This window comes from Atheta coriaria, unplaced genomic scaffold (genome assembly GCF_025399875.1).
Source record: "Atheta coriaria isolate IRGN ID8LTWV9N9 unplaced genomic scaffold, Caltech_Dcor_3.1 hic_scaffold_7_pilon, whole genome shotgun sequence".
In the NCBI taxonomy this organism is placed as follows: Eukaryota; Metazoa; Arthropoda; class Insecta; order Coleoptera; family Staphylinidae; genus Dalotia; species Dalotia coriaria.
In genome coordinates, this window is record NW_027045449.1 from 7,341,693 (window position 1) to 7,470,079 (window position 128,387).

The following is a 128,387-nucleotide window of genomic DNA, read 5'->3' on the forward strand; positions in this document are numbered from 1 at the left end:
CGTTGAGAAGCCCCATTCAGCCATGCTTTTTTAGCATTAAGTAAAGATGTGTAAATGTGACAACGGAACAGTTTCCATGCGATGAATTGCGGTGAATCAGCAAGATTTATCGTCGAGCGTAATGTTTCCTTTGCTACAACAATTCTAATCTAATCTTTTCTACATGTGATCATTTGCAACTAATAGCAATGGTATGATAATTTGAAAAATAGACAAAAAAACATTATTTAATAAAAAAGTTTAGTTGTTTATTACTAGTCACCTTAAATATGACATATTTGACATTATGAAAATTTGCACTATGTCATAATAGAATTTAAAAATGACTCCAGAATACGAAGTAATTACTGACCCATACAAAGTCCAAGAAATTCGAACACAAAGATTCTTAACATTAAAATGGTCCACTGAAGAGCAATTATTAAAAGACAGACCCAAGCATGTAAAAGATTTCTTCAAGCACCGGCAAGTACCCTTTAAGTTACTCTGTGAAACAAAATTCAAACGATCACTATTTGGAATATTTCTACATTCGCACAACAAAAATGAAATTCAAGATTATTTTATGAATGACAGTAAATTAGCGATGTTAGATTATGACTTGAAAACATACTCGGAGAATGAGTTGACGCAATTAGAATGCAATAATAACTTTACACCCGACTTGCGGAAATTACTCGAAAGAGCGGTTGACGAACAGGAAGTCATCGATTATGACTTTTTGTACGATAACGTCTACGCGTTAAGATTCTGCGATACTCCGGTAAGTGCACAATTAAAACGTATTAATTCCACAAGACCAAAGGTACAAAATTTGCAGCTGACGTTTATTGATGACCAATTATTAAAATTTCACCACCTGAAAGTGTTAATTCTCTGTGGTAATTGGTTAACGGATATTCCCGGATGTTGTTTGCCCAAGTCATTAGAATACATCGAATTGTTTGCCAATCAAATTGAATTTATTAATAATTTTGCTACTAGAGGACCTAAGGGGTTGATACATATTGGTTTGAGAAGAAATTGGTTAACAAATGGTATGTGATTATACGCTTTTAATGAATAGCTTGTTTCAAAAATAAGAAGGGTTGCTAGTATTAGGGAGCAGTGCGTAGCGAACTAAATGAGTAAAACGAATTATTCCCAAAAGTAATAGATTCCAATTTATCTAATAAAATCCCACCCGGCAGTGAAAACCAAACAAAATACATATAACACATATCACTATACGTAATTTCTCACTCATTCATTAGAATATTCTGCAATATACTTTAATCAGCTCCTAATCAAATATCCCATTCCCATTTGTGGTTATTTCCAAAGGAGTTGCTATCTGTAAGTGTTTCGAGGCGTTCGCAGTTTGCAGATTTGATATAGTCTTCACGCGGGTACATGTAGCAGGTTTTCGAATCGGTAATGGATTGGAGTGGTGCTCAGACGGCAACAACTAATTTACCTAATTGAGGAATGATGAGTAATGACGATGAAGAGGGATGAATCATTGCCATTTTGAAATGAAAACCCTGTACCGCGCCACACGCGGAGCGCTCGCTGCAACGGCGATCGCATAGAACCGCCGCCCGACCGACGGGTGCAAACACAATGCCGTCGCCGCTCGCCGCCCTCAGCACGACACACATACTTGTCGCGTGCATACATTTTCCTCCTCTTGGCAGCCCGTTCGCTCGGAGAGGCTTTCAGCCCGCAACACATCACATCACACTATCATCTCACTCATTTTCATTAGTCCAAAATCAACGATATACTCCTATTATCTCTTATTTCGCGAATGTGCGCTGACGCCATTATAGTCGGCGTGCGCTGGTTTCTGTTTTCTGAATGTCAATTTTTACTTTTAATGTGCGGAACGAATGAGGATAATTTTGAGCTATATATTTTTTTATATTCAAAATTTTAAAACGCCTAAATAGCATAATATGTATAATGCTGAGTTTTTAAACTGCGCAATTAAAAACCAAAAGAATGCGCACATAAAAACAAAGAAATAAAAAATTAATTAAAAGTAACTTAATTAGACGAGTTAATTAAATTTTTTGCCTGTGACGACATCGAAGTAGTATTTCTTTTAATGGTGATTGTTGCATAAAACAAATGAGAAAATCAAATATGTGTTCAAACTAGAATCTAATTATATTTTTACCTTTTTGCAAATTATTGACGGAAAAATATCTGGAAAGTGAACTTTACCCGTGCAATGCAGAACACACGTTGCATTATTACTTTTTCCTTTTTGTCCGCTTTTTTTTATCATGGTTTGTGACTATATGAGACCATACAAAACGCAGTAGGCAATATTGTATCATTCAAGCCATTAATTCAATACATTATTACATTTTTCCTTCTATTTACGGTGCATTTTGCCACATTCAAAATGGTCCACCATTGAAAATAACGTCGCGCATCAAAACACTCTTCGCATTGTCAGCACATGTATGTGTCCTACCTGGGACAGCCGTGGGCGTCAAAAAGAGTGTAACCGTAAAGCATAGTTCCCTCTGAAACGTAATTAATGCTCGAAAGCTTTATGAATATGACACCGAAATGGAATAAAGAAAAATGTTCGCTCGTAATTTTAATTTTTTCACACCGAAAATTAACGCTTATTATCTTATTTTGCATCAAAATCACAATCATTTTGAATATGTCCATTTTTTCAAAATATTTACTCAAAATAATTAAATTCTAGGCATTCATTTTAATTTTAACTGACAATCAGGAGTAGCAATGGCATTGTACTTTTGGGTACGCTTGTTTTTATCACGAGGGAGGAAAATGAGTGGACACTGGCGACCCCGACGACGCAAGACTTTTGTCCCCTCGTTCGCATACGCAAATGGACGCAAAATTTTGTGTAATTATTAATCATAATTTACAATTACGATGCTGGTCGTACGCCACCGGTGTTGCGACCTATTAATGTCGTTTAGGTGTTTAGTATCGCTGCAGTAACGACACGCCACCTTTCGTCGTAGTGCAAGCGAGATAAAATAAAAAATTATATGTATTATATTATGGGCGACCGAAAAATTAATGAAAACGTGCCCTGATGCACGCTTAAAAAAGCGTATAATGGGCGCGCATTAATTTTATTTTATGTTATGACGATGCTAGGACATCGAGAATATGAATTTTAATTTTAATTAAGCTCATGATATATGGGCACAGGCAACGGGTAATTAAAAAGAATAATAAAGTGATGAAACGCGAATGGGAGACGGAAATATGTTTTCGAATGTTTTTGCGACCTTATTTTTTGTTTACATAAAATGTGACCACAATGACTGCGCCGAGTTGAACGTATTGAAGAGTGGGTGGTTTTTCGATTTGAGTGCAACCCACAATGAAGTGGTATTAAATTAAATCTAAGCAATATGTAATTTAAAGTGGAGAAGTGACATTTACTTAAACATGAGAAGATCCAATATTAGAAATCATCAACTTTAGTTGATTGTTACCCCTGCGTTTTAATGTTCAACATTAAATTAAAACTCAATCATCTTCACACCTCTGCATATTGTTTTATTAGCTTTAAAACTTAAATCTACGATATGACTTAGTGACTTGCACGTGCAAAATAGAATTCTCTATTTTCTTAAGCGCTTGTAATTCCCTGCCACGAGCATTGACACATACTGTGCTAACAAATTTGCAAGAACCATTGTCGAGGCTGGACGGAATTGCCATCATTGCCATTATTAAGACTATTGGTGAAGCTCAACGCGTGGTGTGCTAAGGCTAACAAGTCATAATCGAATCGAAAACGCGGTTGAACGCCGCAGCGAACCCGATTAACGACATGTACAACGTCTCCGGTAACACGAGGCCCTATAGCATCTGCTACGCCCGTCTATTCAATCTATTCTCTCAACGCTCGAATGTCAATGCTCAATGTGTTCAATGCACTTACAATTACAACAATCAAATAACGTTGTGTCGTGTTTAATGGACAAATTCGTTCAAAAGTGTTGATGTTCTTGTTAATACAAGAATTGTCCACACCTTAATATGGATTGAGTTAAAATATTACAATCATAATTCAAATTGGCAATTAATTTTGTTTTTTTTTAAATATTTTTAACCACTAAAACAGAATCATGTCTGGAGTATTATTACCTGTCTTAAAACTTGTTATAAAATATATTTAAAATATCATATTTAATTGTATATGATGAATTGTGATAAGTATGCATAGCTGGAAGTTTGCAATTACTTTAGTTATATTAGACAAGAGAAGACCAGTTGTATTTTCCGCAGTAGAGTGATAATGTATTGCAGGTAGAGTTGGTTGGCTGATTAACGGCCATTGCCATGTTGGCATCATGAAACATTCTTCGAGGTGATAAATCAGTGATCTTTGTCGATTTGTTGACAACATTGATATGCCAATTATAGAACACAAAATTGCTTTTACGTGTAGTAACATTTTCTATAGAAATTTCAACATATGTCTGATATGACAGAAATATGCATAGATATATTTAGAAAATTTACTTATATTTTAAAATATTAAATACGTATAATGCAAGGTAACATGACTTAACGCAATTCAACAAGCTTTGGTGGGACATATTATGGTTTTGTTATTTATTTTTACACAATTCAATTCCCTCACAATAAAAACTGGCCAACCCATTCCACTAACATGCGTTGCAAATGCGCTAGAAAAAATTAATTAAAAACGAAGGAAAGAACGCTAATTTGTCTTGCCGGTCATCACTGTCAGAGGCTGTTGGCTGTGATGCGATCAAAAAAGTTGTTTTTGTCACTCGAACAAACCGACACACGCGAATATTTATAATGGCGGGCCTCTTTGCGCAGTTTAAATTTAAAGAGTAATAAATCCTTCACGTCACTCGAATGACGTCTGTCCTGCTGTCCGGTTTTCGGCGCTAACAATGACGTTCGTCCACCAATGGGTGCGCTGACGCTAAGTACGTTGCATGTGTACACTTCGTTTTCGGTCATAATCATACCACTGGCATTGTTCTCACTTTCGCATTCTGGAACATGCGCAAGCGGTTGAATGCGGCTGATCGCCGCTGAGCGCTTGAACGCTCTTTGATTAATGATTATGTCTAAACGACCGACATACCCCACAAAAAGCGCCGTTATTATTATTATTAAATATGCAATGATTCAGGACGTATCCGTGACATTCCTGCAACATCAATCGTGAAATTCTAAACGAGCAAATATTTTTCAGTAGTAATTATCAAAGTAATTGAATTTGAAGTTTTAAAATAACTGATAAAATTGGTACCTACGAGTAATTTATTTTAAAATTAATAATTTCAATTTCTAAATACGAATTACATAAATAATATTGTAATACATATATTATTTATTATTTTTGTTGATATATACTGTGTTAACCATAAAGGTACTATATTGAAGTGTGTTGGAAATATACAGACTGTAGACGAGAAATTTACTGATCAATCAATAGTTTATTACACTTTAAACTCAAATTATCCTCCATTAAAGCTTTTCCGTTCTCGTTTTGTTCGATAACTTACAGTACACAACGCTTTATTTTACTTACTTAGTGTAAATTTTTAATGTTTGTTCTACAAGTCAAAAGTCGCAGTGAGAAATTATACTTTGACACAATTGTAATGTCTGCATAATTTATTCGGTTGAAAATTCAATACTATTAGGTAGGTATATATTTGATACCACAATATATTCAGAAACACAAATTACGACAGCATAATATTTCTAAATATAGCGGAACAATAAACAATGCATTTATTATGTTCGATTAGCCAATATTTAATTAAGCCCTAAATAGACGCGTGTATTATTTGTTAGAATGGCAAAAAGCTCTGTCTGCACGAACGTGTACGTATACCTACAATAATTTGATATTCTTGCTTTAATAATAGGCGCACAACGAGTGTGTTTATGGGTGGATGTGTAAAAGTGAATATTTGTTGCCGGTTTATTCGTCGAGATCGCGTGTAAACTGATATTAATTGGCCTTACTGTTTATTTTGTGTATCGCGTTCATTAATTATTTACAACGCTCGTATTTGAAATGTCGCTGGGGTAGTCTCAAACTCATGAAATATTAACACGAAAATTATGCTCGCGTATATTTTTTTATCATAAATAATTTCAATGTGCTTTATAACCATACATTTGGTTCGGAAAGAAAAATACATTGAATTTAAGAAATATATGCGCATTCAAACCAAATTTTTAAATTTTACAACAATGGTCAAATATATCTGGTTATAATTACAGATAGTTCGTTTAAATATCTTTAGAAAAAACATTTATGCATAGTAAATACTTGTAAATATCTCAATTAAATTGCGTTAAAATATGTTCTGCGCATACCAATATGATCTTCAATATAAATAATATATTCTTTTTCTCATTTGAAGAAAGATTAAAAGCATATTTTCTAATAAACATAAAGACCGTTGCTAAAATTCCTTAAAAGTTTCTAAAATATATCCTTTATGAAACTTTAAGCAGAGCACTAATGGAACCTGGTTATGTTTACTTATTAAGATCTTTTTACAAGAAATAAACGGCCAAGTACATGCTTTTATTTTTGCTGTGCTTAAAATCAATCATAAAAAAGTGTCGTATAAATAAGCTAATCGTAAAGTTATCTTGCGGCCAATAAAATATATAAAATTCGACAATCGATGCTGTAATACAATAAAATAAGTTAAATATATTTACGGAGAGTAAGAAACAAATATACCTAACTAATACAGGATTGAATAACATGGATTGAATAATTTAATAACCTAATGCATGCGTTTAACAATGTGTACATTATGTTAAATGCGATGGATGCATGACATGAAGCAAATTTAGTTGTACACCGCTATAATTCAAAAACCTTCATATGAAATGGTCATTCATGTGATATTGTACCTGTATATTTGCACAACGTGAATATTGTAAACGGTGGTTGACCGCAACGTTACTACAATGATTATATAGTTTTAATGCCTAAACTCATCCTCCGCGATTAATTCAATTAAACTTATGAATTATTCGACTAATATCATTCGGCTGTTTAATGTGTGTGTACATCTGCACCAGGACAAGCGTGAGCTTTTTGATTACACATTCGAATGCTTGCGTAATTAGAGATTTGAGTGCTTTCAAATATAGGGACATATACGGCTTCCGTATAGTATATTAAACTAATATTGATTTGTTAACACATTTCCCCTACAATTATTTATGTAACCAATACAGGTGAAAAACTTTTACTTTTTGGTAATTTAGATTATATTATTTTTTGTTTAATGTGAAAACGTTTCAAAGAAGTAAGCATGGGAAGTCCATTTCATGATATAGCAAAGACAATAAATAATTCAGGCACTTAGTTTCTGCAACAATTACAATAGATAAATAATAAAATTGTGTTCGGTCTTTTGTTGCCCCTCGTGCGTACTTGAGCCAAGTGTACCTCCATACGAATGAATGCCCGGTCAGTCCGGCTGATGCATATTTTATTTATATATATTTTATATGTGCTTCTTTGCCTGCGTGTGGTTGGGCGAGTATCTTCCGTTCGGTCCGACTGTTAACGTTCCGCTTTTCTTTTTTTCCGCTCTTATGTTGGTGAGTGTTCGTGAGTGTTTCTTTTTCGCTGTGTGGCCGTTTTTCGGTGTAGCGATGGTGCTCGCGTGCCACTCCGTCGCGTAGGTATATGTGGTCTGTGTATGCATGTCAGAGCCGTTTATATCTAAAGAGTGAAAATTTCATAAGGGGTAATTTTCCCCACGACGGAGTGCGGTGCGGGGCAATAGCGTGGAACCATCGCTCCTGCTAGTGGGCATGCGAGCACGCTCGTCGTGGCCGGCATGGTCCCAGTGCGGACATGTTAATAATGCACGCGACACCCCACCCCACATGTACGAGTATACTGTTTGTTCCAAAAAAAACTTCAAGTTGACACCATGATGGAGAAAATCATTTCTATATGTCTGACATTTCAATCTTTCTGAATAAAAACATCTTTTATTTGAAACGTTTTATCTGAATGCTTACAAAGTGCCTACAAACATAGTTACATCAACATTATTTAAACTTATTTAAAACGCTGATTCACTTTCTTAATACAAATTGTGTGAGATCTTAGGGTTAAAATATAAAATATAAGGATTAAGATAGGTATAGGTATAATAAGTGTATACCTATGAATATATTTAAAATAAGTAAAAGTTAGTTTAATTTTAAATATGGTTTTTAACAAGTTTTTGGTAAATTTTAAATCAAAAGGTATATTAAATTAAATAGACACGCTAAAATTTGGCTAAAAATATAGTGGTATTTTATAGTTATAAATGGATTTTTATATTGAGGGAATTTTTAGTCTATTTGCACTCAGTTTATTAACGAATCGACAATTGTTTTACCAGTGAAGGCAGCGTCAGGACTGTCGATAATATGGTGACTTCATTGCGTGTAATATCGAAAGAATCAGAAAGTGACGCAATACGAAAACAAAAACATCTTGCATTCAAAAACTTCTTGAAGAAAAGTCATCGATTTTATAACTTACATACCGCATAAATATTCATGTATTCCTCAACATATTAAGATTTATGACTTCAAAAGCATATATTTTTAATTTTTTGTAAAATAGTAAAGATTTTCTGCCTCTAATTAAAAATATTTTAAAATGGCACGTATACAAAGTTGAGAAAACGACGGAACAATGTCATTCAGCAAAAATCTTAATTAAAAGAAAGTTTAATAGGTATAATTCGTCCGCCACTTTATCATTTTTTTTCTTTCCTTCGCCCAGCGACTCCTAGCCGTAGCCTAGCGCGCGCTCCTCGCGATTGCCAGGCTCGTCCTTATGCCGACTCTAATTACATAAACGGACGGAACAATTTCATTTGTAGTATATCTTTCTTATTTAGCGTTTCAATTTAATTAACGGAGTAATTTCTTATTTCTCTCCCCGTTAATTAAATCGAGGCGGGTGCAATTTATTTTCCCCACTATGTCGCCACGGCGTGCGTCGCTCGTTTTCGTATTTCAGCGCTTCAATTTCTGTACAAACTTCAATAAACACCGCATTTAATAGTTTGCATCAAATAATTTGCCTGTAATAGCTTTATTCTTCCAAGGTGAACACTATTATAAAAACTACTGCAATTTTAGTGGTAGAGTGAGAGCAGAAACATTTGACAAACAAGGTTTGAAAAAAATTATTAACGCAGTGTATTTTTGTTACATTTTAGATAGTCATCTCCATCTGTTGGGGAAACCAAACAAGTTTCACTACTTGCAGAGTCTAGATTTGTCCGAAAACGACATCTATGAATTGGACGAGTTACTGCAAACTCTTGCCGAACTTAAACAACTTATGTGTCTTCAGTTGCAGGGAAACCCTTGCTCGGTTTGTAATTCCGATTTAATCAATATGTTAGTAGTATTCTGTGTATAGTAGCAAACTGTATTTTTGTAGGTTACCAGTAGTTACAAGGACGAAATATTGAGGCGCATTCCATGGTTGGTTCAATTGGATTTGACCGAAATCCTGGATAAAGACCGAATTGTGCCCGATGAGAAAAAACTACCAATAGATGCAGGAATTACATTTACCTGTCATAGAATTATGAACTGTCCGAAACCAACTAAAGAAGTACGCTATTATTATTGATTGAATAACAATCCAAATAAACAAAATAATTTTTAGAAAAGCGTCGAGAAATGGTTTTATTTTTCGGTAGAAATGCCATTGTTAGAAGACGTAATTGAAGTAAAAAATAAAAATGGTGATATTGAGGTTGTAAAAAGCGTGGAAACCCAACTTTCAAAAAAAGTAAAAGAGAAGAGAGCGGACTCATCGATGACAGGGAAGAGAACAATTGCAACTAAAACGAAGAGCGGCGTCACGAGCAAAAAGGGCATACCGTCGAGTAGTCCTTATAATAGACAGGACGAGTACGCCGACGAGTGCAAACGGCACGTGGTAGACACTACGTTCAAGACGGCTCGGTTTGCATGGGATAAGATAATGCAATTGCCCGAAGAGGCGCTCGTAATCAAATCAGCCGAACGGAATTTCGTTGATATCAGGGACACGATGCGGAGTATCGTATGCGTGAAGTTGATTTACTTAGAGGTGAAATATGCTCAATCTCATTGCGTGGGTGTTTTAAATTCGCCACAATTGAACGCAAATTAGTTTACTATAGTAAAACCTTTCAAAATCTTCAACAATTTATATCTTTTAGGTTCGTCCAGCTGAAAAACCAAAGAAACCGAACAAAAACAAAAATAAATCTCCGGTAAAACGGACATCAACGTCAACTGAAATTATTCAAGAACCTAAAGAAACAATTATTAAAAAAATAACGTTGGCACAATTTGATTGTGAACTGCATAGTATCAATTGGAGTGATAAAACTATAGATTACATTTGGGCTGACCAAGAACAGTTTGAAAATAAAGCACAATTTGTTGAAGGAAGCCTAAGAGTAAATTTAATTAAATAGGATTTAAAAACTTACAAATAAATAACCGCTTATTTTAGTTAATAAATTATTCGGAGAACCCGCAAAAAGAAAGCAAAAGGAAAATAGAAAACGAAACTGCACCAGATGCATCATCACCGACAACATTACTGCAGCAACAAGTGAAACAACCAGTTCCGAAAGTATTTACTATTCAAGTTGGTTTTGGTCTGCAACGAAATTATTATCAATCTTGACACATTTATTCAACTCGCACAGAAGACGTAAATTATTACTCATACAAAATGTAAATTGTGAGTGTATGTAGAAAACATGTATCGAAGGAAACAAAGATTCTATTGAACAAGTTTGATTAGTCCTCAATATCTAATTACAATAGTAAATTTACAAACAAGTCTGTCCTGTTGTCAGTATTCATATTAAAGTAATTTTAAATCATTAGCAACGTAATAAAAAATTAAAATAAAATTTTCGCAAAAAAAAGTTGCGTGTACACTTGTAAAATAAATACATTCTCATCCAAGTTTAAAACCGTTAGTACAATATCTTTCCAGTAAATAAGTACAAACAAACACATGTACAATACTCGTACATATAGTAATCTTAACAGCAATCATCTTGTTAGCAACTTATAAATCAAACCAGAGACTGCTTAATATTGTTATTGTCGGTTATTATGCGCTGGCGTGAAGATGGAATTGCCTCAAATACATTTCGAGACGGACAGGACGCGCGGACACTGGTCCAACAAGCGTGAATATTTGTTATCGTGTATTGGTGCCGCCATTGGCCTCGGAAATGTGTGGCGTTTTCCTTATTTGTGCTACAAGAACGGTGGAGGTAATTTTTCACAATTTAATCGCATTATCAACGCAATCATCTTAAATTACATCATTAAAATCTTACTATACATATATATTTAGATATAGATATTTAATGAAGTATAAACTAAGCTGGGCTTAGCTTAAGGGAATGTGCGTTGAACTTTGTTGTACGTAGTGTAACGCAACCACACAGCTTGTGTAGTTGGCAGCGTGTCGTGTTAATATTTGTAGCGTAGACGTACGCATGTAACGTAAGTGCCGGTCGGGGTCGTGGCGGGCCTTAAATCTTAAAGAATAGCCGACGAAAAAGAACGTGTAGGGAGAAAATGCGTTGGCAGTGTGTTAATCGAAATGACGCACGCCAAATCTTTACAACTCCCAAGAAATGTGTTGTGCTTTGAACGTAAAATAAGTGGCGTGTAAAATGATAAGGGTACTATGAGCTTATTAAATATACAACGTCCTATGGCATCCATTTTACCTGAATATCAAAAATTTTTGTTTTTAGGTGCATTTTTGTTACCCTACTTATTGATGTTATTTTTATGTGGAATTCCACTTTTCTATTTGGAATCTTGTTTGGGACAATTTTCCAGTGCATCTTGCTTAACTGTTTTTAAAATTGCTCCACTTTTTAAAGGTAAGTTGTAAAATTTTTAATGTACGAGTATAGTATTAATAGTAGATGTAAACCATAATGGCACGATTTTATCTTCGATTATTTTCAGGAGTGGGTTATGCAATTTTGGTGGTAAATTTCATCTCAACATGTTATTACGTCGTGATAGTATCGTATCCTTTGTCTTACATCTACGAAAGCATCGCCCACGCACTGCCGTGGACAAAATGCGGCAACGCTTGGAATACTAATGAATGTTTGCAAGTAATAATTAATGTTTATTTTTTGCGACACCAGCACTACTTGTCCATTTTGCATTCAAATCATACCCGTGTGCTTGACACACGCACTAATTAGCTCATTTGTAATTGCTTGAGTCTAATTGAAAAAAAAGTATGTCAAGTACAAACGATTCTTCTCTTTTCAGTTGGACACCGCCAACTACACGTCTAACCATGTTTCAACTCTTGCGCACCGAACACCAGCAGATGAGTTTTTTCAGTGAGAATATTTTCGGAAATTGTTATTGCAATATTATTATTTATATATTTTCAGTAATAAAATTCTCCACCTTTCAAATAGTATTGATAATACCGGTGAGATAATATGGCCGCTGTTTATTTTCAATTGCATCACATGGTTTATCATCTTTCTGTGCATTATGAAAGGCGTTAAAGGGGTGGGCAAAGTGGTGTACGTCACTGTGACTTTCCCAATATTGATATTGGTGGTCATGTTTGTACGTGGGATTACACTACCAGGGGCGGTCGATGGTATATATTTCTATATTTATCCCGAATGGAATAAAATTACAGATTATCAAGTAAGAAGAAACATGAGTTTCAACATTTTATAATTTATAAACAAATTAAATACTGTTTAATCTCTTTGCAAAGAAGTTCAGGGAACAGATCATTTTACAACGTTATTGAGAGGTTTTGTTATAAGTGGTGAATTGTGATATGATTATTTTGAAAGAAGCATTTTATGCACGCAAATTGTGTAATATTGATTTTTAAAACGTTAAACTTTCTTTCTTTCTTACGTTTTAGAAAATGACTGCTACGTTATAAAAAAAGTTATATTATTTAATGCTTATTTATTGTTTTAGGTTTGGTTAGATGCTGCGGTACAGATATTTTTCTCGGTCGGTTGTGGTTGGGGAAGTATCATAAACATGGCCAGTTACAACCATTTCAGCAATAATAATAAAAAGTAATTTTCTACGCTCTACATTAATGATTTAACTAATTTATTTTAAGTGTCGAAGACACTCTTTTACCCTTCAGAATTCTGACATTTGTAATTGTTATTGTTTAATTAATTTGTGTGTTTTTAGTGATGCAATTTTAGTGCCTTTGTGCAATGGCATAACAAGCGTTTTTTCCGGCTTTGTGGTGTTTTCGGTACTGGGCTTTATGAGCCAGAAAACTGGCCTTCCGATTGCGGATGTGGCCACAGGTGGGCCCGGTCTTGCGTTCGTCACCTACCCAGAAGCCATCGCTTTGTTGCCGTACTCACAATTTTGGTCTGTCTTGTTTTTTCTGATGCTGTTTCTGATTGGACTTGATAGCTGTGTACGTTTATATTACTAAAATGTAAGCATAATTAGACAAATCATTAAACACAAATTTTGTTTTGTTTTAGTTTGTACCTTTGGAGTCCATGATCTCAACGATGTTAGATGAATATGTGAAGCTGCGAAAGTACAAAATGATAATTAGTTTTATAGTCTGCTGCGGGATGTGTTGCTGTTCTACAATATTTATCACCGAAGTGAGTTGTTTATTACGTAGGCTGTATGTTGGTGTTTAATTGCCTGTTTAATTACAGAGCGGCATGTATTACATTCGATTATTAGATTTCTACGCACCGTCATTAGCACTGGTGACAATTAGTCTCTGCGAGCTGTTCATTGTCGGTTGGACTTACGGAATGAAAAATTTTGCCAGGGACGTCGAGTTTATGAACCGCGCTAAATTGCACTGCTGGTGGCCGTTCTGCTGGCGATTCATCGCGCCCATAATACTAACGGTAAACACATGATGGACCTCCACGCTATTGTCGTCTTCCTTGCCACCCCAATAAACATTACACAAAAGCACAAAGCATGAAACATTATACGCCATAAAAAATCCTCGCCGCGCTTTATTGCAACGTCGCTCTGCAAAAATCTAATTGAATTTTTAAAATTTTGCTTGAGCTCTATCGTGGGTGAAGCAATTTGCTCGCATTTGCTAGAAAAAACATGTGGGAGGCTTTATAACTTTTAGAGTTTTTATTTCAGATTATCATCTTTACGACAATAACCTACGGTAAAATTGATCCGTACAACGGGGTGAATTATCCCGAATGGTCAAAATCATTGGGATGGACAACAGCAACGTTACCGGTATTTTGTATACCTTTTTACATGGGTTACAAATTACTGTACAAAAGTGAAGGCGATTTGTGTGAGGTAAGACAAATAACGCGCTGAAAATCTTTAGCCGCACAAAAACAAAATTAGCGTTAAATGGTCGATTTATAACTGCGGCTGTGACCGTGGTTTTAGCGCTATAATTGAATTCCGTATAAAAAATATAAAGCAAAACGTAATTTGCAGAGGCTTTCATTGGCGGTCCGAGCTGGCAAAAAATGGGGTCCTAAACAAGCTTGCAGTCGAGAGGAATGGTTGTACATGGTTTACAGAAAACGTGTAATTAGTGAGTTGTTTTTCTTTGTCTTCGCTATGTTTTTTTTTCTCTTGTAGAGAAATTGTGACTTCATAACTCAAATGGCAAGATAATTTACCTGTTAATTTTAATTACTTGCACAGGGCGATGTTAATTGGCTCGCCTTAATTAATGAAAAATTGTTTACTGTTGTACCTATACATTTAATTATTTACATTTTGCAGAGATGCGCCACGTGTTAGAGGAGACGAAACACGATGCCGCTCATAAAAAATTTCTACTATTATCATCAAATGATACAAATTCGAATACTACACATCTTTAAACTCCAAAAAGGTACACAGCATATATACAGATTATTTTTTGTTTCATTGTTGAGTATAAATACACATCTGTTAATAAATTTGTCATTATTATTTTGTATGTCAGAAAATTGTCATTCATGTAGTAGCTAAAATATAAAAATTTATAGCAAAATATTTACACAATCACTGCAAAATTCATGTAGATATTTAAATGAATTGTAAATAGCAGACATTTTTGTATTGTGTATAAATTAAGCGTGTGCTAAATTCAAAATTCCACTATGGAGGAGGCAGAAGATCGGCGAGTGCGAATTACAAATACTATTGAAGATCATGTACCCTCAAAATCAATACATATGAAACGAAAGAAGCGACTAAGCAAAGTGGGACAAGCCCGACCGATTACAGATGTTTGTCGGAAAACTGTAGGGGCGCCTCCGCCCAATGTTCCTACGAAGAAAACGCTCACTTGGTGGGAGCGACCACCTATAAAATATGCGTAAGCTACAAATTATGATACTCTCATATATATCAAGTTACAAATTGAAGGTAGAATGGGTTAGATATTGCAATTTGTCAAAAACATGTTTTAACGTTAACCTTTTTGAGTTTAATTTTATTCGTAAATGGTTACATTTGCTATTATCATATTTTCGTACATAAATAAAGAAATTTAAGTTTTTCATACTGCGTGCTTCTTAGCACCAGTACTAGCCAAAATCATTTACTATTGAAATATTAATAATATTTTAGGCCTGCGTGTTTCAACTGCCGCAGATGTACAAACGGTTGTAGTATAGCTGCTTTGCAAAAGTACTTTTCACTGTATTCAAATTTCAAAAATTAAAAAAAAAATTAAATGTTGCAAAATACCTGATTAAGTTATTTGTAAGTTATTTGTATTTGTAATTTTTTGTATTTGATATGCATTTTAAAAAGAATTGTAACTGATAATTATTCCATACTAGAATCAATAAAACTGGAAATTCTGCAAAAATTTTAAATGCACCGTATATAGATTAGACATTTGAATGGAATTTGAATTATTTATCGTGGCATTGCGGTAAATATCACTGATAAAATAGTTTACAAATTTCAAGGTGTATGTCAAGTTCAAACTCTAGGAACGTATTCTACACACTTACAATTTTCGGTTTTGTATACAACAAGGTACTAAATGTTTGCTCAATTCGTTGCACTAAATATAGACAAGCAAATTCATTCGAAATACAAATATGTAAACATACTAAATTATACCATACATGTGTCCCATATGTACATATTGAGTTCTAGTTATTCCACTCTTGCAGTTCACTGCAGTCGTATTTCTCAACGTCTCTGTAAAGCGTAGTTGCTTAACTCCGAATAAATTGCGTGTACATCTCCTGACGCGAAAACGTAAACAATCAAGCAACTGTTTTCTCCTTAAATGAGATTTTCCTTCGCTTTCGTGCAAGTCAAAAGTGCATCAAACGATTTTGTTGTACCGTCGCTAAATGGAAACGCCATTTAAGCACCCACGTACTCGGAATTAAAAATTTGCACGCCCTTGCATTATGCGAACTGCTTTTAATTAACTTGAACTGTTCTAATTAACGTTATTTGATTGGCCGTCATCCATCAGTGCATTTCTAATTAAAGCGCACATCGCCTCATCGGTACATTCGGGAATATCGGTGGCGCAAATAAAGGTTAAAAGTTGAAGTATCATGAAGCAAGAAGAACGTAATTAAATGTTCAAGTGTTTATAAAAGAGGTTTACTAGTTGCAATCAGTTCAGTGTAGTGTAAGCAACCTTTGAGTAAAGTGTAATTAACTACAAAAGCACAAAATTTCACATAATAAAAAATATCAGCCACGTTTACAATGAGTACAATTACCAAAAGCAGCAAAAGTAGTTTTTGGGAGACTATAGAGCTTTTAATCTCTGTGGAAGGTCGAAAATCAGAAAAAGACAAACGTGATGAAGCGGATGACTGGGCTGCAGGATTAATGCGAACTCAAAGTATGCCATCCAAAGAAGTCACTAAACCAGCTTTGGAGCATATTTTGAAAAGTTCCATGAGGCGTGACAGTTCCGTGTCAGACTATTCAGAACGAATGCATGAAGACGAAGTAAAAAAGTTTTTATCAACTTTAGATTTTTCTAAACCTGAATGCAAGTAAGTGAAAATATTTGCATGTGAAGAAACACTCCACATTCAGTTTATTTTTATTCTAGATTTGAACTTTCTATAGAAAAAATCCTTGGTTTTTAGTTAATCGCACCTTTGATTGTTTCGATAGCATGATAATGATATCAATGCCTACCCTTGTCAGTGCAGTATAAACACTTTTGGCCCTGTATTTCAAGGGAGAACGGGGATGACGTACACGACGTTGACTCGACCTCGACATCAACATGTTGGTACACCCCGCTTTCCTTGCGCTTCATTTCATCCACTATGTTTGCGCATCCGGTTAGAAGCTTTCATTCATATTTCGCCGAACCTGCTCTGTTTGGTTAATCCACAGGGCGCATTCAGATTCCTATGCGTTGGGGCGCTTAGTACCGCACGATGTGCTGTTCCAAGAAAGCTGACATGCCCACATTGGGGGTGTGAAATGTATGGGCGTTTGTTAAGCTTTAAATTCACGGAATCACCGCATGTATATTATTATTAAACGTTGAGGTGTAAAACAGTACATAAACATAATTCTAACGATTTACTGACAAGAACAAAAATGTGTAAATTAACTTTGACCTCAACAACATTTTCATGACAAACGCGTAGTATAAAGAAACATAACCAAATATATAATAAAGCAAAAATTAAAATGTCCATCACTCTGGATTTACTCTATACAACTAAAATAGAATTTCTTTACACTTGTGCCAATTTGATCGTTGTGTACGCGTTGTAAAAACGCGTTGGCGTACTACAAATTGCTCGCAATTTATTATTAATACATCAGCATCAACCTATCAACCATTTGGCAAACAAACGCGCATACTCGATAAGCATACTCTGCGAATGATTGTGCTTGCTTGTGGACGTTTCACTAAAACCTGAAAACATGATCGACGGACAAAATGAAAAAGCAAATACAAAGCGCGTCAACCGATCCGGGAGTTTTGCGCACGTATATGACGCAAATTGTCGAAAAGTTCTTGGTGGCGATTGTCGGTTACCAGAGTTGCCGAGTGCAGATGTGAGAGAGTATAAGCGACAAAATCGGTTCAATTATTGTATTGACGTTTGCCTCGGCTGGTTAGATCCACAATGCTCCCCTGATGACGGATGAGTTGTCGCATCAATCGACGCGCGAATTACGCGCACGATTGCAATAATCGACGACAGAAAAAAATCCAATTTGACGACGAGCGTGTGTGTAATTTGGAAAATTTCCAACTTCTCACCCAAGTAGGTGGGTATTCCAGCCACCCCTCAAGAGCGCATATACACACATCCATAATTGTCGATTTAATAAACAAATTTTGATTTTATAACAAATGTTTTGAAATTTAAAAATTTATACTACAATAATAAATATTTTGTTTTTATTCCAATAATTAAGCTGCTGGAATATAAATAGGTTTCTTTTTTAAGAAATTGTAGGTTGACATTCAACTGAAAACTGATTTATTGATTGGATTACAATCAGATTGCGATTTATTGATCATGCAAATGACATGAATTCTATTCATAAAACTAAAAATATCCAATTTTGTAGAAATAGAAATTTCAAACAGATTAACGAGAGAAATATTAAAATATTTTCGAAATAAACAATAAATATTAAATATTTTGATGAGAAAATAAAAATATTTTTCTTCTGTTTTAGAATTGATACGCTCATTGAACGCAAACTTATTCGAGCCTAAACAGTTGACTTAACTTATTGGATCTTATTAAACGAACATTACACTTGAGTTATTTTACCAGCCGACCTAGTCGTGCATTTGTTTTGGTACAAACAGTGAAAGAAATCGATGATTTCCCACGAGCATTAAATGCAGAAAGTACAGACTCTTTTTTTTAATAAAATTTTCATTTTATAAAACATACTATAAAACGTTGATAAAGCAAAATTTAAATATTAAAACACTTACGAGTATACCTAGAAATATTTTGAATAAATAAATTATTTTTAGAGACGTGTACCATGTCTTCATTTAAATCTTAATTTAAAACTGATCCATAATTAATTTATAATAATTCATTAGTTCAATTTCATTGAATTTAAATTAAATGTTTAACCCTTTCAAAGATTTACCACCCGCGATATTATTTTACGTAATGTATATTCAGGGGATTTAGATTCAAAGCTTTGTTTATTAAGCAAAATGCAAACCCAAACGCGTGTAACAACTACAATGCGGATTATACCTGTGAGTGAGAATATAAATTACTTTAAGTACATTATCCATTTCGCTTCAAAGTCTCCTTACTCATTCTGTCTGCAGGGCCTGCGGTTGTTTTCGCAACAAATTTCCGCACTCTGTGGGGTGGTGTAATATACTTGGCATTTATTCCTCAATTTCGTGCATATATTAAAGAATAATGTCATAACTAGACAAATTTCGACGCGTTACACCGGGTGTAAACAAAATCAAACAAATCTACAATCTATATAAGTTGTTTTTTTTAACTCTGTTTAATCTCGATGCAATATTTTGAACCCCCGTGAAAATCATGCCGTGCACTAATATAATTTATTACTTTCCATTCCGACATCAACTACTTTAGTGTAGGGGTGTATGCGTTTCTCAAGAATATAATATCGTGAAATCAAGCCAGTTTGGCGTGCGGTTTCCACCGCTTCGGTTTACTCGTTTGCAAGAAAGTCGATAGCTAAGGCATTGTATTAATCGCGTAAAAGCACAAAACATTTATCGTGGGTAGTTGAACTTGACGAGCGTGCTAGACACGAGGACACACACTATGATTTGAAATAAATTCCAAGTCAGTTTACACCGCGTGAGACAATTAAATACTTAGTTTATTACTTTAATTTCTTGTTTTATTTTCTTGTTTATAAATAGTTTTTATTACAGTATACAATATAAACTACAACAATTAAATTTATGGAAACACTATGTATTATTAAATCGGTTTTTCTTTGACGAATTATAACGGCGTGGATGCATGTTTTAAGTTCACGTGTTTGTGCGATGAAAACGACTAGTCTGCCTGAAAGCGTCAATTGAATTTGTTGGGAAATTTAAACCTGTGTGAAAGAAACGTTTTTCTGTAATAATTCCTTTGTAAAATTTTATGTTACACTGTTCACAATTTATAATATTAGTAAGTTTAAATTTTCGTATAAAAAACCATTTATTTTAACTTCTTGGTTTTATTATTAATAGATTCAGCATGTTGCCTGTACGAAATAAACTGGAAATGCTCATGGGATCTAATCTGGTCTGTCTTACCGACCGCGATTATATGGTTTATCTTCAAATCCGTATGTTGGATGATTATGAAAAAGCCATCAACAAGCGAATAGCTCTCCGCCAGGTTAATTCTATAATTCCATTATCCGTTATTAATTATCACATGTTACTTACACAGTTTATATTTATATTGTTTTAGGTGGAGGAAATGGAACGTGTGAAAAATCTAGTCCTAAACGGTAAAATACCCTTGGATGAAGCTCCGATTGAAATGGCCAATCATCCTGTGATGTTGATCGATCAGTATTGCAAGAAGGTGCTCGCTGAACGTCGCGCAAAGATGAAGGTCCTACGACCTTTCATACCAAAATATTTGTATTGGGACGACACGCCAGATCCGCCTTCAGGATTATCCATCGAAAGCGGCCATCGCCTACGTCCGAACAATGAAAGATTATGCATTCCACCCGAACTTTTCTTGGCAACCGAAGTATCGGAAAATTTGGCTGATGGATACATGTTAGAACAAGAACAGTATGAAGCTTTACACTATGAGAGTGAAGATGTTAAAATGCTCCGTGCAAGCGAGGTAACTTTATAATTATAACAAGTTTTGTCATGTTTTATTATATAATTAATTTCTAGACGGTTGAAGAAATGTATAATGCTGCTGATGAAGTGTTAGGTATTATTGGTTTATATGAAGTGGAAGAAGAAGAAGTATCTCATGCTGGTAGTGTTGTTTCAGAAGTTGTAGTTAATTAAATTTTTGTAGGATTAGTTTAAACATTTTATTATAAAAATTTTAATTAAATATAGTATCAATGCAGTTGATCTTTAAATGATCTTTATGTATAAAATGCATAATTTTTTCCTATGCCATCAATCAAACGGAATAAAAAGTATCCATCAATCAATTGCGTCTATACGAGATTGTTTGTTCTTGTGCCTTATTTTGTTGACGCTGACGACGATCTGTTGACGATCAATCGAATTGACATCCACGCGCAGCGAGATGCACAATCAAAGGAGTTCAATTTTCGTCCAGGATCAATTTATTCTTGGTATTTCTGTCATTATGATAGTTTATTCAATTTGTTATCCAAGTGTTTGGTAGATAAATATGACGACTATGTTGCCATATATAGAATACGGAGTAAAAACAAACAGTTTAATCTAATGAAACAAAAATAACTGTGGATTATGTGGATCAATTTGTTATTTGATGTTTGACATATGCTGCTTTATCTAATCATTATAAGCACACCTATTATTATTCTCATATTGAAATTGCATCATTTCCTATAGTGTGCTACTTTTTTTGATTAAATCGATTAGAAAATTTATGGAAAGTTGTTTTTTCTACAAGCGCACCAATATTGAAAAGGCATAAGACACCCCAAGGAGTGATAAAACGGAAATTTCTCTCGATGGTCGTAGAATGGAGTAGACTTGTAAACAGTGTGCAGTTAAATGCTATTTTATTATATTGCAATTTGTGATTATGTTTTTAAAAATAAAAAGAAAAAGAACAAAAATAAAATGTTTTTAAAATACTCGCTTACTTCTTTAATATACTTTTTATAAAACATAATCCTGAACTAAAATAATTATGTTTAATAGGTTTAATTATCTTTCAGAATAAAATGTGTACCTATATTAAATCTTTCACCATGGAATCGTACAATGTGGAAAGTCCCCAAAAGTAGTTACTACATGCACAAAATATATTCATAAAGTTAATTAAGATTTATTCAAATTATTAAAAAGTTAAGTGTTTTTTTTAATCATCACATAATAGCATTATACAAAAAGCGTTTAGAGGTTATGTTTTACTCAAGAGTGCAATCGAGTTATATCTACCACGTTTTAATGAAAATACAAAATTATACAAAAGGCATCTTTTACAATGTTTTTAAATGAGGTTTAAAATGTAATAACTATATTAATTAAATAATATTTCTTTGTATGGTGTTTTATACTAGTTTATGATCAATTTATTAATCACTTACTTATTGCACCATACATGATTCAACGAGTTCCACCCACGAATTTTTCGCATGTGCGTCAAATGAGTTCCAGAATGAACATAACTACATGCATAAATTACATAAATTCCATTTATCGCAAATTCCTGCTACGAAATTTGATGATATCAAATTATCAATAGTATACGGTTTCTCAGAATAATAAGGGTTGCTGGAAATATTTAAAGCTTTATTCACAAATTTTGCATTTTAATGATTTTTAAATGTGTGTTTGCCAATTCATCTCTTTCAGAACAGAACAGTAAATCATTATCTGCGTTTGTCGTTTCTCGATATTCCGAATCAATTGAATAAATCAATGCAATTGGAAAACTATGGAGTGAATAATTAATCCTTTATTTGTGGTTTCTTAATTACTTCAAACTGGCATCCAAACGCATCTCATGTCAACTTGTTTTATTACTGAATAGTCTGGATCTTTACTCGCACTACTGATTAAACTAAAGGGTTTTCATAATATTTAAAATGAATAATTCGCCATTTAATGACATCTGAAATAATAATGACATAGCTCTTTCTATAATTAAACGTTTGTGTGTAATTTTTTGCAATTTTAAACGGTGCTAAAGTTTATAATTAGTTAAGTTAACGTTATCGCTCAGTATAAATAACGTGCGCGTGTTCAAAAGGCTGGAAACATTGAAATCAGCGTAGGTGTTGGTTCATACAGATACTCCTGCGCATCGTGTGCTCCGTTCTTCCTCTTCGGGGGCGCGAAGTCGACGTCGGGCCATTTCAACAGACGCGGACGTGGTCGGTGGTAGCGGCGGCGGGCAAACCCCCGAAACGCGAATATAAAAGCTCTCGATTGTGGACGCGTGTCGTCACTCCTCACTTCGTCGCATCGCGCAGCATCGTATAGCGGTGATTCTTTTGCGTGTGCCGCAAACATCACGCGATCACCCCGCGCTTTTCCATCCGACGCGTTGAACTGTTTACTTCCTTAGCCAACGCTGTGCGAAAATTGAAAATTGCGTCATTCCCTGCGAAAGCTCTAAACCGCAGGAAAAAAGTTAATCGAATTCATTTTTGAAACACTTTATATTTCGTGTTTTAAGTTCTTGAAAAGTGCAAAATTCGTGTTTGTGTGGATAACTCTTTGGATTTTTAACAAATAGAAATGTAAGTATAGTTTAAGAAAACCTGTTGCACTAGTGAAGGAAATAAATTTATATTTCAAATTATATTTATAACAATAGTGTTTCTAAAGTAAATCTTGAAAAGAAATGCTTTGAGTGACTTCACTGTCACTTGATCAAGACAAAAACATTTTATAAATAGGTTAATTAAATTCGTCGTTGGCGGTTTTGAATTGCTCGGATGCGACGGCAGATAAATTTTATAAGGTAATTAAAAGCACAAATACGAAAGAAAATACAACTTGATACCCTCGTATTTTCTTCACAAATAAAATCAAACAAAAAATAAACACGATAAAAAAAACCTAATTTTGAAATCCACGGGTAATGTGAAACCTTAATATCTACACATAAATATTGCTATCTGCATAAATATAATTGTCGGTTAAGACTTGCATTAACATTAAAGCATAAATTATTAATTTAGTAGTTGATTTATTAGATTTAGTAGGATTTAAACTGGCAGTTAGAATTAGATTTTGATCGTTAATTATAATAAGAACTGTTACTTGGCACTGAAATTGGTTAAGTTTTCAAAGATGAAAACAAATTGACCCAACATTTGTATTGTTTGTCAAAGAACTTTTATGATTTGTGATGAAAATCTGCGTGGGGGTTTTCTCAGAGATGAATAGGTTTGTTTATATTTAGGATTCCTCCGATAGTCATAAATAATAATATGTGTACATTCAACGTGGTCACTGTTTTGTCGCGTTTATTTTCATCTCCCACCCGTGGGCATAAATAAATTCATAGCAAACTTTAACTAGCAGTTACTATATATCAACCATTAAATGAAATTGTACACAAACTGGAGATAAAATTACAATACCTTTTCCACCCACATTTTTCTGTTTTGTTTGTGCGTTTAGTTTGAGTAACTTTTCAATTTGCTGGGAGTGTCGAAGTGAACGTGGAGACTTTTCAAGTGTACATACGCATCATATTTATATCATGTGAGTGTATCGATGTCGATAAATTCAATCAGAAACATCCGACAGTCTTGCATTATCGGTTCGCATCCGAACGGCTTTGAAGTGAAGCGAAACGTTTCCAGCGTTTCAACTTGTGGGGTGCGTTGGCGGAACAGTATTTTGACGGTCGTCTGTCTGACAATTGACTCTTGAACCACTTCCATTTCTGGCTTTCCTAATTAACCCCATCAATGATTTACAATGCATTCCTAGTTTATTAATATGGTTTAAGTTAATTAATTTTTTTATTGAATAATTTAGGACTGTGTGGATGAAAACCGCGACGCTCCTACTAGGATTGCAATGCATCACGATGTCGTTTGGTTTGCCTCATCAATTTCCACCGAACGCCGACTTGGAAGCGCCCGCCGACTATTTCGACGCAACAGGCGATGAGAATATAGGTGAGCGATAAATTTCCCCAGCGAACACTTTCCTGCAATAAAGTCGCCACCCGATGCAATCAAACCCAGCAAACCAAACACTCTTTTAATTAGATATGGATAAATATGTAAGCGGCCTGAGTGCGAACATCGAAAACCAACAGGAGGAAAAACTACTGCGTATGGGCAACTATCTGGCTGAAATGTTATTGATGCCGTGGGATGGCAAAGGGCTTCCGTTATTGTACGTGGAGGAAGAAGAACCTAGTTCGTCGTCTTCCATTGAAAATGTTCTCAATTCAGGCGAAGACTTTAGAGAATTGAGTCCAAGGAAGCGATCTCGATTTTACCGCAAATATCCGTACAAACGACAGAACGCAAGACAAAAGTAAGTTGAAAGACCACAATGCAAATCGTTAAAGCAAAAAAAGTTACGAGCTTTTCTGTTACGTCATAATCCGCAGAGAGTCAAGCAAACCGGAATAAGCAGGCATATGTCGTGAAAAATACTCAAAATAGAAAATATACATAATGAACTGTCAGGATTTGCATAACTTCGGCATTAAAACAATCATAAACTAAATAAACAACAATATTGCAATCTCTCAACATTAAATTGCAATTTCGTGAATTATTTTGACTGCAACGCCGATTTTATGAATTAATTTTCAGTTATGACGCCGAAAACCGTTATCTATGTCAACCGAGCAGAGAAGACGTGTACAGACTTCTGGTGGCACTGCACGATTCGCGTCAGGGCGGCCAGGGACGCAACATAAATTTCTGCAATCGCAAGCGGCCGGCCAAGGCGATCTTCACCAACATTCGTTTCATGGGTTGATTCAATGTCTCGTTGCGCGAAGAACAACAATGGAATCTCGATACAAACCTCACTCATTCAATCACACATACGCCGATATACCCACACAGCAACCAAGCCCACGGTTTTCACCCCCATTCACAATTATAGTAGAAACGACGTCAAATCGCTACCGACAACATTCTGATACAACTCACGTTGAACCCAGCAAACAATATGTACTACTTACTAACAATGACCATAGGTGCAACATTATACAATATAAATACTATTGCAATACAGTAGTTACAGAAACTATTCAATGAACGAAGTTTAATGCGGTTGTTGTAACTATATAACTATTCCCACTCATACATGGAAACACATTTCAATGAAGTTAATCCATGCGATGATTTCGAATGAAATTGTAACACTGTTAATTGGTAGCAAATGTCATTTTATTACCTGATCAACAGTGTTGCCTTTTGTGATTTACCACGTGACTGCATGCAACTTCAATATTTTATTTTATTTATTCATTTTCAACTTGATCAATTTCTATGTCATATGCATATTCATGATTTTATTGGTGGTTTTTAATAGAAGGCGCAAACTGTTATTATATATACGTAGTTTGTGTATGGCTAGTATATAATCAAAATATCATCAATTAAATGAAACTATTTTCACACAAATATTAACGCGTACAGATTGGAAACGTCCTCTATCTATTTGTCAAATAATATTCTTTCAAACAGTCATTGCATGTTTGTTCTTCCATTATCTGCAAATTATGTATATTTACATTATATCATTTTAATAAATACGAATAAATGAATATACAATAATAATGTTCAAACATAAATACTACATGCCTATGACTATATCTATTTACTGAAAAAATAATAAACGAGACTATTGCAAAATGAAATTCCTTTGCGTTACTCACTTCTGGATTAAATTCCTTTCAACAGTTTGCTTTTGACATTCTATACTAACTTCCAAGTGTAGGAATTAAATTTAAAATACAACTTAAAAGTTTAATTAAATAACTCGACAAAACTTTGGAAAGTGGATACATGCATAGTTTATTATTTAACGATCAATACTTTATAGTGATTATAAGATAAACTTATTATCGCACGTGATTTCCTTGAACTCAATTTCTTGGACGGTTTTAACATCTTTAAATTTTAGCTCTAATTTATCTTCGGCAGCTTTGTATGGCAAATCTAAAACATAATATAATTATTTTAAAAAGAAAATAGATAATATTATAATACTTACAGATAGTATTATCTGAAACAGAATTACAATCTAAATTATTTTTGTTATTAAGGATAATATTGCACAAAGATTCGTTGTTCTTCTCTTTAGCACTTAAAACAACTCCACAAACTTCTAAAAATTGAATATTATTACCTGACCTGCAATAATCAATATTTTCAACAAACCTGGATACTTCTTACGCAATATAACAGAAACATCATCTAATTTCTGAAGAATCTGCATTGACATTGTCGTATTCTTAGTGGTATCATCTTGTATGCTTTTCAATAGCACAGGTTGATCCAATATACGTTCAGCTGGCGGTATTTCAACACAATCTGTGCTTGATTGTCTTCCGACCATATGTAATTTTAATCCTGATCCAACTCCGGGTTTATATGATACACGTTTATAAATTATTGAGATAACTTGACGATTTTCAAACCTCATATAAACTGAAAAATTTTAATCCATAAAATAATTATTATCTTTTGTTTAGAAAGTGGTCTTACCCATTTCACCAGATAAATTACCACAGTATTGTTTGCCGTTGATTTCTAAATATTCCAAATCGCAGGGAAAATCGAACGTGACGAACGTGATTTCCAATCGACAAACGCTCTATTCAAAACAATTCGATAAGCAGCTTTAAATTTAAATATTTATAAACTATTTATATTTACGTGAATAGAATATATGGATATATATATGAAATTTAATATATACTATAATATAATATTATCTTTTAAATTTTTGTTGGAAATAAGATGTGTTTTTTTAAAGTTAAACAAATTATGCAAGTGTTTAATTTGTAAACAGATGAAGTAATATTTGCAAAATGTTGGAGCTTAGTTTGAGGTTTGTTTAACTTACAGGATTTGCTTTGTACACATCAAAATTGCACATATCCTTGCCATAATCGTAAATGTCGATGGTGAAATAGTCATCCTTAATGTTACGCAAACAAGGCACGTTTGGCGGTAAAGTGGTAGTTGATGTAAACGGCGGCGGTGGTGGCGCTGGAGATTCTGTAGTGCTATAAGGTAATTCCGCACTCGTGCAGGGTATTTGTTCATAAATACCACGGAAACCTCGTCCACCTATTCGATCATTGGTCACAAATCTAATTTGTTCAAATGATTTTCCACTCATGTCAAACAACGCTGCAATTATTCATTAATACATTAATTTTTTGCATACTATATAGTTGGTAATAGCTTCTAATTTTCTTTTAAATTCACGTTTGTTATTAATTTATAACTAATTAAATTCAAAACCCTAAGGAAATTATTTTAATAATACTTAATAATTGACTATATTTTAATTAATATTTCGTATACATACTGAATGTGTTCGCCAAACTCTGCCCGCAATACCGAAAATTATTATTCATCAGCAAATAATCCTTGCGGCAGTCGTAGCTATCTTCAACTTGGAAATCTAACATGATCAAGCGGATTTTGCAATAACCCCTTTGTTTATAAAATCTAAATACATAGATTAGAATAATACAATCTAAACAACACTCATTTTCATATATATTCATACCGGTAGCAGCAGTTTATATTCTTCGGATAATAATATGGATATCCAGGACTTTGGAAATATCCTTTCAGAAAACTATATTCTTTACATCCTGATTCCCGGCTTACTTCAGTCTGAGGAGGTACATAACTATTACTATTAACAGTGATGTCATTGCATTTAGGCATACGCTGCCAAGCGACATCCTTGTTTAATTGATTCCATTCATTACTATTCCATAATGTACATTTATTTAAATCAAATCCACTCGGATATAAAGCATTTAAATCAGTGGTTTCCAAATAGTTAGTTTCTTCAACATCTCGTGGTTGTTTATTGTAAGAGTAAGAAACATCGTAGGTGTAATCCGGGCTGTCAAAGTAGTAGACATGTTTGACCACGCGTGGTCGAAAACCTAAATCAATCGGCTCGAAAACTTCAGTGTTTCCATTCAACAACGCCGATGATAACGCTTCATGCGTTAAATTTGGAAAACCAACTCGATTAAATTGATCTTGATAAAAATTAAATCTGGGAAGTATTTCTGCTGGATGATTAGAAATTTCTGATGAGTCTGGTAAGTATCTTTTCGGACATTCATCTTGAATCACTTCCAAAGCAAATCCACTGAATGCGTGGCCATCAAAATTAGCTCCTATATTCATATAGCGGAATACTTTTGTATTGCCAAAGTGACCTTCAAATGGTGATACTAGTTTTAAACCAGTGTGGCATCCACAAATTAGTTTACCATCAATTTGGAGATAACCTCTAGTGCATGATGAATCTTGTTCACCAACCCAAAAATAATGCATTTGTATTCTTAAACGACACACCTTTTGACTTGCTCTGTAGATAGTAAAACTACATTGAGCAGGTGAGTTGGGGCTATGAGGAAAACCTGGACTTGAAATGAAGAAACGTTTAGCACTGTAGGTGGCTGCACAACAAGATGGTTCCTTCGCGTTAGGGTATAGCTCACTTGGAGGGGCCTTAGAAGTCGGCGGTAAATATGGCCTGACAGGCGTTTGTGGTTGCCGTGTAGGTACATAAACCGGAAATTGCGTTGGTCTGAATGTATCAGGTCTTACTGGAGGTGCAAAGACATTTGGAACATTTGTTGTAGTAGGTTGGTTTTCATTGGGGTCTCTTGACACCACAGGTGGATTATTCGTCAAACATAAAGAGCGAGATACTAATATCCGGAATCCTCTTGCAGTGGTATCACCATTACTTATAAAATTTAGTTCTAAAGTACCAGAAGATGTAGCATACTGCTTAAAACCGTCTTTAATTCCACATAGGGCATCACGAATTTTCACTTCTAAGCGATCATTAACACAACCCAATGAATTCTCTAAGTTGAAATCCAAGAATTGTAATGTGTAATTGGTTTGGCAGTACGGTCCTTTGAATATGTACAAACAATTTGCATTGCTTGGATAGTTGCTTGGATACCGTGGACTTTCAATTATAAATTGTGGTTGTGAGAATATCCCTCCACAAGTGGCAGCCATTTGTGCTTGATCCTCCACTTTGTCACCATTGTCATTGATGTTAGATCCACTTGTTCGATTGTTGATGCGTTCCTCTGTTTCAAGAATTATGCTAGTAGCGTTCACTTCACGGTCACGTGGTCTATTTCCTCGTAATTGTCTTTTGTGACGTATTAAATCAAAACATATTACTTGGTTAATCAGTAAAATAAAAATCACTAATGTATAAAGCACTGTCTTTTTAAAAAATATCATTATTGCAATTATATTGTAAGAATAAATGTGAAAAACACTAGAAGACAAACATGCTTGTAATTAATTGTTGTTGAACGATTGTCACAAGAAGACTGGAGTATGTTCCGGTAACAGAACTCTTTATAACTCTTTACGTCAACCACATGATAATGTAATATTGAAATACAATATTTGTGCAAGTTGGTATACCTGTGTAAACGTGTGTAAAGACGCTCGAACAAAAATGATGTGAATGAAAAAGTGTGTAACATACTTGGTACACATCTTAATAATTGTTTAAAAACGTTTACAAATTAAACATTAACATTTAATGCAAAGTTTCACTGTGAAAAAAAAACTTGCACTACCACAACATCCGCTGAAGTCATTTGCTGTGAACATTTTGTGTGATTTTGACTGATAAAATACCGCAATGCAAACGCACAGACGTGAACAGGAAAAGAACATCACATATACCTACAAGTAATTTCTGCGCAGGAAAGAAGAATTGGATATGGGCAGCACCGTGACTCATTATGAAACTTAGTTTGGCGACAGTTTAACACATTTAAATATCCAACGTTTACTTTTTACTTACAACAAAAAAGTAAAAATAGATATATTTTAATGTATGGAATATTGCAGACGTGTTTATCTATGTCCTTAAAATGATTATTAAAAAAATTAAAATGAAATGTATATTTTTTCAACTTAACAGGTTTGTTGACTTCTCTATCATTTTAAATTACCAAAAAGTCATAACGAAAATATGCCACTATTATCAACACATAAATGTGGCAAGTTGAATTTCATGTTTTGAATATTTGGCTAGCTAATACCTATATAATGCGAGTCTCATTCGTTCTGCATTTAAAATTCTTTTAAGTTGTAACAATATGTCAGTAAATACCAAATTCTCTATGATCGATCATAGTTATGGAAAAAGTAAGATTAAACTTCTATACGTCAATAAAGAGAATAATCGTCATGATGCCGCCGAATACGAAATTGATATAATGTTAAAATTAGACAATATTAATGATTACACAATAGAATGCAATAAAAGTGTAATTGCAACTGACTCTCAGAAGAATACAGTGTATATTTTAGCGAAAAAGTACGGCATCAAGAGTCCAGAAGAGTTTGGACAGCAAATATGCAAACATTTTTTAGGAACTTATCAGCAAGTTACATCTGTAACAGTTAATATTGCTAAACTGCCATGGAACCGAATAAATATCAATGGATCAGAGCACAATCACGCATTTTTTTCATGTGGAAACAATGCCATTGATACTAGTGAAACAAGAATAGCTACAATCTCTCAACGAAGAAATAGTATGAAAACATTACAATGTTATATAATTAAATGTAACATTAAATTATCTTTTTAGGTCCACTAATTGTTTCTGCTGGAATAGAAGGATTAAGCCTATTGAAAACGAGCCAGTCTGGCTTCACAGGCTTTGTAAACGATGAATATCGTACTTTACCAGACCACAAGGATCGGATATTTAAAACCATTGTTTCTGCAAGCTGGGAATATCAGAAAACTTGTTGTTCATCAATAGATTATGATAACCTATATAATAGGATCAGAAATATTACAATAGAAGCATTTGCCGGTAATTGCAAAGACGGAATTTACTCTTCGTCTGCACAGAGTACATTGTTTAGAATCTGTGACCAAATATTAAAAAATATTGCCCAGGTAAGAAATCAGTAATCATATTTGTACCAATAAACTTCTTATTTTTATAGATATCCGAAATTACCATGAAAATACCAAACATACATTATTTAGATTTAGATTTTACAAGATTCAACAAAGTATTGTCTGATGAAATAAAAAACGCTCATCAAGTTTATCTTCCTCTGGAGAAACCATATGGAGTTATATTTGGAACCTTAAAACGCAATTCAAGCAAACTTTAATTATTTGTAATACTGTCGCTGCCATCTACAATCGCTAGGAAAATATGTTTGGTAGATAGTTCTAATCTTAGCATATAGATGGCACTTTACGTACAAGTTAGATGTTAGGTACCTACTTATTCAAGTAAATTCATATTTGTTAAGAACTGGTGTCGAAGCACAGCAGCGCGGCTCAAAAACGAGTTTTTTGCATTCCAATATAAATGCAATTAGTTAAAAACCCCTGTGCGCATTAGATAAAGACTTAATTTCTTTTTACTATATTATAATATCAATATATCAATGCTGTGCATTTAGTATTTTCTTAAGCATTTTCTTCAAAAACTATGAAATATAATTTAAATATTGTTTAATAAATAGATTAAATATGGGAAGCAAAACAAAAAACAATTTTTTATGAGTGGTGCGAGTATGCTTGGAAATTCCCTTTTAAGGAGTACTAAATCGATAGTACTTAATAATATTTTACTTTATTTTATTTATACTTGATAATAAATTAAATTTTTTTGTCTGAGTTTGACATGTTTTGGAAAATATTTTTATCAAATGTGACTAATTTGGGATATTAGAATGTTAGAGTTTTGATGATTGCAATTTTACAACTTTATTAACAAACAATTAAATACAGCCAAAAGTATATTTTGTTGCAAATAATTATATATAGCCAAAACCAAAAGAAAACATGTGCCTATTTCTCTAATAGGATCATTAAATCATTATATCTACATTAAAACACCAATTACTTGATTATTTCGGCCCACTTCTGCCAGAATCTGGTCGTTTGTGCGTGCACTGTCATAAATTGTTTACTAATTTGTGCCATTGATATTTTGACAATTGTATTGCAAGTAAATATATTTGGATATTGGATCGTTGTTTTGTGTGTCAATGTCATAAGCAAATCTTCAAGAATAAGTAGACAATTGTAACAATAATTATACATGATTTAATTTCTACTAGGAAGGATATACACCATTTAGAAATGATTGTATTGTATCCAATATTCCATATAAGTTTTGAATAATTAATTGCCTTTGCATTTGAATTGTGTGGTGTTATAAAAATTCGATATTGTCATTAAACAAAAAACATAACATAAATACACACGCGCGAGGAATATAGGTTATCAGAAAATCGGTGTATTGCTAATGTTTACACTGGGTCAAAAGAGTTGTTATAGCGACATACAAAAAACAATAGTTTGCTTTATCATTCCTACCTTCTGTCCAGTAAAAGTATTTCTTTGAAATATAGAGCAGACTAACTTACTGATTGGGTTAATAACTAACAAAAGAGTAATATTTATTAAATTACGTTTAATATTGGTGTTACTAATCACGGCAAAACCAAACTCGTGCGATATGGGAGGCAATTTAATCAATTACGTTTTCTAAATAAAATACGGACGCAAGTAAATTCGTATGTGCAATAAAGGTCATGTCGAATGCGCATTACTCTTGACATTTGTTAAGTGCATCGCGTGTTCCAAAACAACTAAAGTGTCACATTACGTATGTGTCAGTCATTACGTATTGATTTTAGTCATAATTCGTAAAAACGTGAAAAATCTTTCTAATAATAAATATTTATTATATTAATTTGAAAGAAAAAATAAATATTATACAATATGCTGGTGTTTTATTTCTATAAGTGCACATATGACATATAAAATTATAGGAAATTTTTAAATCTATTGTTTAAACCACACGATTGATAACACTAGTTATCTCAGTGATAGTTTCCTATTGCATAAACAATTTTTATATAGTAGTTTCGACATACAATAGTCAAATCAAATAAACTTTCAGTTTTAAGTAGTTATTCCATAGATAATACAATTATATGATAGAAATTAGATAAAACGCTTGAAATGTATTGTGTAATAAAAGATGGCAAGTTACTGTATTTTTGGAAAAAAAAAATAAAACAACACAATTGATTATAACGTGCATCACTCGAAGCCGACACAACATAATTGCAACAATCTAGTAAGATAAAATAAAATCTGTTTTCTATGTTCACAGAAAATATCACTGGAAACGTCATTTTGGAAGCTCAGCAGAGTTGTCAAGCAAAGAGTAAACGAGTGAACGATTAACTCACTACATACTCGTACTACACGCATCCTACTGGCGATACGCGAGAAGTACCTACAAGTCAGCAGGAAAGTTGTGGCTTGTGGCGTGCGAGTAAGTTCGTTTCACGGTTTCAGTTTAGTTGCGCTTCGGCGATGCGAACTAACGGACGCGCGACGACGTTGCTATCGACTTAGTTTAATCGTGCCTCCTCCGCGAGTCTAACGTGAATCGATTCGAGATTCACGCAAAAGTACGCAAAAGTTTTTTAAAAGTTGATCAAACTGCCACAATTAAATTTATTCAATGTGTGTTTATAGTTATTGGACTTCTTTACAAACGTGAAAGTTTTAAACTTTTTGGACCAACTTCTGCACTCCTTCATTTACTCTACGTACCAATTTGTGTTCAATTTATTTAATTAAACCTGGTTCACTGAAAAGGATTCAATATGCTCGTATTTGAGGTATGTGTAAATTTGTAAATATTATGATTTGTCATTGTTCGGTCAGTTTGTTTATTTAATGTTTTGTCGGGTTCGATATCAACTTGCTTAATAATGCAATATTTGTTCTCTGATTTCCTTGGTTTTCGCCTTTGTCTTCTATTAACTTGATATATAAGTTGAATTAAAGTACATCAAGTGCAACTTGATCATTAGCCAAATGAACTTTGTTTCTAATAGTCTACACTCGTATTAATTATTATTATCTATTCTTGTGGAATGACAATAATTTAACGTAGTGTCTATGTGCAATATACCTACGTGCACACAATTATTTATTGATTTATCTAATTAAGCCTGATTCGTAGTATATTTAATTGTATTCGTCGTAAGTTTATTTGATACCCATAGCTATCGATATGGGTTTTGATAACAAAGTAATTGTTTTTAGAATTAATTACATGTTTAATCATTTGTAAAACAACGTGTTGTCTTGGAATGTTGAAAAAATCCTATTCATTCATTTTCCCACTATTCATAGTCGTAAGCGGTATTACAGTTACGAGTAACATTAAACCTAGGATTCTTAGCACAATAGTCATCAATATGCATTAAATCACTCTTACTCACATGTTGGAGTTTGCACAAATGTTTATTATAATTACCTTGATAAATAGGTAATACGGGGAATGAATCGTTAAGTTGTAAAACAAGTGAATCATACTGAATCTCCCGTTAAATACTTTCTTTTTCTTTTCCTGCTACGAGCAATGAATTGTATGGAATCTATGACATGGCGTGACGTGTGCGAGTCGTAAACGAGCACGTGTGTTTTAGTCACTTTTGCACAATTTTGAATCGAACTAATATAAAATGTACAGTTTGATAATTTCAAAGTAAAGATTTAATTGTAATAATATTAGGTACTACCTTTTACTTTTGCAAGTTTAAAATCTATATGTAATTTGAAAGCTGATTACTATTACCAAGCATGTTTAACCAAAAATAGGTATTGTAAACTTACTTTATAAAAAAAAGTTGTAAAATTTAAACAAGATAAAATATGACAATCTCAGTTTCTTTATAATTTCACAATAATTTTGTACCCAAAAAATTTTAAATTTCAATGAGTCACAAACACAAATTTTCGAAATTAAATTCTAAGAAGGATGATACACCTCAGTTATGGTGAATGAATATGGAAAATGCATTTATTAATTGTGATGAATGTTGAAAGACGTTTTCAACATCAAGAAACGTCATTCAAGCATGAAAACAAAGACAATGTCTCACAAAAGAAAACGAGAATAAGATAGTATCGGTCGCGCAGCACCTTGAACTTAAAACAAAACGTGATTCACTTGTTCGCCCATTTACGAAAATAACACTTCGACACCGTGTGGTTGTCCTACGACACAACCTACGCGTTTCCTTCAATGCATCTTAGAGAATACGTTCATGTGCGAACAATATGTGTAAGCGCAGCGCAATTAAAACAAACTAATACCCATTAATGTAAGGCATTTATTTAATTGGTCGTGTAATTTACAATTAATATTAAACGAAATACAATGACCTCAATTTGAAACCGTCCACTGACATTAATAATATAATACAACACAAAATAGCGATCATGGAACAAGCACTTTTTAGAATAAAGAATGGAGGCACACTTTTTTTTTCAATAAATGAGTGAGCGAAATGGATTTAGCAAAGCGTTTAACTTTTTGTTGATATTTTTTATATTTAAAATTGGTTTATTAATAAAATATTGCTGCTCGAGGTGCAAAGTGTGCCAAATTTTTACCAGATTAACTATAGAATTAATTACATCGTTTTCTGTTGTTGTTTAAAGTGGCACAGATTAGGAATTTAGATCCACTTCGACACAGTACGATAAATACTCAAGGTTTGTGGTGGATAGTCTAGTGCTGATTATATTGTGCAATTGTGCATTTTTGTGCTGCTCCCGCATTTGAGATACATAAAACATAGATAAACAATGTATTGTGGAGGCAATATGCTACATACAAATTAATATTGTGTTTCATTCATAGCCTATTTTATTTATATCTTATTTGCTTATAATTGTACAATCATCAACAATCGAGCATTACGCTTGTGCATTGTGCTTGTTTCTTTGTGTACATGGCTTAAGTCATGCAGTTTGCATATCTTCACTTAACTTCAAGGCTAAATGGCGATGGTGCGTTGAATTTAAGATTCTAGGTGTACATTTGCATGCTGTTAATTATTATCGATTGAATTTTCTCAATCGTACCATATAATAAACATATAATAAAAATATAAAATAAAGAAAAAAACATGCTTGAATTATGGTAAGACTTGTTTTCAATGCCAGAATGTTATGATCGTCCCAAATACAGGAAAACGTGAAGTTCCATGTAAATAATCAGTCACTAAATATTCTTGTCACTACCTAATTTGGTGTAACACGGATATTTAAACCATATTATTTGTTAAACTGTCGCTATAAATTATATAAGTTACATGTAGCTTTATATAATCAAATTTTGAGAATTCTCTACCAAAATTTGTTTCAAAATTTCCAGCCTATTTTGTAATTACTGTATTGAATACCCTAATCTTGAAATTTTCCCCAAGTCCAGTTGCACGGCTTTGTACATTTATCTGCTTTCTCGCTGAAAATCCAATGATACCAGCAAATATCAAGTGGACGTGGGCCACGTGGTCGCGACCTGGATCGTGATCTTTTTCGGGGTTGGCCGCGATGTGGTGTTTGTGACCTTCCTCGCTGAGAGCTTGTAATTTTGCTTACCTCGCTCTTGAGCTTCGCTACTTCCAGGCGGAGTTGCTGGATCTGGTGCATCAGTTGCTCTTCCTGCGATATCGATGCTTCGGCCACCATCGGACACGTAGGGAGAACGCTATATATCGCGTCCGCAACTTCAGCCATGGCGGTCACCGATCTATCCAGCTGCATCTCCAACACTGTCTGATACTTCTTCGGAAGACTCCTCAACCACATCGTCTTTAACAGCTGCTCTGGGAAAAACATACCCGCGAAATACTGTAGTCGCCGTAGATAATGTGACGGTTTCTCATCGCCTATCTTCACGTTCGCAAGCAGCTCGCAGAGCTTCTTTTCTTCACTGGTTCTAACCCGTTTGATGAGCTGCTCTTTTAGTGTGCCGTACGAGTCTGCCGTTATCGGTTGCTTTATAATATCCCGCACCTCTGTCGTGTAGCGTGAGGGTAGTGCTACCACCACTTTTATGTACCGCTCCTGGTTGCTTAAAATACCATTCATCCTGAATTGCGATTCGACCAGCGCAAACCAAAGCTCCGGCTCCGCGGCGGTAAACTCCGGGAGTCTCTGCGAAGTTGTTACCGCTTCTTCACCATTCACTTGATTATTAGCCATTACGAGAAAGAATAATGTCACGCACCAAGTTTGTCCGGTGATTTTGATTTAGATCACGTCGGTGTCACTAATTTTGGGGATTTAAGTGTAACGTGCAACTAGCTTGCGAAATTTTATTAACAAAGAGACACTATGTTATTAAATATGCACAACCAAGAGTTTTGAGCAACTCTCAAACTGCACCTTACCAAATCTTGTATTGAACTGTACTTCTTCTTGATCTCCAAACTCCTATCTTTAGCAACTTATTGTAGGGGTACTGAGTAAAGGGAGGAGTTTGGCGGTTGTTGATTGGTTGAGTTTCGAAAAGGGTGGTTTATCGCTGACCGATCAATTTGACAACAGCGGTTCTTGGAACTTTGGATCATCTGGAAGTATTGGGAATTTCAAGAAATAAGGAATGGTGCAATATAATTATTTACGACAGTCTAAAGCAATAAAGTGGAGTAATTGAAGATAGACTGGAAATTTTTTGGATTTGGGAATTTTTATACATGTGTTTAGTTGAAGATTTTCATAAATTTAATGAAATTAGTTGTAAATAATTTGTTTTTGATGTATTGTCTTGCTACGCTGTATTATTGCATTTACCTGTTTTGGGTACTAAAAAAAAATTCTTAAAATGTGTCTAGGTCTATTATAATCTGTCAACTCTATACCTATTATGCATATTTCGCTAAAAGCCAATTTAGTTAAACTTAATTCACCGACATTAAATGATATTTCACTCAGCCCCAATCATCAAAAAAAGAACTGATTACGGAGTAGAAAATCGCATTGCAAGGTTTCTTTAAAGAATGAAGATATATAATCAAGCAAGCAGCACGATTGGATATGAATTGCTTACATGCAACAACGTTGAGCTTGAATTAGCCACGAGTTTAGTGGAAAAAGAATCTACGGAAAGCGACAAAAAATACCAAACTGAAACGGAAAACGCAAACTCTGAAAAAAAGAAGTGAATAAAGGGATGTGTAATTGCACGGGCATTAAAATCGAAGCGGGCACGCAACTGTGCTATTGTATGCACTCACGATACATTTATCTATTACATGTGCCTGTGCGATCGAAGGATATACTAGATTGTACATTCAAAACCTAGTTGAATGAGGCAAACATAAACGTGTATCCTTGATGGCAGTAAACTATAATAAAAATGGCTCATTATTGTGCACGTAATTCTCGTCCTTGGGGTTAACGCGTTTAATTTTTTATATTTATTATAGGTATCAGACATGGGTGGGTGTATTCGTAATGCAATTTATCGCAGAGAGAAACAATGTTATATTTTTAAACTGAATATAGCTATATTCAATTACTCATCAAAGTCTCATAAGTAGAAAGTTAATATTTAGTTATTACTAAAAGTCGGGAAATATTTGTGATTGGCAAAATTATCAAATTTCGTGTTGTGTTACAAATGCTAAACATCATATGCTAACTTCATTATCATTTGAAAAACATCACAATTTTTCATTATGTTAGTGCATCAATTTATTTGTTACTTTCAACCTTCAAATGAATATCACTAACTGAGAATTATTTTTGATATTTTATTGTTTGCAAACATGGGAATAAAAAATGATCAATACATGAAACAAAATGCCGCATAATGATAATGAAGTAGAAACATTAATAATTTTTGTGAAACAATTATGTACCACCTTTGATAAACAAAAAGTGGCCTATAACAAGGAATAGAAACGTTTTTATTAACATAATTTTGTGTCGGTCTCGCTGTTATATTAATGACTAGCAGGCAAAGTAACTCATTTTCGTTATTCTATTTTTACATCAACCTCCATCCACCAGCGTGATATTTCAAACACCACACCAAACTAATAACGCCCAGCAGATTTTTATTATCGACCGATTTACGATTAGCAGTGTGAAGCAATTGAATGTGTTGAATAAACATTACGAAAACATTTAATTGTACCGATCGTATGGTTTCACGTTGTTTTGTTTTTCTTTACACAGTCTTGTTTATTCGAAAAGTGTATTGATTAGTTTCCGATAGTGCTTGGCCGCGTGCATGTTAGGCATTTGTTTATCTATAGCTATAATACACATTATTCAAGCTACAATAACTTGGTCGCTTTGGATAGCGCTAGAACTATGCGTTGTTTGGATTAACAGTTCGCACATACTTTACTATGTTTGTAAATCGTCAAATTGTTTCGACATTGACATTGTTTGTAACGTCTGCTTACGTGTCTTGTTATCGAAAAAGAAAAAAAAAGGGAGAGTTATAGAAACTTTTTAAATTAAAAAAAAAATTATTACTTCAATATTCTTAATACGAAAAAAAGATATAGGTAGGCGAGTATTAGTCTGCTTAAAATTTAAAAATCTGTTCCAATAATCACAAGTTATTTGATTTGGGAAGTAGGTCAATTACCGTTGAAATCAGAAATGCACCGAATGATCATCGACTATTTGTAAAAACCGAATATTCGACCAACTTAGAGACGGTTAGTAGGCGATGCTAAATCGGAATGAAGTGCCGAATATTCAGTCAATTAATTTAAATACTTAGATATAGTAATTAGTATTATCATTGGTACGAGTATTATATTTGCCGCCAGTTTTGTTTTATTTAGGTACAGTCGGCAAAACTCATAGTATTTTATTTTTAGTTGATATATTTCTTTACTTACCAAAATTCTCGTCTGACTTAATGAAACGTATAAAATATAGGACTTAAGTAAAATTCGATAAGCCTAAACATTTAAATAGATAATTTAAATAAATATATAAAATGTCACATTCTGCAAATCTTAAATTATGCGTTAATGATCAGGTCGTTATCACAATTAGGACAAACTCTTAAAAAAAGTTAAAGCCGGTGAAATCGAATATTTAACATTTTTATCTGGTCGGTTAAAGTTTTTGATTATACATAAAGTCATATACAATCCACACCGAACTCAATAAATACGTTTATATCGCATTGACCAATCTCGTCGATTCTTACGACATTAATTTTATAATTTTACTTTCTTTTTGTCGTTAATTTCTACCGTAAACCTGTTCACAACATTGTATATTTGCAAATGTCTTTAATTTAACGCCACCAAGCCTGGTGGTAATCAAGTCAAAGTCAAGGTCTGTGTTTTCACTAACATCTCGACATCTCGAGACACGAATTATGGCTAAATACGAATACGAGCATAAGTTGGAAAGTCTAGAATATCTTATGAGCGTGGCGAAAGATGCCTGACGGGCGACCTAACAAATTGACTTCTTTGCTTCGACTAGCAGATGATCAACACATATATAAATTCTGTATGAATATACAATAAACTATTAATTTATTATGATTGATAAATATGCACGTGGCTTAATTTTTGCATATGTAGCTTTGACTAATTATATCTATCTATATGTGTGTATAAAATCCTCTAATTTGTTTTACGCTTCTTTTACAACTGATTGTAAAATGAAATTTAATGTTATTTTACTATGTAGGTAACAATATATTATTAATTTTATGATTGTTATTGATAGAATGTGTTGTACAGTTTTAATAAAAAGATCATATAAATTATCGTATGGATTTAATCAAATTGAATACGGTGTAGAAATTGCAAACAATGCCACTGAACGTGAAATATTGTTGATTCGAAATTTTCGAAAATCGGTTTCGTCGGATGCATTGCGGAGAAAGTAAGTAGGACAAGAAACACAAGAAGTACTTGTTTCTTTGCCAACTTGCATGGCAATGTTGGAAACTAAGTTTAAGTTCAACCAGTGACCATCCCAATACATACCTTATTTTATTTGTATATAAAAAAATGTGTTTAAAATTCTTAATTAACAATTAATTATATTTTATATGTAGTTTGTATCAATTTCTTTTATTGCTAATTGCTTTTTGATGTGTTTGATGTTAATTGAATTTACTGCAAAATTATAAGAAATTATTAGACATTCCTACAATACTTAAGACTTGGCAGATGGTAGTCGATTAAAAATGAAAATTAATCGCTATCAATACCTATATCAAGAATTTAAACGCGATTAGGAACAAACAACTTTCATCTTCTATTTACTTTCATCAAATTTCCAGATTGAAGCTACGATAACTTATTTTTAGTCGAGAGCGTTGTGAAGTTTATAACCAAATATCAAAAAATAATTATACCCAACATGGTGTTTAATAAGATAAGAATCTACTGATTATTTGTTGACATTCTCATAGTGTTAGATTTTACTGTGATTTTATTTTGTATTCGACGTTTTTGTTCCGTACATTCCGTTGTTTTCCAAACGTTGTCGCTTATAACTGGCATTTAAAAACAAATTTTAACTGTAAACTGTCGCAGTGAACCAACTTCATTCAATTACAATCGTTTTGGCAACAATTTCACGTGAAACTGCACATACCTTCAGTAATTTAATAGAAATTTGCTTTTGAATTCTCTAACGGTTTATACGATTACAATAGTTTTAACATTTGAAACAAATAGTTCAAACGATTTGCACACGTGTTTAATCAGATAGACTCAACAGGGATTAGTTAAAGTGTAAACAGTGTATAAACGAGGTTTTCTTGCCTTAATGAAGAATATGTGCTTTCGTTCTGAATACGAAAGAAGTGTGCGCAGATGTGAAAATAATAATTTATTTGAATACCTTAAAACAGACGACAGAAAGTGAAACTTGCTCATTAACACGTTTTGCCTATTCACATCTTAAAGCCGTAGCTTCAATTACAGTAGTTAAGACGTTGTCAGAAACAATGAGTTTTAGAATAATTTTACTTAGGTTTGTTGCGCATAAACTACTTTCTATAATAAAACATAAAACAAATCAAAGATGGCTACATACTCGTATCTACTCGTTATTTCTGACAACGGAGTTAGACAGACATAAAACATACTTCCGGTAAAATTTCGCTAATATTCGTGTGCTAATAATCGTAGTCGAAAATGAAACCGCAAGGTTTAATTTTAATAAGAATCATTGTACGTCACGGTGTGTTGAGTATTTTACACGGAGTTTTGTTTGACGTTTGTCAACTTTATTGTAACCATAATATTGTATCAATATAAATTTTGTAGACCGCGGAAATGTCTTTGAAATTTTTGCTCACTCCGTTTAGTAACAAGGACTTTTAACCAAATTATATTATTAAATTTAATTATAAAAATATTAGGCTGGAGGCATGCGTGTAAAGGTCGTGAAATTGACAAATTTAAACTTAATTAGATCTATTGTTCCTGTCCGATAAAAAAAAAAATTTAAACTAACGGTTTATTTAAATACACAAAAATGCGTCTAAGTTTGAACACACTTGCTAGTACAAGTCTCGCTAAAGTCACTTGTTCGGACAGTAAATAGTTCTACAAAGGCGATTGAACTGGCTGCGGCTAGACTATGCCGGAGCACCAGACTACTGCTTACGGTGTTTATCAGCTGATTTTCAGTTGTACGCTACATTTCTACACTATTCTATGTGAGTGACTCTAGCATTTGATTCGCATTGTACATGTGTGTGCACAGATACATTGTATAGCATAATGTATATGCAAAGCATTAGCATATGTTTTATTTAAATTGTGCAAGTTTTTTCGCCTTTCAATCAATCACGGACGGTGGGAATTGGAACACTTCGATAACCGTATTTTTTTTGAAATAGAACTTTGTATTTGGTTAACGTAGCTAATACATGTGATATATTAGTTTATAAGAATTGATGTAATTTAAGTTATATTAATATTTCAATTAGAGAAAACTTATTTTAAAATAAATTAAAAAGGATTAAGTTTTGAGTATTATGTTTAGTTTTACTAGTCTAATATTTTTTTGTAAACTGATTGACACAGTTATGAAATTTTACAAGAAATCGTTTATACCTTTTATAAAGGTAATTAACAACATAGATATATCTGTTAATAACTGCAGGGGGGAATTATGCAATTTGATTTAATGGATTAATTATGTTTGAGTGCACCGCAGAATTTCGAAGAATTAATCAAATTATGAACAGCTGCAACCGATTACCGATTGAAGCAATACTGTTTTTTTTATATAAAAGGAGATACGCATATTGGCATTACGTGGTTGCAAAACTTTCTTACGAGAAATGAAACATTTGAGGCGCTTCGATGATTTTTGCAGATTTTAATTACAGACATTAATAAAGAAAATAAAAAGTGATTTATATTCTAATATGAATACATTATCCCATCCAGGAAATTACATCTTAAATAGAATAAAGACACCTAAACAAGCATTCGCGATATAATTGCAAACTTAACGGAAATAATTACGTTTATCTATGATGCATTGATGTAATGGTCTGCATGTAATCGAATTATGAAGGCACTTAATTCAAACTCATTGGAAATATGCAAATTGGACGCTTTGGCTGGATGAAGTGCGTTACTTCCATATATCAGCAAAATTACAATGTTTTTTAAACTTCACACTTTCAGTTTTGATTATTATTTCCTGTAATAAGCGGACGAGTGCGGTCTTATCGATGATTTATTAAATAATTTAATCGGCAATTCTTTCGTTGCTGAATAATCATAAATATTTATAGTCAAATCATAATTGTTGGGTAAACAATTGTTATGCACGCGGAAGCGGTTAATCATAATGATTTTATGATAGTGCCTTTCTGTAAGTTTATGATCATACGCTATTTCTATAAACCTATGACATTTTGATTTACTACGGTGTCTAAAAAATATCACCTTTGGCACAGCTGGCGACGGAAAAAAACGTTGAGTTACGACAGTTTGCATTCCAGTGCCTTGCCTGCAGTTTGTTTACTGTTGTCATAGAAATGTGGAACTTGTTCTTTTATTAAAAATTGTTTCATTACAATATACCTACAACCAGGCGCTTTTGTAATAACACGTCTAGTGAACTAGATAATTTTATTATTATTATAATTAGTATTTTATTTAGTATTATAGTATATTTATTTTAAGGTTCTTTAAAATTTAATTTGTTGATGTAAAAGTAAAGTATATATATAGCTGAGGTAGATGGTAGATGATTATCTATTAAAACATGTAGATAAATATTTGCATGTAAAATTGCATTTTAAATATTTGTAACATGGTGGTCTACCTGCCGCCACTCTACCCTTAGATGGCTTCAACGGCGGCGGCGGCGGTTAGAAGTGCACGATGCTAGAGTGCCGTTTGTCGTCGAGTCATGCGCGATATGCTGCCATTATTGATCTTGGGTCCGCTCTGCTCCAGCACAGCGAACATCCATCCGCTGCGCTCCCGACAGGACCAAAAACGCAACGATCGCGAACGGGCCGACGCGCCGCAGAATACACGCGAAGCTCGTGGAAAGTAACGGCGGTGGCAACCACGACTAGTCGTTCGCGGCGCGTGTGCGGGGGCGGCAGCGCGTATGCGACACGATCACAACCACGCTGATTTGCTATGCGTTGCGTTGCCAAGCTACCGTCTGTGTCGTGCAAGATCTTGTGGTTATCGTTCGATTGCATGACTTTCGGGCGTTTAAACTAAATCATCGTGGTGTTGTCATGGGTGTTGCGATCGTCGTGGGCATGCTGCAGCAGCCCGTGGGTTTCGCCAAATGAGTGCATATCATACGTATCCCAGCCGCGGGTCGCGGACGATGGGCTGGAGCCGCGCCGACGATCCGGTATTCAGCACAATTGTTAGCGAACCAAACCGAATAGTTTATTACACCAGTAGCTGTCTTTATGTGCACTTATTATACGTCTTTTACTTGCACTGTAGACTATTTTTTATCGTCAGCTTTTGTTCTAATTTCTGCAATTTTCTGCTTTCTATGTTAGATGTTAACTTTACCTCAACGCAATTTGTGGTGGAAATTTTGCAATTTTAATGAATTAACGGATGTAGCCGTAAATTTCATTCACTGTTTTATTCATAAAGGACCTCGTAAAACCAGCTGAACCTACAGTTGCACCTCTGTCAATCCAATTTGTATCCTTTTGTAGCGGTGTATTTTCAAAACGTCTAGCAAATTGCATGTACCCTCCTCACAGCAGTTAAGGTTGGTGGTATCCGACATGCGCTCTGGATGTAGCTAGGCATGAATTCAAAGATGTTTCGCACGAAGCGAATGTGTTCCGCATCGTCTTGCCTACGCTAGTTCTTCCGAAGGCAGCGGTTGGCGGCAGCATCAGTTAGTCGTTAGTCTGCGCGTTCGTGTTGGCGTAACCACCTCCAGCACCTCAACTCCCTAGTGCCGGACATTTATGTGTATAGATAGGCCTGGACCAGTTTTCATTTTCTTTTTATGCCTGTAGAATAGAATTTAGTTCATAAAAAATAAAATATATCACGTTATATGCGTAAAAAAAATATACGAGTATTTTTTTTATGTTATAGTTTTATTAATATCATAAATCATTTCATAATTGAGTCATAATCTTTTGAATTTAAACCTATTAATATGTTACCAGATAACAGTGATTAGCAAAATTTAATCGTCGTATATGTGTAATGTAATGGTATGTGATTCTAATGGGAAGCTGCTTTACGCTTTAAATGAAATTCAAAAATTAGGTCAACCCTACTGTGGATTCTGGCCACGAGCTGGAAAGGTCACACTATTAAATATTACTTAGCATGGATAAAAGCATAAGTACACAACAATTTTTATAACCTCAAAAAATGTATTCAAAATTTGCGAACAATTTAGACATGGTTATGTTTCAATTTACTTGCAACTACAGTACCTAAGTAAAGTACTCGTAGTGTTGCGATATGTGATAATACCAAATGTTATTATTAACATTTTTTGTAAATAAACTTTACAAAAATTGCAGCAAAAGCTCGAATAGTAGAATATTTGCCAAAAATTGAAAATGGAATTATGGATTATATAAATCTTGCGGGTTTCATGTCACACGCTTTTAAAATTACGCTACCGGCTACTTCTGTAAAGCCGGAAAAGCTTTTTCTTCAGTAAAATTAGATTTCGTGTCGTGATAACGCGATAATTCGGAAGTAAAGCAAACTCACGCTCTTGAATTAATTCTTGTTAAAGTGGCAACAAAGACGCATGGAATTGTTTTCGTTAATTGTTGTTTGTTTTAGGGATTTTATGACCGCGTAAATGAATATTTTAATATTCGAATACGTCGTGAAAATTAAAATGACAACTAGAAAACAGTTTATAATTCAATTTAGAAACCAGGTTTGTTGCCATACACAGTTAAATTTACTGAGAATTATTTCTAGATTAGACCTATATTAAATTCTTTATCATTCCTTGGTACATTCATTTTTAATAATGCACCATTCTTGTTTCTTTATGATTTCCGCTCAGGTTATTATTATCTCATTTTGTTTTTATATAGTTTACTATTATATTAATATGGTATTACCTGTCCCAGGAACTAATTCTATAATTTTAAACACGCACACGTATATTTTATAGAACTAAACTTTCCCGAAATTATCTTTTCACTTTTAGTACAATTTTATTTAATGTCCGTCAAATGTTGCACTATAATACAGATATTATAGAGCAGTATGCTCAGTCTTTTGTATAATAATTAATATAATTCAAAGCGTACGTATTAATTATGCTTATTTTAGATATTTTAGAAGCTGTATATTTTTATTCATGTTTGCATTTTGTTGGAGTAATTTTTGTTATATGCTTTTGTTCTAGTATCGTGTACTAAAGCAAACGCTATATTTAACTAAGTACTGTTTGTATGACTTATTTTACGAGCGTGGATAACGAAAGTATAATATTTGAACATTTTTTAAATGCAATAACTGTAGACTAAAAATGCAAGAGGTTTGTTAATGTTTTAATTTAACGCTTCGAGTTTTACATAATATATGATCTTTATAAATTTTAATGAAGTCGATGTTTTACGTGACAAGTGAAAATTTTGTACTTATTTGCATGTAGTTACGCTCACAAAAATTCATTATTATCTGTGCATTATGACATTCCTTTACTGAAATACGTCAATTGTGGCAGCGCGTTTTATCGATGGTTGCGTTTGATGTCACATCAACGAATGAATCACCTATTACCATATTCGCATATTGGCAAACCCTCGCATTAAAACACGTTCGAAACAAGAAAAATAATTTGAATGATGGCCTTTGATTTAAAAAATACTTAGAAGGGTCGTTGTCCCAACCTCGACATAGTCCATTTACCTTTAATATCGTAAAAGTCAACGTCACAAAGAACCTCTCCAGACGATATAAATATTCTCCTCCAAGACTGTCAGAACATAGAGGACAATGTTTTGACAGTTTTAAGCTTTCAGAATCTATCATTATGATTGTTCTTTTTTTTTGGTAATTTAATAATATTTTAAAACCAAATGTATAATTATTAAACCATTAAAAAGTCGATGAACGACGTCGCCAAGTTCACAGACATCATATCTCAGCGGAGTCATTTTATTTTTTTATTTCGTTTATATCCAAAAACCCACGCTCTCGGTTTTCACATTGAGTCAATCCTGCGGCACAAAAGACAAACCGAGTATTCGACGTGTCTCGGCAGGTTTAAACGAAATTTAATACTGATACTTCTAAGAGATAAGTCTCATTTTCATTTTGAAGTTGACTTTGGGTTTGGCTCATTTTTCAGTAACGGGCAGACAGAAGAATTCTAGCCACAAAAAGCTGCCAAATATTTGGTTGCTAATGGAGCTCGTTTTTGTCCTCCTCTAAATCCCCTGACTCAGACTTCCAGTGCAATGGACTTGCCATTGTCTGCCGTACCAATCTCCCACCTACCCACATTCAAAATTGATGAAGATTTTAGCAGGGGAGACTGAAATTTCAACTTAGATGTTGTTGCTTCAAATGAAGACAGTTAGACTGTAGCGATTGTCGGGCGTTTTATACAGTTTTGAACACCTCGGATTGAATAATGCGAATTTAATCAAATTATCAGTGAATGTTGGACACGCGTAACACTCGAGGCGAATTCAAGCAAGCGAACAAAAGCCACAATTTCCTCTTCATTATACATCACTTTACCTCATTCCACACTAGTGTTATGTTCGCTATTTGTGCGAGGTCTATTCCTCTATTAGAAGCAACGCACACACAATAAGTACGAACTACAATAGCCATGTGTCTTGATGATGTCTCAGCACACTTGAAGTCTGGCCAATTATATTACATTATGAGGGGGGCATGCGACATACCTTGCTTTATTGCTAGTGCATGCCTGCTAATGAAGACGCTAATGATATACACATTTGCATATTGTTCATTTAATCATTATAAACTGTTACTGATGCCATATATGTGTGGTACATACGAGGACTCAGTCGTCAGCCTGCTTGACGGCAATATGTTTGTAAATAACTTCTTTCCCATTTTTTAATTGAGTCATAGAGTGACATTTAACAGTTCGTTACATTATTCCGATTTTTTGTTCTTAATAGTAAGACTGCACAAATATGAAATTTGTATCACCAAAATATAACATTATCCTTATTTGTAAATATTGAGTCAAAGAGAATTGAGTAATATTGGATATCACGCTATATTTTAAAAATATTGCAACAAAATAGTTATGTAATTGTATACTCCTACTGATGCCTCAGAATATAGATTGAGCAACCGTCATTCACGTAGGCAGGTCGTACTATTATAAATCTGCATATTATTTACAACAATATATTTACACAGCATCCTGATTTACTACTTATCATAAAAAGCTTTTCAGGCTATAATTCATGACAGAGAAATTGCACGATCAAGTCGAAACCTGATAAGAAAATAATAAATATGAAATCGACACAAGCATTTCGTATATAAATAAAATATATAGGTATATATAAAAATCAGATATTGAAAGCTCTAATGCTGAATTAATCCTACGATAAAGCTCTTTATCAGGATTTTTGCATGATTTCGTTTTTTGTATTTTTTGCCGAAACGATTTCAGCATTGACCCAAATGATCTATGCTCATGCTCCAGTTCACAGAATGCGTATTCGATAAGAATTTGTTTTGATATTTAAGACTCTCGCATCCCTAGGAAAGGAATGCTCTCATTTTAGAATTCTTCATTCATTGATTTTGCGCTTGGAACAAAAAAGTTTAATATTAACTTTATTCCTGTAACCTAATACAAACCATTTTCAAATAACATATAAAACCAAATTGAATGTTTAGAAAATTATTCTGTAGTCTTTGCCAAAGACGTGAATTCAGTAATCGTTGTTGCTAGGCTGCGTTTATGTTCATACCTCCGCATTGCGATGCCGAAGCATACTCTTAACGTCGTTTGCATGATGGTTACGTGAATTTTAGATTAAATTATATTTTCATGAATAATAACGCCGCGCTGGCTCGCCGCTTTGTTTGCATTGCATATCAACATGCAAACTGGGGTGAATGTCTTTCGACCGTCTTTTTGTTGTGTAGTGGAAGATTTTACGACTATATAATCACCCATTCAGAAAACAAAACAAAATACATAGTCTAGTATCAACCACAAATTCGCCTACAAATTAAAACTAGAATAATGTCCAATTAATTCTTAAATGTCAAGATCTGAAAACATTCTGCAATACATTGCGTTAACCCGTGATTACAATGCTGAATTAGGGAGGCTTTATATTAAGGATTACGATTCCATGGTTTCAATTTAATCCGGAGATAATTTTCATGAAAGCACGTTCATAATCTGTCTTTAAGAAAACATTTGAGAAGTTGAGCTTTTAAAATATCTTTGAAATTGCAAATTTTTTGCATACCTACAAGTTACTGACTTCTTTATGCACTGAAGTTACTTTAATAACATAGCTCACTACTGCTAAGGATTTAAGTGGTACCAAATACCGAACATGATACACGCGAGCTGCGCTTTCCACAATTTTGTTTGTCAGTTTATAATAATACCCTGATTTGGGTGTTTTGTGTTCAAGTTTTTCCATGCAGGTTCATGTTTTCTTCAATCACTTCTTACTTTGCCACAACTACTCATGTTGTAATGGAGTGCATTAGTTCGCAAGTAATTGTCTTTTTACGTACGTACGTACTTCAAGCGTTCCAGATATTCTCGAGTACTTGAACTTCTTGCATGTTTTGCAGTGGCATTTAGCTGATTTGACGCGTTATTGGAAGTAGGTTAAAAGAAGCAATTTGAACTCGCGATGCTAACGGCTCATCAAACCGATATACGAGCAAGTACTCGTACATATCAGAGTACAAGGGACAACTTTCTGAACCGTAAGTGGTTTATATATTGACAACACAGTTCCATACAAGAATCATCATCAAAAAGAAAGCAGCAATAAACTCTGAAATCTTTGATTCACGCGTGGGGCCTTGTTACAGCAATATTTGATTGGATTTGCGTTATTCGATGCAACTGAGTATATTAGCACTTGCATAAGTTGAAAATCGGCTTGCGCCATAACACGAGGTCGTAAAATTTTTGAACGATTCTGCCAAATTTCTATGTTGTAAATTTACAACAGAATACGAATGCTAACAAACATCTAACACACAAATTGCGATCGAATTTAACGGCGGAGATAGCGAAACCACATCAAATTGAAACATCACTTTTATAGGTATACGCATAAGTTTTATGACTTTTTTAAACTAAACGAGTGGATGTAGAAAATTCAAATGTGTTTCGTATTCTAGTATATTTAGAAATAAATCTGTGCATCACTGTCTTGATAAGACTTCACTGAAAGCTGTAACTCGTAACATATTAACATATTTTTAAACTCACAACAGTAGTAGGTAACTATTTTCAATATAAACTTTAATCTATAAATGTAGATTGCAATCCAATATTGCGAAACGTGGGTATGCGTATTTTCAGTAGCTCTCACTTTATGTTTATACACATGAAGATGTTAGAATATTCATAGATTTTATAAACATTAGATGCGCAAAACCAGATACGGTGTTCTGCAATCTGGTAAATATCACTTTCAACGATTTATAAATTATCACAGGAAATCCCATACACGTGTCGTTATTGGAATTAATTAAACTAATACTTTTATTACTGAAAATCATTATCAAGCAGTAATTGTATTTATATTAACCTTTTGAACGTGAATAGAACTAATAAACATATTGAACACGTGCTGGCGTTGCAGCTACACGTGCATTATGTACTTTATAAACAATAACAAATGGTTGTTTATTGTTACATGCAGTTTCCAACTGAAGTTTATAATTTATCCAACTGTGTTATGTTTACGCATGCGATGTAGTGTTTTAATAACTTGATAAACTTGCAGCTATTATTATTTACTGATTTTATATGATTATATTCTGTTGCAGAGCCCAGCTTCACACCATCACAAGGATGTTCTCACTAAATATGGGAAACCACAAACGTCTTCTGCTGCATCAGGCAAACATCTAAAAGTTTCTTCGAGGACAAGTCTCTCTTCATCGAAGTCATCCCTTATCAATTCTGAAGTAAGTAAAAACTTCGTTTTACAGGTACATTGATGTTTAGAAAACATCAACATCAAGAGTCAGTGAATGAATAAAATATGATAATGTTGCAAGAAGTAACACTTTCAATAGCAAATGAGTTTATAATAGCTTTTTTGCTGTAACTTGTTCTCGCGCTGAATGCGTTTTCAAATTGGGAGCTGTTATCCGATTTGAAACCGCCGCAAATGCGTTGGGCCTGAAAACATGAACAACAATGTAATTGGAATCATAAAAATAATACGTGTCGGGATATTAAATGAAAGCAAGAAAGGTCTTTTGTTGCTAGTTGCTGGTGTGACTGTGTACAGAGAGGAAACTGACTGGTCGTTGAGTCGACTTTCATTAACATAGAAATATTTAGGTACGAGTACTTATATGTGAAATGCGCTGAATGCGTGCGAAAGAAAACAACAAATAAGCAGGAACTACGGTGTTGAACTTGGGTAATTTATTATTTACAACAAAGTATGTATTTCAACAACAAAAAATGAATGAATGAATGAGTGGATGGTGATATCAACATTACAAATCAAATTTAATTTGATTGGGTTACCGACGAATCCCGGATTTTTATTGACTAAATGTTCTAACATAATAGAAAACGGGTCTGCAGAAAGCTTCTCCTAACCACTAGTTCTTTTTTTCTAATTTTCATTTATTTAATTTCATATATCAATTTGTGTCTACAATTTGTGGAAGAATGGTGCATGCAGATACATTGATCTTGAATTGAGAATAGTAATGTATTCAAACTTTTGAATCAACTTACACATTTGGCAGAGCAATGCAAATAATTTAAATGTAGATACAGTAAAGATGCCAATAATATTCACAAGGACATTTTGTTGATGCAAGGTAAAAACCTACACGTTTTGATCTTTTGTAAATGTAAAGTGTCTTGTGTTTCGTTTGCAAATATCTTTTATACTCAAATCAAAACTGTGACAAATTTATTTTAATTAATTATTTTAATGATAAAATTATATTACATTATTTGTTAGATATTTTATCATAAATGTCAAATGATGTTTTGCATTATTAGGTACCTGCACAATTCTGTTATTAACTGTCCTAGTATGGTGCGCGGAAGTAAATAGTTCTATTTATTGATTTAAACGTCAAAATATAGGCTTAACTGACATTTGGGCTTAATTAATTCGCGAGCATGACCCGTGGGCGACGTGTTTAGACCGTCAGAAACTGCGAAACTGTGAATTATTCAAATACATTCTTGCTCAAACGATTACCACTAACTTAACGTGACAACAATTTTATTGAAACGATTATAATATTCGGAAGCCTTAGGTTAAAAAATATTTACGGCCAATACCTATAAAAATTAATATAATGGATTATTAATTTGCTGACAAACAAATAAACATCCATTAGTTATTTTTTATCCGTCCAGCACTTAATAGATTGAAGGCATGATTGATGACACACTTCTTTTGTTTGTTATAGTTGCCGCATTTAGATCACGGCAAGTCGTCGGCGAAAATCAACTTGGGAATAAATCAGTCGACGATGACAAACTTCGGTGGTGTCGTTGGCGGCGACGGCAAAACGGCAACGACGCCTGTATCACCAGCCACACGTGATAGAGATTGCTTTCCGGCGATCAACAATAATTCACGCAGTCAGATGAATCTTACAAACAACAATAAGCTTGATGAAACACCACATGTGAACAAACCTCTTACACCTACAGGTAATTAGTGACGTAAAAGCAAAATTTTAATTCAATATTACATTATTTTTGATGACTGATATCAAATAACTGAAAAATAAGTTTTTGAAATTTACCGCACCAGTAAACCGTGCACTTGGGTGGTTTCTATGGTTTCTATCTCAAAATAAGCACTTGTAGCCGTGCATTAATTAACAAGCGCATATTTCCAGTAAAACCTCAAGGTATAATGTTATAAATGGAAACCCTTAAAAATAGCTGTGTAATACGATATTATGTACTAAAAATTGTAGAATTTCATTCAAATAACGCTGTTATCTCATATTTCCCGAATCACCACTAATGAGATATTTTGTGCATCAAGCTTTTTTATCTTACTGCTAGCCAGTTTATACCTACGTTATAATGAAACTTTAACGCACGTAGCTAACTGAATAAAATTTTGTAAACGAGCGCAAAGGTAGATTTACATGTTAGCATCGCTTGATTGAATTTATTCTTCAAGGCTGTGTTTCACTAATACCTGCGGTTTGAAAATTTGCAGAGGCATTAAGATTATATGGGGATTGCTTAACGGAGTACGAACGCACCGAGATTGAAAAGTACTCCAAGATCTGGTACTTGGGATTGAACGCGTGTAAAGTCATTGGAGGTTCATGCAACTCTGGTTACGACGATGCTAGCGGAAGTTATGCTAAGGTAAGATTTCCAAATACATATTTATATCAAACTAGACTTATTATTGAACTATCTCGAAAATTTGTTAGAATGTAATATTTCAACAACTTCAGGAAGTTAAATGTTAGTCAAAATAAACAAAGAAAATCTAGGTGGATGAAAACCCAAACGAAAAGTGGAAATACCGCATTAACATAGATTCAAACGACATGCATAAAACTACTAAATGAATACGTCACGCAATGGGTGTATCATAGAAAAACGATTGAACCTACACGACCAATCATAATTTTCAAGTTTTATTAGTTTGGTTCAGATGTTCTGTCCCACTTTAAGTTATATGCATAAATTACATGTTTTGCTTTACTTTTTAGTTTCTCCGTCTGCCATAATTTCTAATTTTCCTAAAACTAATTTTATTAATTAGTATGAAACGTGTTTATATGTTTGTAATTCCGTAGGTCATTATGTCGGAGTTATATACATAGATTAATAGCGATTGTTGTTTCTAAAAGTTTTAACATGCTTTGTAGCGCTGCATGCAGATATTTTCGGCCTAAATATAGATTATCGTATATAGCCCACAAAAAGTCGGATAATAAAAGTTAAACGATACAATTTGCACGATTTAGAAACTATTTTTAACCACCCGCAGTCTATTTTTACTTTCTATTCTTGTAGGCTTCTTTTAACTATACACATTTTCAGTGCAAAAAGGAACACTGGCTTTATGTCACCTCCATCATTTCAGTTTTACTACAAATATTACTTGCGTGGTATCCACATTTATTTATGTACTCCCAGCTACCTAAATATTCATGAAATTATGAATAAACCAGCACCAGCTCCTTTGGTGTTTACACATCGACAATCAACATATCAGAATAATTATAATTAGCCGACTATTCAATAACTAACATCCCACGATGCTGAGCGTTGATTTTATAAGCAAGATTGAGACAGAAGGCAAACATTGGTGAAACAAGTAAAATCACTGATGCCTTATATCTATCTATTTATTAATATAAGTAAATATATAAATAATTTTGAATTTATACAAAAAAATGTTAATCCCGTAACTTGCAAAAGCTTGAATTCCTCTTATTGCGACGCCATTAAAGATACTTAAAGGATATATCTTATATACTCAGATGAATTATAATGTGGTGCATAAAATCTAATGAATAAACATTGCAATATTAAAATTACTCAAGCATACATACATGAAGAGCGGATGTTATGCAATTTTCAATTAAAGTTTTGCAATCGGTTGTCAAATGTAAATTTAAGAAAAAAATATCCAAGAGTATAACTACAGAATAATTTACCTAAGTAGTTTATAAATTTTAATTAATAAATATTTCTTCACTCAGAAAATTGATTCGATAATCATAAATATTTCTTATTGATAAATTGTAATTGAGTCATTAGTCATTGGAATGCGACGTAATTATGTCAAGTAATTAATACACTTTGTAAATTGATGCGGCAGTATCTGCACCTACTGAAGGCAGCCTATAACAGTATTCACTTTGCAATTTTGCTATTAATATTAAATGAGTTTAACAATACAATTATAATTTTAAAAGTTCCTATGACTCAGGTCGAGTTATGTGAATCTATTAAAATTATTTCGATTCAAAACTATAAAAATCAAGAACGCCTCATTGCCAAGTAGAAGCGATACGTTTGTTGTAGAATAAATGTATAAACAATTATGAACGTTTATGATTTTAATAACATTGAATATTTTGGGTGTTCAATGGTCAAGTGAAAGTCTTCGTGTTGCATGCAATGGGTCTATCAGTATATGATCACGATTTTATTTTCATGTTTATGTTCGATAATTGTACGCTCTCGGTTGTTTCTAGGTACTGAACGATCATATCGGCTACCGATACGAGATTCTCGAAGTCATCGGAAAAGGAAGCTTCGGACAAGTAATCAAGGCAATGGATCACATGACCAATAAGCCGGTGGCAATCAAGATCATTCGCAACAAGAAGCGGTTTCATCATCAGGCACTAGTAGAAGTGCGCATTTTGGAGCATTTAAGAAAGAAGGATAAAGACGGCAATCACAATGTCATTCACATGCTTGAATACTTTTATTTTCGAAACCACCTTTGCATCACCTTCGAGCTCATGAGGTACGTAATCACATCCAATGTTTGCATGCAATGCATGCATGCGATCATTACTCTGCTAACATTCGTGTTTCGTCCATCCTTGCAGCATCAATCTGTACGAGTTGATCAAGAAAAACAACTACCAGGGCTTCAGCTTGAACTTGATTAGGAGGTTTGCTGGATCTTTGCTCAAATGTCTGCGTTTGTTGCAGAAGGAACATATAATTCACTGCGATTTGAAACCGGTAAGTTGATGAAATTATGGGTTGTTTATCCATCAAATAAAATTGATAAAACAGAAAAATAACAACTAAGCAGCAGGAATGCATTTTGTGTGTGTATATCTATTCCATCAGCACGCATTATTGATTCAAATCATTTTTCTACTGACATGGAAGAGCATTATATTTGCCCTCGTAGCGTTATAGATTTTATATCGGTGAATGGCAAGTGACAAAGGAAGCCAGTCTCGTAAAATTAAGCTTTTACTGCACTGCGAACCTGTTATTGACATACAAACTAAACCACCTACAAATTTCTATTATTAGTGTTCCTGCTTTTTGTATGAAATAAGAATTCATGTCAATGTTTCGAAGGCGAAATAATTTCTAATAGCATACTAAAACCAATTTACTAACCATCATAATCACGATAATCAACGAAGCAACTGCTAAAAAACACGAATATAAGTACTCTTACAAATATTAGTTAATGAAAACGAAACTCAATAATTAACATGTATAATTACTGCGCAAACTGTAGAAGAAGTTAACAAAGAGCATAACGGCGAGACCAGACGCAATATACGAGTATACGCCATACTAGGAATAAAAGAAGAAAAAGTTAGCGCAAAAGGAAAAGTAATACACGCTCTAATTCGCGAGCAAACCGCGGTGGATGCAACGAGATCGCCGATTGTAACGTTAGAATCGAAGTTTATGCATTACAATCATTACATTAACAATAATAATCACAACCGCAGTCATTAACTACACATATAACAAACGACAGATAGAAATATGTTTTATATACGGTAACTTTATAGTCATTGCACATGATAATTGCGTTTTTAATTACTTTCTGCAAAGATTTGTATTAATAATTATATCATTTATTCAAGTGAAATTACTTTAATTTGAGGGAGTACGTTTTGTTTCTCGTCCGACTTGCCGTTAATAAAACGCATCGTCAGGCATCTCGAATTAATAGTATATTAATCTATTGAAAGTGTAGGAGAATAATATAGGTAGTAAAGTAAATGAAGTAAAGAATAGAATGATAGAGTAAAGTGAAGAATAGTGTATTAAATAAATAGTACCTATATTAAAACAGGAAATCAAATTAATTTTCCATTAGGCAGGCGGTGCCATCGATCAGTAATTAGGTATATGATGGAAATTTATTCTGCGTGATTCTATAATTAATCATCAATCAAATCAGAAAATTTTGTAGAAGGCTATTTATAGATGTTTTAGATGAAGTTATTTAAATTATAATGGGAAATATGTGATATTCTTACGTGTTTCGCTTTTTATATCAAATCAAATCTATTACGAATTTTCATTTACTTCTTACATTAATCAAGTTTTTATTATTTTATTAATAAAATTTTATTTATTATTATATTTCTTTAATTTTGTCAAAAGAACATATACTAGAAGAAAAAATGAAAACAATTTACTTTGTCTAGTCAACGAGTAATAAATATACTTCTACTTGCTTGTTGAAGCCATAAATTGTGCTTGCGTGTCGAACGAAAAGGTTTTCCTTTTTCTTTCGTTTTGCTGTTGCGTTATTAGTTCCTTTCGGTTTCATGACCAACAATAATATGAATGCACTTTTCATGCAACACACAACTTATCGTATTTGCTTCATTCCGATTAAAACAACTTGCCATAATTATATAAATAAATCAGTAAAAACTACGTAACGTGTATTTACGATCAGCTAAATCACTTCACGGAACTATTTAAGTTCATACGAGTGGCTAGACCTTGTTAGTTCTTGTGTTCATATTGTGTCATTTTTTGAGTAAAATTTAATCTTAGTTTTAGCAAATACAAAGAAAAAAGCAAGTTTATCTAATTATATACCCGTTACTTATTTCCAAGCAATTGTGTTTTTGTTTGTTAATTTGGTCGTGATTTCTTTGTCCGACTTGCTTACCGCAACGCGCTCAAGTTTACATTTTGTTTCATAAGTTAATTTTGTTTTGGGGGAAATGAATCACTGTTGCATACTTCCTCTACGATAATAAGCGAGCATTCTACCGTTCACAACACGAATGCATTTCTAACATAAATCAAAAATGGCACGACATAAAAGTTTAGAAATATGTTGATGTTTATAACTTAAATTCACGAATGATTTTTATTGTATATAATAAATTTAAAAAGTCCAAAACAATTTACAGGCAAAAATGGTATTTTACATCTAAAAAAAACTTTTTTGTTCTCCAGGAAAATGTGCTGTTACAACAAAGAGGCAGTTGTTCGATAAAGGTCATCGATTTTGGAAGTTCCTGTTATTCAAATCAAAGAGTATACACGTACATTCAGTCACGATTCTATCGTTCACCGGAAGTTATCCTCGGTTTGACTTACGGAACAGCTATTGACATGTGGAGTTTAGGTAAAGTTTTCTGCACATTACATTAAGGTGTACCTTAGCGGAAATTTTGTCTCGGAGATGTGGAAGCAGAACCAGGACGTTAATTAATATTTAATTATAGGGTGTATTCTTGCTGAATTATATACTGGGTATCCATTATTCCCTGGTGAAAACGAACTGGAACAATTAGCCTGCCTGATGGAAGTTTTGGGAACTCCATCCGAAGAAATCATCAATGCTGCCACAAGGAAAAGATTATTTTTTGGTAGGAATATATTACAATTCTGTTAGCAAAAGGTTTTTTTCAAAAGTACAAGAGTGTAATATCTTTTTTTTAGACTCGCGAGGTAATCCTCGTTGCTTAACAAACAGCAAAGGCAGAAAACGCAAGCCTGGCTCTAAGAATCTTGCCATAGCGCTTCGATGCAACGACACGTTTTTCATCGATTTTATCTCAAGATGTCTGGAGTAAGTTAATTGCGATGTTGAATGCTAAACATACTTCTAACTTGTGTGATAATGTTTGTAGATGGAATCCACGCAAGCGGATGACACCTGAAGAAGCATTACGACATGAATGGATTTTATCTGGGACTCGCCAGAAATCGCCGTCGAATGGGGAGTCCTTGCGCCATTCGCAATCCGAGGCTAGCGTTAATCAAGAATCGTCCTCTTACTCGTCGAGTGGAGCATCGAGCAGTTACTCCCGACAACACTACAAATGTGTCGTCGTCAAAAGTGATAAATTATTGAAGGCCAAAATTGTAGATAGTAGCAAGCTGAATGATAGCACGTCGGTCGATTCGAATCTCAACGATTCTGGCACTTTCCTGCCGCCGATTCTCTAAAATAACAGGAAGTTAGCCATAAGTAAATGCGGAGCGAGTTAGTCAACATATAAATGCATAACGCTTGTTGAGCTGATTAGTAGTTAGTAGGTACACACGAAAGTCATACATGATCTGAGAAACATGAAAAGACTTAAAAACGACTTACATAGCAAGAAAATTTGCAAAACACGAAAAAGACCAAACGAATACTTAAAAGGACCTACAAACGAAACATATTACAAAGTATTAAAAAAAGTACTGTGGTAGTTCTTCTTATCACCAACTTAGTTACGTTTAGGCAATGTCATACGCGTTCAATATGATGTCGCAAGTCATTCAACCTAGAACAATCATGAAATGATACCAGTACGAGTTAGTGATCAAAAGTAATTTGACACATTGACTCGTTCAGTAAGTCAATCCATTTCCAAAACAATACACATGTGTGGTTGATAAATACGTTATCGAATAATAATAATCACTAGGAATGTATTGTAAGAAATAAAGTATGAGTATTTAACAGGAAGAAAAGATAAATATTTACGTGTAGCATAATTTTCATAAAGAGTTGTTTGTGACTGATGATATAAGAATGACTAGAAACAAACAAAGTATTAAGTGAAGCCTAAAATATATAGCTATAGCATGTTGCTTGTTGCTTATTGATTCTATACGAATGCTGTTTTAAAAGATAAATATTCAAGTGTTTACAAGAAGATATATGTCAATTTTACAGGACTTCAAACTCCGTTATGCATATTAATTTACTTCTCTTTATAAATTGATTCTTACCATTAGCACAAAGTAAATTTGACATCAAATTTATTAGAACTAGTTTGATATCTGCGTGACAACATATTATCCATTAGTAATAAAATAAATAATTAATATTGTGCAAAATCAAAACAAATAGCATTGTTAGTGAAAACAGAGAAAACGCCTTGAGTAAGATATTATTATTAGGAAATGCCGCTTAAGTTGTATGCAATTATAAACTTTTGGAAAGAGAGACACTTTAATTAGTTACACGATGGAAAGTGTATATTTATATTATTTTCTAAATAATGCTCTCTTATTGGTTTAATTTATAACGATTTAACATTGATTATGCCCTTTACCAAACCAATTAATTTTGAAATTAAATTAATAAAAAACATAGGAAACTGCATCAAAAGTTAGAAATATCAAAATCGAATAACTCTTACGTAACACTTGCAAATAACAAACAAAGCCAAATTTTAAAAAATCAATTAACAAAGTTTACATGAATTACTTGAAACCATGTATATCTATGCAAAAGCTATTACGATAAAGAAATGTACTGAATGTACTCTGTAAATGTATATTAAGATAATTTTGGCAGATATGACTTAGGACAAGATCATCTAAAGAGATGATAAATCAAAGAAAGCTTATTGTAGAAATTCAGAAAAAAATTGAATCCCCAATTGTGATATCAACTGATAATATTAAAGTAATATTGTAATATTAATCTAATATATATATATATATATAATTCCGTTATGGATTTGTAATAAATTCTACTAACCAGTTTTGTTAATTATAAATTAGATATATCTGTTTACGAAATTAATTTTATAACTAGACAATTTAGTTTTGTTTAATATGATCACACATGATATGTGTAAAAATGTAGTACCCTGGCCTAGACATTGAAATCGATAAAATTTAGTTTGTAATAAGTAAATCTATTAACAAGTCGAAAACACGATTATGAAATCTTATTATTCAGAAAATGTAATGTTTCTATTCTATAGTGACATAACACTAAAGTTCGTGTTTAATCCAATCATACAATGTGTGCATTAATTGTAGAATAAATTAAAAGATTCATAGAAATGTTCCTTTTTTATGTTCCATATTGATAAAGCTGCACCATACTACATTTTTTATTCAAAGGGATTAATAATGTATCACGTTATCTTATGGCATCTGTCACAAAAATAAGTGTAGTACACTTTATTTAATGTCCTGCTCCTGTGACATAATAAAATCCTAAAAGCAAAATAAGGATGTATTTTTAGAACAGCATTTAATTTGAGTTGTTTTAATTTTTACGTTTTTTTGCTATGCGTCCCTTTAGATACTGCGAAATATACTACTTATGATTACTCAGCAATAACGAGAGCGAATAGCGAATAACGATCTGCTCTGCCCTCGTGCCCTGCACATTCAATCCCACATTTCAAATATGAGATAAGATATTTACGAGTAATACTGGAAAATTTCGTTTTTATTGTGGTCTGCAAAGTAACACCCAGTATCTCCCGAACTATATGATTTTGTTATAGTTTCTCACCACCATGTTAGAGTTAAAAAGTTTCCCTACAAGATGAATACATTTGCAACCCCCTAGCACTTCTGAAAATGCTCAAAAGTGTTTTATTTTTAGAAAGTGGCATTATTCATAAAGTATGTAAATATGATGTAGATAACAACCTATTATCTTTGTGCACGAATTAAACTAATTTTGAAAGTTTGTTACCGCTATATTAAAGCTCAAGAGTTCCTCTACAAGATGCATACCTTGTCAATCTTCTAGTCGATTTAGAAGTGCCCCAAAACTCTCTTTAAAAATTGGCATTTTTCATAAAAATTAAAAACATGGCGCGCAAAACAACCTGTATCTCGTGAACTAATTGAATTTTTTAAAGTTTGTCACGACAATTTTAAAGTTTGAAAGTCTCCCTACACAATGCATTATTTTTTAATCTTCTATCCTTTTCGGAAGTGCCATAAAATGGCCCTTAAAAATTGTCATTTTTCAGAAAAAAAAATGAAAACATGGTGGGAAAAACACCTTGATTCTCGCGAACTAATTGACTTTTTAAAGTTTGTCACCGCTATTTTAAAGTTTGAAAGTCTCCCTACATTACGCATACCCTTCTGATCTTCGAGCCCATCTGGAAGTGCTCTATAATGCCTTTCAAAAATTGACATTTTTCAAAAAAATTGAAAACATGGTGTGCAAAACACTCTGTATCTCGTGAACTAATTGACTTTCTTAAAATTTGTCACCGTCGTATTAAGGTTCAATAGTTCCTCTGCACGAGGCATACTCTTTTAATCTTCCAGCCCTTTCAAAAGTGCCCTAAAAATCACTTTGAAAGTTGCCATTCTTGTCCCAAAAATTTCATTTTTAGTCGAATAACAGGGTTGAACTATTTTGTTAAATTTTTTTTCGGTCGAAGAACAGGGTCAAACTTTTTTTAAAATTTTTTTTGTTAAAGAACAAGGTCTAATTTTTTTAGTCAAATAACAGGGTTGAACTTTTTTCTTTAATTTTTTTGCTAGAACAACAGAGTCGAACTTTTTTCTTAAAGTTCCCCGTCGAAACATTAAATTAAAGAGTCCAAATTTTGAATTTTTGAATGATAAAACAGTAATTTTATTTTATATTTAATAAAATTTTATTACTTTCATTTATGAACACGTAATCCATTGTATAGTTTAAAATATTAAATTATTAAATTTCTACGTGATTTTATTGGATTTTACAATTTTATATGTTGAGTTTGACATGTTTCGCCCTGAGGGCATCTTCATAAAGATATGATATGATATTTTTAATTGAAACAAGTTTTTCGCACTTATCTTGAAAGCCATTAGAGATAGAGAAAAACGGTTTTCATATTTGAATGTAGATTTACATTTTACATTATATAACATGTTAAAGTTTTCAGTTATCAACACTTACGTAATAATTAAAAATGGTCAATAACATGAAAACTAATTAAGATAGGGCAACCAAACCTGGATTAATGAAATCCGGGTGATGCCTTACTTCAATTGAAAACATTTGGGGTAAATCGGAGAAGTGATTTTAATGGATCAGTGTAGAATTTGCCACCCATTTTCCGAAATAATGATGTTATCGGAAAACTGACTTCATATATTTCATCCCCTTGAAAAACACAATCGATTAGCGTTTTCCATTTTCTTCTAGCTTAAAAAAAATTTTTTGAGTCCAAAAAGAGTCAAGTGTAACCTCTTAATCTTTTTGAGTGGTCTTTGGTCAACTTTGGAAAATGAAAAAACTAAATCTGCCATTTTATAGATCCATATCCCGACATGAACAAAATGAAGAAAGTTCTTTTCTATTTTAAATATTTTCCGAGAAAATCGGGGCGGAATTTTTTTTAGGCATATGTTACATTTCAATTTTTTTAAATGTTATCATATCTAGGATTTGATGCTGCACATCGGGGTGTTTTTGGTTTTTGTTTATCTCTATTAGTTCCCGCGATAATTGATTCTTAAGTCTCGATGGGAGTGCACATTTCACCTGAGATTTGCAGGAAAAAACTTTACTGCTATTACGAGAAAAGTTGTTTAAATTTTATCATTAAGAGCCCTTCTACACAATGAGGTAGTTCTCAATAATTAATTCAACAACTCTTTTAAATGTCAGGCGCCTTCGCCAATTTTTTCATAATTAATAATTTTTATTAAATTTAAAATAAATTTACTGTTTTATCATTCAGGAATTCAAAATTCCAACTTTTTAATTTAATGTTTTGACGGTAAAATTTTAAGAAAAAAGTTCGAGTCTGTTGATCTAGCAAAAAAAATTAAGAACAAAGTTCAATTCTGTTATTCGACTAAAAAAATTCGACCTTGTTTTTTGACCAAAAAAAAATTAAGAAAAACATTCGACCCTGTTTTTGAACCGAAAAAAATTTTAACAAAATTGTTCGACCCTGTTATTCGAACAAAAAATGAAATTTTTGGGACAAAAATGGCTATTTTCAAAGTGCTTTTTAGGGTTCTTCTGGAAGGGTTAGGGGGTTGAAAAGATATGAATTGCGTAGAGAAACTCTCGGACTTTAAGATAGACTTTAAAAGAGTCAAATAGTTCTCAAGATACAGGGTGTTTTTCACACCATGTTTTCAATTTTATTGAAAAATGCCAATTTTCAAAAGGCATTTTAGGGCACTTTCAAATGGGCTGGAAGATTGAAAGAAGATGCATTATGTAGAGGAACTATTGAACTTTAGTGTGGCGGTGACAAATTCTAAGAAAGTCAATTAGTTCACGAGATACAGAGTGTTTTGCACACCATGTTTTCAATTTTTTTTAAAAATGCCAACTTTTGAGAGGCATTTTAAGGCACTTCCAGAAAGGTTCGAAAATCGGAAGTATATGCATCCTGTAGGGAGACTTTCGAACTTTATAATAGTGGTGACAAACATTAAAAAAGTCAACTAGTTTGCGAGATACAAGGTGTTTTCAACACCATGTTTTCAATTCTTTTTAAATGCCAATTTTTAAAAGGCATTTTAGGACACTTTCGGAAGGGTTAGAAGATTGAGAAAAAATGCATTGTGTAGGGAGACTTATAAACTTTAAAATTGCCGTAGCAAACTTTGAAAAATTCAATTTATTCGCGATATACAGGGTGTTTTGCGCGCTATGTTTTTAATTTTTTTGTAAAATGTCTATTTTTAAGAAGATTTTTGGAGCATTTCTAAAAGGGCTAGATGATAGACAAGGTATGCCCCGCGTAGAGAAACTCTCGAGCTTGAATATGGCGGTGACAAACTTTAAAAATGTCCATTTGTTCACGAGATACAGGGTATTTTCTACACCGTATATACATACTTTATGAAAAATGCTACTTTCTAAAAAATGGGCAAGGAAGCGGGGTGCTTGATAATTTATTTTCACGATTTCCGACAGTCGAATATCTTCTAAACTAAAAGAGATAGCAACCAGAAAATTAAAGATTATGGAAGATTGGAAAATTTTCTAGCAGATAGAAATTTAAATAAAAATCATGTGTGCAGTTCACACGCGGTAGAAGTAAAACCTTCAGAATACTGCACTGCGAGAGAATGAGACGAAAGTAGTATCGGGAGTGGGATAATTATAGGGTATATTTATTATAATAATGATCATTTGTTTAGTAAATTTTATTAGACTGCTTACTTAAACTTAACTTAAATACTACAACGCGAAAAAACATGAAGATTATCTTTTCATTACTAATAATACTAATTTGGTGGAACTGTCAGATTATTAGTTTAATATTAGTCGTATGAAAATTCTGTTTACTATTTGCTAAATTAATAAGTCGTTTGAAGTTATTCATGTCAAAACAAATCGAAATTACATATTAATTCTAAACAATAAATTAACAATAAACAATAATTTGTACTTACTTACCATCTGAGTTCTTACGGGCCATCAATTATATATTAATCTGTTATATGGAAGCACATTCTGTCATACAAACCTAGTAATCATTGAAGTTCTTCTTCTAATTCTTCTATATTACAGAATGATACAATTAGAATATATCCTCTTCACTCATTTATTTAATTATACAATGATATAAATGGGGAGCGTCTTAAAAGAATTATGAGACTAGCATCAGTAGCACAGTAGATACGGCAATAAAAATGTCGTTCGAAAAAAATGTGCTAAAACTATCCAAACTTGCTGATCGTCTGTTAAAAGGCACACTGAAAGTACAATATTTCGATTGGTATTATTCGAAATTTAAATACAGCAGCTTAATAATAACATTTATTCCGTTCGTGACATTTATGATTGGTATTTTTAATCATCTAGTGAAACATTTAAGTATTATTTTATTTAATATTTGGTTATTTGCGGTAGATTTACTTGTCATTTGCAGGAACCCATGCGTTTATTTACGCTGATAATGCTCCTGATTTTTCGGGCCTTGTATCTGGTGTGTCAGCTGCATATTTAACATATGCACACTATAAGCAAAGAGAAGAAGCAAAAGAACTTATTAAAACATTCTCTGATTTCCGGCTCGTTGAAAAACCAAATACTTTTGATATCACAAACAAAAAAGTGAGCTTCGGTGGAGTACTTTTTGTTTCAGGATATTACCTAATGGCCGTTTTCGTATATATCGGATTTGCTTCAATTAGTTGCCCAGATGGAATCGAGGAAGGATGTGGATTATTGATGCCAATTTATTATCCTTTTCTCAACTTAAAAAAGCGCGGAATTCGATATGCAATCTTATTAATGCAAGTTTCTGGCGGTTTCTGCATGGCAATCGATACGTTTCTGATAACTTGGATTTACAATTCACAAGCTGAGTTATTATGCGCATTCATTAATCACTTAAAAGATATGTTAATGCAAATACAACAGATTCCAAATCCAATAGATCGAAGGCGTCAGTTTCGTGAGTGTGTGAAATATCATCATCATTTAATAGAGTAAGAATTTTTCTAAACATTGACCTATAAATCTATGTTTCTTTACTTAGCCTTGCAGGTCAACTCATGCCGCTTGCTGGAAATACTCTCGTTATACATGTGGTAAACTCTCCAATTGTAATGAGTATGATTGCTTTTCAGCTTAAGATTGTAATACATTAATAATTATGCAGTCTATGCCAATAATAATCAATTTTAATAATATTTCAGGAAATGTCAATTATTTTTGGTGCTCATTTCTTTATGTGGTTTTATGGAACTGGTATCACTTGTATCTTTGGACAACGACTAATAAACACTGTAAAAACAAACAAATACATTTATGGAAACCAAAATTAGAATTAACGCGTTTATTTTAGAGTGAATCACTAATTGTTACAGTGTACTTGTCTATTCCTTGGGATGGAGATTATGAATTGGGGAGAGACATGTTGCTCATGCTGTTAAGATCACAACGTACTTTTAAGATGACTGGTGGATCCCTAATTTCGGTTGACCACATTCTGTTTGTCACAGTTAGTATTGGTTTTATTAATTCGTATAGTATCTGATAACTTATCTATGTTACAGATTCTGAAAACGGCATATTCGTATATGGCCTTGTTTAGTGGAGAATAAATCTCAATCGTTACAACGACTTGTTGCACTAATTCCACCTGTAAAATTATTAACAGCAATAAAATGCATGTAATGCAATGGCATTCCAAATTTAGCTACACATTAGCCCTAATTCACTATTTTAAAAATATAGAAAAACGCATTGAAAATAAATAATAAGTAGTGGATATTTAAGTTCCGCTGTCACCATAATTAATGCAGTTACATTATATTCACATACGATTCTTCTGCGAATTTAATATAAATGCGTGCATTTTAACGCCACTGACTAGAGTGACAAGCTGTTTGTGCTCACTTTCTTACAAGCAGATAAATAAAATTTCAGGAATTTACTATAATACATTTAGTACAAGTAAAATACTTGGCTTTGAACTATAATGATACGGCGTTGCACACTGAAAATATTAAATATCCTGCCCTACAAAATCATTCTGAACACCCGATAAAATTGAAGATAAATATAATTTCAACGCTTAAATCGGCATTAAATTTTTAAAATTGCAGTCGGTGTTATAAATAGCAATTGGCATGAAAAATCTGCACCAAGATTTTTTAGCATCAATTTAACACAATTACACTTTCAAAATGAATCGTAGGCTATCCATTTAATATAGATGCGGTTTGTCCCTATTGGGGCTAAAATTAGAAATAATTATACAAACTAATATTTTAACATTTGATCCGTTTATTCGTAAAATGGCATTAGCGAATAAATCTCACCTCGCTTTTCTGACCCTGGCCTTCTCGTCCAACTACAGAAGCAATTTGCACTGAAGTCAAAGTTGTTGAAGTAAAAGTTATTGATTGAATAAATAAATGTAATGGCATGCCAAGTCTTTTGCATGTTATTAGTAAGTTAGTAATTGTTTTAGCCGCCCATTTACAGGAATTCATAATCCTTTCCATCTACATTCTACACACTTTGATTTCATATTACACTTACACCTAACATGTCCAACTTGTTTTATTTTGTAGAATAAAATATCTTGTAACTATTATACATTTTCTAAAAAAAAAGGTTTGTACAGATAGAAGTCAGCAGCATGATGAACGTAAATGCCACTCAGTGTTAAATAATTTTCCCTAGGTGCGTTTAAAGTGAGCAATCAAAACATATAAATAAATTGCTTATAAAACAAACAAAATCTCAACTACCCTGACTGAGACAATAAATAACTCAATAATATACAAAATTCATAACCCTACGGTTCGCGCACACGATAAAAATCGTATCTGTAAAATGGTAACATAAGTTAGGAGCAACCTACGTAATTCCGATAATGATGTTGGTAAGTAGTGAGGATTGTCCGTATGCATAAACATATGCAAAGTAAAGACCATGTCAGACAGAAATACAGATATTATAAACTGGCATTGAGGTTGTGTATGGTGCGTTTAAGCTTTCAGGGCCTTCATAAGAGTGTCCGTAGACATGGATTTCGGCCTTTCGATTGGCAGACCCAAGGCACGGTCCCAAACCAAAGAAGCGAGAACGCCGAGAGCTCTCGAAACACCGAACAACACGGTGTAGTAATTCATTTCCGATAGTCCATAATACTGAAAACAGGTGTATTAGTTAAACACCCGCAAACTACTTATTATATAATCCTACCTGAAGAAGTACACCTGAATGGGCATCAACATTTGGCCATGGGTTCTTCACCTTTCCAAGTTCCAGTAAAATTGGTGGCACAACTTTGTAAACATTCGAAACAATCTAAAACAACAAATAACAGTCATACACACAAAATTGGAAAGCAAAATAGTGAAAAATAGTAAAATATTTATACATACACCGAATAAGGGGTCATTGGGCAAATGCTTCAGGGCGAATTCACGCTGGCAAGTGTAACGCGGATCGGTCTTACGTAGTACGGCGTGACCGTAGCCGGGAACGACCTGTCCACCTTTGAGCGTCTTCCAGATAAATTCCTTCATCTGCTCCTCAGTTGCCTTGTCTCCGACTTGCTGCCTCAACTTCTGCAGCCAGATAAGTACTTCCTGATTGGCCAAACCGTGCAGAGGTCCGGCAAGACCGTTTAGACCAGCAGCAAACGATAGGTAAGGATCGCTCAACGCAGATCCCACCAAATGTGTAGTATGCGCAGACACATTACCACCCTCGTGATCACTGTGAATTGTCAGGTACAAACGCATCAGTTCAATGAACTGTGGGTCGTCAAAGCCCAACATTTGCGTAAAGTTGTAACTCCAATCTTTGGAGGTGTCGATGGCACCAATCCCTGAGCCGTGCTTGAAGGTGTTGCGGTAGATGGTGGCCGCGACCACTGGCAGTTTCGCAATCAAATCCATGCTATCTTCATAGACGTACTACAAAAATGTAATATAATAACGTAAACAAATATAAGATTGTTTGGACAGTCAAAGTTACCTCCCAATATTTGGTTTTGTGAACACCGCTAGAATAAGCCTTAGCATATTTACTCTCGCTATTAAGGACGGTAACAGCCGCACTGAGCTGAGACATCGGATGCACATTTGTGGGCAAATTGTTCAACAAAGTTACGACGTGTGCTGGTAAGGCTGCACGCTCTGCCCATTCCTTGGACACTTGCCTCACTTGAGCGTCAGTAGGCACATCGCCAGTCATCAAAAGCCAGAAAAGACCTTCAGGCAGAGGTTCTGCACCACCTGGAGCTTTGGGTAGCAGTTTCTGGCATTCAGGAATAGAATATCCACGGAATCTGATACCCTCATCCGGATCCAGAACGGAAGTTTCGCAAACCAAACCTTTAATGCCTCTCATGCCACCATACATCTATGTTAAATTAAAAAAAAACATGGATAAATACTCCAATCACACGGTTTTAAGTTATAACTTACCATGTCAACGGTAACTTCACCAACTTTGGTATTGCCGTGCGCCTTCCGGAAGTTCTTAACGCGCTCCTGCTCTTTGGGGATTTTCGATGCCATAACGGCCTTGAGATCTGTCGATGCATCACTGTATTGACGGCACGCTTGCGATAGAACTTTCTGTAAATAAGAAATGTTTTTGTTTGAACAGATAACTCCTTAACTATGAAAAATAATTACAGCATTTATTTTGCCAACATTAAACGCTACCAGCGATGCGTTTAGAGTTAAGATCTAATGTTTACCAAGTTCTAAATAAAATAGAGAGGTGATTCCAAAATTCCAAAGTGCATACACGACGCGTGCATCAGATGACACGGAGTTCATCTGTTATCATTCGCAAATAAACTCGGAACGTTATTAAGAATACAGCCACATTGCAGTTAAAAACTAAGGTTTCAAAATTGGGATTTTTAAAATTCATATTTCATACATGTACTGAAATAATTATGCGAGTTTTGTAATAAATCGTCGTCCTTGGCAACAACGTGACTGATTATACAAACACGGGCACACGAGCATACAGTATAGATAGCGAGCGAAGTCGCGCGCAGGTAAGTACCTATTATTCCAGAGATAAGCTAATCATTTGCTAATCAATTATAATCAATAAAAAACGCTCGGCGCGACAATTATCACATCGCAGATTTAATTAAAGTAAGTAGGCCGACGAGCGTTTGGATGCGACGAAAATACCCACTAACCTTTAGTCTTGTGTGAAAACTTAGAACATAAGTGATCGGAATCGTTGCAACGCCTGCCTGTTGAGCAATCGGCGCCAAACGTTATGCATTAAAATTATCTATGAACATACATAATTGAAATTTTCCAAAACGCAATGTTCGTGCCAAAGTATGTGGTTACGACTGTAACGCAAATATAGAGCTAGTTGGTATTAATTTATTTGATCGAATTGAAAAGCGTGGGTTTACATACATTGCGAAGTTTACATCTACGCACAAGGTGCCTAAAAATAGGCAAAAAAAATAAAACGTAACGGGCTACCAAAAATATAGTTTCCGACAATATTTCAAGTCTATTCCCAATGATCCTTTGAACAAATATATGCTAACTATGATATATAGTATGATATATGTCTCAGCTGAGCAATTGACAACAATTATATCATTAGAATATGGGTAATTGTATAATTATAGTGTTTTTCGATTGAAATAACGTATTATTATGTAAATTATGAAAGGATAAAACAACACTCGTGAAAAACTATTTACATACAGTTTATAAAATAGTGTAGATCTGCACTGAAAGTCGAAAACTTTGGCAATGACTTTGAAGTTACAATAACCAAGGTAAAAAAAAACCTCTAATTTGCTGAATTAATAGTTGCTAAGTTTGCGTGCTGTCGTTTGAAAATAAAATAAGTAGTATTTACGGGACCTTGGCAAGCACTCATTGTATCAATGAAAGTATACTAAAATTACGTAAATTTGTTGAATTGTATCACGTTGAAACGTGTGTAAACATAAAACAGAGAATAATTATCGTAGCGTGCTGACGATAGCATAAAATGACATCAGACTAGATTTTCTCAGAATTATTGTAACGATTACCACTTAACTAGGTTTTTGGAATTACCAAATTGCCTTATTTTTATTTTGAAGCTTCAAATAAAGATAAGAGTATACGTTGAAATTTCGGTCAATGCCATAAACTTGTGAACTTGACGATTTAACAGTTTGAACATTAACCGTTCTAATATCTAATGATTGAAGTAGAACAGTACTTTGATTTTACAAGAATATTTGTCCCTCGGAGCATCAGATAATTAATTCAGAATAATACAGTTAACTAGCAAAAATTACGAATTCGAATGATAATGTAAAACGTGGAATTGTTGGATAATCACATGATTATCCAGCAGGTATATAATACCAAACGATGACGTTCAAGGAGACTGTCATAAATTTACAATGACAATGAACGTGCGTTTCATTACGGACATATTTTCCGAATGTAAAAAATACTTATTCCGGTTGTATTGAAGGTTTAACGTTGTATATACTATATTAGAGTTATTTTAGAATATACTAGTTGACCTTTCGAACCTTCGCATCGCTCCAAAACTTTACTCGGAAAATTTTAAACAAAAAATTTGAACAAGGTCAACGCATGATCCGCAAGTAAGAATGACCGTTTTATGTGTTATATAACCGTCACCTCTGTTCACTGGCAGATACAAAGTGTGAATCAGCGAACCTAAGCGAAAATCTGGAAAGCTTTATATTTGAAGACTACTGTATATCACGAATATTTGAGCGTTGCTGGCTACCTGCTTATGAATATCGCATAGAAAAGTGCCGACCATGCTTAGCCAACGAAGCAATTTTGCAAGGCAACTCTTACTGACTCACATTGCGAATAATATCCAGTTATGCGGATACATGGCAGTAATATCCGGCAGGAAAACTGATTGTTTACCAGACGCCGATTGTAGTGTAATATTCTACCCTTAGTTACACGACAACCCCACAAGGCGATTTTGAGAGGGGTGAATGCGAGGGAAAGACACATTTTGTGACGGCAATTATACAGCCAAAAATAAAATTGTACGTACCTGGAATTCTGGGAGCTTGTTAGAATAGACGCGAAATAGTGCCATGTTTATCGTAGTTTCGATTCACCGAAAAAAACAAACCGTGCCGATGTGCCGATCTTCACTGTTAAATGATTGCACGATGCAAAACGTGCGAACCGACTGTGATACACTGACTGAAATGGACTGAAATGCGCGCGCGGCGTTGTGGTGTGTGCGCCTACGGCGTGCGAGCGAGTGAGTATGCGGTATCCGCGTCACTCGTTGGATTCGGAATATCGGCAGGCTCGGCAAACCGACAGCACGCAGCATGCTTATTGCCTTGTTTTCGACGCAAGGCATCACGGAGAGCGCGTGTTGCGCGCAAGCGTGTTTCCACACATCGCATCGAAATGCGAACTGTTCTACCAATATGCCAAACGGCCTCAAAGCTCCAACCTCATTCAGCGTGTGATGAGCATCGTTGTGCTGTGGATATCATATCATCGCAAGGCTGTATCGTAATGGACACACGATATCGCCACATGCTTAAACTACCGACAGACAAAAAAATTGCCAACATTTATGTTTTATTTTATCAGTTATCACAATATTTACGTCCAGCATAAAAACATTTAATAAGTTTATATAATTACCAGCACAGATTCTATTTCTAGAACGATTTATCTTAAAAGTAAACATGTATGAATTAGCTCGTAACTAAAGTGAGTTCAATTTATAAATCTTAAATTATCAGATATGCAACTCATAATTCTTCATTTGTGTGCATAGGCTAGCGCCACCTATGAATTTGATTACTAAATTAATTTGCTGTAATTCTATACACACCAGCTTTTACTGCCCTCTTCATATTCAAGTTTAAACTAAGCTTGGTTTCCAATTTTACCTTGCTGAAAATGCTAGGAAAATCTTTGATGACGGTTCAGGAATCTGAAACCTCTAATATGGGATCGATAAATGCCAAGTTGCGATTCCTGCGCAATTCATTCTAGACTGACTGTAGGTAGTGGCCAAGGGTAAACAGTGGCGTTAATCATTAAAGTGTTATTATTAAAATTCCGCGTAGTTAGGAAATTTGAACTATAACGTAATAAAAATACGGTAGACTGCAAAGATGGCAAAATTACAAGGGTTCTTTGAAAACTTATGGTGCTCTAAAAGCATGCTTATGCTTTTTAACGTCTGTTTTGTTGTAAGTGCAATTGCTCGATATAAACAAACTTTACTAGAAATACGCTTTGTTTTCATAGTTTATCGGCTTGGGATATATAATAATTGGCTTATGGATGGTAACGTATTTGTATAAATTCATGGAGATGAGCACTGAATTTTCCGAGTCGATACCATATGTGTTTATCGCAATCGGTGCGTCGATTTCCATCGTCAGCACCATGGCGTGTGTGTGCACAGCCAAAGGTCAACCAGCGTTGTTGTATTTGGTACATTTTTGGAATTAATACACTATGCAAATAGTTAATTTACAAATTGTATGTTGTAGTACGGAGGGTATTTGGCATTGATCTTCGTCTTGCTGTTTGGCACAGGCGTATCTATATTTGCATACCGCACTAAACTTTTGGCCGGATTTGACAAGGGCTTGAATGAAAGCATGCATCTTTACCGTCCTGGAAATGACGAACTCATTGCTGACTTTGATGAGATGCAAGAAACTGTAAATTTTAATTCGATAAAAGCCAACAATAAAAAATTAAATATATTATATTTTAGTTAAAATGCTGTGGTAATCATAGATATTCCGACTGGCTGGATTTGAGTCCGTCTATGCCAACACCGATTTCATGTTGCATTGTTCCAGACTGTGAAACTTCTGATCCGACTCAAATTTACACTGAAGTAAATACATCGCAATATTATTCTAATAATCTAACTATGATCTGAATAATTTTTAGGGTTGTTATGACAAGGTAGTCAATTACATTCGTGACAATGTAGGAGCTTTGGCAATCGTTGTACTCGTCCTGGCATTTATGCCATTACTAGGAGTATTCTTCGCATGCTGCCTGGCCCGTTCAGCAAACAAAGCACGTTATCAACAGATGGCCTAAATCTAAAATTACATCAAAATTCTACACGAACTCTATGAAAAATATTCACAGTTTATGAGAAAGGTAATATTACCTTGTCTACTTAAATCTACTCATATCAGACTTACAATTAACTTCAACATGAACAAACACGTAAATCAATTAACACTTCAAGTACTTTAAAAATTTAAGCGTCCAATTATGATAACACTGAAACTGATCAAATTTAAGTAACCATATATTTATTATATACTATTTATTCTATCTTTAAAATTTGAAAAGAAGGGTTTGCAAATATTCAGAACTGATATAAACGTGCTAAATATTACGAAATTGTTAGTGTGCTACACAATTTTAAAAATTTAACTACTTTGAAACTCTATGTGTTATTTGCTCTCTAATATAACTTTGTAACTTTACTACTCACGACTGTTATACCAACGAATACAATATGTTTACATATTTTTTGAATATTTATGAGCGTTTTTTATTCAAGTTATGGATAATTATATTCTTAGACTTGAAAATTTACAAATATCCAACGCAAGTTAAGCTTTTATTTATTATAAAAGCAAACTATCTAAATTAATCCAAGTTGGGTATTTGCGAAAAAACAAAAGATACAAAAATATGTATCTATATTAAAACTAAATATTGCATAATATCTATATATGTTATATTGTATACTTGTATTGTATTATCATTATTAAATAAAACACGTGTATTGCAGCATGTAATATTTTTTCATTAATTTCTATTGTATCTGACGTTAATTTATGCAAAAATAAAATTCCTGTTCAATAGATTTCTTTCATACTTTTATAGGTTTGTATTTCAATTCACAGATGACGCTGTAAGCAAGATTTTGATCATATTTAAGTTATAATTCCATAAATTATTAGTGTGAATGTATTTCTCATCGTTTTATCATTCAGAAATATCGTTTAAGCACAAAAAAACTTATATTGCATCTACTGGACCCGCGGAGTGCTTAATAGGCTTTTAAAAACCTAGCAGCAATTTGTGTAGCACTTTTTAGTTGTGCGGAGTGGAGTAAATAATAGAAACGAGTTAACTACATCGCGGTGCATGTTGTACTATTAGAATTGTCTACTTGTATAATAAAATATGATAAACAAATGGAAAAGTAGCCGAGGCGAGAGTATAGTCGGCGCAATTGCGGCGGTGTTTTTTACCCACCTGTTGGGTTCGGCGGCGCCACGGGCGTGTCGTTTTACTATGAACTTGTCTTTTCGTAACGTATGTAAGCGTATGTGTACGCGGCGCAAGCCTGCTCACACATTACCGTATTTTATTTTAATGCGAGCTGAATTAATAGCGCGACGCCGGCACGATAGACAGCCACCAGCCACTTGTCGAAGTGCGCGGGCAACACAAAACGATTCAGAAGACAATAAAGGAATGCTTCCGCAAGGCGCATTTGCATTGCAAATTCGCAAAGCTCGAGAACTCAGAACGCAAAATTAGTCATCGGTGTCAGTGCCAATTGCGACAAATAACCAAATCTGCTCATGGGCAATTAGTCAAATTGAAAACTAATGAGTAAATGCAATACATGCAGTAAACAGCAATACAAACTTTGCATACAGCGGTGTCTTTTTCATTCGGAGTTTAATTTGCAATCGTTGTGTATTGTGGGTGAAAAGAATTGATCAGCTTGCGGCCGATAATGGCCGATCGAGCGATTGATCGTGTTTGCATGTCAATGCGCAATTTCTCGATATATCGGCGTAGCGCGCTAAGAGAAATGACGTTGCTCTACAAAACGACTATTAAAACATTCATAATTTCTCAAGAGCGCTGAGCTCTGCAAGTACAAGCATACAACAAATATTTACTCGCCTCAGCTTTAAGGTTGACCCACTAAAGTGAGTGCCTTTTGTGTCTATGCGCCTTATCAAAACTGCAATAAAAACGTTAGTTAAGTACATGCATATATGAAAGTTTAGCGTGATCACTGCGGCAGTTGTTAATAGCCCAACAAAGTTGTAAACCGGCGGCAATGCAGGCAGCCGTAACAAAACTGGAACGCTTTGTTGTTGTTATTATTTCATCAGAACTACGGCGATGGTGATGGCGACGACGGTTTTGTATCTATGGTCCTACGTACTACAAGGGAGAGTAGTGCAAGAAACAATATTAGCGTTGTTTTGCCGTGTGCATAATGTAGGTACATGATGCAATAACAAATTTTCGCAATTGCAGTGGCCCGTGTGCAAGCGTCATCGCCGCGCAGATAACGAAAGACGTAAAATTAATTTCGATTTTATTAATCGTCTACGGTCCCTATTTATACTTCAGAATTTCATTACCTTGTCGGCAGAGTGGAGAAGTAAATCACTCGAAATTAGGCGGTAGTTTTCAAGCAATGGAAATATGTACGTGTTGAACTTAATAACCACCAATTTTAAAGGTGCAAAATACCTTGAGGGCCAACAACATCGCACAACATAATTATACTTAAATCATAACTAAAACCATTGGCACCATTAACTTATTCTTGACTAACTCTTTTTTACAATAAAATCTACCAAAATATAAATGCATAGTTACTTTTTTACCTTAATATTTTTATTTTGAAAATAACACGTGCTGATTAAGTTAACAGCCGCAAATGTATAATTGTTGGTTCTATGCCCTGGATTAGTATTTACTCAAAAAGAAACACAATGAAGTTTTAACCTTCTATTTATTATGATACCTATGAGTTATTAGTTACACGCAATAAAAGATGATTTCACACCTGTCCGTCTGGCATGCGCGCGCTGCGCTTGATTATGAAAAGAAAGAAAACACATGCTCATCATAGAGCAATTAAAATATGCACTATCATCTAGCTGAAATTAAAGCGATTCTAGGGTACCACCTCTTTTGGTTTCTAGTTTAGACATGCATATCCAAACATATTCAAATAAATATAAATGGATTATTACGTATAACTTGTGAACAACATTGGTACAAAATTATTGTGGTGATAAAAATTTAGTTCCCATGCAAATTCTTGGTATGTGTCCGGTCTTATCGATGAAATTCGAATCGCATAAATCCCGCAAGCAGCCTGCCACACACGACCGCATGAATTGATAATTATCGAAATATATGCAAAGGAAAAATTAATTTTTAATTACACCTTATACGGCCGAAGAAAAAAGAACGACCTTCTCCGCAATTTCCCTCGCGCTGACCGGGATGTTTATTGTTCTCTTCGTTATGTTCAGCGCGTCGTGTTCGGCGCATCGCTGCAAGAAATGAATAATATGTAAATCATATGGTGGTACTAAAGGGCGATGCTTGAGTAATTCATCGCGGCATGCACGTATACATGCGATCGGTACAATAACGGTGATCCGTTGATTATAAAATTACGATCATTTTCGAAAAGGGATAGCGTATCTGCCGTTATGTGGATAGACGGTCGAGACGAAGAAAACGCACGCGCGGCTGAGGACACTTAACTTATCATTAAATCATATTTTATAATATTGTAAATAATCGTCTGTTTGGTCAGCGCGCACGGCGCGACCTGTTGTTTCGTTCGACCGCGGGAATTTTCGGGGCGGCCGTGCACCCATCATCAGGTATATGTGTTTTAAATCAAAGTCGCGGAAAATATATTGGCAACTACACCTACCTACCGCCTTATTCAAAAGGACGAGACAAGAAATTCGCCAAAAGGTCGTAAATATTGGCGAGCAGTTTTAATTGCTCTGCATATAGGTACATAAGCGACTCGTACGAATCCACATGCACCCAATTATTATAACATTTTGCGTTTTTTCGCCGTCGTTTTCAAATCATTAAACTTTGCACATTAGTTTGCAGGGCACTTTTTACCAAACATTAACATAAATATTAAAAAGATTATAGGTTCTATGACTAACCATAAACGAATTTTCGACACCTTTCTTTCCATTATCATGATAACAAGCATAAGAAATTACCACCACAAAAACTATTAGCTTGTTAAGCGAAAATTCTTTTTTGCCATTTAGACAAAACAAGTTCCTGGTATACCTACCTATAACTATAAAAGGCGTTAAGCAGATCCAAAGTGCCGATATAAACTGGCCAAATTAAAAAATAATGGCCAAAGTAGCAAAACGGTCGAATCGATTCGACCCCTGATGAAAGGGTCGATCGATTGAATGCAGGTGAAAATTGCAAATGAATATGAATCATTAACACATTAACACTTTATAATACTAGGTGTTATGCAATCTAAAAAAAGTATTTTCGGCACTGTGATACAGTGCGCAGAAAGAATGCATTATTGTCAAGTTCGCTGATAAAAAACGAACACAAATTATCATATTTCTGGCGAGAACAATGCGCCTGATTGTATTATCAGCGAATGAAAATGAAGGAATAAAGAAGGCACTGTGCGTGCACATATCAAGATCGCATATTCTTCGTATTCGAGTGTCGATGTCTGTCTTTGATTGCGTGCATATCTGCTAAAATAATTTGCGAGTGGAGTACACAGGCGTACAATAAGATATTGATATGTCAAAGGAGTGAAATAATGCCGAGAAAAATCCGTGGTGCCTACCTACGTTCAAAGGTCGTGCCAAAATTTCTCCAAGCAACGGTCCCAGCAAAAAAAAACCAAGAGATAAAATCGTTTAAAAATCCATCACTTCCGCGTTGTTCGATGCATATAGGTACCAACACATACATTTTATTACTGAAATTTTAACGGCGACATTAAAGTGCGCCACACTTATGCGAGGATTTCGACAAGTTTTTAATTTTTATTGCGCGACGTCGGCATGCACACAATAAAAGTTAATTAATAATTGCGCCGGAGCTCTCGATGAATCGACGTTGTCGATGAGCAGACTGGAATGCATAGAAAAAAAGCTTCATGATTTTATTATTATCTGTATAAGCAAAAAAACTTTAATTAACAACCCAAAATAAAGTAATCGATGTATACTGAGAAAACAGTTATTTCATAACACAATACAAAATTTCTCTTAATTTGTACTATAGCGAAGATAATGAAGATGTTCCAAAACTTCTTTTATGTTTCTGTGCGTCTATATTTCACATTAATTCCATATTGGAGTTGTAGGGTTTTAACACAAAATCTAAGTATAATTCTGTTTGTGTTTTACTTCACGCACGTAAGAAATTGTTGCAACCCTTAAGTTTCGTTCAGTAAACGCAACAATGTCTGTTGAACCGGCAGCTAGTTAGACGCCGTAGACGAGATAATGATCGTTGAAACACGTGTCGGTTTTACGAACAAAACGGCGTAATTATAGAGAATTGTATCGCACCTCTCGCCGCATGGTAGAAGAACCTATGTTTTGAACGACAGCAAATTATGCCCCCGAATAAGATTTCTTGCTCGTTTGACTTTTAGTATCTCTTGCGGTATTGTGGTCGACCTACAACCATGCACCACACAGGACCTGACAGGGCACACGGGTCACGGAGTGTTTTCAGATGCAACGCGATAATAGCCCTCACGTGGCCGCAAGCGCCACCCGCAAACTTTACATCTGCCCTCATCGCCCCGAAACCGTTTAGCCCTCCTACGTAGCCGCAACAAATTAATTTTTATTCCCTAAAATGCTGTACGTGTATAGCACCTCACGATTTATATATTGGTTAATTTTTTTGTATTTTTAGATTCTAAAATTTTTGTTGGATATTTTGGAAACAAAAAGTTTTTATTCATAATAGAATCAAACAGGCTAACGGGATTTTTGGTCATGAGATTGATTGAGAGCGAGCATAGCGACCGTTTAATCAATTGAGTGTTTAACAAGGTTTAGCCACGTGATGCTTACGTTTTTTTTCTATTTCTACTCTATTTCCTCATTGAGATTTTTGTGTATTTGAAATTCGCTCGCACACCACGGGGAAATGCAGTGCCTGCTTGGATTTGTTTGACTAGCGGTGCATGGCATGTCATAATAGGGTCTAGTGCTGCATCCTAGGCAAATGCGCAAGCGCAAGCTCTGCTCTGTGAATAAAGCCGATGAGTAAAGTACTTTACTCACGGCTTTGTCAGTTCGTGTTTATAGTATCACCGTGATACAGGTATCACAACAGAGATAAACATAATTTTTAACTGTTGTTCTCATACTTTATGCTTGTCAAAAAAACTATTAATTACATTTACAGGTCCAAATCAGTTTCATGCAAATATCAAATTTACAGTTTTTACACCTAAATGAAGAGTTTTCATGTCGAATGTAGGTATATCATCAGGCGGCGCGAAGTTTCTATTATTGTATTGTTTTAATGTCATGGGTTATGTTTATATTGTTGTCTTGTTTGAAAACCCCGCACTCTTGACTCTGAATTTCCTATTTTGCTATAGTCGACGACAATAAATCATCTCAACAAGGATACTCGTTCACGATGGCTTTCGCGCTGCTCGTGCCGATTGAAACGATTCCAACAGAGACCAAAAATTGAATATCTATAGAGCAGTGTTTTTTTCAACAAAAGGTTGCAAAGTTGGCGCAGTTTTTGAATGATAGAAAGAGATCGCAATCTTCGGGCGCATTTCGTCGGGCGCACGCCTTCGACGCGCACGACTAATGATTGTTTTCGAATGCTAAACTGTAAAGAGGTATATCTATCAAGGAGTATCTTAATTTATGCCCGGAATGTCGATTAACTTATATTAAATAATAGAAGATTCTGATAGTTGCTGCTACGACACGCCGGACCACCTTGTTGTTACCCTGCGCGTTCATTAATTTTATTTCATTTCAACGTTTTAACATTTGTTACTCTAAAATTAAAGTATAGGTGATTCAAACCTAGTTCACTAAGTTTTGTAAAGTTATTATAATTAGGAATAAATAAGTATTCGAGAAATTTGTTGCATTATTACGAAAATTTATTTTATGTTATATTGCATTGATTTTATAATTATAGTAATTTCGATTTGATATATTTCAGATTGGTTGTCTCCTGGTGCCGACAAGGGAGCAGCTACCTGAAATGGCCCACGCCTCATTCACACACATACATAAAAAATCACATTGAATAAAAAAAACAAGTCGATGCATAATGAGGAGCGCGCGTTATTCACAATCAATCAATTCACCAATGTCGATCGGTGCGCCGCACCACCCGTCGCTATCATTTGCAATCGATAATTGCCATCCGTTACGTATTTATTACACTCGTTTAAATGGCAGCGAGTAACACTTAAAAAAACACACGCGCGTCTTGATCGTTGAGCGGCGTTCAGGCATTCATATCAGACATGCCGTGTCGATAAACGCTTCACTGCGGTAGCTGCAGTAGCCGGTTAGATGATGTAAAAGTATGCGAGTGTGTTGCAGAGACAATTTCAAAAAAGCGCAACACTTTCCTTTTCAGCGCACGCGTTCGTGTTAAGCCGTAAATGATTGTAGATGTCTCAATTGCCAATTGATGTTTCGCGTTCGATGCGACGATAATTTAATGATCGTCGGCCGGCAGATCGCCGATGGTCGAGCATTGCCGTGTTGTTGCTGGATGGCAATCATCATCATTACTCACTTCATCAAAGCGATGCATCGAGAGCAAAATGAAGAGCGAAATCAAGTGATGGCCAAAGGGAATTTCTCAAAACACCAAGTAATGCAGTCATTTGCGCGCAAGTGAAGAATGAATTGGAGGAGAATTAAGGTAACAAAATTTGCTCGTCATAAAATCAACCATTATAGGCAATCATTGGGATTATGACATACCTACATATTTCAATGTTATGAATTGTGCATTAAGAAAATATTCACATGCCAACACATTTTTCTGTAAATAATTTAGAAATCAAATAAGTGAAGAGAGGAAAGTTGTGGACACGTAAAATTGCAGTAGGAAAACTTAGCAGATAAAAGCGCATTGCGACATGTATGACACGCAAGACAAAACGTAGTCTCTGGTTGGAAGAAAAGCGTGACTAATGCACGGTCCCCAGAAGCGTTATTATCAAATGAACCGCGCGCAATGCAGCAAATGTGCAAAGCAATATTGGCGAATCAGACGCGTGCGCTAGTTTCGCTAAAGACCCACGACATGTTTATCGCTGTTATTTTAATAAGTAATTAGCGTATCATGACTGGGGGTCGTTAATAATCGACGACGTAGACGTCGATACGAGCACAGAGTCGGACGCTTTTATGCGGCACGAATCAATCAGCTAATGCGATATATAATCGCACGACAAATAAATTCCAACAAAAGTGCACTACGCGCCAGGAATTAAAATTTAATTAAGTCATAATCAAATGGCGATTTGCGCGCTATGCACTTTGATGCTGATTTTTTGTATTCTGCGGTGAGCGTGCGCGCGAGCGGTTTTCTCCTCTCTGATGCGAGAAAAGTGCAGTTGAGTGTGGGTGGCCCGCTTTTACTTTCTAATGCGCAGCGCAGCGTGCCCCGATGCCTCTCTATTGCGCTATTGTTACCCATCTTTAGTACGCTGCCATTAATTACTTCGGCCCGCGCTAATGCAAATTGCGAGTAGCCGGCATGAATGCGTCGCGCATTTTTACATTCGAATTCGTGCAACGCGTGCGGCGTAAGCTAATGCACACGATGACCAAATCTGGACCGGTTGGCGGCTGGCTCACAACAAAGTCTCGTACGCGTATAAATCAATTGCTTTATTATCTCCTGCTGCGGGGATGGAAGATGGAATTCGGTTTCGGTTTTGCGCAACAGCGCAACACAATCCAATTTGCTCTGTTTGCTCACGGTGATATAATTATTGCGCGTTAACCGGAAGGCAGCGACTTGCGAACCGCTCGACTCCTGATGAAAGTACAAAGGAATCGAGTAGCTGCATACTTAAAACGCAATAAAAGCTTTAATTTATACTTTAGACTCTTTCGACTGTTGGAGGAGAGGCATGATTTTCGTTCGCTTCATTTCCAAATAGGCAAATAAGTACATAATAACGAGCATAACGAGCACTTACGTGCGCACAGCTTATACGCGACTTTAATTAATAAAGTTACTTTGCTAATTACGCGCTTGCACATGTGCATTATCATTAGTTCGATGTATAGTCAATGTCAGTTGAAACGGAGGCTCCATCTAGCAAAACCGTAATGAAGAAAATCTATATTTCAGCATTAGAGCATACCCATTTCTATTCTGTTTAATTGCTGTCGATTTTAATTGCTCGGGCATAAATCGCTTCGTGTTATGCGAATATTCGTTTAAAAGAGTCAAAACTTTGCTCAGATATTCGCGTTTTTTGTTCTTTAATAATAATTATTATTATGGTTAATTTTATTGCGATCATAATTATAATGCAGGTATAAATCTAGCAATATAAGCGAGTGTGAAAGCATACGAATGTTCGCATGTCACACGAACACACGTTCGTATCAAGTTACACGTTGAGTTGAAAAAAAATCTCTACTGCAACATCCAACGAATCTCGTCGTTGATATTGTGCTTACTTGCGTAGTATCCTGTAGGTAATGATGCGAGTTATATACGGTAATATGATGGCAATAAAACTGTTGTTGCGACGCCAGCGAGTGCGCATATTTGGTGTAAAAAGATAAATTTCACGAGGGACATATTTTATCAATACGCAACAATCAAAATTGAAATTAATACATAAAAACGAAATCGCCGAATATATCGTATTCTATTATGGGGAAAGGTAGTTTGAAGATCGCGATCTGCGCGCGCGTGCATGTAACTTAACGCTAAGTGTGATTTTCTTTCGAGTACTGAAATGGAAATTTATGGCATGGCAAATGAACGTCGAGACATACGGCGCCCGCGATGCTATGACATCGTGAATAAATCGAGAATAAAGTAGGTACATCACCACAGCCAATAACTATACGAACGGATACGCAAAAAATCTCCCGCAATTATATTTCCTGATATCATAGTGCTTGTAGCCCCCAACAGATGTCTCATTTACACCCCACAATTCACCCCTACGTGATATATTAGTTAGACAAGGTGTAATTTCTTTCTGGATTGTTTTTATAATGGAACTAGGTTTCTGAGATCCTAACAGATGTTATTTAATTTAAAAGCACTCATACTTTTATCCTATGGAAAAATAATTAACATAAACGAGCAAAGTTATTGAACAACTAGGTTATCTAAGTTTTAAAAATGGAATGATAGATGTTGCTACTTTTGCCCATAGTGTCAATATTGCATCAGCAGATGATAATTCACACATTAATCACGCTGTTCGTTGCGAGGCCCAACGTCATTAGACATCAGAGAAAGGAATATCACTGTGGACCGATTGAATCCATTATTATGAAAGATGCTTCAAATTTAATTAAAGCTTACAATGGCGCACCGTGTACAAGTTCTGCCATCGATCTGCGTTAATCTAGAAAATTGATTACAACGTGATGATGTGCTTAACGTCAATTTATATGCGAATTCGATCGGCAATCGAGTTACGCTCGGAGATAGGCGATCAACGGACAGATCGATCTAAATGGTGGCGTGAATTGAATTGATTACGTCGATGATTGCACGCCACAGTTTCGTCTCTTCGGTGCGCGGTGCTCGCAGTCTGCCACAATCGAATAAATGATTTCTGGATGCGCGATTGACAAGTAAATGGTGCACGGTAACCACAGCGTGGGCGACTGCCCCGCAGTGTGTCGGAGTGCCGCGCCCTGCAAGTACCAGACACACATACACCTAGAGAAACAAGAAGAAGAAAAAATAGCAACAGCGAAGAGAAAAGACAACACAAAGTCAAGTGTGATGTGGTCATGTTCGTAACGTTCGGGCAGCAGCCACAAGAAGTTAGGTATACCTACATCTACTACAAGTACAGGTCGACTAGACAAGTAATATACAAGTCAGGCGTCAGGCACTAGGAAGCCGCGACTGCCACCTACAGCAGTAGTCTACGACGTCCCCACATCTCTTCCGAGTCTTCCGCCTGCTGCACGATGCACAGAAAAAACATGCGCGATCAATCAGACTTAGCGCAGAGAATCGCGCACAAAATTACTGCTATCACCGCACAAGAAGCGACGCGGTCGAGAGTTATTGTCATCGCACATATCCCGTTCTTATTCTTTTTCGCGCTCGTTAGTTATTGCACAATGCAGGGACCTGCACGGAGCGCTTGTAAGAGGAGACACTTGGTTCGTGCCGCCGCGCCGCGAAACGAAACGCGGGGCGCGAATTAAATTTATGACGAAATATTTTGCAATTACCGAACGAATGGACGGTAGTCGATATAGGAGGCAATCGCATTGTCAGTGCGCGTCGTGCTCAATTTCTATTGCCGCATTTTCAAAGAGTCACTCACTGAAAGATTATTTGCGCGCGGAATGAACGCTCGGACGACGTGCCATAACTCTTCGTTATCGCCACTTATCATCGCATTTTTACTATTCTACGCGACTACACGCGCTTATACTATCGATACTATCTCTGTGTTAGTTCTGCTTTACCTAACAAGCAGATCTGCAGGTAGTACAAACACTATAGTGGGTGTTTTAATTTTATAAACTTCATATGCAAATAAAATTTGCTACAAAATTTAATTAAAACTTAAAAACAAACTTAATTATCTTGATAAATACATTCATTCAAATAAATAACCAACAATAAATAGATTTTTATCCTGAGGGATGAACCACATGTTTACATCCTGTCACCTATCAAAAACATATGCACCGCGTGCAAATTGTAAACACCACTCTAGTTGCGTGTGCCTGCTGGATCATCCAGTTTCCCATGCTGCTTGCACACCCACCCGTTAAATTATCCGGTTGCAACCCCCATCCTGGTCCACGCGCACTTGACTCACCAGTTGAGCATAATAAAATTAGCACCCTCACAATCTAAAACTCCAAAGACTGTTTTCATCCCTTGAGTGTCCCGCTGATTGAATGTTTTCCGATGTCGCATTAGCCACATACGTGTGACTGTTTTGTGTGCACGTATCGGTAATTATATCGAGTTAACGGTTCTCACACGTTCATGCTTCATTAAGGCGACAATAATGTTGGCAATTATTCACCAGCTAATAAATGTTGCGGTTTGATTAGTTGTAATAGATGGCCACACCTAATGTTAGATGCAATTAGTTCGTTTGTTTATACAGCCACCTACATCTTCATGATTTACTCATTATAAGCATTAAAATGCTTACTTATATGAATATTCGCAATAAAATTACTTTTTTCCTTTTAAACAAATATCGATTTATTGTATGATAATATAAGTTGATGTTTTCTGAGTTTTTATAACTTTAGGTAGCGTTACTGGGCAAATAATTACAAATGATGTATGCAAAACTAAATTAAAAGAAGTTAGTTATGCAATTGCTATATTATTTTGAAAATTATAATTTAAAGTTAAGCGCAGTTTTTAAAATGATTAGGCAATGTGGAGTTGATTAAAAGTGAGCAGTGATCGTTTAAAAGAAGGCAGGCAATTAATTAAACTTTTACTTAATTATACAACAGCCACCCGCCTTCACCTTACTTCAACTCAATAAAAAACAATTTTACAACTATATAATTTCAGGTAGCCTTGCACCATAAAACTCACGCGGCCAGCAGCCACCGATAACTCTCGATTACTCTCTCGCGCGCGCGCTGTGCTAACACCAAGAACATTTTTCATACGCGCACTTTGATTACGATTCGTTGCAATAGAAACAGGTAAATGAAGGCGCGCGCCTACAACATGTAATTAAACCATTGTTCGAGTACCTGTTGCGCGCAGCGTCGACATCGGATAAGATTAGTAGACATAGACTCGAACGAGGTTAAAATATGCTCAACAGCGTTGAATTTTTGGCGGTTAGTTATTTGGAAAGGTAGCCACCGCGGCAGCAGCCAGCGAGAAAGCCTCCAGCTCAAAAAGGTGCGGTGATTATTTCGCTCATAATGCGCTTTTTCTCTTTCTTTGACTCTTCTAGTTGTAGGTGCATGACTATGTGTAGGTATGAATGTGTGTCTGTGTGCGAGTGTTTGAATCGAAGTGCTTAATTATTATTTAGGTGGCCGTGTCGTCGTGCTAACGGCAGCGGCGTAATTTATGCGATGCGATTGAAAAACGGTATCGAGAGATAAGCGATAAATAAACGAAGCCTATCGAAAACAAACGCCTTCGCCCCATTATCACACGCAGATTAATAACCACAACAACAACAACCTTGGGAGCAATTTAGAAATCCGACCGACACTTTCTTTCTTTCGTGCAATCGTAAAATAACGCTCGCCCGCAAATGTTACGATTTCGTTAACGAAGCACCAATCATAATCACCGATTACGCAAGATGATTGAATATTTCTATTTTATGTGGTCTGACTTGTCTGTGATAATTATACAAGTTGGAGGTAATATTATCGATCGCATCATGCACGACTGATTGTTAATAAATACACTACTTGACTGAATATTACGACGCGATTAACTCATTTTTATTAATCGAATTAATCTCTATTAAAATAAGACTCTATTAAGTCAAGGTGGCCAATATAATATAACTAATTAACCAATCATTATTTTTTAAATAGATGGCGCTAGTAGGGAAAGGTGGCACATCAATTACAACTACTTTGTGTAGTTTTTCATTACAAAAGGTGAAATTTTTGCAAATAGAAAAATGGGTGATAAAGTTTAACCTCCCTAAACCAAAGTTGTGACTTGATATGAAATAATAATGTATGGTAGGTAAAGAATCCTACCAAAAAAGCGTTTAATTGATTTCTTGTAAATAAAGCCAAATTTTACTAAACCAGCCTGGAAACTATTTGCAGATAGATGAGTAGCACATTTAAAATAAAGCCTAAATTTGTTATTTTTTTACTTATTGTGAGCACTTAATTAACAAAAGTTTTCTCAAACAGATCAATGTGCTTTTAGGGATGAGTTTTTACTATAGATGTCATAATAATTAAACATCCAGTTTGAATCCTTTTTTGCGTTCCGAAAACATAACTGCTAGTATGGATAAATAATGAATTAAAATTTGATTGAACGAAGAATCTTTCTTTGCGTATTATTCCAAAGTTGACATTCGACATTTGAAGTACACGTCACCTATAGAATGCGTCATTCCACCCCAATATTTCCAGTTCACCTTCTGCATGTATATTAAACAAGGAAGGTGTTGAAATAATTGTTGCGATTGTCTGCGAGCGAATATAAATTTTTGCTAAACACACAAGACAGCCCGCAGATTTAACTCGATGGCGGTGCACACTTTGCATTCCTCGCCGCGGCGCATTATGCAAAACACATTCGCGTCAACACTTCGCAATTGATAATGGTTTTGCGATAAAATTCTTTGTTCTGACGCGTGTTTATTACCCGCGATTCTTTTCAAAACAATTACAATAAATCGATATGAACGATATTTCTGCACGTTGAATTAATTGTGGTGGCAGCTTAAGTGTGTGCTGCACGCGCTTAAAAAGCGCTTTCATAAACAAATAGTTATTTAAATCAAATTCACTAATCTTAATTTCCACCATTAATTATGGTTGTGCATGGACGTAACGTAACAGTGTTCGTTTAACTAGCACTTAAATCTATCTTGTCTAAAAACAACTAGGTACCCACACAGGATGTTTTAAATATATCAATATTACAAAATCAAAACGACGACCAATCGACTTATTAAGGATGCAACTCGCAATGATTAATATACGGCTACCAATAGGTGATCAAAGTGTACAATTATACAACTATGCAATTATGTGTGAATTAATCGTGTCGCGGGTGTTCTCGCCACACATGCGCAGCAGGTTAATATCACTAGCCATGATGAATGTGGTAGTGAGTTGGCTAACCTGTTGATTAAATCATCGCGCGCCGCACAGTGCTCAACTCGCATTGTGGGTGTAACTGGAACCTAACCGAAACGAACCGCAACGAAATCAGCGCTACGGGCGACCAGAATCCTTCCACACGTTTAGCTTTCTTGCGGTGCACGGACAACACCATTGTGCAGGTTCTAGCTGCTGACTGCTTCGCTCGTTAATAGTCGTGACCTGCCGATATCGTTTTGATACTTTCACGGATTAATGCGAACGAAACGAATGAAACCTGGCCGCGGATTTAAATTAGGAACAAAAAATCCGAATCTAAACCCTACTACTTCATGCTCTTGTGTACCTATCTCCTCGAACGGGTCCTCGTCGTCCTGAACATATTTACATTTTTTAGCTTACTCGTACAGTAACCAGCAGCGTTAAGCGCGCGCTTTCATTACTCGCGCAAGTAAGCGCACAGTTGGTTGTTGTTTGCTTTTCAATTGAACACCACTTACCTGCCATGTCCGCAACCTGTCCGCGCGGGAGACAGTGAAGACAGTTTCGTTGATAAGATGTTTAATTAGTTCTCTTTTCGTTGCGCGGTGATCGCCGTGCGCACACGGCACGATGTTAGGTGGCGGGCATGCTATAACATTAATTAAATATCTAATTATGGTTTCGCAGTTCATTAGATTTCGGCGTTGAAGAATGTGCTGCTTGCTGCTGCTATCCTGTTGTTTTAAATGAGCACGCGTTCTTCCGTGAGTGGTGTTAAATTGATATACGTTCGGAGATTTTTGTTGATTTACTGACTTACCGATTTTTTTTAATCAATGTCGGAGCATGCAGCGGTAGATTTTAATTTTCGTACAAAAACTTTCTCAAATCATACTTTACATGTGCAAGTAGGTAACTGCCTGTAGTCCTAGATAATTTGCGTACTAGCGCTGTTGCATACAATGCCAAGTATGGCTATGTTATGTTCGATTTAATTAAATTTGACTTAAATACAATTATGGAATATTGTGCGGTACCCAAATCAACTGTACTAACTTAAATATTTAATACCGGCGCAAATAAAATTTAAGATTAAATAAGAATTTTAATGTTTAGAAGAAAGGTGTTATCTATATAATCTGTTAATATTTGCATGCGCTTTAATTTGCAAATTAATGATTCAACATCATTACTTTTCTTAGGTTATATCGGTATTAACTAATAGATTATTGTTGCAGTAGTCATTTTTAAAATTTCCTCTTAAAACCAATAAAGCTCCCACATTAGTTCAAATAAGTTGATATTATAAGTACCTACTGATTTCAATTAATTTGAATAATGTATAAAATCACTTTTAGCGCCCGACCTTTAAATTCAATTAAGTGTTTTCATCAAGTCAGCGGAAATAAAAAATGTCTCCAATATTAAGGTCAACTCTAATCGACAATACTCAACTTCATCATGATCCGGTCACCTACAACGACTTGTCCTGACTCTCGACATCGCTCTATTACCAACCGTGGTACAAGTTTCGAGTTCGCATGGAACGACGTTTCTGTTATGATTATGATAATGATGCTTGTCCTGCGTCTAACCCGCCATGTACTGTATACCACGAACTCGACTACGAATCGATGTGATAATTTATGAACGAGATTGCAGTCAGTGTTCGGTTAACCTTCGTCGTACCATATCGGTCGCGCAGACGAAATGAAATAGGTGGTATCGCTGTGGTCAATAAGTGCTAATTTCTTATGAATTATGCATGACACTTCCGCCACAACACAGCACAAATACAGCAAACACATTCTCAGCGTGATTCGTGTGAGCTCTATCGAGCTTTTTGTATATTAGAGCACGACTGGCTTGATACTTGATGTATTCATCATTAATATATATGTATGCGTATTCTTGTCATCGATTACAATTTAAAATTTATAGTAAATTTTATGGGTGGAGTTAGTATCACAATAATAATATTAAATTGATATAGTCAATCAAATTAGATGCCATGAGTATAACAGTATATAATTTTAATATTATTTATAATTTTATTATAATATGACTGATATTAAATAATGACAAAAATAAGAGCTTCAGTTTTGTTCCTTTCAACAAGTCGACAAAAATTGAATTTCCCACGGGAACATCACTGCTACTCCACCCCTCTGACTTAGGTCCGAATTTGACACCCTTTGATTTGCGACAACACCACCGCCGCTACCACGCCGCCGCCACGCGCTGTTGAATGATGGGCCATTTCCCTCTGTGTTATGCATTGCGCCTAACAATATGTTTGTCCCTTTTGACATTTATCCACTTTATTGGTATCAATTTGAGTGAGTGCTTGGGGTTATCGAGGGTGTCAATTCGCCAAGTATGTTTGTTTTTTTTTCAACACACAGCTTGCACAAGAATTGCTCACGTTTGTTCCCAGCTAATAAATTGGACAATGGTCCAATAAAATGAAAAATAAATCAATTCATTTGTTACGTTTTTGTTCAAGTTGAAGTTCAACATGTTTGAATTTTTTATGAGTCTCATTAACGCTAGGGTGGGCATTGCGCGTGTGTTTATTTAAAACAGGGCACGTGTGAGAGCACCTTCCAAGCGAATCGAGCGCAATTAAAAAAGAAATAAAACGCGCGCCGCAGAAAACGATGAGTTATAGGAATCCAAGTCGTAAATTTGAGCAATAAACAAAGGCGAGTGTTCTATGCACGGCGTGCCGTACCCGAACAGGTTGATTACGAGCGTTGGAGGCGTTTCGTGACCGCTTACGATCATTGCTTCCACTGCTATTAAAAAAATTCAACAACAAACAAAATAAAACAGAAGAAAAGTACAAAAAAGACTGAAACATTTGATACTCGATCAGAATATTCACACGGGTACTCAGCTATATTTTCTATGAATCGTGGTGCAATGTGCAACTGACATTTAAATCTGTTAATCTCAAGTAAATGTAATTAGAGGGTGCCACCCCTACATAACACCAGCCACCTACTTCCATCAACTACCGCACCAGGTTCTAATACTTCTCCCGACTCTTCAATGTACTGCATTTATTTATTTAGATCTAAACAGAGAACAATAACGGTATTGCAAGCATAGGCTGGTTCGTGGGAATGGATCGCCAACGGGGAGAGATGGGAATTCGATCGGTTCGCACAAGTGTGTGTCCATTTAAGAACCCCTATTACGGCCGCAGTTTCAAACTCGCATGGGGCGATATCCCATTATCCTTGTATTACATATGCAATCAACTATAGAAGCGCACAAAGCGGACGTACCTAGATGATGCGGAACAGGCAACCATCCACCAGCAAAGAACAAGGAAGTAAGTCTCATAAAATCACCCCTGAAGTGCACTGTGGTGTTCTAAACCTACTCATATGTTTCTAGTATTGAATAGAATCAAAAAAGGAAAGAAAAAAATGTTAGTGAGGATTTTCTTGGAATTTTCATGAGAAAATAATACATTTTGAAGGTTACAGTTTACACCCGTCTTGAAGCAATAAATAATTTTAAGTTTAGTAATTAATAGTTGCCAAATCAGCGCGTAGATTCGCTTGCGTGCACGCAACTTTGTTTTTACAATAGCAATTATGTTATAATTGTAATTTTGAAAGTTAATGAAGCTGAAAGCCACAAAAAAACTTAATAGCTTAATGACGTTTATCATAACTACATTTTTCATTTCGTTATATAAAGTCTCAATTAGCTTAATCTTCATCCGCCGTCCGTAGTGTTCTACCAGGCGAAATATAATAAAGAAGCAATAAATAAAATCGAAAACGTTCATTAAGGTGGAGAAACAGAGAGCAGAGACGCAAAACGCACTCACGACGGTCGCCCGCAATTTAAGAGTGAGTCTAGGACGCAATCAAATTACGCAGCTGAATTCCGATCGAATACGATTTTCATATATTACTTGGCAAACCTGACGCGATTAAATTGTTGGAGCGTTTATTGTAGTGCTGTTGGCACACCGCGATTGCTCATTGTGTTGTGGGTGCCACAATCATAATTCACTTATTCAAACAGATTTAGACCACAAATTCCAATTTACCGATTTAACTCACAAACGCACTAACCAACCTTTGCTGCCACACAACTGACAGACAAATGAGTCAAGGTTGATGCTAATAACGAAATTGTTTATGTTCGCCGATAAATATAAATATATTATATTTATAGGGTGCGTGCGAAACCGATTGGTGTCTGGAGATGCGTATCGCGTGGGCTCGAATTGCTTGGCCTGATATTTTCGGCAGCCAATATTATTCAGACATAATTAAAAGCGAGATTTTATTGACCAACGACCGCGCGACTACAATAATGAGGCGAGAATATAAAATCGATACATAATCACTTCAACGATTGATATTTATTTGCGAGTTGTGTATATTTTCGCATATACATAGATATTGTTAATGGTTTAATGGTTAATGGGCAAGCGCTGGCAATATTGACCGAATATGTTTACTGAACGATCAGAAAGCAACAAGCGCTCAGACGCGGTGTGTGAATAATACGTTAGCAATTTACGCCGCCATTGCGAAACACGCTCCTCGAGTCCCAATTAAACTCGCCGCGCTAATTTTTTTCCATCCGCAAATGCAAAATGGAAATAATGCAGATTGGCGAAGAATAGCCAAGCACTCGACGAGCGAATGAATTTAAGTAATTGAATCACAGCAATCAATTGACTGATTGTGCAATGATGATCTAGGAATCTAAAGTATTCAAGATGCTGGTCGTTAGTGAGCACATTCTTGGAAATAATTAACTTATTGTAAGCCGGCCAGAATAATAACTTTATTATGTATGTGGGCCTTGCACGATTTCGTTTCATTTTCATTTGTTCTTGTTAACGTGCGTACGTTGCTAGATTGTGTGTCTAATTTTGGAAACAAATTCGCTTTCGCTGGCGCAAGCTCACATCGACATAATAAAGTACGTCTCTAGTTAAGACATAATTATATGCTATTTTCGGGGAGCGAATAAAAAACAGCATAATTTAAAATATTCACGTTTCATCCGCTCAAAACGAGAGTACCAAATTGTTTCATTCCAAAATCTATAAAAAATGTTTCGATGACTATAATTCAACCTGTTTGGGCTGAGCAAGTACGTGCATGAGATTTAAAAACGAAACAATTTAAATAATTATTTCGGCTTAATTTGCACAATTTGTGATTTTAGACGGTACATAAGGTGTACGGAGATCGCCCACTATGCACTTACGGAGTAGTTTATTAAGTGAAATTAACGCGTCTCAAAGTGAATAAAAACAAGTCTTCATAACACGGTGCAAAGGTGTATACGCAGAGCGTTACAAGCGTTTGCCTTGTCGAGTCAAAGGTTAATAACAAACTGCCGCAACTTGTCTTTTAAATAGTCGCTTAGTGCTGCCCAGCTTATGATCTTCTATTATGGCATTGTAACCCGATGTATGTAAGCAGTAATTGTAGGCGCTTTCGCTCGACGCGCACGCAACACACTCTCGTTGGCATCTTTGTGAAAATTCACCTTCTGCTCAATGCGAGTTTGTTGTTTCGGATTTAATTAGTATTATGTATACAGTGTGTAGTCTTAACTCGCCCAAAAATTAGAACACTGTCTTCCACACAACACAAACGAGTCAAATGAAAATTTTTGTTTGTTATTGGTTTTGGTGTAATGTGTGTTGCATATAGTGACAATTTTTTATCCAAAAATTTCAAATTTTAATGTTTATTTCATAAATTACACACGGTAGCTGTAAGTTTATGGCATAATTCCAAAACTAAAGAAGAAAAGCCACATAGCAAATGATTAATAACGAAACTAAGGTGTAAATGCTATAATTTGTGCCTGTTGTCGAATCAAAAGTCGTACGTAACCTTTCGCCGTTTAATTATACCTCCCGTTTGCGGGTACGCGCGTATTAAATTATACGAATGAATGGCCGAGTATTAATTGCGTGTTCGGGAGGAATTCGCAATGAGTTCAGCAAAAGTTCGTCGATTGTGCTCGCTGATAAATCACCATCGGAATAAAACAGAAGCCACGCGTTTCAATCAATAAAATTGTCGGGCGTTAGACAGCAAAGCTCGCAAAAAACACAATATATAATAGCAGCCTAACCTAGAAACTTTAGACTTCTATAAGCCAGTCACTGTATAGTTTATACCCACCGAGTGTAAGCGTTTTATGCAGCATTTAATGTATAGTTCTGATTTCAGGGATGGCAGGTGACACGAGACCGTTATACTGGAGAACACATTCAAGTAGAGCACAATATGGAGCACAATCGGTTTTCCTTCGTCGGTCAACACTCTGCACTTTATGCCTCATGAACTGTTTTGCATTAGCAATCTGTTTTAACGCGCTCCTTAATGTTATAACTTAAATTGTAATCATTCAAATTTTCTACCTAATTTTACTGAATGAGAACATGAATCAGGATATTACAGTTTATCAATAAATATTTACCGCTTTGATGGGTGAGTGTCTCCGACAAGTACAATAAAAAGTATTTTGTTTCCGCGTTGAAAAAATTGTCGATTTTAAGAGCATATTAAACTTCCTGTTTCCTGTAGCTGACCTATTATATTTATAATAAATCTTGACGGTTGCACTCCGCCAGACAAACATGTTGAAACGAGCAGCACTCAAGACACAAGCAGCGTGTAAGCACGTGCGCGCGTGCCGCACTCAGTTTCCTGTTTTACCATCGCCGAGTTGAGATCGAAAACTGCTCGATATTAAATTTCAACACCCCCAAACCTTATTGTTTTGTGTTGTGTGTGTGTGTATGGTGCGTTGTTGTGCAATATCAACTACATTATATTATAAGCAGCATTGATGAAAAAAACCTTCGATTATAATTAAACACTAATCGTAATCGCACTTTCAAATCTAGCACGGCATGAATGGAACAGAAGTGTGCTGGTAATTTTAAGACAATAAATTATTAGCAGCAGTTGTGTGCAGTATTTGGCAATGCATTGTTTTGTTAGAGATTGAACTCGTTTGCATGCGGGTTTTAAGATTTCAAAGAAAAATCAAGAATTATTATGCAGGTGTAAGATGTAATGGAGTAAAATAAGCGCAGTGGTTGAAAACGGAATTGTATACAATCGAAATGAGTCGAGATGGTGCATTTTTACCATCGGGATAATTAATTGTATCGCAGTCGTAGAGAGCCTGTTTTCAACTCGGTGGCGTTTTAAATAATGCGATTGCTTGCTGACGATATAGGTAACTAAGGATGTCATTACGGCAACTAAAATGCAACTAACTAGTTAACCATACACAAATGCGCACAAGTTTTGTAATTATGCATTTAAAAAGCAAAATAAAATGAAATTAAAATGATGCAAGTCTTAACATAATTTAATCATTCTTAAATGTATATTATTATAATAGAAAATATCAGTTGATACATATTAGATATTGGCACGACCCAAATATTGACATATTTATATGAGTAAAATTATTGTGGAAACTCGATACAATTTATAGAATAATTTTGTCCATAAGTGTAGGTAAATGCGCAGTGTGGGAGTTGCATCTGCGATAATTCCCATTTGCTTTTATTACATGCCATCGCATATAGAGAGCAACTCGCGAGTGAGTTACTAGTTACCGGTTTCAATCGTCGTAACTTACTATCTCGCATGTAACCGGCTAGTACAAGAAGTACACCATTATGATTACAGAAACGCGCACCATATATTTATCAGAACAATTGGCGACTATACTTAAATACCTGCTGCCTGGAGTAGGGCGAGTATTTTTTGTATTGTTATCAATACTAAATGAATAAATCCGTAGTGGTGGCATCCCATTGTTGGGCCGCGCACAAATCAAAAATTATTACTTATATGACATCACAAAGCTGCGCAAAGTAGTGATGTGATGCAGTCCGACGGCAAATGATTATGCTTCTCATATTCGCTCGTCATAAAAACCGTTAATAAATCAAATAATTGTTTTGCTCGATTTGAGTGGACTAGTGCAGGAGATTTTCGTTGTTAACGCGCATGGCACAATGGCCGCCTGTAAGCTTTGTGTAACGAGCTGGCGTACCTATGCACATACCCAATCGTTAGAAACCTATTTAGTTTATTATTAATAATAATAAATGTATATTACGTTGCAAATCGAATCGCAAATATGGGTTCTCGACGCTATTCAGCGCCGGCGACGTTATTGTTATATTGTAAGTCGACAGAATCGAAGCACATTCTATGAGTGTGTGGATCATGTGTGTGTGTGTGTGTTAGTGGCAGGAGACTGCGGGAGCGCTGACTTCAGTGCATTAATTATTTTTTTGTCGACTCTTGCGCGTTTCATGTGCGCGAAAGCTTGCAACTTGCATTGTAGACGCGGACTTATTCAAGTCATAACCACTAAGTACGTACTTATACGAGCGTGCGCGGTGTGTTTACCAGTTTCGCCATATAGATATTTCTAGCGGCTTTGTGTCGTTTTCGCGTTTAAAAAATGGACGAATATTAACAAACGAGCATGTAAATTATGTTATAAGCGCGCATTACGGTGCAATATATGTGGATAAATAAATGTGCGCAAATATAGCGCGAATGTAACGAGCACACCCGCCGTTATTAGTACCAACACGCCATTAATATCAACTAACGTTACAACTCGAACCGCATACTACAATTAATATCATTTTTTCGATATTAATTTATATTGCAAAATTTACTAGAGTATATAGATATAAACGTCAAGCAGACATATATTTTACAATGCATCTATAAAATAATTTTTTTTTCTTCAGATAAATACAAAAATATAATGATACTTGATTTTGGGACATTCTTGTCTTGCAGTTTTCACTGCAGAATGTAACGTTACCAGAGTTAAGGTCTTGGCCGTTTGTGCCTAATTGGACACCATTCCAAGAAGCAAACAAGCGCGTTTACAATTAATAAACATTAAAAGTGATAAATTTTTATAAATTATGCGCCGCTATAAAAACAAGACGCTTTAAGCCACATAATGGCACAATTAAACAGTTATAAAAAGGTTTTAACGACAGCAAAAATTATCATCCTGCCGCAATAAAATCGTTAGCACGGGCGATATTTTATATTTTTCACATTCTCACCAAAACACTTGTTAAGCTTGGCGTCGACTTGAAACGTGTAGGTGCGCGCGCGCTGGGCATTACAAGAAAACTGCATGTTATTTAAACATACGACAGAAAATTACCAGCTGTGGGTATCGAGATGATTGATGTCCGAAATCGATCGCTTCGAGGATGTCGGAGAGGAGCAGAAGACAATGCAGCGAGCTGGTTCAACGTCAGACACCTCTAACCTCTCTTTGGAAAGTTCCGCGACGCCGGTCGCGCCGATTGAAAACGTGCTTTTGATTGATTCCGGTAATAAAATAATGCAGCGCCGCAAGCGCACGCCTTATTTAAAACCCATGAGCATAACTCACAAAGAAATCCTCCATTAGACCGAACCGCCAATAACTGTACAGAAAAAAATTCTAACACCTTTCAAAGCAATGTGCTATGATTGAAATTTATTGAATAAATTGAGAATTTACATAATTACAGTGATGCGCAACGTGTTCATTGATTTAGAATTTGAGCGATTAGTAAAAAATGCGGTGTTGAGTTTTTCTAATCCAGAGGAAGCATAGAAAAAGTAAATGATCCACACGTGCGCCGGTTGATACCAAGAACATCTGCGCCCTGTGCACACTTCTGATGGTCTGATGGTTCCTTATGGATTTTTTGGGTCGATGGTAAATAGAAAATCGACGCTTGCGACGCGTGTCTTCTCCGATTGAGGGAGTAAGTTATTCTCGTCAAAAGCTCGCGTTTCGGCTGCGAGCAGGTGTAGACAGACAGCCACAACCACCCTCCTTCACACCGGCACCCACATCTCCCCTACGCACGTCTACTTTTTCATCTTCCTCTCGCACCACACGCAGACGTTCTTATCATAGACAAAATGTTTCCGCGCGGTGTAAAGTGCTAAGCAAATACGGTGCCTATCGCCATCCTATATTTATATCGATATCGCACCCCAATATAGGTATATCTTTAGCTTTAAGCTTCAGACACCCTGTTCAAATATACGCAAGTAAAATCTTATCGTATCGTGCACACTCGACGTTTTCTTAGTCAACAATTTTTTTTCACCTACTCACCTACTCGATTTGTGTAATGATGATAATTTATAGATGCGTATAAAACACGACATCGCTGCACCTCTCCGCTTACATGCATGTCTCGTGTGCAAGACTGGAAGGCAAAAAAGGCAATGAAAGCCACGCGTAAAAGTAGGCATAAAGCGAAAGCGAAATCTACCGCAAGACGCGTCGCAAGATGCTGCAAAAACGACCAAAACAAAGAGAGACAAATGAGAGGATAAGGTGTTGAATCGTTGATTAATTATCTGCGCACGTCTATGTAACTCCAATGTATGTTAAATGGTTAATTGCGTTTAATTAGTATGACGATGATGCAAATTGCAATTTCTCACAAATTAAAATACAGGATGATTTAAGCTATAGGTACGTTTGGCACTTCGCTGACTAATTAATTTCATGGTATGGTAAATAAATTAAATTATCCAAATGTAGAAGTTGCACAATCACACAAACATTCAGTGAAACTAACTTGAGTAATAAGAGTTCTTGGTTTATGCTCAAGTTTCTTCAGATGATGTCGACCGATGGACTAAACAAGTCTTGCGTTTTGCCTTTCAGTACGAAAAGAATGAAAACAAAATCTGCGCGTATTGTGCTTGCAAGAATACCACCGAAATAATTGAATACCTGTCGGATGAATTCCAAGATGTTGATTTAAGTTTTTTTTTTGTGAATGAAAAGCTGAATAGGAAATGGACCTACGTCATGAAGGCAAGAATGCTGCAGAGAAGAATGTGGATTTTAATGCATTTCTATTGTGACTAATCTCTGAAATTTTGCACAGGAGTTGAAAAATTGAAACCGTTTTTTTAAAAAATGGTCCCAAAATGGATCTTCTATTTTAGATAAGACTTTTTAGATTTTTTAAAGATACAAACAGGGTCGATGCGATTTAATCTGTTAAAAAATAGGTGCGGAAATAATAATACGGAAGATGATACGCCTTAATTGTTAATCATGTTATTAATTAGATATTTGCTAAGATATCAACAGATGTATAGTTTTTAAAAGAATACAAAAATGCAGTATAGGTATAACCACAGTGCGGGTCGTGGCGGTGGCGTGTAACGGTGTGTGAGGAGAAAGTATGCGCCATTGTGTAATCGTCCTTGTAGGAGGTGCACGATGAGTAAAGGCGCACATGTGCAGCCACGCGCAGGGAACGCGCGGCACACGTGTCCTCCAGCACGGTGTGCAAACGATGGGCATGATTGAAAGGAAGAGGGTGGAGAAAGATGCACCGCCACGTTCTTCCATCTACTCACTACACACTTCAAATGCCATTTAGTGGGCTTTGTGTTTAATCATTGACACAGGATGTTGATGACTATTCGCATTGGGAAACAGAAACTCAAATTGCTGCATTATCATCCAGCGGGAAGAAATAAACGGAAAAGGGTTGCACCTCAGATTGCACAAACTGGTTATGCTAGAAGAAGGTTAAATCTTATCAGTGCAGGAAAATACAAGCAGGTAAATATAGCTGACCAGATGGTTACTATTATTAGCTTGAAGGGGACCTTAAAAGGTGCAAATTTAGTGCATGTGGGTATGTGAAGCACAATTTTAAACTTCCTGGAACCAGTACATTACCATTTGATCTACATTTAATCTAAATTCTAAAAATTATGATAACTCACATTTTGATATTACCATATCAATTACCATTTCAATTCTGCTACAAATAGCAAGGACTGTGAATGGGATCATCCCATGATCGAGAAATATGTTAATGAAAATCCGTTACATTCCAGTCGTGGTCGAGTCGAGGGAACATGTTGGAATCTACGAGTATCTGCGGTTTATAAAAAATAGGGCAGGGGGCATGTGCTCGACAAACCAGTGGTGGAGACATGAGCACAGACGCAGCCTCCGTGTGCAAGTTCTGCCACATTCGCTCCCTGGAGGCGAATGTCGCGCGTGAAAACAACATAATAGGTAAAAACCGGGCGACGACGAGTGCAGGTCCATGGCAAAACATCACCTGTCCCCATGGAGTGCCATAGTGTACGAAACAGCTGCTTTGCATTGACGGGCATGCAAACGCGCACTAAACGAGGGTGCAACCTCTGCATACGCACACGTCCAAGTCATATGAGTAGTTTATGACATGCTTCTTGGTCGGCTGAATAGATTTATTCCAGTAACTCGCCCATTAATGGAAGTAATGCAAAAAACAAAGTTCATTAAAATTGTATTTGGTTTTAGCTTTGATTTAGATTTTATCTTTAAATATGTTATACCGAAATATTTAAATGAGATTAATGTGTCTCGATGTCTAAAATACAAAAAAAAATACTTCACTTGTTGAAAGTTTATTGTTAATTTGTTGGTAAACTTGAAACAAATAGCAATGTCGTCGAATATCGGCAAGTAAATAAATCAAAACTGCCTTCTGTGCTTTTGTGTTGATGATGATTATTTATGGTATTTGTAGATCGGCTTAATTACTTAAACCGACTACTAAATCATGTCCGGGAACAAGCCAGACTAATTTACATCGACTTTCTTACAAGAAGTACCTACGCCGACCACAGCGGCATGCATCTAGACGAAACAAGAACAGCCACGACGCACAACTAGAAGCCACATAAATTGAACAAATTGAAAAAATCACAACAACTTGCTGCTTGTAACTAGAAATACATCGAGTACTGCAAAATGCATCCATGCGGCTACAGATGCGAGTAAATTTAATCGCGATTGTTGGTATTGTTGGTGTCGTCGGCGGTGGTGTAAGTATGGGCACGTGCAGATGTGCAATTACACAATGGGGTGGATGCAAACGGCATCCTGTAAAATGTAACGGTCAATCTCGACATCCTTCACAAAGCGCGTGCCAGCAGTCTGAAGCTAATGAACACACACGCGTCCCAAACCGAAAGCTGTGCGCTCTAATACTACCTTACATAAGGGTGGTGTTTGCTCAGCATATTTTAGAGATGTGAATGTGCTAGATGGGTATGGCACCATCGAGCATGTGCACACTCGTTATTCAATTTCGACTGCAGAAGCGTAAGCGTGTATGGGGTTGGCAAAAAAGGGATACAGCAATCATCCCCCATAAACTGGTGTGCGTATTCAACCTTCTTGCTTTTGTATTGAGGACAGGTGGCATACACAACTTTTCTAAATATATTGTGTGTGCTCTATCGTTATATTTTTGTATGACACACTGATTTTTAATAAGACTAAAACTGTGATTTCTAAATATAAAAAAAATTGATTGGAAAGCCTTTAGTTTTAGAGTAATGCTGACTAAAACTAAGTATTTCTCCCTTGATGGCTTAGGGCGCCTCACAATATTGCACAATGCAATGTTTAGGGTGACGCAAACGACTTCTATTTCTATTTTTACCTTCCGTCTACCTGTCGGCGCGACACTTCACAAAAGACCCGCCGCAAGCATGTGCCATTACTCCTTGCAAGAAGCACGAGAAAAGCAGATGTGCGCTCTTTAAACGCCAGAAGAATAGGAGCCGCAAACTTCAAGACGCGAAGGGATGATATTTTCGGCTTGCGTATAGGCATTGATAAAGCAGGTAAGTCACCCTCCTCATGAATGGAACTCAGCGCACCATGCCCTGAAAACTAAAAAAATCTTAAATACTAGGAAGCAAACCTTGGCGAATAAAGCGCGTCTGAAGACGTTGTCGTATGTGTGTGGGTGTTGTCCGCAAAGTCAGCTGCACCCAAGTCTATAGACTAGAATAGCAGCAAAATCAAAGATATCAAAAGAAATCTAAACGCCGATAATCGCAAAGCATCGCAGTTTCAAAGAGACGCAGCAAAAAATGTTTACAGTCCAAGCAAGTTACGTAAGACACGCGTCGTAGATTTATTGTTATACGTATATGCAAGGTGCGCTGAAAACTTAAGTCCCGGGACGCATTTTCTTTAGGAAGCATTTAAAATTTAAAGAGCTAAAACTAGTCAGCAGTAGGTATGTGAGGTTTGCGTATGCGCGTGTGCATTATGTTCATTGCGTTCCCGGCGCTGAAGGAATTTGCGAGATTTAAGATAGCCGCCGAGAAAATGGCACACACGCGACAATTCACCTGGGTCGCAAAATTACGAGCGTCGCAAGGCAGTAAACCTCGCGCGAGGCAAATTTGAAATGCCGCGCGGGTATCGCCAACGAGCCGAAACCACAGCATGCTCACCATGCAATGATCAATAAATATAATAATGTCCATCATAAATTTGATAATAAAACAATGGTCACTTTACAAACGTTCAAATATTGGAGTGCAATCTAATTTTGCCGTTGCGAGCTAAATTGCGTTAATGGCACGCAAGCCGCACTCAAGCTAATAAACGTCAGAAATCATTAAAAATTAAGCGCTCCAAGAATCACGACTACACTCACACGTAGAGAAATGAAATTTGGGATTTTAAAATTTCCATGAGTTGTGTATAGGTAGGTAATATTTATTTCCACGATTTAATCACCGGTTTCTCTGAAATATAGAAATAAAACTGTGTGATACGCCTGAGTGAATAATAAAAGCAAGAAAATCGATTCGGCTTTGCTCGCATTCGTTTGCGAACTGCCGAGGTATTATCATTTTGTTACGTTTCGACGATTTCGTTGTTTGTGGACGACGTTACAAGCAGGCGACTTGCGAATATAATAATAAAGCGAGTATAGTATGTAAATAAAATCGATTGAATTTAAACGATTCATGCTCGATTTGGCCGAGCGCATGCCGAAACAATGTAATAAAACAATTGATAAATGCGTATTGTCCTAATGCGATTATGTCATTTTGATAGCGAATAATTTTACAGTAATTTATTTTTTGACTTCATTTCACCAGATACCTACATAAACCACCAATAAAATATTTATTTTTGTTTGGTAAAAAAATTTGTGAAAATTTGCTTGGAAATCTAAGCAGTAAAAATTTATATCGTTTTATATGTATAAATTTTACTACAAAATTTATCTTGAAGGTCTTACTATCATTTCCATTTAAAACAAAAGGTCTCTACTGGATATGTACCTACATCCGCTTCTAAAAACCGTTTAGTTGCAACAGCTTATAATCGATTAGAAATAAATTTTAATTAATCTCCGATCGACTGTTTGACGGTTAATTTATTAAGTAGTTGTCATAACACAAAATTGCATAATTGAATTAACTATCAAGATATATGTACCTGATTAAAACTTGCACGGCAAGTCGTACATAAATGAATGCTCGGCGACACGTCCAAATCAATTCGTTAATTGCAACGAATTTCACGCTTGTCCAAACTCATTAAAATCAAGTTACGTTTAAGTAATTTAGTTCAATTATGTAAAAAAAAAATTAAACAATTAATACACCCGAGATCGCCGCTAAAAGATTACGCCGCCGCGCGCGCATTATTAACAAGATCAAACAAAATGTTTGCGATTTAAAACCACACCTAAATCAGTTCTTTTTCCTTCAGATATATCATAATGTGTACAGTCACGGTACGCGTTTCTGCGTTTGTGGTTTTGTTTTTGTTGCCTAACTTATTATTTGCTTATTTATGCGCGGCACGTATAAATAATCGACTGCACTCAACTGCGATTCTGATTATTCGCTTCAAACGCATGAAACGAAGAAAAAAGAGCACTGTTTGTGCGAAAAATTCAATAAAGTATGATAACTATGATATACATCGTATGCTGGGCGAGCAACAATGATACACTAAGAATATAATGTAAATAATAACTACGTGCGCACAATGTAATGAGAAATAATAATTTATTTCGAGATTTCGCGAGCTGGGTTGATCGCATGCGGCGCTCGGCAGTCGTAAACATTGGAGATCCTTATGAGATGTTTGCAATTCTTCTCTTTGAGACATTGGCGCACACCGACAATATATTCAAGCTGATCGTGCGTAATCACGATGCCACCAGATATTATACTGGAAGTCAAATAATTTAATTCATTAATTATTGAACAACAACTTATAATTTTTTTTCAAAATTAAAAGTTCTTTTTCTAGACGTTATGATAAATATAATTATTTATTTTTATAACACTTTGTATAAACATAGCATCATGAATATAAAGCCATAGATATGTTTAATATTTGCAGCCAGTGTGTTTGAATTACGTTCCACAATGAATTGAATTAATGTCCGGAAGTATTTCGAATGCGATCGTTTCAATTTAATACGATTTTACGGCCTGATTTGTGAAGAATTCCGTATGCAAATTATTGTACTTTTGCACTTGGCTAACACGTAATTGTTTATTGATGTATATTCTTGACAATAAACCAGGAAATATTATCTGCATAATCATGAAGCAACTTACCCTAATAAAGAATTTTAATCTGAAAAAAAATTATAATCTTTTACTCCTGATTAAATGTTTTGAGTTGCTGATGCAATTATTAAAAAAAGTTCTAAACAATGAGAAATTTACGAGTATGATTAACTATAACAATTTGCTTGACGAAACCATAAATAAAGTAATTATTAAATAAATCAACTACTAACTGTAGTTAATTATGTTTTGCATTTTTAAGATATAAATGAAAATATAATAATAGTTTAGTGTTTAATCTAATAATTTATTTCCCTTGAGCTTTAATAAATATATAACTCGACTTCACTGTGCAGAATAAATCAAGATATCAAAGAATAGTTCTGAATTGAATGTTAACCTTTTCAAAATTATTGATCTGATGTGAATGAAACAGGTAAACTGCGGCGAGAAAATGCAAGCAAACGACATAAAAGTCAAAGCTCAATGAATGAAATGAAACGCGGTGATTACGTGTAAAACTTACCATGTAATTATAACATTTATTCGCGCCGCGTTAAAGAATATTCACAGTAATAAAATGTTAGCCACAGAGCAGCGTTGTAAGTGTAGGTCAAGCAAAAGTTTACTCACATCAGATGTTCTAGTTGTCCTAGATTGTCATTCTGGATATAAAAACAAGAAATATGAATATGAAAATCATGTTCAATGCAAGAACATTTTTAAATCTTGATAAAACAATTGATGATTCGATAAAAGTATGAAAATGTGAAATAAAAGCGAATTTATCTTTAAGTAAAAATCCAAATTGCCATACGCTCAGATTGAAACGATTAGTCTTGATGATTTATTGCAATCAAATTGCACTCTTATTACGATAATTTATTGATCATAATTAGACGCGAAATGCATAAAATGCATTCGTTTACTTATTCCCGATGTGATATGTGAATGTCGAATGCAAATAAAGAAACGATGCCGAGAAATCGTGACTGGAATTCGTGCTTTACACCCTTGTAAAAAGTATAATAACGCAAAGTTAAACAACTATCGTAATTCTTACTTATGTGTGTAAAAGTATAAACCCTAAACAATATGTAAAACGGTTAAGTCTATTTAATAACCGAGCTTAATATAAGTAACTAAAAGACATACATAGCTTGTAATGTAATTAGTGGATTGTGTTTGCAAACGCAATTATTCTATTATTTTGTAATCGCATATTGCGCTTATTGGGAAAGAGTTTAATATGCAGAACAACGCAAACAAACATAAGCAGCTAAGTTATTGCCGGTAAAGTGTAATAATCTGGTTCGATTCTCTTCGTAGTGCAGCGGCGCTATGATTGTAAATAAAAATTATTATTTATTATAATATAGGTAGATAGTATAGTATATCTACATTATTATAATATTCATGAAATTGTCGTATGTGAAATTTTTAGAATAAAAAATTCAACAGGTAAAACAATAACAGGCAAATTATTAATCGTACTTTATTTAGTTATACGGGTATGGGTAGGTACCTAAGTATTGTATTTTTTATTGCAGTAAAATGTGGATTAGGAAAGGGTAAATCTGATTCCCACGTTTTTTTGCGGTGACACACATTGAATGCTAAAAATTGCAAAAAAGTGAATAAAAAGCGAGGTAAAAGTAAACATTCTTGATGTTATCTATTTTATCCCTTATACCTACCTGCATTGCATAAACGTTCTTAACCGTCTCTTTTCTTTTTTTATCACGTTTTTTAACATTTTTCTTTTGACATTTTTTTGATAATAAAGTAGGAATAATTGAGAAAACCCCTATTTTCACATTAATTTCTCACAGTCTAATAAGATTGAATTATTAAATACATACTAATTTTTATTTTTTTAGTCTATATGTATTTTATTGTAATTTGTTAAAATATAATTAAATCTTCTAAGTTGACCTCTAAATGAATTGCGTTTGCAGCGGTATAACCTTTAAACCGCAAGCCTTCAAACCAATTTCATTTATCTACGAGTATTTTTAATAACATTTTCAAACATTGCACAAAAGACGGAATTTAGTTAAAAATGCCTTCAGCACAAAACCCGTTTCCGAAACCCAATCTATGCACCGATTACAATTAATAATAATCAAATTCTGGCCTCAAACAACACGTCCAATTATTGTCTTGATCTTGTGATACCTACATATGAGAATGCTGTTTTATAAACATAATAATGCAACAAAAATTCTATGCATGCAATATGTCTAATCTCGATAATTGCGGGAGTAAGGTGTGCGTTATTATTTGAACATTATATTAACAACTCGACGGCTTATCTACATCCTGGTAAACGACAGCATAAATGCATAATTACAATTTAAAGGCGCATTCACAAGCGCTGGACAAATTATTTCGCGTGTAGGGATCTAGACATGTTGATGTAGACAAAACATGCAAAAAAATCAGTTATATTATATCAATCAACATGATCTTGAACTTTATATTGTGTGCATTAAGTAACGCGCCGGGCGTGCTGTGGAAGTTGTTGTATGTTGGTGTGGTGGCTGGTTTTACTTGCCAGTTCGTTAATACCTGCAACGAGCTAATGCGCGTTCAATGGCTCTCGCATTGTATGCGCCGCTTGGACCGCAGGAAGGCAGTAGGTTAATGTTTCAAGGATAATCACAGCGCGCGACTAGCGGCGCTACATGCGGCGGCGGTGTCTTGTACCCGTCCCCCGCCCTGCTATATCACACACAGATAATGTTCAGGACCCCTGTAGATCCAACATAAACATTTACACCTTTAAAGTAGTGTTTAATCGAAGTCTTAATTTAAAAATGTCCGCTGTTTCACACTCAACAAAAATATTCTCATTCAATCACAACATTCTAAGGTCCGACCGAATATTTAGTTTCGGTTGAATATCGGCTTTGGCTACAATTTTACCAAAACTGCGATCAAAACCTTTTTTTAACGTCTGGGCACGTTCTTTAATTCTCAGACACCATGTAACCTAATATATTACGCCAATATCTTAATCCTAAATATGTATTTCATTCTATTTAATAGAAAACCTTCTGGTAGTTACCTAGTTATCAAAAATGCGTTCTTTTAAAAATCTTAATGTTAAATACGCGCTCATTTTTACAAGCAAATATTTTTATAATAATTATAATAATACTAAATAAAAAAGGATTTACGCCTATTAATAATTAATCACTTCATTATAATTTGTTTTAAACTAATTAGGTATATATAACTATGTAATCATTACAAAAACATGATGATTTGTAGAAATATCGATTTCGGTCAAAAAAGCAGTTTGGGTCGGACTTTACAGCATTCTAATATTCCTAATTATTCCAATTGTAATAAATAAATACTTAAATTATTAAAGTACATATTTGGATGCGACTTGAATACATCATGTGAAAATATATGTCAACCACTAGGTTAGCATAGATGATCTCTGCGTGAAAGTAAAATTACACTTAATATTCGTTATCGTAGCAACGCTAAAGCAAAAACAAACAACAACAAAGCGCTTGTTTAGCGTGCACTGATAGAGAGGAAGAGAACTGATAGTTGATGAATTATATATATTATTTGTATTGAGCGATTACATCTATTTATCCTTGCACGCATGCACAAGAGATCTGTCTGACACATAGCTCTCGGTTATCTAAACCAAACGAATGATAGGTGTAGGTACCTCTCTTCGCCTAGGCAAATGCATCGACGTCGAGAAACGTAGGTGCGTGAGTTCGAGGCTCTCAATAGATTAGAAGAATAATAACAGATACAAATGCAATTAAATGAGCACAGAAAACACCAATTACGTATACCTATATCATTCATTTCCATTCGGTTGAACAAATAGTGGAATTATCGCCCTTGGGCACGCGCTGAAAACAACGAAATATCTCAGAAATAAACGAAGCGAGAAAATTATGCTCGCTGCAATTTGTGTTTTAACTATAAAATAAATACAGCTTAAACTTATGTTGTGCAAAGAGATTTTTCTACGAGAGAAGTATGTAAACATTTTTTTATTTAATCGTCGATCATAATCATATTGGTAGGTGCCTACCTTTCTCAGAATGTTTTTTACACTAAGCTTTATTGTTATATAGCGCGCAAGCGCTGCCGGTTTAATGTCTTTTGCAATTACAAAACCAAAGGTAGCCCCAATACGCACGTGCGGTGCGGGTGTGTTACTACACCGCCAACAACTTGTTCGCTAGCACGCTTACAATTTGAAAACAATACAACACTTTTCAACGATTTGCAGAACGTGCGCTGTCTATTCACCCCCACACAGACACACACAACACACATAAGTATCGACTTGAATCACTACGCCTATGGATGCAGAAAGAGGCGCGATATCGTTACGCAAATTCGACGAAACTGGTCCGAGGACAAACCAGCAGCCGAAACACGATTGATAAAGCTGCACAAATCATTTTTCACCTAACTACACTATCAATTCAGTAAGAAGAAGCCAAGATACATATTTAGATAGGTACATAGATTGATGTGTGATGTGTGGCATAGACTACACCCACTACAACAGTAGACGTAGAGGACAGATGCACCATGGCCACTTTGAGAGCGCCCCGGGATATCAATACCTGATCACCTCCGACGATTCAACTTCGTAGTCCAAAAACAACGCGCCTGTAACTTGTCCATCGAAGGAGTGTTGAGGACATGCTTATTTCATGCCCTGATTACAACTTGATGAAATCACACCGGAGGAAATCGAAAAAATAAATGGGCGGAAAACAAAAACTATGAGCTGAACACATAATCAGTACATCTGCTTTCGTCATTTACGCTGTGTGCGTGTGCATTTAGAGCAATGATTTGATGTATTTGATTAAATTTACATGTGCCGTAAGGTGTAAACGTTCAATGAATATGTGAATGAATAACAAAATAAATCATTTTTAACCTGAGCGACTTTAGAAGACATTCAAAGCTGTCGATCATATTATAAATGATGGTTTATTGACGCAGTGCACGTGATGATGATTTTTCGACAGATGCATTCTTAACATCTGCTTAAATGGTCAAATAATAACTAGCCACAGCAGTATGACTAACAAATAGCTCTAATTGTGACTGAATATTAAAAATAAATATTTTTAAAATAAACTTAATCTTTTGTACCTCCAACACAAACCATTGAAGCGTTGTATAAAACATTTTACACCGCAGAATTTATATTTACGAGTAACTCAATAGCGCTCGCGCTCGCTTATATATCGTTTAGATAGTTTAACAGCAGAGCGGAATTTTTGCAAAACGAAAGAAATGAAGGCGGCAAACGCGCAATTCTTCAGATATCTCAGTGACTCTCTTGCCACTTGCGCGTAGTGCAAAGACTTGTTTGTCTATATCTGTCTGCGCTGCCAAGGAACGCGATGCCGGATGCAATAAAAGCTTACGGCGTTCGCAACAGAGATGCTCGTAAATATCGTACCTATCTGCGATTAATTAATTAGAAAATTTATTTATTTCCCCCCGCGTGATACAAACCGGCACTTCAAACCGACTTCATATCGATCCAGGAGTAAGGTACTAGTATTAGTAGTACATTGTCATGCTAGCAAGTTGCTAATTAATCAATGACTAAATTAAATCCATCTAGGAAATACACGATGATTTAAATCAATTTGATTCACTTCTCACAACGACTTGACTCTTCCTCGATTCAAATTCACCTTTTGGTCTGCGATGATTTTTCGTTCGACTTGTTCGACTTGTATAGATGCAGCTATACAGCGAAAGAAATCAATTTGATCGTGAGAAATTACCGCATACAGAGTTATATTACCATACCGCCTGATTTGGATGCTATCTCTCAAAAAGTTGAATCCTCGTACGCATAGAAAACGTGGCGGCGTTGCGTTGCGTCGCGCATCGAATAAATTAGTAATAATATTTCACCGGCGAGTGAGAAATCGAATGAATGAATATTCGCGAGACTAATATGGTACGTTTAACCGACACCGAATTAGATGGGATACGAGATGATGCCTGAAACACGGCTCACGATGGACGGAATCATCGATATACGTATAGCAGCGACAAGTACATAAATAACGCAGGCGTCCACTCGCGGTTGCGGAAACTTTCGTGATTGACGCGCGTTATTTTTCGTGCTGTTTACGCGCGTCTAGTTTTGCTGAGCCGCCTGTGTTTGCACGAATCGTGAAATGCAACGGCTCTGCGCTCAACATTTTCGATCTGATAAAATTCATCATCAAGTTCAAGTATGGGCAATAAATTACGCTCGTGTTTCGTCTTACCGGTGCGCCGTATTCTTTGGATTGACTGCACACCGACACATGTAAATTGAGAGCCGCAACTCGTGCTATTAGGAAAGTTGTGCATCGCCGATCGTTGGGGAAATCTAAGATGGGGAAAAAGTGCACGATGGCGATGAAACTAAACCTGTAAAGTCACGAATTGTTTTTCGTGCCTTAAATTACATCCGCTTTGCAACTAACACCCATAAACTCACCATAAACATTATATTAAACTACTTACAGTCATTTTTAGAATTCCAAAACCTCAAAACAAACGTTGCAAGTTGCAAGTAGTTGAAGTTGCACACCTAATTTTATATCTTTCATATAATTGTCGTTGCATGGAGAATTGCATGGTTATAAAATAAATAGGTTATTAACACTTACTGCTCCCTATGTACAACTTACGACGAAAAATAACACTTGCAATCGTCTCTAACAGGTAACAGAAAATCCGATGCGCATATTTGTCAATCACGTCTAAAATTATAATTATAAAATAAATTAAAATAAGTAAGTAAGTAATTCTTATAGAGAAATGTAACATTTGCCATCAACGCGTAGTTTATGTAAGAAATTAATGATAGCAATAAAAACGTCGAATTCCACGGCATTTGTCGATAGTTATCAAACAAAAGCCACGCAACTAATTTGCCAGTGCCAGCGAGAAGAATAACGCGCAAGAATTTCAAATAGGTGGAGCACATTATAAAATTCAGGGTTACGCATATAATGAATATATCTCTCTTGCCATTTCTTTCATTCGTCTCGGTCGCCTAAATAAATTTAATCGTTCAAGCAAGAAAGTAAGCAGTAGGTACACATAAATGAAAAATTTCAATAATGAGAACATTTTAATGGGTCATCTACCTTCGTATTCACATGCGTCTCATGCTTTAGGTAGCGCGCTCATAAAAAAAGGTTAAGAGGTGAAGGAAACGAACATATTTCCGGTACTGATTTTTTCTTCACACAGCTGGGCGTTGGCATCATGTATAATGAAAGGTTACAAATGTGTTTAAAAGTTTTTAGAAAATATTTTTTTATATCAATATGAATATTATGATACATTCAAAAGTTAAGAACAAAAAATTAATTTCTGATTTCTCATCATAACTTTCCAGATCTCAGAAAATACAATTTTGATATAATATAACTTGATTAGAAATATTCATCACGGTATACCTACATCAGGGGTAAATATACACAATCAAACTGAGCACAATATTCCTATGAATAGGTAAAAACCGTTGGAAAAAATATTATCAATCATAAACTAAAAAATCAGGTAAAACTAGCTACATGAATAAATCCAAGATTCAATAAACCTCACCTAAAACGATGATGTGTATCAAAAGAACAGGTAAGTTATGTAAATACATGTAGGTATAGGTACCTATATGAATTTTCTCTGCCACACATGAAACGGATGATCGCCTAACCGGAACCTTAACTTGACGACATCCGGTTTTACACACCTTTGCAGCGCACCCGAAACTCCTTCGATCATAATGCATAAGAATAGTAATAATAAGTCGTTTTTCACGTTCGCGTCCGATGCCCATGCCGCAGCCAAACACACCTATCTTTAGTCACTGCGTTCGCGCTCGTCCGTCCGCATCGTTATTGTTAATAAAGACGCTCTTCTAATCACTGTGTCGCAGAGACAATAACTAATAAACATCAACCGAGCGCGCGCACGATAGGCCCATTACCGATTACACCTTAAAATTGTTATTATCTCGGTCGCGGTTTACTGCTTGGGTGACGATGTGAAATTACTCCTGGAAGCATCAATTCCTTTAGCTACCTATCAAAAAAGACAATGCAAAAATAATTAATATTTGAAAATTGCTTTTTGACTTGTCGTCCATGAGAATGTAATACTTGTCGTTTGACACTTGTGCAAACACCCAACTGTGTTTATCAACCTTAATTTTTACCCAATATAAAGAGGAGCATTGTTGCCATCCATGGAATGGGTTTACTTATAATATGTTTGAACATCTTATCGCCCTATATTTCCAGAACTTGAGATTGCACACTCTGGCGGAGTTCGGAAATGAATGGGTAGCTTTATGAGTAATTCTCTGCGACGCAAATTCAGAAATGCAAAACTATTTGCACAGAAAGTTTGTAAATAGAAAATGCGCTAGTTAATCATGGCCTTGAAACTCAAATTTTAAAAAGAATACAGAAGCGGCAGTAGGAAATCGATGACTAATTCGCCGAAAGCAAAATGATAGGAAGTAGGGCTGAATATAGACTCCAAGCTAGTTAATTGATCGGTAAAATTAGAGGGTCGATGGCGAAAGGTGAAAAATTACCGTCACGTGTTGGGCGTACGGTTTTCGGTATTTGGTTCGATTGCTAAGCGTATCTGAACAAACAGGAGATGTTTACCATTTAAGGAGCAGACAGACGTGCGGCATTTTGTCTGTTGTCTTTAAAATTAAAATCGCGTGCGGCAAAACGTCACGTGCACAAGAGGGCGAGGGTGGTATATTTCCGAAAATATCTTTATGTCATCTGGTACGGTGTGGTCAGAAAAACAAAACTTAGAATAACCGATGTTGTAAAATTAGGCCATGTTCAAACACTATTGAAAACTTGCGTCATTTTAATATGATTTTTTTATTATAAGTCAACAATGAAATCTAAGATATGATCCAAATGTTGAATAGATTCATTGAACGCGCACGCACTTTAAATAATAATAGGTCAATAATGCCAACGTATTTTCTACTTGACGTCTTCATGCAGTATTGATTCACGCTTGATTTTCTATTATCCCATATACGCGACGGGGAAATTATCTCGACGAAATATCGGTGTCGCGGCATTCAAATATCCCTCTCGCCGGTATCGTCCGCGCTGCAGACACACAGCGATCCGCGTTCAGCGATAACCACTTGTTTTGACATATTGTTGTGGTCGCGTTGCGTAACTCAATACGCAACAACGAGACAAGACACAAACAGCCGCCTTGTTTTCTCATTCTTTTGTAAATCCATCTTGTCGCCTGCCGTCATTTCATAGGTTAAGAACGAGAACACCTAGAGATCTTCTTAGAACATGCGTTGCACTCAGAATTATGTACCTAAACTAGAAACGCTACGTGTTTGCAGCAAAATGGAATGCGTTACAATGAGCGATTAGAATCTGTGGTCTCGCAGAGCATGTAAACTCTAAAACGCACATATATACAACTTCGAAGTATTTTACTTGGTTTCTAGACGGTAAGAAAATTCTAACCTTTAACGTCTGTACCATATCTTAGTGAATTTGCACACCGAACGCAGTTACACCTGTTTGTGCGTTTGTAAAGCAAGATTATAAGTGCCAAACGTGCACACAATGCGAGAAGCAGGTGTATTTTGCAATGTGTATTTTTTTGAGTCTTTCTCATTTCATTTAGCATCGTTTTACATTACTTTGATTTGTTTTGTGTGAATTTAGTTGGCTGCAGTCTAGATTAGCAAAATTTCCGTTTTATATTGGAGTGCGTTCTGACTTTCCCACATTATCACATCAAATGCAATTAACCCCGCATGTTTATGATGGTTTATGGCTGCTACGTGTCTTTGGCACACCTGACGCGAAGGGTAAGTGGTGAGAAGGAAATTCCTCCAGTGCTTAATCTTATTATGCTGTTTACAGCGCGTGTCCAACTTTTCCTTTCTTCTTATTATGCGATTACATGAACTTTGCGTTTGTGGAGAAACCATGCTCCAAAAAATTCCCACTATAATAATAATAATATACCAGATGTAATGAATGAAATTGGAAAAACCATGATTATTTATTGTATAGGCAGTAACTGATTTCAATCTACACAGTTGAATGAAAGCGTAAAAATTTGAAACACTAACTACTAAAGGGTTAAACTAAAAAAATGATATTCGTTTCATTTTCATTATACTAATGGTGGTTTAGTTGAGGATATGCGCCGACGCGAGTAATAACGCACCTGGTTCGGTACTCGGTTCAAAGTGCAGAGCGCGGTAGCCACCGAATAACACGTCGGGGCGCTTTTAAAACATTGCTCAAAGCACTGCTGACACACCTGGTAACATGCCACCGTCGCGCCGGTCGGGCGCAAGCAAGTGAAGTATTCTAGTCTCGTTCGAGCGCTCCGACATCGAACAAAAAGCTCGGCGAACAAATTAAGGGTGAATTTATTATAATAATGGCCCGTATATAGGTACCCTTGATCATCCGATACACTTTCTCGGCCGCCTATAACCTTAAATAGTTTTTTTACGGATTATTTTTTGTTTTGTTTAGAAGACGGTCGAGTAGTGAAAACAAAACAAAATACACCAACCCGGTTTACATTAACCATCACTAAACGCGGGCATTCGTCATGTCGATTACAATCGGAAATTGAATCTAATTGAAACGCAGGTAGCGCCCTCAAAACAAATAAACAACGAAAAGGGTTTAGTTAAACATGAAATTAATTAAAATTTGTTTCACTGATACCTTTCAAACTACTTATAGATTAATTTGATTTTAATCATCGGTCAAAGATATAGGGCGCTTCGGTTTAATAAATTAACAGGATTATAAAGCACATTTTGTTTAATTTGTTTCATAAACTGGACACGACAGCCACGAGGTGAGGTTGTCGTCGTGATCGAACAATAAAAGCGAATTGTGGCGTTCGATCGTTTGCAGATTGTGCCAATGCACAATATCAATGAATGTCGTTGTATTAAATTACACTCGGGCTCTTGTAGGCGGCGGGACGAGCGTTGATTTACAACAATTTCCGCGTTCATTCCCATTTCCTTACTGCAGCATTTCCACATTACGGCGCTTCTTTGATCATTTTTATACAATACACAATATACACTTGCAAAATAAGGTGTGATGCTATTTTGTAAATCGTCGTTGGTCGTTGCTTCGACGCGTGTGATTTATATGAAAGTAACAGCTTAATAAATTAATAACCAATTATTTTGCGGTTGTGAGTAATGGCATTTACAACGGACGTAGATATATTCACCTATTAAGTAGGTAGGTATGTTATATTTACTATTTCGAGAGTTGATAATCGTAATATACTCTAATAAATAATTAAACGTAATTATGCAAATCATAATGGATTCATGCTCGCTTTTATGTAATTGTCGTTAATTGCGGCTGCACGGCACGACCTGCAACAACAACAACGATAATTGCAAATACTATGTTTATTAAATCTCAACCAACATTTTAAGCACTTGTAATTAGCGTAAAGAGTCCGATTGTTCAATGCAATAATCGTATACGTAAATATTCCAAATGCTATAAAGTTATAGAGCAATCTGTTGAAGTTTTCATGCCACCCAACAAGGCGGTAATTAAATATGAGAATAAAGTGTATATTTAATTCAATTCATTGCGAGTTGCTGCAAATGCATGAGCTTCGTCATTTATGGTACTGTGAGAAGTGATGTTGGTTGCACGAATATTATTTTGAAAAAGCCTGACATTTACAGTAAATCAATGGGTATGTGTTTGTGTGGTAACAGTTGTGACAAGATAGTAAGTAATATATTTCCCTATATATTCAATACAATATAGGTACCTATAATGCTCGTATTATTCGCTTACACTTGTATCAAGCAAAAATATTTCCACCGCAAGTTTATCAGACACTTGTGGTATAAAAGGTGTTAAATAAATAAGTTCCCTTTGCATTACTCCAGAAAGACAGGAAACAATTTTTGATAACTCTATTTGCATTTTCAACCGCGTGAAATAGTCATTTATAGACAGATGCGTAAATGATGAGAAGACATTAGTATTACATTAATAGAGTGGAAATATAATCATTGAAATCAATTTAATTTGCATCGTAGTGGTGTGGTTTAAATCGTCTGGTGAAAACTCGCCAGAAGTAAAATTCACTGGAACGTAACAACGAAGCGTGGGCCCGTCGAGATTTTTATAATAGCACCTGTTTCCTACGATTCGCGGCAGCCCGCCGACTGACCAACGAGTTGATATAATGGAATTGGTATGTTTACGTACAATGCATGCAATGCGAGCACAATCAGGACATTACCATGAACATGCAAAGTGAAGTGAATATACTCGTACATCTTTGGCATTTGCAATGACGACTAATGTTAACTTAATATTAATATCACATCAACTATTTTTGATCAGAGCACAGAACACAACAAGTCAATTGATGCTTAATATGAAAAAAAAAAAAGATAACAAATTGATGTCACAGAAGAACACAACACGACTACGCAACATTTCATGGGTACAAACTGCGCTTGTGTTGCAACAGCGGCGCCATTCAAGGATTTCTTTGGTGTTCCTTCTTTTCGCGCGCCGACGACGGCTAGCTGGTGACTTATCTATCGACTCTGATTCCACGTACATTATATTCGCGCGATGAAGAGTGAAACTAGAAACTTGTAGGCAGCAGTGCAGTGTGTGCGCGCGTAAAAATCAATCACGACGACGACGGCGACGACGACGACGTCGAGGAACGAACCGCCGAACGCCGCAATATCTCTTGCATTATTCTAATTTATGACCTGATCGATATTTGTAGGGTATATTTGTTATTTGCACTTAGCTTTTATAACATTTATGCACGTCTCACTCTAGCCAGATCACTCGCTCGTATTTAGCCGCGGCGCGTATGATTTGATTATGAATATAATGGCAATAATAATAATAGCCGACGACGATTCTTGTTAAATGGAATGAATAAGCAATTCGTTTCCGCGAAGCACGAAGCTACCAAAAGCCAAGCCTCTTTCTCTTTCAAAACAGCGCGCGGACTAGTAAAAGCACACAAACACATGCAAATGCACGTATGCACGCCTATAAATGTGTGCATATGCAATTTTATAGATTAAGTGCAGAGCTTCGAATACGCTGGAAGCAAACCGCTAGACATAAAATTGATAGTTTATTGTTGAAAGTTCCCCCGAATAGGAAAACTTGCCGAGCAACAAGTATAACATACAAAAGGCAGCGAAGAATAGAGTTACCCACATGATACTTTACGCGCGCGTACATATAACTTGCGAATATTTTGCATGGTGGCGCCAGCGATTTCTATATCGGGTGCGCAATCGTAATTAACAAATTATTTAATGTCGCCGCTGAACGCCGTGCAATTCCAAGAAGTTTCATAACATTTTAAACCAATCACAACAACATGTTTATACAATCCGCTTTCAGTTTGATTAAGATTTATTAACAAATTCATGAAATTATTAAATGACTGTGAGAATTTTTCAGTTTTTGGATGAACGTGATATTTTTAAAACAGCGTAATAAAATGGCTGGAAACATTTTAAAGGTAATACCCAAATTGTTGTCAGATGAAAATCAAGTACTTCTGGAGTCCAGATGTTGGAATTGATTCTGGCGGGGAATTGGGAGGTAATTGTTCACAATGTGCTAGTTGCTGGTACAAACTAGAAGTTAGGTGATTGTCGTTTGGCGCTCTTTTGAATCCGGCACGATGTTGGGTCCGCATCTGTCTCGCGGCCGGGCAAAAGCCCAGGTTGAATTACGTTTATAAGGGGGAAATACAACCCAACCCAGAATGCATATTGCACACCGACCGTCCATTTCCCATCACTTCCGATTTTTTTTTCGATTTTTCATCGTCACACATAAATATAAAACGAATGAATCATTCGCCATTAGGCAATAACTAATAATTATGTACCTACATGCTCCTCAGAGAGACATTAATTGAATAATGAATATTATATTTCTTTAGATTTACATATCTTAGCATTACTTAATTCCTTCTATATTTAATTTTGATTCTGTTTTACGTACCTATAGTTAATACTTCGAATCACATTACATTACAATACACTCATTTAAAACAGTTTAGCTAGTTGTAGTTGTAGTTAACAACCGAATAAACAAACAATGCTTAAAGTGTTCAATTGTCAATATTATTATGATCATTCGATTGTTATTGTTGCATTTATCTTACTGGTTACAAACACTGATGAATATATAAATAATAAAATTGACGTGAGCATCAAGGTAAATTTCAGCTTATGATGATTAGCTTAAACGCTTTCAGTTTACTACCAATCCGTTGGTAATAAAATAAAATTTGTTATTTGTTGTTGGTTGTTGACTGAGCAGAGATATTTTGAGTCAACGCAAACAAACAGCGACAAACACAGTCAGAAACAGGCTTTAATTGCACTTGGTACCTATTTATTTCTGCAAAACGGCGTCTCACTACCTTTTCAAATTTTAACATTATCGCTTTAATGATATTTGTGTACCGAGAATAGTTTATTCACTAAATGTATGTTTGCGCGGGAAATAATACTGATAACTGCGATGGAAGGTGGAATTGTATATTTATTTAATCAGTAAGCAGTGCACGTTTTCAATGATGTACTTTATGTTGCTGGAATAACGAATAGGTATGTTCAATATTCGTTGTGACGATGGAATATTTTGGCGCGAAAATATGGTATCACACGTCACCACATGCCAACGTGCTTTACCTGCATACTGGCGGTACATATTTTAGGGTAGGTCTGTTTAGATTCAATTGTTCGTTCAAGTTATGCTAGTTCTACTAAAAACTAGTTTAACACATGCTCGGTATATATAAATATTATACATATTCAATATTACTACGCATCCCTTTATAATTAATTATCTGATAGGCAGATATTCACTAAAACGCATTGAGGAATCAATGAGATAGAAACAAAGCAATTAATCATGCATCCATCAATTGAATATATCAATAGGTATATCAGAATGTGTCTAAGCTGCTTTCGGCAATAGACATTGTGTCGAGTTATCATATGACAATTTGGACCCGGGTGCCTCTGCAGAAGGTAAGGTACACCTGAACCTGGGCTATTATGAAATGCGCATATGTACACTTTCCAAAACGCATAGGTACACATGTAGATGGTAGACTACGGGTCGAGGGGTGCAAAACCTTTTCAATGCGCGCATATTTCAGCACACACATACGCACACAACTTCCTTTGAATAGGCGACGGCGAGCACGCAGCAGCGCGAGGGGTGTTTATTCGTAACGGTCTTAAAACATACATGTGCATACACATGCGAGCGAGCAGCTGGCTGGGTGAGCGCGTGCCTGTGCTTTACCGCCCCTTGGTGTGCACATGTTTGCGACAGAAAGAAAGCAACACGATCGAATGCCAACATTACCAGCAAATCAAATTATATGATTTTCTATGTATCATTAGTTTTAGCACAAATTACCTATTGCATAATGTTAAAAAAAAATGTTGAATTTGTTAATTTTTTTGTATAATTTATTCTAAATACTCGTGAACGCAACGATTAAAACTCATTAGGATTAGCAGGCACGTTGCATCTACTTAAGACTGATATTATTAGGTTTAAGTGTAGCGTTGACGCTCGACGCACGGTGAGGTTCTTTAACTCCACCGGTAGCACACCTGTTTCCCCCACCTCAGGCACCAATTTAATGCCTACGAACTGTGCAGTTGGTAGATCGAGCGAAGCTTCCTCGTACACGGATTGGCCGGGCGGCACGTGCACCTAATAGTGGGGGCTGCTATATATATCGCAGCTTGAAGCTTGGAAAGCAGAATCATCGCCAACCTCGATCAGTTCACACTGTCGAAGAGCTTAGCCCAAGCCATCTAGTGCCTTCCGACTTGAACACGTTTTACGTCCGTGCGTGGTCAACAAAAAACTTGTGCTATAGAACATTTAATCAGTGCCAACTATTTTTTGGATTACTTTACCGCTTCGTTGTTATGATAGAGAAAATGTCTGTTCCTATCATGGCCAAAAACTACAGCCACTGTCCTCTTAAAAAGAGGCCCGTGCATATAATCGAATCCGAAGGTAATTATCTCACACAAATGATATAAATTTTACACTTCACAAGAGTGTTCTTTTTGATGTTTTTATTTTGTATAAATTTGAAATTAATATTTTGGTTTTTCTTCTTCCAGAACCTGAAAACCTGAGTACAAAACCGGAAGATCTCAGCATTACCGGCCGTTACACTAACAAATCACCATCACCATCGATCTCAGCATCATCTCCGGTTTCTTCCTTGCACACTGCCTCACCAGCATCTACGCCATCAAGCTCACCAGCTCACGAAATCGTCTACCCCAAAGCCGAATATCCCGCCAACCTAAAACCAGACGGTTTTCAATTCCGCACATCAATTTCTCCTGACTATGACGCTCCGCAACAGTGGTATCAGAGTGTCTACTCCCCTCATTCACACTATCAGTTCATGTACCATCCATACCACCAACAACCCGCCTACGAATACCTACGGAGTCCAACCTACAGCGAAAATTCGCTCTCACCGCCGCACCATGTGCCCACCCAGCCTCTCGCTCCTCTTGCGCTAAGACCCAACGTTTACCACCAAATCGATCAACATAGTCTCAGTCCTAATTCATCTACTACATCACCGCCGCCACCCTGCAACGCCGAAGATCTCTCCGCCGAAAAGCGTCGCCAAGGCGTCCGCCATAAATGCCCAGACTGCGGTAAAAGTTACTCCACGTGTTCGGGTCTTTCGAAGCATCGCCAGTTCCATTGCGCCGCCGGCGACGGTCCGCGAAAATCCTTCAGCTGCAAGTACTGCGACAAAGTGTACGTCTCGCTGGGCGCCCTCAAGATGCACATCAGGACGCACACGTTGCCGTGCAAGTGCAACATTTGCGGCAAGGCCTTTTCGCGCCCGTGGCTATTACAAGGTCACATCAGGACGCACACGGGCGAAAAACCCTTCTCGTGCACCTACTGCAATCGCGCCTTTGCCGATCGCTCCAACTTGCGCGCTCATCTGCAGACTCATTCGGACGTCAAAAAGTACTCGTGCCTATCCTGTAGCAAAACCTTCTCGAGAATGTCTCTGCTTACCAAGCACTCCGAAACTGGTTGCGGTGCTGGACACATGATCAAATCAGAGAAGATGTTTTGAAAAAACCTCCACAATGGCCCGAAAAGTGCTTCTAAAAGACTGACACGTTGTACAAATGTATTTTTTTCCTATTTTTTATACGATACCGAGTTCGTGTGCCAAGGGTCACGATAAATATGCGCAAAATCTGTAAATAGTGCATGTATATAGATATGTTACGTTTAAAGTTCTACTAAGTTATAAGAAAGTTAATATATTTCGAATTTACAATCAAAACAGTTCAAAAACTACGCACACTCAGATTGCCACACTTGAATGTAAACTACTTTTTAAAAAATATTGAATGTGGCAACCTGACGTACAGCGACTTGTAAAGGGTAGTAGCACAAACTAAAAAATAGTAACGTTTGTATGAAGGTATATGTTACGAACATAAATGCTATTTTTGTAAGAATATAAAAGTATTTTCTAGTCATTTTAGTCTCAAAACAATAACGAGAAATAATAAATCTCGTAGAAGTAAGAAAATGCCATTGTACACCTATTTGTGCCTTACAACAAATTATTATATTTTGAATAAAAGTTTTTTATAAAAAAATATTTTCGTTTTTTACTATTTTTCAGGGCGAAATTAGTGATATCGATGCACCATTTCATTAAAATTAAAAGAAAAGTAAAAGTAAAGCTTATACCTATAAAGGGATTTAGTTTAAAATTGATGGAAATCCTTAATAAAATTTATCTCTTGTGATCCTTTTTTCGTTTTGATGGAATGGAAGAAAGGATGCATCAAAAAGTCAATAAATTGTGCAGCCATATATGGATGTTAACGACGCAAAATATCAATAAACGACAACCAACTCCAACACCAGTCCCGGCTTTATTTTTATATTCTATGAATAAATTTGTTGCGAGCGCAGTGATTTTAACGCGGGTAATTCATACAAGTAACCTGACTTCTATTTAAGGATTGCGAGCATGGCTAAGCTTATTTGTCAAACTTTTACTTACAAATATTCACGCTTTCAAGTAAACATATTGGTATAAATATTAAATAACTAAAAATATATAAATTTCTTTTCGTTTGCGAATGTAATGTTCTTTGTTATGAATATGGAGATGTTTCTTAATTCAAATGCTCGTATGCAAATACTGAATACCCCTACACCTAATTCTTATTTTAATTCCAAGTTGGAATGAAATGCGTAAAAGAGATTTCAGAACGTATGACTCACGTGAGCTTAGAGAGAGCAGCCGCGCCAAACTTGTCTGTAGGTATAGGTATCTATGTGTGCGCATGTAAATCTACCTGCAACAATATCTAATACAAAAGCAAATTCAATGTTATGACTTGCACGTTGACATACTATTCAATAGATTCATGAATACATAATGAACGCAGAGATAATTAGCCGAAATATTCTCTCGCTAAGCTCGGTGCATATAATGTTTCCTCATTGAGGCGGCCGAGCATTGAATGGAAAGTTGTGGGTGCACACACAAAGGCAGGGAACAAAAGAAAATGCCATCGTATATGGAAGACGCGTCGAGTTATTAAGACCAAAGCGAGGAAACAATCAAATTTACTATAATGCACTCGATTTATTGCAAACAGGCAAGGAAGACGGTGTAAATGAGCGTTACATTTATCTTATTTCTATTCTATACTTTTGCACGCAAACCTACAGAGTAAATAATAAAATTTAACGTGTGTTTGGTTAAAATTTTAATTATTAGTATACAAATTTTTAGGTACACACCTGACTTAAACTAACTAATAAAAAAATAACTAAACAAATATTTTGGGTTTTTCCTAAGATTGCTCTGTTTTTTTATGGTTTTAAATCGCCCAGTATACAAATAAACATGCATGTAAATAAGTAATATTAGCAGAAACAAACGACGGTCATATGTTGTACAAATCGTGAGTTGTTAACGCTGCCATACGAGTCAAAAGCAACAATGATTATGATGCCTAGTTATTGTTCTACAAGGTGTGAATTCATTTCGCCGCCGACGACGAGGACGACGACGACCGGCTACAAGGAGGAAAAGAATTGACGGCGCCCGTGGCATCTTGCCACAGTTGGGACAACACACACGTAGACTATGCGCTGCTATGCTAATAGCTATTACACCTCACTACAGAATACAATTAAAATCACAATTGTGTATTTGCACATTTTTCGTATTCCTTAATTTTTTACATTTTTAGGTAAAAATTTGTATTTTTCCCTTCAATGAAAAGGATATCTACACTATAAAAATTAACGGTATTAAATCATAGTATTTAAGTAAATTTATTGTTACAAAACACATTACCATAAAGAACTTTTCATTTTTAAATAATTTAAATATTTGAAAATACCTATACAATAATTTATACTAGTTTTTTTTAAAGAATTTAGGCATATAATTATTATGACAAAAAAATTAATTTAAAACAAACACGTGATTATTGTTCTCAATATTATGCAAAAAACACTTTTGCGCATTCCATTGACTGAAAATGTTTCGAAAACTTTTTCTAAACTATTTAGTGCAATGTCTACTGTTTACGTAATGCACTTAAAAAGCCCAAAGAAATTGATGTGGCTAAAAGGTGAAAGATCGCATCGCAATATGGGGCAGCAAGTTGATAACATTTAATAATTTTCAACGAACAATGACTGCGACAAGTACAATTACAATGGCTGATGGTGCATCGCGGGCAAGGCGCGCACTACTTTTATACAGGTTGTAAACTTGCACGCGCGCCTAATAAGTGCATGTGGAAATGCGCCCGGCGCATTGTTGTTCGTCGGCGGCGGCGTGGTGTGCGTGTATACGCCGCTCGATTTTGCATTTCGTGTCGTATTGTATTGTTGTTATACATAAGGCACATTGAATGGAAATCGTCACCGTTTGTCGTCGTCGACCTTTACCCTTTTTCCCCATTGAATATTGAAATGATAGCGTTGCGATGTTGTCGCGCTTCGCAGTCCCGTTCGTTCGATTTTCATAAATTAATACAGCGCATGCATCTCCGCATATGATACCATCAGGTTACTCAACAGGGGTGCATTTATTCTTTTCATATTTACAACTTTTACATGTGCCGCCATCTGGTGCAATCTATTGCAACATCAATTTCTTTACTTATATTTTTTTAAATCTTTTTTTATTAAACTTTATAATTAAATATAGTACGTCTCTTATAATATATAACATCATTCAATCTATCACGTTCCAAATCACTGTTCGATATGGATATTGTTATATCAAAACCAAACAATCCAACATTGTTAAATAGAAATCATAGTACAAAACACGTACAATAGACAGGTACTTCCTCTATAAGTTAAAAAAAATCCGAGAAATAAATCTATATGTAGGATTATACAGCGACATTCACGTTTTTTTAGTCTGCGCCCAAACAATGCGTTTTTTGTTTTGTTTCTATTTTGGTGATATTTGCAACGTTAACGGTATAAACCCGACGCGACCGCCTCGAAATGGTATTGTACGCAAGTGGGAAATGCTTCTTGCCCAGTTTTCGAAAAAATACACTGAAACGATTGTGCTGCATCTTTTAATACATGCGCTCGCGCGGATGGCATTGTATGTAAATTTTTGCCTCGCGCCCATCCTCGATGCATTTATCATTTTCACCTTCTTGTCTTAGTATCGAGATTCGAGCATGAATGAGTCGCGCGATTCGATTCACGCGATGCGACCAATATTATGGGGTGTATCTAAGTGTATGCTAATTTGCGAAAATACTTTACTTGGAAAAATAGATGAATCACCTCCGGCGACAACTTGACAGGCATATTGCAATAAAATAATTGTTGTATACTAATTAGTTACGTTTCTCTCATTTTATAAACATTGTACCTATTTAAAAATGTGTTTTGTTGAAATAAAATGTCTTCTTTTTTCCTCGACTGATTTCCAAGAAATAAATAGATTTGTAATCTAATATCGATTTACTTTAATATTTAATATTTACCTATTTGCATATGATTCAATTTATGAAGTTTACTCAGACACTTTATGACCGATCAGGCACAAAAGTGTCACACAGCCGACACAAACATGACAAACCTGAGCGTCTGAACTTGAGCCCAGATCGTTTTCGAGCTTTTCAACCTTCGCTTAATTTATATCAATCGTCATCGCGACTGACATGAAATATTGAACATAAAGAGATTTCTTATCACCGCACCAGTTCGGAGATGACTCACGCGATACAACAAACAAATTTAAATATACCAGTAATCCAGAAATAAGTTATATTGATCAAACATTTGA

The 128,387-nt window shown here is 35.3% G+C and overlaps 11 protein-coding genes and 1 long non-coding RNA gene across 16 annotated transcripts; 10 read left to right on the forward strand and 2 right to left on the reverse strand.

The window, feature by feature from the left end:
- The first annotated feature begins 265 nt into the window (after window positions 1–265).
- LOC135795614 (uncharacterized) lies at window positions 266–10,831 on the forward strand. The gene is made up of 7 exons (XM_065307331.1): window positions 266–763; window positions 821–1,037; window positions 9,246–9,403; window positions 9,473–9,649; window positions 9,704–10,132; window positions 10,245–10,487; window positions 10,544–10,831. Exons 1-7 carry the CDS (start codon window positions 323–325, stop codon window positions 10,718–10,720), a joined length of 1,842 nt encoding a protein of 613 aa, XP_065163403.1. The 5' UTR covers window positions 266–322; the 3' UTR covers window positions 10,721–10,831.
- Window positions 10,832–11,159: 328 nt separating this feature from the next.
- On the forward strand, window positions 11,160–15,079 carry LOC135796203 (sodium- and chloride-dependent glycine transporter 1-like). The gene is made up of 12 exons (XM_065308134.1): window positions 11,160–11,324; window positions 11,817–11,948; window positions 12,037–12,191; window positions 12,355–12,428; window positions 12,483–12,750; window positions 13,039–13,142; window positions 13,267–13,504; window positions 13,575–13,703; window positions 13,761–13,961; window positions 14,215–14,385; window positions 14,533–14,632; window positions 14,827–15,079. The coding sequence occupies exons 1-12, from the start codon at window positions 11,177–11,179 to the stop codon at window positions 14,925–14,927; spliced, it is 1,821 nt and encodes a 606-aa protein (XP_065164206.1). The 5' UTR covers window positions 11,160–11,176; the 3' UTR covers window positions 14,928–15,079.
- Window positions 15,012–21,126, forward strand: LOC135796204 (uncharacterized). Its single transcript, XM_065308135.1, has 4 exons — window positions 15,012–15,406; window positions 20,258–20,408; window positions 20,484–20,873; window positions 20,930–21,126. The coding sequence occupies exons 1-4, from the start codon at window positions 15,189–15,191 to the stop codon at window positions 21,047–21,049; spliced, it is 879 nt and encodes a 292-aa protein (XP_065164207.1). The 5' UTR covers window positions 15,012–15,188; the 3' UTR covers window positions 21,050–21,126.
- A 1,958-nt stretch (window positions 21,127–23,084) lies between these two features.
- On the forward strand, window positions 23,085–25,942 carry LOC135796224 (uncharacterized). The gene is made up of 4 exons (XM_065308156.1): window positions 23,085–23,454; window positions 24,707–24,849; window positions 24,943–25,216; window positions 25,501–25,942. Coding segments are annotated over exons 1-4 (588 nt in total). The 5' UTR covers window positions 23,085–23,452; the 3' UTR covers window positions 25,670–25,942.
- Window positions 25,943–26,407: 465 nt separating this feature from the next.
- LOC135796223 (cubilin) lies at window positions 26,408–30,248 on the reverse strand. Of its 2 annotated transcripts, none has more exons than XM_065308155.1 (7): window positions 28,445–30,248; window positions 28,241–28,383; window positions 27,770–28,059; window positions 27,409–27,517; window positions 27,082–27,351; window positions 26,915–27,025; window positions 26,408–26,859 (listed from the first exon to the last, which is right to left on the reverse strand). In XM_065308155.1, the coding sequence occupies exons 1-7, from the start codon at window positions 30,169–30,171 to the stop codon at window positions 26,747–26,749; spliced, it is 2,763 nt and encodes a 920-aa protein (XP_065164227.1). In that variant the 5' UTR covers window positions 30,172–30,248; the 3' UTR covers window positions 26,408–26,746. The 2 variants fall into 2 exon arrangements, with proteins under 2 accessions (XP_065164227.1, XP_065164226.1); XM_065308154.1 differs by having other exon boundaries at window positions 26,915–27,028.
- A 798-nt stretch (window positions 30,249–31,046) lies between these two features.
- Uro (Urate oxidase) lies at window positions 31,047–32,085 on the forward strand. The gene is made up of 3 exons (XM_065307177.1): window positions 31,047–31,488; window positions 31,545–31,861; window positions 31,912–32,085. The coding sequence occupies exons 1-3, from the start codon at window positions 31,047–31,049 to the stop codon at window positions 32,083–32,085; spliced, it is 933 nt and encodes a 310-aa protein (XP_065163249.1).
- A 2,176-nt stretch (window positions 32,086–34,261) lies between these two features.
- LOC135795901 (dual specificity tyrosine-phosphorylation-regulated kinase 4-like) lies at window positions 34,262–62,242 on the forward strand. Of its 4 annotated transcripts, XM_065307712.1 has the most exons (11): window positions 34,262–34,413; window positions 34,481–34,626; window positions 52,288–52,428; window positions 53,911–54,157; window positions 54,681–54,835; window positions 56,686–56,963; window positions 57,049–57,187; window positions 59,402–59,573; window positions 59,674–59,817; window positions 59,891–60,020; window positions 60,082–62,242. In XM_065307712.1, exons 2-11 carry the CDS (start codon window positions 34,612–34,614, stop codon window positions 60,398–60,400), a joined length of 1,740 nt encoding a protein of 579 aa, XP_065163784.1. In that variant the 5' UTR covers window positions 34,262–34,413; window positions 34,481–34,611; the 3' UTR covers window positions 60,401–62,242. The 4 variants fall into 4 exon arrangements, with proteins under 4 accessions (XP_065163784.1, XP_065163783.1, XP_065163781.1 ...); XM_065307711.1 differs by having other exon boundaries at window positions 34,287–34,626; XM_065307709.1 differs by lacking the exons at window positions 34,262–34,413; window positions 34,481–34,626 and adding an exon at window positions 45,281–45,667.
- A 4,541-nt stretch (window positions 62,243–66,783) lies between these two features.
- LOC135795339 (uncharacterized) lies at window positions 66,784–68,314 on the forward strand. Its single transcript, XM_065306999.1, has 6 exons — window positions 66,784–66,989; window positions 67,045–67,606; window positions 67,657–67,756; window positions 67,817–67,906; window positions 67,966–68,121; window positions 68,177–68,314. The coding sequence occupies exons 1-6, from the start codon at window positions 66,806–66,808 to the stop codon at window positions 68,222–68,224; spliced, it is 1,140 nt and encodes a 379-aa protein (XP_065163071.1). The 5' UTR covers window positions 66,784–66,805; the 3' UTR covers window positions 68,225–68,314.
- Window positions 68,315–69,170: 856 nt separating this feature from the next.
- kdn (citrate synthase) lies at window positions 69,171–73,982 on the reverse strand. Its single transcript, XM_065306998.1, has 6 exons — window positions 73,677–73,982; window positions 71,069–71,221; window positions 70,617–71,003; window positions 70,019–70,555; window positions 69,837–69,941; window positions 69,171–69,781 (listed from the first exon to the last, which is right to left on the reverse strand). The coding sequence occupies exons 1-6, from the start codon at window positions 73,719–73,721 to the stop codon at window positions 69,620–69,622; spliced, it is 1,389 nt and encodes a 462-aa protein (XP_065163070.1). The 5' UTR covers window positions 73,722–73,982; the 3' UTR covers window positions 69,171–69,619.
- Window positions 73,983–74,598: 616 nt separating this feature from the next.
- LOC135795340 (tetraspanin-7-like) lies at window positions 74,599–76,429 on the forward strand. Its single transcript, XM_065307001.1, has 5 exons — window positions 74,599–74,847; window positions 74,906–75,094; window positions 75,154–75,327; window positions 75,384–75,509; window positions 75,566–76,429. The coding sequence occupies exons 1-5, from the start codon at window positions 74,770–74,772 to the stop codon at window positions 75,719–75,721; spliced, it is 723 nt and encodes a 240-aa protein (XP_065163073.1). The 5' UTR covers window positions 74,599–74,769; the 3' UTR covers window positions 75,722–76,429.
- Window positions 76,430–96,350: 19,921 nt separating this feature from the next.
- Window positions 96,351–97,042, forward strand: LOC135795830 (uncharacterized). The gene is made up of 2 exons (XR_010549162.1): window positions 96,351–96,621; window positions 96,687–97,042. It is a non-coding gene; the product is annotated as an uncharacterized lncRNA (long non-coding RNA).
- Window positions 97,043–122,803: 25,761 nt separating this feature from the next.
- On the forward strand, window positions 122,804–124,569 carry LOC135796188 (zinc finger protein SNAI2-like). Its single transcript, XM_065308116.1, has 2 exons — window positions 122,804–123,052; window positions 123,163–124,569. The coding sequence occupies exons 1-2, from the start codon at window positions 122,962–122,964 to the stop codon at window positions 124,152–124,154; spliced, it is 1,083 nt and encodes a 360-aa protein (XP_065164188.1). The 5' UTR covers window positions 122,804–122,961; the 3' UTR covers window positions 124,155–124,569.
- Window positions 124,570–128,387: the final 3,818 nt, after the last annotated feature.

Coding starts and splice junctions, on each gene's coding strand:
- LOC135795614 (XM_065307331.1), top strand. CDS start 323: ATGACTCCAGAATACGAAGTAATTACTGACCCATACAAAGTCCAAGAA. Junction 1,038..9,245: donor AAGAAATTGGTTAACAAATG/GTATGTGATTAT, acceptor GTTACATTTTAG/ATAGTCATCTCCATCTGTTG. Junction 10,133..10,244: donor TGAAGTTGATTTACTTAGAG/GTGAAATATGCT, acceptor TATATCTTTTAG/GTTCGTCCAGCTGAAAAACC.
- LOC135796203 (XM_065308134.1), top strand. CDS start 11,177: ATGGAATTGCCTCAAATACATTTCGAGACGGACAGGACGCGCGGACAC. Junction 13,143..13,266: donor TTCAGCAATAATAATAAAAA/GTAATTTTCTAC, acceptor GTGTGTTTTTAG/TGATGCAATTTTAGTGCCTT. Junction 13,962..14,214: donor TCGCGCCCATAATACTAACG/GTAAACACATGA, acceptor TTTTTATTTCAG/ATTATCATCTTTACGACAAT.
- LOC135796204 (XM_065308135.1), top strand. CDS start 15,189: ATGGAGGAGGCAGAAGATCGGCGAGTGCGAATTACAAATACTATTGAA. Junction 15,407..20,257: donor CGACCACCTATAAAATATGC/GTAAGCTACAAA, acceptor TATTATTAATAG/ATTCAGCATGTTGCCTGTAC. Junction 20,409..20,483: donor AGCGAATAGCTCTCCGCCAG/GTTAATTCTATA, acceptor ATATTGTTTTAG/GTGGAGGAAATGGAACGTGT.
- LOC135796224 (XM_065308156.1), top strand. Junction 24,850..24,942: donor AACAGGCGATGAGAATATAG/GTGAGCGATAAA, acceptor TCTTTTAATTAG/ATATGGATAAATATGTAAGC. Junction 25,217..25,500: donor CGACAGAACGCAAGACAAAA/GTAAGTTGAAAG, acceptor ATTAATTTTCAG/TTATGACGCCGAAAACCGTT.
- LOC135796223 (XM_065308154.1), bottom strand. CDS start 30,171: ATGATATTTTTTAAAAAGACAGTGCTTTATACATTAGTGATTTTTATT. Junction 27,518..27,769: donor ATGTGTACAAAGCAAATCCT/GTAAGTTAAACA, acceptor TGTTTTGAATAG/AGCGTTTGTCGATTGGAAAT. Junction 26,860..26,914: donor TGTTTCAGATAATACTATCT/GTAAGTATTATA, acceptor ATTATGTTTTAG/ATTTGCCATACAAAGCTGCC.
- Uro (XM_065307177.1), top strand. CDS start 31,047: ATGTCAGTAAATACCAAATTCTCTATGATCGATCATAGTTATGGAAAA. Junction 31,489..31,544: donor AATCTCTCAACGAAGAAATA/GTATGAAAACAT, acceptor TTATCTTTTTAG/GTCCACTAATTGTTTCTGCT. Junction 31,862..31,911: donor TATTAAAAAATATTGCCCAG/GTAAGAAATCAG, acceptor TTATTTTTATAG/ATATCCGAAATTACCATGAA.
- LOC135795901 (XM_065307709.1), top strand. CDS start 45,584: ATGAGTGCATATCATACGTATCCCAGCCGCGGGTCGCGGACGATGGGC. Junction 54,836..56,685: donor CTAGCGGAAGTTATGCTAAG/GTAAGATTTCCA, acceptor GGTTGTTTCTAG/GTACTGAACGATCATATCGG. Junction 57,188..59,401: donor TTCACTGCGATTTGAAACCG/GTAAGTTGATGA, acceptor TTTGTTCTCCAG/GAAAATGTGCTGTTACAACA.
- LOC135795339 (XM_065306999.1), top strand. CDS start 66,806: ATGTCGTTCGAAAAAAATGTGCTAAAACTATCCAAACTTGCTGATCGT. Junction 67,757..67,816: donor TTGCTTTTCAGCTTAAGATT/GTAATACATTAA, acceptor ATAATATTTCAG/GAAATGTCAATTATTTTTGG. Junction 67,907..67,965: donor GACAACGACTAATAAACACT/GTAAAAACAAAC, acceptor CGTTTATTTTAG/AGTGAATCACTAATTGTTAC.
- kdn (XM_065306998.1), bottom strand. CDS start 73,721: ATGGCACTATTTCGCGTCTATTCTAACAAGCTCCCAGAATTCCAG. Junction 69,942..70,018: donor CCAATGACCCCTTATTCGGT/GTATGTATAAAT, acceptor TTGTTGTTTTAG/ATTGTTTCGAATGTTTACAA. Junction 69,782..69,836: donor ATTCAGGTGTACTTCTTCAG/GTAGGATTATAT, acceptor ACCTGTTTTCAG/TATTATGGACTATCGGAAAT.
- LOC135795340 (XM_065307001.1), top strand. CDS start 74,770: ATGGCAAAATTACAAGGGTTCTTTGAAAACTTATGGTGCTCTAAAAGC. Junction 74,848..74,905: donor TTTTTAACGTCTGTTTTGTT/GTAAGTGCAATT, acceptor TTGTTTTCATAG/TTTATCGGCTTGGGATATAT. Junction 75,510..75,565: donor CGACTCAAATTTACACTGAA/GTAAATACATCG, acceptor AATAATTTTTAG/GGTTGTTATGACAAGGTAGT.
- LOC135796188 (XM_065308116.1), top strand. CDS start 122,962: ATGATAGAGAAAATGTCTGTTCCTATCATGGCCAAAAACTACAGCCAC. Junction 123,053..123,162: donor GCATATAATCGAATCCGAAG/GTAATTATCTCA, acceptor TTCTTCTTCCAG/AACCTGAAAACCTGAGTACA.